Source organism: Panicum virgatum, chromosome 5N, assembly GCF_016808335.1.
Source record: "Panicum virgatum strain AP13 chromosome 5N, P.virgatum_v5, whole genome shotgun sequence".
Lineage (NCBI taxonomy): Eukaryota > Viridiplantae > Streptophyta > Magnoliopsida > Poales > Poaceae > Panicum > Panicum virgatum.
The window spans coordinates 47,059,372-47,186,863 of NC_053149.1; the positions used below are offsets into that span (position 1 = coordinate 47,059,372).

General features: G+C 46.5%; 7 protein-coding genes and 1 long non-coding RNA gene across 10 annotated transcripts; 6 read left to right on the forward strand and 2 right to left on the reverse strand.

Moving 5' to 3' along the window:
* Positions 1-25,906: 25,906 nt before the first annotated feature.
* LOC120676795 (heat stress transcription factor C-1a-like) lies at positions 25,907-27,768 on the forward strand. Its single transcript, XM_039958122.1, has 2 exons — positions 25,907-26,514; positions 26,708-27,768. Exons 1-2 carry the CDS (start codon positions 26,263-26,265, stop codon positions 27,407-27,409), a joined length of 954 nt encoding a protein of 317 aa, XP_039814056.1. The 5' UTR covers positions 25,907-26,262; the 3' UTR covers positions 27,410-27,768.
* A 14,719-nt stretch (positions 27,769-42,487) lies between these two features.
* Positions 42,488-44,202, reverse strand: LOC120676817 (transcription repressor OFP3-like). The gene has a single exon (XM_039958139.1). It carries the CDS (start codon positions 44,194-44,196, stop codon positions 42,736-42,738), a length of 1,461 nt encoding a protein of 486 aa, XP_039814073.1. The 5' UTR covers positions 44,197-44,202; the 3' UTR covers positions 42,488-42,735.
* Positions 44,203-59,430: 15,228 nt separating this feature from the next.
* LOC120676097 (beta-adaptin-like protein A) lies at positions 59,431-67,781 on the forward strand. The gene is made up of 11 exons (XM_039957322.1): positions 59,431-59,591; positions 59,686-60,202; positions 61,596-61,720; positions 61,804-62,002; positions 63,171-63,399; positions 63,499-63,665; positions 63,737-63,946; positions 64,479-64,589; positions 64,687-64,863; positions 66,091-66,549; positions 67,066-67,781. Exons 1-11 carry the CDS (start codon positions 59,536-59,538, stop codon positions 67,354-67,356), a joined length of 2,541 nt encoding a protein of 846 aa, XP_039813256.1. The 5' UTR covers positions 59,431-59,535; the 3' UTR covers positions 67,357-67,781.
* Positions 67,782-68,274: 493 nt separating this feature from the next.
* LOC120676098 (mitochondrial import receptor subunit TOM7-1-like) lies at positions 68,275-68,909 on the reverse strand. The gene has a single exon (XM_039957323.1). The coding sequence runs from the start codon at positions 68,798-68,800 to the stop codon at positions 68,552-68,554; it is 249 nt and encodes an 82-aa protein (XP_039813257.1). The 5' UTR covers positions 68,801-68,909; the 3' UTR covers positions 68,275-68,551.
* Positions 68,910-75,093: 6,184 nt separating this feature from the next.
* On the forward strand, positions 75,094-77,194 carry LOC120674866 (MADS-box protein AGL24-like; the record flags this gene model as incomplete). The annotated part of the gene is made up of 2 exons (XM_039955969.1): positions 75,094-75,383; positions 76,058-77,194. Coding segments are annotated over 2 exons (372 nt in total), but the record flags the coding sequence as incomplete, so codon positions are not given.
* Positions 77,195-83,727: 6,533 nt separating this feature from the next.
* Positions 83,728-86,948, forward strand: LOC120671881 (WRKY transcription factor 71-like). The gene is made up of 3 exons (XM_039952142.1): positions 83,728-84,433; positions 85,505-85,651; positions 86,172-86,948. The coding sequence occupies exons 1-3, from the start codon at positions 83,886-83,888 to the stop codon at positions 86,575-86,577; spliced, it is 1,101 nt and encodes a 366-aa protein (XP_039808076.1). The 5' UTR covers positions 83,728-83,885; the 3' UTR covers positions 86,578-86,948.
* A 10,182-nt stretch (positions 86,949-97,130) lies between these two features.
* On the forward strand, positions 97,131-99,234 carry LOC120676785. Of its 3 annotated transcripts, XR_005675988.1 has the most exons (4): positions 97,131-97,414; positions 98,089-98,171; positions 98,739-98,855; positions 98,954-99,234. It is a non-coding gene; the product is annotated as an uncharacterized LOC120676785 (long non-coding RNA). The 3 variants fall into 3 exon arrangements; XR_005675987.1 differs by having other exon boundaries at positions 98,089-98,855; positions 98,941-99,230; XR_005675986.1 differs by having other exon boundaries at positions 98,089-98,855; positions 98,954-99,230.
* A 6,571-nt stretch (positions 99,235-105,805) lies between these two features.
* LOC120671929 (WRKY transcription factor 71-like) lies at positions 105,806-109,024 on the forward strand. Its single transcript, XM_039952190.1, has 3 exons — positions 105,806-106,509; positions 107,581-107,727; positions 108,248-109,024. Exons 1-3 carry the CDS (start codon positions 105,962-105,964, stop codon positions 108,651-108,653), a joined length of 1,101 nt encoding a protein of 366 aa, XP_039808124.1. The 5' UTR covers positions 105,806-105,961; the 3' UTR covers positions 108,654-109,024.
* Positions 109,025-127,492: the final 18,468 nt, after the last annotated feature.

A 127,492-nucleotide genomic window follows, 5' to 3' on the forward strand; every position in this document is an offset into this window, starting at 1 on the left:
TTATGGGAATGGTCTGAAGGGCTTGGGCTGGCAAGTGGGTTTGTTTTGCGTGAAACTGGCAGCCTTTGCATGTGCGGACGATTTCCTCCACGTTGCGCAGTGCCGTTGGCCAGTAGAATCCTTGTCGAAAAGCTTTTCCGACCAGGGAGCATGGTGCAGCATGGTGTCCACAGATCCCGGCGTGTATCTCAAGAAGAAGTTCCTTGCCCTGGGCAATAGGGATGCACTTCATGAAAATGCCAATTTCAAAGGGGCTGCGTTTGTAGAGCTCGCCGTCAATCACGGTGAGTATTTTGGCTCGTCGGGCGATCCGGCGAGCTGCGTTGCGTTTCTTAGTTAGGTCTTCGTGGAGAAGAAAAGCCAGTAGGTCAGCTCTCCAATCTGTCTTGTCTGCCTGGCTTGGGTCGGATTGGCCCGTAGCCAAGCAAAGTGGGCCCTCGGGTGTCTGGTCGGGGGCTGGGTCGGAGGAAGCGTGCTCTGTTTTCTCTGTATGCTCTGTTTCCTCTGCCCATGTCTTGTCTGCGGTCGGCGGCTTTACTCGCGCTGATGGCACGTTCAAGTCGTTGACGAAAACACCACTGGGCGTCAGCTTGCGCCTGGTGGCCATTTTTGGGAGAGCATCTGCGTCAGGATTTTGCTTCCGCGGGATGTGGTGGAGCTCCAAACCTCGGAATTTCCCTTCTAGCTTGTGGACTTCCTGGCAGTATGCATCCATGATTGGGCTCTCGCAGTTGGAGTTCTTCATGACTTGGTCGACTACCAGCTTGGAGTCGCCGTAGACGTATAGGCGAGTTGCCCCAATGTCGATGGCTATGCGGAGGCCACTGATGAGCGCCTCATATTTGGCGACGTTGTTGGATGCAGGAAAATGGAGGCGGACTGCGTACTAAAATTTGCCTCCCTCAGGGGAGATCAAGACGACCCCGGCCCCCGCGCCGGGTCCCATGACCGACCCATCGAAGTAGAGGGTCCAGTACTCGTGAGAGATTTCTAGGGTCGTAGCTTGGACTTCCATCCACTCGGCGATGAAGTCGGCCAGGGCCTGAGACTTTATCACCGTGCGTGGTACGAACTTATTGTCGTAGCCCATTAGCTCGACCGCCCATTTGGAAATCCGTCCCACGGCGTCGCGGTTGCGGACCACCTCACCGAGTGGGAATGAGGTGACGACCAACACCTCATGCTTGGTGAAGTAATGTTGCAGCTTCTTGGCCGCCATGATGACGGCATAGAGAAGTTTCTGTGTCTGCGGGTACCACGACTTGGTGTCGGTCAGTACTTCACTGAAAAAGTATACGGGACATTGGACTTTGAGGGAGTGTCCCGTTTCCTCCCTTTCAACTACCAGAGCGGCGCTGACCACATGGTTGGTGGCTGCCAGGTAAAGAAGAAGGGGTTTGCAGGGATCTGGTGCGACGAGGACCGGGGCAGAGGACAAGAGGGTCTTGAGGCGGTCGAGGGCCACCTGCGCTTCCTCTCTCTAGACAAAGGTGTCGGACTTCTTGAGGAGTTTGTACAGCGGCAGGCCCCGCTCTCTCAGTCGGGCAATGAACCGACTGAGCGCTGCTAGACACCCAATTAACCTCTGGACGCCCTTAATGCCACGGATAGGGCCCATGTTGATGATGGCCATGATTTTATTGCGGTTGGCTTCGATGCCACGCTCGGACACCATATACCCGAGGAGTTTGCCCATAGGTACGCCAAACGTGCAATTCTTGGGGTTCAATTTGATGTTGAACCTCTTGAGGTTTGCAAATGTGGCGCTCAGGGTGGCGACTAGGTCGTCCGCGCGCGGCATCTTAACGACGATGTCGTCAACGTAGACCGCGACCGTCGCCCGAGGCGGATCCGCCCGGTCGGGGTCGGTTGGTGGATTAATCTGGTCGGAAAAGCAGGCCTGCATGCATCGCTGGTATGTTGCACCTGCGTTCTTGAGTCTGAACGGCATAGAAACATAGCAGTACGAACCGAACGGTGTGATGAAGGATGTCACGAGCTGGTCGGATTCCTTCATCGCTATCTGGTGATAGCCCGAGTAAGCGTCTAAAAAGATAATATCTCGTATTCGGAGGTGGAGTCGATTATCTGATCTCTTCTAGGCAGAGGAAAAGGGACTTTGGGGCACGCCTTGTTTAGGCTGGTGTAGTCAACACACATCCTCTATTGACCAGTTTTCTTCTTCACAAGGACTGTGTTAGAGGGCCGGTCGGAGTGGTAGACCTCTTTTATGAAGCCAGCAGCTAACAGTTTAGCTATTTCCTCCCCTATGGCCGTACGACTCTCGTCGTCGAAGCGGCGTAGGTGTTGCTGGACGGTCTTGGATCCAGGCAAAATGCGGAGCTCGTGCTCGGCGACTTCCCTTGGGATGCCCGACATGCCGGACGGCTTCCAGGCAAAAGTGTTTGTTGGCGCGGAGGAAGTCGACGAGCGTGAGTTCCTATTTGGCCGACAGCTGGGAGCCGACCCGCACCGTCTTGGTTGGGTCGGTGTCGTCGACCATGACCGATTTGGTCTCCTCGGTCGAGACGAAAGTCGGTGCCTGGCTGGGCTTGCCAGGGTCAGGGCGACACTCGGTGGTGGCGGCGCGAAGCTGGCCGAGCTCCACCGAGTTCGCAGCGGTGGTGGCGAGGTCGAAATGCTCGTGGCTGCTGGCATAGGCCTGCTCGAAGGAGCCACTCACAGTGATGACTCCGTTTGGGCCTGGCAGCTTGAGCTTGAGGTAGGTGTAGTTGGGCACCGCCATGAACTTGGCGTAGGCCGGGCGCCCGAGAATGGCGTGGTACGCCCCCCCTCCAATCTACCACGTCGAATGTAAGAGTCTCGGTGCGGTAGTTGGCTCTGCTGTAGAACGTGACCGGCAAGATGCCATAGAAGTGGAAGAGGGAGGCCCGCAAACAGGATTGCGGGGTCCCCATGGCTTCTAGGGTGTGGATGTATTGGATGTTGAGGCTGCTGCCCCCGTCCATTAGCACCTTGGACAGGAGCATGTTGCTGACGATGGGGTCGATGACGAGAGGGTAGCTCCCAGGTTGAGGGATGCTAGTCGGATGGTCGTCCTGATCGAAGATGATGGGCGTGGACGCCCATTTCAGCTTCCTGGGGATAGCACTCGCGGCGGCATATACCTCACGAAGCCGCACCTTTTGCTGTCGCCTGGAGCAATCGTCCTCCAGGCCGCCAATGAAGACCAGGCACCGATCCACCTCCGGGAACGACCCTCCCGTCGGCTTCTCCTTGTCCTGGTTGGCGTCGAGCTGCTTATCGCGACCGTTGTCACCAGACCTGGCTGTCTTGCGAAGGAGGCACTTCATCATGTCACAATCTTTGAACTTGTGGCTCACCGGGTAGCTGTGGTTGGTGCACGGCTTCTCCAGGAGCTGGTCGAAGTGGTTGTTCTTGGGAGGGCGCTTATCTTGGCGATTAGTCGCCGCGACCTCGCCGGCAGCAGGAGGGCGGCAGTTCTTCTTGTTCTTCCTGTCATCGCGGCTTGAAGAAGGCCTGTCGGGGGTGAGCCGTTTCGCCTTCGCCGCGGGCTGATCCCGTTCGAAGACAGCTCCGACCGCCTCCTTGCCGGAAGCGTGGTTGGTGGCGATGTCCAGGAGCTCATGCGTGGTGCGCGGCTTCTGGCACCCTAGTTTGTGGACCAGGGTTTTGCAGTTCGTCCCACTGAGGAATGCGCTGATGACGTCAGCGTCAACGACGCCGGGGAGCGAGTTGCTCTGCTTGGAGAAGCGCCGGATGTAGTCACGCAGGGACTCGCCGAGCTCCTGCTGGCAGTTCATGAGGTCCCAAGAATTGCCAGGGCCCTGAAAGTTTCCGATGAAAACCTTGCGGAGGTCCGCCCAGTTGCCGATGGAGTCAGCGGGCAAGAATTCTAGCCAGGCGCGGACGTTCTCTCCCAGGCAGATTGGGAGATACTGGATGATGAAGCGGTCGTCGTTCACTCCTCCGGCCCGGCAATCTTCCAGCCACACTCCGGGGTTCATGTCTGACAGAGGTAGATCTATGTACCTCCCTGCCGAGTGGGGTCCCCGAACTCGGGAGACTACCCTGCTCGGTGACTCGGCTACAACTACTCGGCGTGCGGGACATGGCCGTGCGCGGAAAGGATTCTCAGAGGATCAGGACGAGAGGCTCTAACTAGAGACCCGGATATCTAGGGATCTTAACCGACCTCCTTCCTTGTAAAACAACCTGAGTATATCATTCCTTGTACCCCTACGCCTCCTGGTCTATATAAAGGAGATGTAGGCCGACCCATAGACTCTCTCCACTTTTCACAGCATCCTGCAAACCCTAATACAACCCCGAACACAGGACGTAGGGTATTACGCTCATCGCGGCCCGAACTTGTCTAAATCCATGCATCTTCGTGTTACCATCGAGCTCTTGGTCCTGAGATCCCCATCCTGATACTCTACCGCCGGGTACACCCCTGGTGGACTAGCCAAAATAACAATCCGACAGTGTCCCCGGTATATTTCACGATGTTCGCCGGTGGCCGGAAGCGCTGGGGAAAAGGCGCCCCACGGATCGCCTTGGAGAAGGCGCTCAGTCCGAAGGGGTCCGGGCTCGGGCTCCGGTCGTGATTGATGTTAGGGTCGTAGGGGCGCCCCCCGTGCCGGAGTGGTGAACACTCCAGATTGGGTGCGTATGCCCGCGAGTCTTCTACTCGAGCGGCCGCGCGGTCGACGTCGGCGTGATGCCTCGCCTGCTGCCGGCCCTTGATTACGCTGCGCGCATCATAGTTGGGACCGACGTGCCCGTGGATCGGCGGCCTTGGCGGGAGAGGAGCGGACGCTGGCGCCGGGATTGGCGCGCCGCCCGTGCCGGCTTGCTGCGCCGGTGCGGGGCTGCACCTCGGACGGTTCCCGCCCAGGGCGACTCGCGGCACCAGTGGGGCAGGAGGCAGCGGCCTGTCGGCGGTGCAGTTAGCTTTTCGCCTGCTGGACGGCGGCGAGGTCCACTAGGTTTCTTATCAGGCGGTGAAGATCCCTTTGGGCCAGATGCTCCGGCTCTGGCAGATTTTGTAGGAGGATCGCCGCCGTGGCGATGTTTTGGCCCGCGCGAAACTCTTGTGGGAGTTGCATGCGGGCGTCATTGATGATGTCGCGGTTAACTCCGCATGCGCGTTGCCGTGCGGATCCAGCGAGATTTCCCCCTTCGACCCGGAGAAGGCCCGCGGAGGCTGATCCAAGGGTGGGGGTGTGTGCTGCAGCCGAAGACGAAGATCCTCGGCGTGGGCCTGCGCGTTGGCAAGTGCTTGCGCGCGGTGGTCCGAAGGGGTGCGCGTCTACTGAGACGGCACCACTTCCGGCAGTGGGTCGTTGGGAGCGTCGGCCATGGCGCACACGCGAGGTGGCATGGATGCCCATTCTAGGCCGTTGTCACCCGTGCTAGAGGAATTGCTCAGGGGATCTTCGTAGCACAAGAGGTCATGGACAGAGTTAGGGTGGCTTCCCGCCATGCCCACGAACCGGGACGTGGGCTGGCGCCCCTGAGTGGCCTTGTGCATCTCTTGAGCATAGATGCTTGCGGAGTTGCGCAGGCTGAATGGGAGCCGCTCGGAGAACGAGTGGGGTATTCGTAGTGGAGGCCCGCCCGCGAGCTGCCGGGAGACGTTGGCCAAAGAGAAGAAGACCAAGTTGACATCCCCGATGGCGGGGATGGTGGCCATCATGAGCGAAATGCGGCGGAGCACCGCACGGGTTGGCTGTGATGGCCTGCGCTTCCTGATGCGCTAGCGAATCGATCGCTGGCGCTTCAGTTTGTGAAGCTTGGAAGGAGGAGCGGGCTCCTCGATGGCCGCCGAGGCGGCTTCCTCCTCGCGGAGGCGCAGTGTACTGAGCTGGTCGGTGACGAACTCCAGGCTTCCGAACTGGAAGGTCTGGGAAGGCAAAAATGGTGGAGGTGCCCACGATCCGTTGTGGGGGATCACGGGAAACTCCAGGGAGCCGAAGCAGATCGTCTCGCTCCGGATCACCGCCCGGCGAATGGAGTGATCGAAACCATTCGATCGCCGAAGCAGTGAACGCACAAAGTGCTCCCCACGGACGGCGCCAAACTGTTGTTGCGAGAAATGGGCGACTACCAAACTACTCGATTGCTCGTTTGTTGTGCGCTTGATCGGATATGGTCTAGCATGCAAAGACTCATGGATTTAGACTGGTTCGGGCCGAAAGTGCCCTATGTCCAGTATGGGGAGTAGTGTTCTTGCTCTATTGCTCTGGAGCCCAGGTGCTCAAAGTAATGAGGGGAGCTTACAAACAGTATCCAGCAGTGTCGAACTTCTAGGAGTCCAACCTCTTCCTACGCGGGGGGGGGGGCTCTCCCTTTTATAGTTCAAGGTGGGCCCCCCATTTACATATATCTAGTGCTGTGTCTCGGCTCCGTCTGGGAGTCCTTCATCCTTGTCAGTCGTCGGGTCCCACTCGGTCAGTCGAGAGTGGGACAACTTGAGTCTGGTTGCTTTTCTTGGGCAACGGGTTGTTCAAGTGCTGTCCCATCCTGGGCCAGTCGGGATAGCCTGGTCGCTCGGGGATCATCTCCGGTCTTATCTGCCTGTGCCTACGCTACTTATCCGTAGGGATACCTCACGTCCTCCTCGCGTAGCCCCTGCCTGTAGGACAGCATGCCCGATGAGGGGTGCCTTACCAAGGCCAGGCAGGGCGTCCGGTCACGCTTGCTGGCGTAATGGAGTGGTGTGCAGGGATGACCATCATTACAGCACGGGAGACGACGCCCGTTAACGCCCTCTCCCGTTGCATCACGGAGCCCGCTAGGGAGGTGCTATCCCTCTGTCAGGGGGCCCTGTAGCCCACATTCACACCGCGCGATAAGGGGAGTGGGCGTCGTGGCGCCTGTACGGGGACCTGGCTTATCCGACACGTCCGTCCTGCAGAGCGGCAATCTTGGAGCGCACGGCCTGGGTCGCCTGGTATGGCTCTGAGCCGGGGCGCTAGGTCGAGGGGCCTCCACGTGTTTCGGGTGGTCGGGCTCCCGTCCGTGCTGGCTTATGAAGGAAGGCGGCTGCCCACGCCGGTTGGTGGGCCACACTGCGTCCAGCCCAGGAGATCTGTTGGGCTATACTTATGCAAGTCAGGCCCGTTAGGGGTCTCGGGTTTACTTCCCTGTCAGCTGTTCTTGAAGAAGAATGAGGCACGGCTCCAACTCCTAGAAAAAGAGCTAGCAGGTATTTCACAAGGCACACTAAGCATTAATCAATACTTTGCTAAGGTGAAGAATATCTGCCGAGATATATCCCAGCTTGATCCAGAAGAGAAGGTCAGCGAAGCTCGGATGAGAAGGCTCATCATTAATGGCCGAAGACCCGACTACAGTGGGTTTATGGCTGCAGTGAGCGGATGGCCAACACAACCATTTTGGGTGAAGTTGGACAATCTATTGGCTAATCAGGAGGCATTAGACAAGCGGATGGGCAGTATCACCTTGGAGGAGAAGGATGAGGAAGATGCGCTCTTCATCAAAAAGAAGGGTCCACTAAGAAGCCGAGGAGAGGCGAAGGAGGCGAAAGAGTGGACAAGAGGTGATAGGCATTTCCCAAAGAAGGGCAGCTATTCAGGGGGAGCTCAACAAGAGAGTGATGATGAAGATGACCAGGGGTTGGTCAAGAATGAGAGGAGAAGAAAAGGTGAGTGCTTCAACTGTGGCCAGAAGGGGCATCTTGCTAGGGACTGTCCAAGTCTAAGAAGGCACACAGAAGGAAATGTGGCCACTATGAATGAAGTCATCCATAGTGGGTGGCTTAGTGAAGAAGAGTGGGATGCAGAGGCATGCATCGCAGCTGAAGATGATGGAGCCTATTTCGTGGAAGATTTGATAGAAAGTGAAGCTCTATCAAGCAACATTGCTACCAAAGAAGAAGAAGAACGGGACGCAGAAGCTGGTTTTGCGATGGAGGTAGGAGATTCAGATACTTCTACTGGATTTATAGTATTTGAATGTGATGATGATGAAGATTGGGAGACTCTAAGTGACAAGGAGGAAGATACTAGAGATATAAAGATAGAGCCTAGTCTTCATGAAGATGAGCCACAAGAGTATGGGGCAGAGGGAGCATTGGTGATCCATGATGATTTGAAAACACGAGATGAGGTGAAGAAGCTTCAGGAAGGATATAGTTGCAAAGATCTCAGATATGCCAATACGTCACAAACTCAGGTTATTTTCCCTTCATACAAGAAAGCATTCAGAAGGCAAACAACTAGAAGAGTAAAGAAGAAAAAGAAGATGCATATTTGCACAAAGTCCATAGGGAAGCTCCAACTAAAGGTTGAGAAGTACGAGTCGAAGGAAGATTAGATCATGTTACCAAGACAAGAGGAGAAGAAGTTTCGGAATAGCAGAGCACAGAAGATCCAAGGAGACAAGTATGCATTGAGGGGGAGTGTTGAATTATGACAATGCATACTTGTGGAACATTCTAGAATATTTTGGAAAGTATAAAAGAAAAGATATTTGCCATGGAAGAATCTGGAAGTGTTTCTTAATGACAAAGTAAAGAAGAGTCTAGAACCTAGATATTTATGTATGGTAAGAAATATCTAGATATTAGGATAAGTATGAGAATGTTCTAGAGTTGGATAGTTTGGTTAGAATAGTGTGGAATGTTGCCACGTGCCAACATCCTAGAGGTCGTGTACTAGTATAAATAGGGGGTGCCACCCTTCCCCAAGTGCTATGACTTGGAGTGCCATTTGAGTCCTAGGTAGCATGGCAAGGTTGCCATAGTGTGAGCGTGTAGGTGTGTCATGGTGAGTCATAGGATTAGTTAGGCTTAAAAGATTTATTTTGTCATAATCATTTAAACTGTGTAATTAGTTATTTTTTTCAACTACATTTAATGCTCCATGCATATGTTCGAAGATTCGATATGATGGGTACTGTATCCACAGGGCTACCTCACGCCCTCCTCGCATGGCCCCTGCCTGTAGGACAGCACGCCCGATGAGGGGTGCCTTACCGAGGCCAGGTAGCGCCGTCCGGTCACGCTCACTGGCGTAATGGAGTGGTGTGCAGGGACGAATATCACCACGGGTCTATCATGCTGAAAAAACTTTCACCACAGGTCCCAGGTTGGTCCGCAATAATACCATCATTATCATTTTCAGTGTTGTCCTGCTTGATTTTTCTCAACCCAGCCTTCAAAGGACTCTTTGACCTTAGCAGCATAACACAAACCCAAATATACTAAAGTCTCCCTTAACAGCTCTAGTTTGGATGTTCTTGTGACCTCCTTCTTTATGCTTTTCACATCTGTAAGTATCTCCTCAATTTGGTCAGCTACCTAACAAAAATAATAGAAGATGTGAATGGCAATCAATAGAAAAGTAGCTGCCTTCAGAAGAATCAATGTATAGCATGTCTTTTTTGAAACAAACAGACGTATAGCATGTCTTCGGAAGAATCCATAGCGTGCATGCCTATATTGTACTCCCTCCATCCTAAAATATTTGCACATCTAGAGTTTAAAATTTATCCCACAAAAGAGTGCTACTTTGACCCAACTACTACAAAAGACAAGAGTTTCCGGAGACTTCTTACAAAAGAGACAAGACATTATCTAGATTCTTCTCATAAAAGACAAGGGGTATTTTGGTAATTTCACACCATGCATTGGTTTGCGTGTCTAGTCTTAGAATTGCATTTTCTTTGGGACGGAGGGAGTACAACAAATGCAAACCATAGCATGCATCCCTTCAGAAGAATCAATGTTCTTCAGAATGAGAATAATTTCATTAGGTAAAAACATTACATAACATAAAGATTTTAAAAAATGGACTGAGTTGAGAACTGAATGACGATAGTAGTTAAAAGACAATAGTCTGACACTTCGAATAAAGCACGGAAAGAGGACTTCCAAACTGATAATAGTTGTAACAAATTTATCAAGCCTCAATTATTTATTTAGTAGGCAACTGAAAGCATCCACATAAGCAACAGATAATTGGATCATATGTATAAAACTACCATCATCTAGAAAAAAACCATCAGCCGCCCAAATCCTTCCCATCTGTGAAACATTTCTTCGCAACTACAGCACACCAGTTGTGAATCTCTAGTCTAAGATGCTGCATTGGATTTCTTTAGTGCCTTATGTTTCAGATCAAGTGGGCCAGTTAAATTTTCAGTCTAACATTGCAATCCTCGACACTCGAAGTGCAAAGTTCCCTATGCACACAGTGGCACCTGGCAGGCCCTTCAATGCAAATGAAAGAGAAAGACCCAGCATTATCAAAATGCCAAAATGTGTGGCTTTGAAGATGCAGCGGGAATAGCGCTAGAGTTTGTACTGGACATAAAAAAATACCCATACAACAGTTCATAACCAACGAAATTGTTCAAGGCTAAGGCTAAGGCTACCAGGTACAAGACTGCATGAACATCAGAACATGCATCTTAGTTTTCAATCTCTAGAGGGGAAAAAACAATCCACAGAATCAATGTTACATTAAGTTGATTAGTCTAATACCAAAAGAACATGCTACAACATGAGGCTTGACAACCACAAAACACATAGTTCCCATTGTTTCGAACAAAAGATAATGTAATGCAAGCAAAGTTATGAATCACACTACATCATCACAGATCATGCATCACGAATTGATTGCACATATGAAATTGTGATAAGTTGTAGCATTGATATATCGAAGATATTTGGTATGAAAAGTGCAAAAATTCTCATAAGCACCGTCCACCAGGCAGGAGGGGCCACATGAGTTTAAAAACTACCAAGTTTAACACAAATAACTGAAATAAGCACTTTCCCACCAGGCAGGAGCCACACAATTTCAAAAACTGCAAGCCTTCTTAAACAGAACAGACCAAAATGACAAAATCCATGCCACGATTCGTGAGGTTTGTCTAAGCAATACCTACATTCTACATTAAATTCTTTCCTGGAAACGAACCGATCCCAGACCCAGTCGAGGTTACATTTAGCCCTCCCAAGCATCAGATAGTCGAACCATCTATATAAAACTACATCATCTAGAAAAATGCATATCGAAGCTTCCCATCTCTGTAACATTTCTTCGCAACTACACGACACCAGTTACGAATCTAGCCTAAGATGCTAAGTTCGATTTCTTTAGCGCTTTATCTTTCAGATATAAGTGCGGCTGTTAAGTTATCGATTTAACCATGTAAAGATCCATGCACGAATCAAGATTAAATTCTTTCACAACCAGGACCGCTCAAGAATCAAGATTGCCCATGCAAGACCCCACTCCCAACCCACCAAATCACAGCGAAAAACGGCAGGAATGAGGGAAGCTCCATAGGACCCTGGCGCGCTCCATGAAGCACGAGATGGCGCCCATGGAACCTTCCGTGGAGGTCCCGGAGGGGTGGTCCGGCGGCGGTGCGGCCTCAGGAAGCGGCAACCCGGAACGACGTGCACCCTGCAGAGATGGGGCAGGGGTGGATGCTTTCGTGAACCTCATCGCACGACTCAGAAGGCGCGACCAGGCTCCAATGGACCTCGCAAGGGCGGGGCCCTCGCCGCCCTCCAAGCGATGGTCCATCCTCGGTGGGGTACCTGGAGGCGGAGGGGATGGTCCGTAGGAAGATGCCTCCCCACAGGAGCCCGCCTCTGGGGAAGGACACATATATAGGAACTACGCCCGCGGCATGGGTGGGGTACCTGGAGGCGGAGGGGATGGTCCGTAGGAAGATGCCTCCCCACAGGAGCCCGCCTCTGGGGAAGGACACATATATAGGAACTACGCCCGCGGCCCCATGCCGCTCGCCGTGGTCGGGAAGAGCATATATAGGAGCGGAGCGGCGTAGAGAGGAAGAAGACTGAGATTCCGTTTCCCGGTTCAATCGTATCGTATACATGTTTTGGGTTTATATCGTACCCGTATACAAGGCCTTAGGCCCAGATTACACAACGCATGGGCTCCAAACTCTTACAACTAGATAATGGGCTTACAGCCCAACGCACACGCTAGCCACTCCTTTGGGTCATAACATTCACGCTAGCCACTCCTTTGGGTCACAACATAGAGCAGCAGGGAATCGGCATTGAAGATCTGTAGTACCTTCCCATGTAGTACATTCCCAAGTGATTAGTGAGTCCGGCAATCCATGCCACTTAACCAGAACTTGATCATGAGTAGAGGAGACGTACCGTACTGATCGATGATCCATGAAAGCCACCGGCATCAACACCAACTCAGGGTCTGAAGGAATAACTGACAGATCAGTACTGACCTGAACATGAGGTGGAATATTTTTTTTGAGTTGAGAGGTACGGACAACTGCATGTACTTTGCTGGAGTAGATCCAAACGATGGGTCACATTGCCCACTCGCTGCAACACCTTGGAGACCAAAAAAATGAAACGATAATTTCTGGCATACTCTTGTTGGCCACATGGCCCAAATTACTAAGGTACTCAGCAAAACTTAACCGACTGAAATAATAATATATAAATAAATAGGATCAAGGAGTGTGCAAGGTTGTGTTTGGTGGACTGGCTCATTTTCAAACATTTGGACTCTAAAATAGTGACTCCCAAACTAAGGTCTTACACAAAGACACTAATTCAAGAATAACTCTAATATACCGGCAAGCAACAACTTTTATACTAGTTGCATCGTAATTAGTTACGATTTTTAAGCGAGATCAAACGACATTCATATCCGAGAATTGCGGCGATTTGAATCGATTTACATCCTGCAGGAGATAACTAGGCACACGTCATGTACAACTTCCGTTAAACTGCACATGGCAACCTTTCACAAGATACTAAACCTAAACCCTGAACCAAGCTTACCCTGATCCGGGTTCGCACCCAGATAATCTTTTAGCTGCTTTTGGTGCTTTCAGTTTCAGGTGGTTGCAGGTGCCGATTTGCTTCTACGTTGATGATAATGATAATCCAACGCAAGAACAAACTGGCATCTGCACCAGCTGATAGTCCAACTTAGCAAAAAATTGTATTCCTAAGTTCATGTTTAGTGGCACTTAGACTGAAAATGGCTTATTTTGAATCAAGTCAGAGTTCAAACTGTGGTTGTGTTGATGGGTATAGTAATGGCTCCTGTCCCCTATTTTTGCATCTAAAAAAGGAAATTTTGCCAGTGATCTGAATGTTGAAAGGATCTCAGAAGCATTCTTCAAAAAAATGCAAAAACTTTCTTCACTGGGAATATCTGGTTTACTGACCAAATTACTCTTAATGCTGATGATCGGAGTTCGCTTGCTGCATCACTGGACCATACATAACTCTACTTGCTGCGAGGCGGGAGGGAACGGGAGGGAGGAGGAGCGAGGTGAGCCGGTGGGGGTGGGGCGAGTGGGTGTTCTTGGGCTGCGGCTGTGCGCTCACTGGGCCGTGTGGGCCGTCCAAATCGAGCAGTCCGATCCACATCCTCCTCGGTGTCCGAAAAGGAGATTGATTCCTACGCGTACGCGGATTCAATTCCGAGTTGCAGATCGTTACCTACATGTACATATACGCCCACCCCTATATAAATCCTGGATGCACCGATGTCCGGTACGACCCGTCCAAGAAGAGAGCACCTCCTGTCACGCCCGAACCAGCAAGCAGATTGCAGAGCCCCATTGACCACAACAAGAAACAACCGATCCAGCCGGTTCTTAGCAGCCGAGAGAGGCCGGCCAGCCATGCAGCCAGTGCCTGGCGCGGGCAGTTGCGCGGAGCGCGCGCACGGCGGCGGAGGGCTACGGGACGGAGGTTCGTCGCCACTGGCAGCAGCGCCGCCCGGAGCTACATCAACAAACAGGTGCGGCTCGCCACCGCTCGCTCCCTACGAGACCGAAGGTGTTCCGAGCGTGAAAGGAATCGGGTGCTCATAGTCTAAGAAGGAGAGGGGGTGAATTAGGCAAACTAAAAACTTTAACCTCAAACTCCAACTATTTGCACATAAAATAAACTAAGTCATACTATCTAGATGTGTAACTAGTGTTCTTCCAGTATGAAAACTCTCATCCCAAAAGAGTTATGCAACATATAGCCAATCCTATCAAGATACTACTCTATGAAAATAAAAGCACACAAGGATTGCAATGACTAACTACGGAAGATTAAAGGGGGGATGAGAGAAAGCAAACTCTTTGACACGGGGATTTATCACATGGATCGGTTAGCTACAAAGTCACACCTACATCCACGTTATTGAAGCACTCACAAAGAGTATTGCTTCTTGGCCACCAAGTCTCTTCCGCGAACACAATCACGGTCACCTTAGCCCTGGGTTCCACTAAGGAGCTTCACCAAGAAGGGTGGGGGGTCTCCACGTCCCCGTACAAAGATGTCGTAGCCGCTCCACACCAAGTCGGAGAGTCGAAGACGTTGCCGGCGAACCACCAAGACTCCAAGGGGACGGCACACCGAGTACGAGAGGTGGTTCTCTCCTAGAACCAAGGAATAAGGCACACAACCTTGATCACTCACTCACTCAAGAGCTAATCTAGCACTAACACTCACAAAGCATGTGCTAAATCTAAAGATGTGATCAATTTGCTCTTTGGTTGGCTTGGAGATGTTCTTGGATGTCCGTCGGATCATCCGGTCCTGTTGACAGAATTTGAATTCCAACAAACGGCTCTGATCATTGCTACTACTGATTAGTCCGACGGTCCAAGTGTAGAACGTCGGATCATCCGATCCAGAAGCAGAAAATCCAACTCGAGAAAATATCCTCTCTGGAGAATAATCTGACCATTAGTCCGACGGTTCACGTGCATGCATCAGATCATCCAACCCTAAAGGAAATTTGAACCCTGGGAAACCAAGCTCTCTGAAGAGTAATCCGAGGCATAGTCCGACCTTGCTTTCTGCGCGTCGGATGATCCGGCTGCATTGGTCGGATAGTCCGACCATCGGGGTGTCGGATTATCCGATCTCACTCTGTTTTTCCTGTTTTCTTATTGCACTTGTCCAACTTGTCACAGCGGTCATTATGGTGGTTTACTTGTCTGTTTTTTCACTGCGACTTGAATGTCTCCATGGTGGTTTGGACATCTCGTCGGTAAATTGGACGTCTCGACGCTGCATTGGACATCTTTACTATGAATTGGACGCCTTGACGGTGAATTGGACGTCTCGAATATGGTTTGGACGTCATCCAAGGGACTTAAGAAATCCTACAAATATGATCTCGCAAACTCGTTAGTCCCATTGATTGCGTTGTCACACGATCACCAAAATCACTCGAAATGGTCTAAATGGGGCTATGTTCGTTACAGAGCACCTGTATCAGCCGAGGGTGATGTCCGAGCTGCGAGCGGTGGGGGCGGAGGTGGGCAAGCTTAACTCGTTCGGAGCCGAGACGGGGAAATGGTTGTGTGCGATCATAGCTGGCGTCCTACTTACTCAAATCTTTGAGCGAAGCATTGGTAGTACTAAGAAGGAGGATTGTCATCCGTGCTCTTCTTCGTAATTAATAGCAGACTTGAGTGTCTCTACGGTGAATTGGATATCTCGTCAGTAAATTGGACGTCTCGACGGTGCATTGGACATCTTGACTATGAATTGGATGCCTTGACGGTGAATTGGACGTCTCGGATATGGTTTGGATGTCATCCAAGGGACCTAAGAAATCCTATAAATATTATCTCGCAAACTCGTTAGTCCCATTGATTGCGTTGTCACACGATCACTAAAATCATTTGAAATGGCCTAAATGGGGTCATGTTCATTATAGAGCGCCTGTATCAACAGAGGGTGATGTCCGAGCTGCGAGCGGTGGGGGCGGAGGTGGGCAAGCTTAACTCGTTAGGAGCCGAGACGGGAAACGGTTGTGTGCGATCATAGCTGGCGTTCTACTTGCTCAAATCTTTGAGCGAAGCGTTGGTAGTACTAAGAAGGAGGGTTGTCATCCGTGCTCTTCTTCGTAATTAATAGCAGACTTGAGTGTCTCTACGGTGGTTTGAACATCTCGTCGGTGAATTGGATATCTCGTCAGTAAATTTGATGTCTCGACGGTGCATTGGACATCTTGACTATGAATTGGACGCCTTGACGGTGAATTGGACGTCTCGGATATGGTTTGGACATCATCCAAGGGATCTAAGAAATCCTACAAATATTATCTCACAAATTTGTTAGTCCCATTGATTGCGTTGTCACACGATCACCAAAATCATTTGAAATAGCCTAAATGGGGCCATGTTTGTTACAGAGCGCCTGTATTAACAGAGGGTGATGTCCGAGCTGCGAGCGGTGGGGGCGGAGGTGGGCAAGCTTAACTCGTTCGGAGCCGAGACGGGGAAACGGTTGTGTGCGATCATAGCTGGCGTCCTACTTACTCAAATCTTTGAGCGAAGCGTTTGTAGTACTAAGAAGGAGGGTTGTCATCCGTGCTCTTCTTCGTAATTAATAGCAGCATTAAGATTCAAGATCATACAAGTAGGATTGTTCCAACAATTAATTTAAAAATTGCTTATCCAATTCAGAATATTTCTTCTTATGGACAACAAAATTTCAACTGTCGGGATTTTTTAGCGGAACTTTTTTTATGCTGAGCACAACGTTGTTCACAAACTGGAATGGCAACATGTAGCAGTACGTACGTATGCACTTGTTTTTCAGTAGCTGGCCATTCCGAAGCATGGACTGGGAGGTCCGAACCGCCCACGGCCCAGCGTGTTTCTCTACCGGCCCACGCGCGGTTCGTCCAAACTCTCGCTTCCCCGCCAGCCGCATCATGCCGCGGTTTTTTTATTTTATATTTTATATTTTTGTTTTTTACAAAAATATATTCCTGGCCGCTCGCCAGCGGAGCGACAGGGGCTGTTGTGCAAAAAATTTTGCTTAAATAATTACGCGGAGATCCCTGGGGCCGGTTGCCCGGCAGCAGGGCGGCCGCCCCCCGGCCCCCCAGGCCGCCCGGCACACGGGGCGGCCGGCCTTGGCCGCCCGGCTGCTGGGCGACCGGCTCTCCCACCCTTAAATAAGGATTGGCTGGTCCCCCACCCCTCATTTGCATCACAAAAATTCCAGAAACTAAGAAAAAAGAGGGAGAGAGGCGAAGCCCTGCTGAATTTTCGAGCCGGCGACTGTAGGTAACTAAAATTCTTCTACGCTATACAAATAGATTATGTTGTAATTATTTTTGTTGAAACAGTAGATTAGCAATCAATTTAATTATTGTTAGGAGTGATTAGTGTTACATTTAGGTGCAGTTAATTGTAATGATTAGCATAGATACAACACATTTAGTATTAGATTAAGTATTAGAAAGTACTAGAAAATTGTTAGAGAAGTATTAGAAAGTCTTAAAATTGTAGAAAGTATTAGAAAGTACTAGAAAATGTTAGAAAATTGTATAAAGTATTATGTTGATACAGTAGTTTAGCAATCAGTTTAATTATTATTAGGAGTGATTAGTGCTACATTTAGGTATAGTTACTGATAATGATTAGCGTTGATATAGTATATTAGCAATCTGATTGCTCACTTGTGATTGCCAGGGCTCAACACCATGGCATCCTCAGGATCCACCTACATTCCATGGAGTAAGGTGACGGAAACATTCCCCCAAGGAGTCCAGGTGCCTATGTGTTTTTGCGGATCCTTGTGCAAACTAATGAAATCAAGCGTTTTGGGTGACGACTTTGGCAAGAGGTTCTTCATGTGCGAGAATTACGAGTACGACCCGCCCAAGCATTACGGCAATGACCGAGCAAAGGTACTACAAAACACTATCAGAGTTTGTCACTTTCAGATCTAGTAATGACTTCTAACATGATTTGGGGAAAGACTCCACCGTCTCTATGTGATTTCGTGCAGTGGTTAGACACCGAGCAACCTCAGCAGGATAAGGACCACGTGGAGTGTCAAGCAAGGTGGGCTGCACAAAGGTGGCAACGAATGCTACATGAAGAACAGATGGGGGAGAAGCGCAAGAAAAACCAGGAAGAGATTCAGAAGAGGATTGCAGAAGTGGAACGTAGGCAGAGGAACGTGAAGCTGATAGGGAGAGGAAGCGAGAGAGGGCCCGCCGTGCTAAGGAAACAGGGTCTGAAGCTATTAGGAAGGGAAAATATCCCCGGTGCACTTAGTAAAGCACCACCATGTAATCCCGGCATTTTACATTTCCTAAGGCATGTTAGGTTTACTCACAACACGAGGTAATCGTGTTGCACATGCCATACTTTTTATTGTTCAAGTACCTAGTAGTACGAACGCCTTAGGCCTCTACTTTGTAATTGTAGCGTTGTTTACAAAACTGTATTATAAACCGAAAATTTATGATTTGTAACTACCCTTCTATTTTCAGTACACTACATTCAGTGAGCAATCTAATTGAACTAACCTACACATTTAGAACTGCAACCAAGAAATCTTACTACACAAATACATTTATAATATTACATGCTACAATCTGGTGCAAATACATATCCATACGTAACAAAATGTAATTATCACATACATGTCGGAATACATATCCATACATCTGGTTCAAATACATATGCACACATAACGAAATCTAGACGCGCCGGGCTCCAAAATCTGGAGGCAATCCATCGGTGGGATTTGTAGAAAGTCCAACCTCAACACCAGTATTATCTTATTGCATTTTAGGGCACTCCTTGTAAGTGTGACCATCTGCTCCACACAGGTTGCATCGTTTTTTCTTCTTTCCTGCCTCAGACTCATCCATTCCGTTACGGATACGAAGTGTCTGCCGTCGACCTACCCCCCTCCTAGCATCTAGATTGGGAATGTACATTGGAGAGATATTTGGTGTAGTGAATGATCCCAGACTGCCTATGCCATATATCTCATGGCCCCAAGTGTGCACAGCGGTTTCTTTTCTGTAATATAGTGAAACAAAAACCCCGTGATCCAACCCAGATTCGGAACATGCCGCAATGACATGGGAGCATGGTAAGTGAAGAAGCTGTGGCTTCTTGCATCTGCAAAATACTTTGTCTTCCGGCGTTATCAAGCAATCCTGAACGACTCTTTGTCTGCGGACACCCTGCCCTATCATGTCCTTGCATGAAACCTCAAACCTTTGATTCTTTGTGCCCATGGAGACCACTCTGTGATATTGAGCCTTTTCAATCTTTTCTTTCATGTAGTTAGTGACCCCATTACAAAAAATCACTCCTGAATCATTAAGTAAAACAGCAGCTGCCTGGTACCGCTCTCTGAAGTATCTTGTGTATCAGTACATGATGAACTCAACTATGCCAACAAGAGGAAATCCACGAACATGACGCATTACCATATTGTAACACTCTGCGTAGTTGGTTGTCTCGATCACATATCGACGACCACCAGTGCCATATAGAATTGACCACTTCTCCTTAGGTGCATCCTTAATCCACTGTGTGAAAGGTACGCCGCCGGAACGTCTCCGGCTGGAGGTTGAGGCCTGTTCCTTTAGCAGCTCGGCGCACATGTTATCTAGTACCTGCCACAATGCATCAAACTTCCGCTGCTGATTCTGAGTGCACAATCTCTTGAACAAATTCAAAAGTTTCTTATTCTTGAAGCGCTCATAAAAGTTTGCAACCATATGCCTTATGCACCACCTACTCACAACATCTGTCCATAGAGGAGGCTGTCCTCGACTTTCTTCATGTAGTTGCCTTATTGCTGCTAGAAGACCAGCATGTCTGTCACTGATGAGGCAAACATCAGGTTTTCCAGCAACAACGTGAATCTTCACACGTTCAAGGAACCAGTACCAGCTCTCTGTGTTCTCATTCTCAACAAAAGCAAAGGCGATGGGAACCACCTGCTTATTGCAATCAACTCCAATCGCTGTCAGTATTGTCCCCTTATATCTTCCTGTCAAGAATGTGCCGTCAATACATAGAACGGGAAGACAATATATAAATGCCCTCACACATGCACCAAGGCAGAAGAAAGCACGAAGCAGAAACCCAGGTCCCCCATCTAAACTCGGTACAATGTAGGTATCAGCCGCGCTTCTAGGATTTCTCTGCATAATTGCTGACAGCATGTGAGGCAGGTTATCATATGATGCCTCATATGTGCCGAATCTCATCTCAAACACCTTTTGTTTTGCCCGCCAAGCCTTTGCATAGCTGATTTTGTATTTAAAACGGTCGTCGATGTCCCTAATTATCAATTTTGGCTCATAATCAATTTTGTCTAGAATCACCCCATACATCTTCTTGGCCACGAAAGTTGATGTAATGTTACGGTGAGTTTGCGCAATAGCAGTTAATCTACATATATGTGGTATAACAATTGAACACTCCCATTGTGTCTTGTACTTGTCCTTGTAGGCATGTACTCGCCATGTACAATCGCCATTGACACACTTCACCTCATATTCTTTCTGCTAGACTTCACAACTCTGAATTCCTTCCTCAACGATATAGCCCAAAGCTTCACAGCATCTTTCACAGTTTCAATGCTAGGATACTTTGCCCCTTTCACAACCTCATTCTCTCTGTATTCGTACTCATTACTCCTAATATCCTGTATAACTGAATTTCCAAAACCCTTGCCTCGCCATTCACCAAGCAACGGGTAGTCCTCATCGTCTGATGAGTCCCCATATTCTTCCATCATTCGAGCCTCTTGGTCTTCATTCTGTACAGCTTCCACTATTCCAGGTATCCGCTCTCCCTCATCAGCTAAACCTTGCGGCTCAGGTTGAATGACATGCACGTTCTGATCTTCTTTTTCTCCTACCTGATTAGCTATACCTTGCGGCTCAGGTTCTGTGACATGCATGTTCTGATCTTCATTTTCTTATTCCACTATTTGGTTCATATGAGATGATGTACTTGTTGACCCTTCACCGAAATGGGCTGCCTTCTGGTGAACCTGAATTAGCATTGCAAGAGGCCACCCGCGGTCAAGAGCTACTTGCATGTAAGTCTGCCATTCTTCGGTGTTTGCTATAAGCATCAACTCCTAGAAATTCCCTTCAGTTCCCTAATTTGTCACAGTCTGAACGGTTAGGAAATGAGTCTTTGGATTCACATTGAATATCTCGTGAAGCCATTTGCGTATGGAACCAAAACTCCTCTCTAAGGGTTTATCTATTCCGCACTCTCTTCGTTCAAAAACTGATAGATCTACTCCATACGCATCATGAGAAATATATCCGTCACCATAATGAACTTAAAAACGAAGCTTGCTCGACATATCTGGACACACAATCATGATATTAAATTGATTGTTAATCTACTGTTTCAATAAAAATAATTACAACAAAAATAATTGCTCGACATATCTGGACACACAATCATGATATTTGTAAAACGTAGAAGAATTTTGTTTACCTGCAGTCGCCGGCTCGAAAATCCGGCAGGGTTTCGCCTCTCTCCCTCCCTCTCTCTCTCTTTTTCTTGATTTCTGGAATTTTAGTGATGCAAATAAAGGGTGGGGGGACTAGCCAACCCTTATATAAAGATGGGAGAGCCGGTCGCCCAGCAGCCGGGTGGCCAGGGCCGGCCGCCCAGCTGCTGGGCGGCCTGGGGGGCCGGCCACCCCGCTGCCGGGCGACCGGCCCCCAGGGACCTCAGCGCAATTATTTGAGCAAAAGTTTTTGCACAAAGCCCCTGCGGCAGCGGCCAGGTCCTGGCCGCCCGGCAGCGGGGCGGCCGGGGTATATTCCTGTAAATTTCCAAATCGAAAATATATTTTTGTAAAAAACGAAAATAAAAAATAAAAAAACTGCCGTCATGCATCACTGCCGTGCCGCCGCTGCCGGCTCCCGGAGACCCAGCCTGCTCTCCCTGCGACCATGCGCCCACCCGTTCCGGCTCGAGTGACAGGCGTAGGCCGCCTGCCCATCTAACACCTGGCACGGACGGCCGCGGATTCCTTGACGTCACGGTGCCTAGGGATGAAAACGGTCGGGAACAGTCGGGAAAACCCCTCAACCGTTCCCGCAACTGTATTTTTTGGCCGGGAACGGAAACTGGAACGGAAAAATCGGACGGGAAAACGAAATCGGTATTACGGGATATCGGGAACAGAATCAATCGGTCGGGAGCATGCGATCGGGAATCGATAACTCAAAACGGGAAAATACATACAACCACTTCAAACATTTAACTCGATAAAATAATTACAACTATGCATAAATAACATGGAAACAAGACTCGTATAACTAAGAAACACAGGTAAAGTGAATCACGAATTCACAATTCACGTTGGAACACATGCAAACAACAATTCACGTTTCCAACACAGGTAACACAGCCGGCTACGACAAATACGGGAATTCCCGCGGGAATTTTTCCGGCTGAAAACGGGAACCGTGAAAACGGTCGGGAAAACACCCCAACCGTTCCCGTTCCCGTTCCCGTCCGTTTTCCCGTTTTGTTTTCCCATTTTCCCATTTTTTTCGCGGAAACGGTTTACGGTCGGTTTAAACGGTAAACGGAGCCGGTCGGGACGGTATTTTCCCGTCCCATTTTCAACCCTAACGGTGCCGAACCACGACACCGACGACGGGCGGTCGACGCTGTCACGCACGGATCGCACGCGAGCTCTCTGGAGTCTGGATCGAAAAGTCAGAGCGAGCGAGCGAGCTTTCTCAGCCTCTCCAGGTTAGTAGTCGGTCGTTTCGAGCAACAACGAATGCCGGTGGGCGGGGCGCTGGAGGAGGGGGCGTGCCGTCCGGCTGGCCGGGGTCATGTGGCTGGCCAGCGATTCCTCGCCACGCCGAGCTAGAGAGGCGGCGGCGGACGACTCCAACGGCGCGCGAGGCGATGTCTCTGTCTCCGGAAAGTTGCCAAGCTACCGGGAGTGCGCGCGCGCCTGCCCCTCTTTTCCCTGGATGACGAGGCGCGTGCGTGATCCTTCTTGAACGTGATCAGTAATTGCGAAAGAGATGCAGGAACGCGAACGTCTGGTCTCGTTCTTGCCTTGCAGCTACAGTTTGGTACGCACTGCGTCGCCACAGTTCACTCTCGTCAGTACGACAGTTTCATCAAAGCATGCTGCCTCGATAGATATCAAGGTACACGATGCTGGCGGTAACATACGTCCCTACCAAAATTGGAAGGAGCCCATAAAGAGATGCTCGTACAGTCGTGCGGCCAATGCAGAAGGAGACGTACGGCCCGCCCCCCAAAGAACAGGTTACTCACGTCTGTCCGAAATTAGTGGCAGCTGCTGTTTCTTTCTGTGCAATGTGGCCACACAGCACCATATGCCCACGTAGGTGTGTCAAGGTTCTGTCAGGGAATAGTAAACGCACCTAACGTTGAAAAACCGATCTTAAACAACTGCAAGTTGAGGAAACGATAACAAATCGCACTGATGCTAGCTAGACAGTGGTCCAAATTTTGAAACTAAGCCCTTATATTTACACGTCCAACAACATGTAAAAGCTTCTCATCAAAATGTACCGGGAGCAATTAGCATGCAAATAGTTGCATTGACCTAGGTGGTGCGTGGCGGAGTACTATTATTTGCTAGTTCATCCTTTTAGCATAAGCGTACACCTATTGCAAAAACTATAGTAAATTAATAAATTCCCGTCAGACGCGTTGCAATCAACGAAACTATCCCAGTGGGGACAGTGGGATATTTGGGGCCTACAAATTGGAAGAAAACGTCAAATAGGATGATCGTGCAGGTAAAATATTGCTCGCTTCGCCTCACATATTTCTATCTACTGATCTATTGAAAGTTTTTCCTCCAGCGCACGAGACACTAGAAATTTAAGAGATTGGGCCTTTTTTCTTTTTAGCCATATATTGTAGATATTTTTTCTTTAATAATTATACTATATACTAAATTCTAATGCATTGTACTACAAATACTGAGCAGTTTGAGTCCTGTGCCTCTCCTTGTCTAGGCAAATTGTGTGTTCAATAATTATTGCGAAATGGAATCAACTGAGCTCCTGCAGCTTTGCCTTTGAACTTCTTAACCACAAAACGTCACATAATTTGATCTGGCTCCGATCCTTCCTAATGGAGAATAGTGTCGTAAAAAAAACACTAATTCAAAATATCCTGGCTAGTTCAATATCTTCAGTACGTTTTTACTAGACTGTGAACTTAACAATGGATAGCCCACGAGTTGTATGTCGGATACACTCATGTATGCCTTTTTTTAAAAAAAAAAAAAGTCTAAACTCTAACGCATGCCAATGCCATCGGGCTAGTGGTGAGTTTTAAGACGCTATCAAATTCACCACTTCCTTGGAAACGAAGTTTGAGTAGTTGGGGACTTTGACTCCTTTGTCGATTAATACTAATTTCTTGGCAAGTTGGGCTTCGTCGATCGTCTCTTAATTTGGAAAACCAGTGCCATACACTGGCCATGAGCACCAGTAGATTTTGCTAATCGGGGAAACCAAGTAGCTAGTAGGGCCGTAGGCAGTGGCGGAAGCAGATTTTCAACATAGGGGGGCTTGGTTCTTCCTCCTCCCTATCTCCACTCATTTCTTCACCTTTTTTTTCTTTTTTTCTCTCATATTTCTCCTTTGATTTCAATGGAAGTTTGGGCAGTAGGGGGGGCTAGAGCCCCCCTAGCCCCCCCTTAAATCCGCCCCTGGCCGTAGGAGGATCTGACAAGCTAGGGCAACAACGATTAGAAACCTAATAATTGTAACCAGGAGTTGATAGAAGACGGTTGGCAAAATACCGTGGCGGCATGCCCGATTGGGAAGCCTGCGTTCGACCGTGCAGCAACCAGCTGAGCTGATTGTTGGGGACCAAGGAGGGCGTGCCGCGTGCATGAGCATGATCTTATCGGGCTACCGGCTCTATCCCATTCCCATCCCATCCATGATCCATCTCGAAGGGGCTTGGCTCCTAGGGGACAAGATATTTTCGAAGCGAGCGCACCTACAACCCTAGCGTGCATTTCTTTACTCAACCGGCCGGGCATGCAGGCCCCAGGAAAAGCAAAGGGGGCCCTCAGCCCCCACACGGGCCCATCGCCCATTACCTTTCTTCGTTCGTGCGAGTGATTATTCAGTAGTCCACGTCTTTTTCTTACTAGGTGAAAAGAAAAAAAAAGAATAAAATAACCCAGGGCATACTCCATCTGGTGCTGGGCCCTGGCCTGACCCGGGCGATTTGATCCACCCGACCCGACCACCCACCCGGCCGGTTAGCTCATCCAATCCACCCGGGCGGCGCGCTGCACAGCACAGTGGCACGGCCGGCTGCTGCTGCGCTAGCTCCGGCAGACGGCGGCAGTACGCCGTCGGATCCGCGCCCATGTAAGCGCGCGTCTTGTCTCGACCGACCCCGGCGCCTTTCCGGTGGCGGCCCGCGCAGGCCGGCCATCCACCTCCCAACGGGCCCGACAGATCTGATCCCGCCGCCCCGCCGCCGATTCGACTCGATCGATCGATCCCATATTCGTAGGCACTCTGTAGCAGCCTAGCTAGCTCTACCAGATCACATGACTACTAGCACGTCGTACTAGGCACGCGGTGTGCCGTAGCGATCAAGCGGGACGTGCAGGTGTCCACTCCAGCCCGCGAGACTAGTCGCCGGTCGCCGCCGCCAGACGAGCTAGCCCCCGCGGCACACAACGCTGCACACTGACTACTAGTAGTAAGTAGTAGTATACGCTTCATGCCTGCTTTCCTGCCTGCGGCGATGATCCTGAATTCCTGATCGATGAGCCCTCGGCGCCTGCTAGATTAGGCAGTCGGATCTCTGCTAGCTGCATTTTAAATGCGAAGATCACCCGGTGGCCGTATCTTTCCGCTTTGGTCCGAACCAAAAGGCGCGCACGGTGGTTTTAATTTAATTTGTTTCGCGTCGCTTGAAACCCCCCGCGATGGCGCCGGCACACGATCGAGGCGCGCGCGAGGGGAAGGATCACGAGCTCTCGCCACTTGTCGCCCGCCGGACGCCGGCCAGGGGGCGCGCGCCTCCCCCGCCTGTATCTTCTCTTCAACCGGCGGCGGGCGAGGCCAGTAGGCCACCCACCGAGCCGAGCCCTCGCGCCTCGCCATAGGATATGCGATCGGTTGGGCTGGACCCCCTCGGCCCTCGCCGCTGCTTCTACTAGTTTATTCATGTCCTTCCTGTCACGCACGACGACGACGACGGCCATAATTAGTAACCCCCTCCGCCCTCCGGCCCCTCCGCCAGGCCAGCAGCAGCACCCGCCTGCCTTTTGGGGGATTTGACACCCATCCATCCAGCTCGGAGAGAGCCGGCGCCTGCTTCTTGCTCTTGCTCTTGCTGCTGCAGCAGCTGAGCGATCGGCGCTGCGAGCGTCTCCTTCGTTTCCGATCGATCGATCGGTCGTGTCGATCCGCGGCCGCGGGTGGTAATATATCATAGATGGACGGCCTCCACACGGAGCTCGCGCTGGGGCTGCTCGGGTGCGGCGGCGGCGGCCAGCTGCAGACGGCGCCGTTCGTGGCCAAGACGTACCAGATGGTGTGCGACCCGCGGACGGACGCGCTCGTGCGCTGGGGGAGGGACAACAACAGCTTCGTCGTCGCCGACCCCGCTGGCTTCTCGCGGCTGCTCCTCCCCTGCTTCTTCAAGCACAGCAACTTCTCCAGCTTCGTGCGCCAGCTCAACACATACGTAAGCTGCTTCCGCTTCGTTCGCTTCGATCCCTCCTGTCATCTATCCAAGCCGGAACTGGAAGAAGCCTCGCTCGATCGATCGTTTACTAGTTGACATGCTGTAGCTACTAGCTAGCAGTGCTGGACGTCTCTAGCTAGTAGTCTCCCTCATGTGTCCTGTGCGCTTACCTGGAGCCATGGATTCCCTGCAGGGGTTCCGGAAGGTGCACCCGGACCGGTGGGAGTTCGCGCACGAGTCCTTCCTGCGTGGGCAGACGCACCTGCTGCCGCGCATCGTGCGCCGCAAGAAGCGCGGCGAGGGCGCCGCGTCGTCCTGCTCCGCCGCCGCCGGCGACGCGGGCTGTGCCGCCATCGGCGGCGAGGATCGCCACCTGGAGCAGGAGGGCCAGCTGGACCAGGAGGAGCGGGAGGCGCTGCTCGAGGAGGTGCAGAGGCTTCGGCGGGAGCAGATGGCCATCGGGGAGGAGCTGGCCCAGATGAGCCGCCGCCTGCAGGCCACGGAGCGGCGGCCCGACCAGCTCATGTCCTTCCTCGCCAGGCTCGCCGAGGACCCCGACGGCGTCACGCGCCACCTCGTCGAGCAGGCCGCCGAGAAGAAGCGCCGCCGCCTTCAGCTCTCCTCCCACCCCATTTCCCCGATCCCGCTGGCGCCGCCGCCAGTCCACCCGCTGCTGGGGCTCGGCGGCACGGACTGCGACGGCTGGCAGTGGGCGGAGCAGAAGCCGCCGGCGATAATCCTCCCCTCCTTCGTCGAGCCCTCCCCGAGCTCCTGCGGGGTGCAGCAGGTGCCGGATTTCGGGGGCGGCAACGGCGGCGGCATCATCGGCATGGGCCTGACCACTGACGACACGGCAGTGGAGACGCCCTTCCCGTTCTGCCTCCTCGGCCGGTAAATCATGCGCATGCACGTTCTACTCCTACCTCGGCCTCTGCTCACTGATTTCTAGTTACTCCTGCTCCTTGTACTCTGCAAACCATTCATCTGCACATTGACACATCCCCATCCGATCATTATCGCAAACGAGCACAGCTCATTACAGGCTGCTGTATCTGTTGTATGTAATCGAAGAAGAACAGATCGGGATCGATGAGACGATGATCGTGGTCACTAGTTGTCATTCTAGTAGTAGTTAGGCCTTGCATTTGTTGGTTGGACATGGTAGTGTAGTGGAGCTCGATCTTCTTGTCCTCCAAGCTTGTAGGGTTTTCAGGGGATTAAACTAAGCTATGCCCGCATTACTTTTGCTGCAAACTTCTGTCGACCTGCAATTGCTCGATGAACACCCTGTGTTAGAAGCGACGGCGAGAAAATGACGAAGAACAGAAAAGATCAAACCATATAAGTCACGAGGATTTAACGTGAAAAATCCCTCCAATTTGAAGGGTAAAAACTACGGGCGCCAGCCAGCAAGAATTTCACTATATCGGGTGTGTGTATACAATGCCTAGCGGCGGCTAAAGGATGAATCAATGAAATGTGGAGCAAACTCTAATCAAGGGTATATGTACCGGCCCAAGCCTTCTGGCGACAGGCCTCCGCTCCGCTCCGTCGGAAGTTGACATTTTTTTTACAGAATTTGTATCACAATATAACACCATGATCACCTCACTTTGGTTCATTATTAATTTACGCTAAGCCGGGCGTACGTGTCACCCCGGGGCTAGTGCAGGTGCTTTAGTTTTCCGCCTTGGATGCTCTCCGCGGGGCCCACGGCTCAGCCAATAGGAAAGTGATGGGGTTCCTGGATTGCGATTGGTCCAGGTATCAGTCTCTGTTATTATTTAAGTTGGTAATATGCTTCCACCTTCCTGTAGTGGCGTGGTGATGTTAATTTTTTTCATTTTTATTTTGAGAGCGAGAGTGTGCAGTGAGGGTGTTAATTAAAGCGTGATTTGGACGTTGATGGGGGAAGGGAAAGCGAAATTGGAGGCCCTTGGACTCAATGAGAGGGTGCCATCGAATCCAAATGAGCGAATTTTCTCTCATGCTCGCTGCAGTCTGCAGATGGTGGGCGCGACAGCTGCTTGCTGATTATATATTGCCTTTCGTTTCTTATTCAAGATTCATAGTTTTAAGTGTACTTTGCATTGTGAGATTACCAACCCAGTGGTCCAAAGGCCAAGTGGCCAAGCCTTAGCAAAACAATAATATGGAAAATGTATACAAATAAGTGAGACGACCTTCCGGCTACCAAACATGTCATATCTATGAGTTGCACATTTTTTTTAAAAAAAATGGCACGAATCTGCTTAAGCGTGGTTACTAGATTGCACCTGTTGTGCAAAGGCGGATTCAGGAACTTAAACTAGGTGGATTTATTTTTCCACCTTCTTCGTCCTCCTTTCTCTCTTTTTCTTCTTCCTCCTCTCCTATTCCTCTGCCTCTTTTATGGAAACTAGTTTTCATAGCCAGGTACTATGTCCTACATATTATTAGGAATCTATCTAAGAGCATCTACAAGAGCTTTTCCAAAATCTACTCTCTAAATTATCATTTGGAGAGTCATTTGAGTGAAAATCATTTTCCATATCTTTGTCTTTTCCAACAACTCTTCTATATTTTATTTGTAGTCTGGAGAGCCATCCTTACCCTTCATCTTTGGCTAACATGAAATCCGGAATAGAGGATATCTATCTTTGGATATTCATTTGAAGAGCCTGTTGGAGACTAATTTTTCATTAAAATCTCTATTCCTATAAATTAGAGAAGATATAAAGAGTCTCTTGGAGATGCTCTAATTCACGGTTACCAGTGAGAAAGAAAAGCCGAGGCCGCTCAAATTATTGCACCGGACCTATATATCACTTAAACATGTACTACGGGCTACTGCTACCTAGCGTGAAAATCAGTGTACTGCCATGAGAGAGGAGATCGATCGTGGCTCAACGGTGGCTAAGCATATCAAGTGTTTGTTTACTTGGCTCGCAGCTCTTAACTCATATTTGGTGGTGCTCGTATATCTAAGGTGATTGCATTCTTATTAAAAAATGATTGCATGATTATTAATTGATACGGTGCTGCTAGCGTCCAGACGCGTCCGGACGTCCTACGAATGCTCTATCGCAACATTAAGAATGCACTCTTGCACACAATAAATCAATATTTGCAACATCAAAAACATGTATTGAAACGCATCAAACACATCCAGATGCGAAGAGTAAAATTCCCGTTGGAACATTATATCAAACACGTACAAGGATTAGATATTTTCTTGCATTTGACTGGTCGTCAGCACCCTCCCGATGGGTTGGAGGTGAGAATATTCCTAGTATTTCCGTTATTGATACCAGGGGCGAAACTACGTTATCTTTATCTGGTGCACGTGCACCATGGTAAAAAAAATTTCTACTAGCTAGCTCAATTCTACCATATAAATTACATTAACTTCCTTCTATCCAATAGAGAGTGCACCAGGGTTAATTCTAATCTAGCGTCGCCTCTTATTGATACTAGTATTCTAAACATATGCATGGTTGCTTTTCCAGGATTCCAGCTGGTACAAAAGACGGGGTGAAAAACATGGAGCGATCCACAAGATTTTGCTGTCCGGCCGGCCGATCGTCGATGTGTAGAGCTATATAGCTAGTGGTTGTAGATTATTACAGGCTATACGTAGAATAATGTGGCTGCTGCCAGAGGGAAAGGAATAGTGCTACTAGCTAGCTTGTACTAGCTGCTATTAATGGTCCCCCGGGCCGTCGTTTAATCGCGTCCATCCACGTGGCGCGGATCTCGTATGGCTCGCTCTCGATCGGGAGTCAAGTCGAAGTCCCCCTCGACGACAGAGCTTCGTGCATGATGGCCGATGATTGTGATCACGGGGGTCGCTGTTGCCAAGTGAAACGCCGCTGTTCAGTTATTAATGCGGTCAGATATTAAGGGAGTATTTGGTTGCCTCTATACTTTCTGGGACTGGCAAGTGTTGAGTTGAAACCATTTGTGTCTAGGGGTGGTAAAGGGCCCAACATTTTGAACTAAAAAATCTAAGGATCGGGCCCTAAAAAGGCCGGGCTCTAAACATATGTATTTTTGAACTAAAAATTTTAAGGGCTTTATTGGGCTGTGAAGAGGCCATTAGGGCCATAGCCCATTACCACCCCTATTTGTGTCACGGTTCTATTTCGACATTTTGTTTTTGACACAATTTGTTTCTCGGATGGGGAAAGGAAAGTTGAGGCTACTAGGATCTTTCGTTGCTCGAGGTCGCAAGTAAATGTATGATAGACGCATTAAATTAAACAAGACATCTAATACGAGCCTTCCTTTAGTAGTGCTTTTTGATAATCGTTCGTCGGCGCACTCGCTGCGGCCCCGGCGCCCTTTCTTTTCCTGGTATTTGTCTGAGCAGATCACTCACTATAGTGTCTGCAAGGTGAAAGAGTATTAGAATGACAATGCACGATTTCGTGTTGACATTCAATGGTCGTACATATACACCGCAAAGGAACGAGCAGAACGCGGTGTTGACGGACTCGCCGCCGTTGTCGGTCTGAAACGCCAGGATGGGGCGGCCAAACTGTGTCTGCACGAACGCATGGAAGGAAACCAGCGTTGGGAGAATGTCAGACTTGTGGCGGAGCGGAAACGTCCAAACATAGTGGGAGTAGTCATCAAGCACGACGAGGTAGTACTGACAGCCAGAATGGCTCGGTACTGACATCACAGTGTAGGAGGCAGAAAGGAGCAGGAGAAACATATGTAGAATTCTTGAAAGGTTGACGAACATGTTTGCCTAAACGACATGAAGTACAGGAATGTGGAGGGGAGGGAGTACACCTGAAATCAAAAGACTGTAAAATGCGAGAGAGGGCGGGCTGCCCCGGGTGGCCGAGATGAGCGTGCCAAGTGTCGACGGAGACATGCAGAGCGCGGTGGATCAGCAACGGCAAGGACAGGGGGTAGAGATCGCCGGAGCTCTCACTGCGAAGTAGAACCTCCTTGTTGCGAAGATCCTTGATGGAAAAACCAAGTGGGTCAAATTCAACCGAAACATGGTTATCACGGGTGAGTTTGCGGACAGACACATGGTTTTTAATCAAAGAAGGAGAAACGTGAACATCATGCAAATGGAGGGGGGAGGAGACGGTGGGAAGAATGGTGGAACTAGTGCACTGGACTGGCATGGATGCTCCATTGCCGACGATGATGCATGAGGAGGAGGGAGAGACAGAGGAGAGCATACCCGCGTCACTGGCCATGTGTGTGGACGCGCCGGTGTCGAGGACCCAGTTGCCAGCGCTCGGAGGGGAAGGCTGCAGGGTGAGCCCAGTGAGCGCCTGGTACAGGACATGAGGGATTGTGCCGGACGGAGCATGATGTGCCATCATGGACTGGGGAGGGGCGATGCCAGGGCGGGCACCGAGAACGCCAGCAGCAGGTGGTGCACCGGGGAGTTGTGGCAAGGGCTATGCCTGGACGATGCCGGTCCATGGGTTGACCCAGGATGCCAGTTGGCCACCACGAGGGCCAGCAGAGGTTGGAGCAGTCGGAGGCGTTCCTGGACGTCCGACCTGCTTCTTGCGCTTGCGGGGACGAGCAGAGCCGGCGTTGTTGTTGTTGTTGGAGACAGGAGCGGAGGAAGACGTCGCAGATCCAGAGGCGGGTGCATTGGTGGAGTTGCCGCCGGACTGGGACGCGGAGAGGAGGGCGGTGAAGACGGCTCTCTGGGTGCGGCCGGTGATCCAGACCTCTTCCTGTTGCAGGAAGGAGCGTGCCTCACTAAAGCATGCATGGGTGGGCTCGCCACCGTGATGGTTGGGGCGCAGTGTGCAAGCTTGTCGCTGAGGCCGCCCAGGAGGGTGATCACCATCTCCTGATCAGAGAGGGGGGAGCCGACATCGCGCAGGACGTCTGCCAGCCGCTTGATCTGGCCACAGAAGTCGGCGATGGACATGTCTCCCTGGTGGAGGGCGTGAAGGCGCTGGCGAGCCTGTGCAGTGCGCTGGACAATGTTGTCCAGGAACTGCGAGCCGATGGCGGTCCACGCGGCGTAGGTGTAGCGAAAATGACCTCTCATGCCATATTTCAATATAATGTTTTGGTGATTGATGACACACACAACACTTGGACTAATATGATTGTTAAGATGAACATTCCCAGGCTTTTAGGTTCAAGTAATGACAAAGAGAGGATAGGCGTAGTAAGGCCCGAAGGGCCGCCCCTACGGGGGTTCGCCCCTCGCGGGTCTCAGGGCAGCGCACTGAAACCTCTTCGGTCCAAGGGACAAGAATTGAAGAGACCGTGAAGAAATCCAAGTCAAATAAATCAAGACAGAGGAAATTCTATACACCGGTTAATCTGACGCTAAAGAAATTATATACGTCGGTGCATTGGCAGATGAAGACCGAGGAAAATACATACACCGGTTGAACCGATGATGCACCGGTCAATCTCATCGGTTCAGTTGTCCAGAGAGGTGATTTTTCATGGAACATGAAGAAGTTACACTCACCGGTTAAACCGACGATACATCGGTTAAACCGACGATACACTGGTTGATTGCCAACGGCTAGTTTTCAAGTGGGCAGTTTACATACACCGGTTGAACCGGTGATGGCTACTGGAGGAGCGTCGGTTTAACCGGCGTTACGAGTTTTTTCTGTCAGCTTTCCTCCAACGGCTAGTTTGAGGGGTTGGGCTATATATATGCCACCCCACGCCTCATTTGATTGTGCTGGAGACCATACAAGCATACAAGAGTAAAAGATCATCTCCAACCATCCTAGAGCTTCATTGTACATCATATAGGCTTAAGCACACTTGTGAGAGTGCTTAATGCTTGTAATAGGGATTAGTTCTTGCGAGAGCTCCCTTGAGAGAAGCCTTGCTGCGGCAAGCAACTTGTGATCCGTCGTGTGACCCTCTGTCTTGGTGTGGAGTGGCAACGACACTTTGTGCGGGGGAAGAGGAGGCCCCCTCCTTGGTGGAGAAGCTCCGTAGTGGATTACGGCCGGGTGACCGAGAGAGACGGTGGTGGTGCATGAGACTCGGTGTCTTAGGGGCACTTGCCTTTGCTTGCCGGCATCGCCTTGGTGGCGTAGTGCAAGACGGTGATCGGAAGAGCCTCGGTGTCCCGTGGACGTAGGCGTTTATGCCGAACCACGTTACATGACCGTGTCTACTCGGGAGTTTGCATCCCTCTTGCACTTACCTCTTTACTTACCGCATTACGTTTCCGCATTTACTCTACCTTGCATACCTTTACTTTCCGCATTTACTCTACCTTGCATACCTTTACTTTCCTAGTTAGTTTGATTAGGATTAGCTAGGTTGCAAGTCTTTTAGAGGTAAGTAGAGAGTAGCATAGATAAACCTTAGTCTTAACTAGCATGTGTAGGACGTGTTAGGTTTATCTTATGCAAGTAGTTTGAGCCCTAGGTTAAAAAGCAATTAGCGACTATTCACCCCCTCCCCCTCTAGGGTCGGACACCTCGGTGATCCTTATAGTAGGCGTCGTCATCGGGCTGCATCACGGCGGAGAGGAGGTCGTCGAAGAGGGTGGTGTAGAGCCACGACACGATGCAGGTGTCGATTTGGAGCCACTCGGCGTCGTCGAACATGAGGCTGGAGTCCATGGAGCCGTCGATGTAGTTCATGAGACCAAACTTGCGGAAGGTGATCTTGAAGAAGGTGCGCCAGGTGCCGAAGTTGGAGTCACCGATGTCGAGGGTCACGAGAACATGCGCCTTGATGTTGATGAGCTAAGCCGTCGTGGCGGAGATAGCCACCAGACCGGCATCGACGAAGGGGTTGGTCTCGCCGGAGGCCGAGCTGGAAGACATGGCGGCTGCGGCGGAGGGTTTGAGGGAGGAGGCGGAAGCGGTTGTTTAGGATTAGATAACTGATACCATGAAAGAGTATTAGAATGACAATCCACGATTTCGTGATGACATCCAATGGTCATACATATACACCGCCAGAGCGGTTGCACCAGACGTGAAGACCGGGAATGCCAAGAACGTGGCGTGGTGCGCGCCGTGGCGAGAAAGTAGCTAAGCGCCTAACTAACCCAAAACTACGCTAGCCACTTTGACACAATGCTAGCTAGCTCGTGGAGCATGGAATCCCGGCCGGAATGCCCGTTATGGAAAGAAAGAGGTTAAGCATATCGGTCTAGTTCCACTGTGCTCGACCACCAGTACTGCGCGTACTACCAAAAAGTGAAGAAACTTGGGTCTTGTTTAGTTGCGTCCGTAAAGTTTTTGAAATAGAATCTTTACACATTTGAAGTATTAAATATAGCCTAATTACAAAACTAATTAAAGAACTCGTCTGTAAACTATTAGACGAATCTAATGAGTCTAATTAATCCATCATTAGAGAGTGTACTGTAGCAATTACTGTAGCAATTTAGTGTCTGATTATATCCTTATTAGACTCATTAGATTCGTCTCGCAATTTACAAGCAAACTATGTAATTCATTTTTTATTTCATCTAGATTTAAAACTCCATGTATGTAAGATTCTCTTTTGATGTGATAGATTTGGAATTTTGAATTTTACATCTAAACAAGGGCTTGGGTTGGGTCTGTAGCCAAAACGCAAATAAGGTGCCCACGTCCGAAAGCAGGATGATGCATGGACCCGGCGTATCGAGCGGTTAGCGGATGTATTAATTGGTGGCCCGCCACCACGCATTTCCCGTCAGGGCACTGCAATAGCAGCCGATACTGTACTCTATCACAGTAGGCAGCTAGGGATCACGTACCTGGATACGGATGCGTGTACTCCTGATCAGGGTTTTTTATCCCGACCGGTTAACCCAAACCGCCGGCCACCGGTTCCGGTTTACCGGACCGATTGGACCGGTAACCGGTGAAAACCGGTTGAATTCAAATCCAAATTCAAATAAATTCAAAAACTCCCGTGCAACCGGTTCCGACCGGTTTACCGGCCGGTTTGACCGGTTTACCGGACGGTTTTACCGGTTTACCGGTCGGTTTGACCGGTTTGAATTCGAATCCAAATTCAAAAACTCCCGTGCAACCGGTTTACCGGCCGGTTTGACCGGTTTACCGACCGGTTTTACCGGTTTACCGGCCGGTTTGACCGGTTTGCCTGGTGGGCCTTAATGGGCCGGCCCATTTTTTTATTTTTCTTTTTTGATTTAACTTCAACTCCCCGCAAACTATACTAAATGAACGAATTTTTGAGAAAATTTGATACCATTAGATTCGTTGCACCTTGAAGTATTTTTAGGAATTTTTTAAGATTTTTCCATTTTTTGGAATTCAAATTTAAAATTTGAATTTGGGCCGGTTTGAAACCGGCCGGAACCGGAACCGGGCCGGTTAGACCGGTAACCGCGGTAACCGGACCGGTTCCGGCCGGTTTTTTTAACCCTGCTCCTGATACGCTTACTGTACTTGCAGTCACGGACACGCAGGCCCGCGGCCCTCGATGTGACGACGATCCCATTCCCCATCCATCCGTATCGAGAGGTGCTGTATGCATGCATGCATGGCGACCGCCCCCACTGTAGGATTGCCTCAGGTCTCATGCAGCCGCTGCCGGATCCAACTCGCACAGTTTGTGACTAGGGGTGGTAATGGGCCATGACCCTAATGGTCTCTTCACAGCCCAATAAAGCCCTTAAAATTTTTAGTTCAAAAATACATATGTTTAGAGCCCGGCCTTTTTAAGGCCCGATCCTTAGATTTTCTAGTTCAAAATGTTAGGCCCTTTACCACCCCTATGTGACTGCTCCGGCGGTCCGGCCGCGCGCATTCAATGACGTGCTGCCCGAGCCGGGGCCCACATGTCACGTTCCGCTCCGCTCGACCGCTCCCGGTCCCGGCCTCCCCCGCGCGGCGCTGCCTTTCGCTCTCTGCCTCCAGCCCTCCATCCGTAGGGGTAGCGATGCCGCTAGGCGCTAGCACGTACTCCTACTAGCTGCGCCCTCTCCCCAGTCCCCTGCATGGTACGTGCCCGTTTGTGGCCGTGCGGTGCCGGTACGTGCGTGCGAGCGCCGTCGACAAGCAGCAGTGGGGATATCATGGGCACCAGCTATACATACGGGCGCGCTTACAGGCCGCCGGCCGCCGCGGCGTGGCATGCTTACTTCGCGGGCGGCCCACCGAACTGAAGCGCCATGCCCTCACACGTGTGCGCGGGTGGTGCGTGTTCCCCCGCGATCTCGCAGGGCGCTCGATGCGCGGAATATTGGGCGCACGCGTGCATGGACCACCTGAGTCGATCCATCACCTATGCATATGCAATTCGGATCGATGATCCCCCACCACACCACGTGACCGGATCAATAGGAGACCTGGGTTGAATCGCTGTCATGCATATCACTGCACTGCTCTTGGTGTTCCTCGCTTGTTATCATACGATGAATGATACGGGGCTTATGGTTTCGGGAAAAGAAAAATGATACGGGGCTCGCCTTTTCAATCAAAGCAGTAGAGCCGGAAGAGCACGCACGCGAGCCACAAGATCCTTTCGAGTGGTGAGGGACTCAATAGGCTGCAATTTTTTTTTGAGAGAGAGGAATATGCTGCATTAATTAAGCTAGTTAGGTTGGCGCGCTATGCGCGCCTATTTAAAAGAAATTGACCTAAACTAATAATGGAAAAATATTATCCCCTATTATATTCAAGACAATATGGTATCGACATAGTGAATCAAATATAAAAATTATAGTAAATTAGCATGGTAGTTTAGAGTCTGAGAGGTTGCCAGTTCCAAACATTTTAGTGAAGAGGTACATATAGCTTTTTTTAGGAGTTCACTATTTTTTTTATGCTAATAGGTATAGTTGATGGATTGGTTTACATTGATTATTAGTTTTTGTAGAGGAAAACAAATAAGATTAGCGATGAATGAATAATTCAATTATATTTTTCGAGTTTATAAAGTGAAAGCAAAGTCCAAAAAGTAGTAAGGCTACCGCATGCGAACGTAGTATACATAGTCTAGCAATTATATTTGTATATAGAGAGTAATAAATATATTTTGTATTTTCAAATAATGGAAGAAATATATTTATTTTTTAAAAAAAGGACCCACGGTGGGTCCCACGAAATAATATGCGTGGGTCCCAGCTGAATAATACGTGGGTCCCACTTGAATGGTACGTGGGCCCCACCTGAACAGTGCGTGGGTCCCACCTAAATAGTATGTGGGTCCCACCTAAAAATAGAATGTGGGTTCCAAAGGGTCCGCATGATCAGTACGTGGGCCCCAAGTGGGTCCCACCTAAATAGTACGTGTGTCCCACGTGGGTCCCGCCTGAATAGTATGTGGATCCCGCATAAATAGTATGTGGGACCAACATGAACGGTACACGAGCCAACGTGGGGCCAGAACGCACGGCGTTGCTCCAAATCTTGGAGCCTTAGTATAGTATATTAATTAATTAGTGGCCCAAGCCAAAGTCGCTGAGCAGGAGACGATGGGCCTAGTTTTTCGTTTCCTCTTCCCTTTCAGGTACAACGGCCCATCTGACTTTTTCAAGATATTCCAATATAGAACGACCCATCCGAGAACGCGGCCCATCCGTCCGAGCATGTCATGTCATGGGCTCATAGCTTTCGTGGTTCTCTCGCTCCCCGCACGCGCGCTCAGCGGCTTACTCGTGCTCGGTGCTGCTGCGGCGTCCGGGCAAGTCATAGGAACTGGGAACGTCCGTTCCCTTGTCCGTTACTACCAACGGAGAGCAACCAAACCACGGTACTAGCTGATTACTGTAGTAATAAAGTAACCTCGATCACCACATGGCATGGCACATCGCCTCCGGAAGCTGAAAACAATCGCAAGAGGGCAGCCGCCGACGTCAGCGAGCCGCCGGCACTACGAGGCGGCGGAAACCAAACTCCCACGCGCCGGCCGGGGAGGGGGGGGGGGGGGGGGGGCTCCCACCCATCGCCTCGCCGGGGGGAGAATCTGAAAAGCGCGCCGGCGCCTTGCGCACGTCGCGGCGCGCGCGCGGGCGAGCAGCGGCTAGCTAGCGGATCTCGGGCGCAGCGGCGGATGCACAGGCGGGGCTTTGGGGCTCCAGCCCCCTAAAGCAACTAATCACGCTTAAAACACTGTATAGCAAAAACATTAAATCACCATTAAATCTTCATACAAATTAACAACTCCATTGATTCAGCCCCCTTGTCCCCCATCCTACCTCCGCCACTGCTCGGGCGCCCTCATCCGTGACGCTGGCGCCCGGGTCCCACCGTGCCATTTGTTGCCTCGTAGGCCCACCTGTCGGCGGCCGCTGACCGGACGAGGAATCATTCATCCGATCGGTTGGATTGCATGGATTCTTTTCTTTGGGATCTATTATATTATTAAAGGAGTGTTAAAAGGAGCCACCATGTTCGCCGAGAAGATCTAGAAATTCTCACATTAATCTAAAAAAGAGAAGAATTTGCACCATATGATTTTATGAAAATCTAACGGTCTAAACTAACTCGACAGTCCGTATCAGATACGATTGATAAATAGCTAATTTCAGAATTAAGAAGAAAAAATTAGGATATGACTAAAGAGTCCATGCCGAACACAATTTGTAAATAAATAGATAATTTCGGAATTAAAAAATAGTGAAAATTAGAATATGACCAAATAGTCGATAACGAATACGAAGCAATTGATTGGATAAGCACATGCACATGACACATGCCGGAGCAGCATGTTCACGGTGCGTTAATGCATGCAGCTTGATCAAATCCATCGCATTCACGAAAACCCGGCATGTGCCCTATTTGAATATCGAGGATCAGTCATGGTCACCAGCTTGCTGCACAGGTGGAAGGGGCGTGTGCTCTACGGATCATCCACATGGTTTGCACTTGCAGACGATGTGATGCTGCCTCCTCCAGATAGGTTTTAGTTTAGGCTTTCTCCAATCATTCCCCTATCCAACTCCCCCCAAACATACTATTTACTATATTTTACTACCTCACTTCAAAAGATTCCTCCCCCTATAACTCATTCTCTCCAACCATTCCCCCCATATCTATTCCCTCTATATACTATCACTCATTAACTAACTATTTATTTATCGTTTTTGAATTTAGAAAAAATCATACAGTATTTGTACTGTCATAATACACATTATCATCATGTTACGGGACTCAAACGAGATTAATATCATAAAAAAAATGATATGATTAGAGTATAGGGGGAGATGTGATCTCCCTCCATACATGGGGGGAGATTCATCTCTCCCCCTACGTAGGGGGAGCTGTGGGGGGAGCTGTTGGAGCGCTCACTCCCCCCAAAGCCCCCTACGTAGGGTGGGGGGCGTTTTAGGGTTCTCCGTTGGAGCTCGCCTTAGCTCCTCTTCTCCCGTCTGCCTGAAAGGACATGGCAGCATGGGTTCGTGTTTTTTCTTTCAGTTTTGTTGTTCAGGTATGCGAGCACACTGTACAGTGAAATTATCTTTGAGACATTATATTCAGACCTGCTCAATGGTGCATCATTAATTCTTCATGGAGTTAGCGCTGATGATGGTTTCTGAAAATGCTATACGCTGTGATCTGCATCTTCAAGAAATTTTTGTGTGCTTGCATATGCTGTCATACGTGAAAAGGTATAGAATTTGAATATTTGCAGCATAGGTGCCGATGATGCAACTACTTGAGCTTTAATTTTGGTGGAGCTGGTTTGCATTTTTATTTGCGGTTGACGTGCATTGTTATGATGAAAGTTTTGTGCATCACACATTTAATCTGTGAGCTTACAAAGTGACAGTGTTGTATACTCGTCTTTAAGCTTGCTGAACATGCATAAATGTGGCTGGAGAAACTATCTTACTGGAGACTCTTTTTGAAACATCCACATGAAGACATTTAAGATCCTAGGTGAACATAAAAAAATAGAGGGAATGACAAAACATAGTTATAAATGATTGATGTCTATCAATAAATCTGCTTAAGCTCCAAACCATAGAGTACTATATTAGTAAGGGTGTGTTAAAAGAAACTACCACATTCACCAAAACATTAAGAAACTCCCATGAGTATTACATTAGTAAGGGTGTGTTAAAGCGAACTACCACATTTACCAAAACATCTAGTAAAAAAGAGAAGGATTTACGACATTGGATTTTATAGGGATATAATGATCTAAACAAACTCAAGAGTCCATATTATTAAATATAATTAATAAGTAGTTTTAGAATTGATAAATTAAGAAAAAATTAAGACATGACCAAAGAATTCATGCCGAATATGATTAAGCAAATAGATAAATTAGAAATTAGAAAAAAATATGAAAATTAGGAATTAATCAAATAGTCCATGTCAATAACAATTAGTAAATAGCTAAATTATTCATTATAAAATAATGAAATTAGCACTAAAAAGTTACTATTAGTAAATAGTTAAATACGAAATTCAAAACATAAAGAAATTAGCAGTTGACCAAAGATTCCATATCTAATAAAAGTAATAAATTGATAAACTTAAACATTATAAAACATAAAAATAGTAACTGATCTGTATAGAACTAAGAAGCAAATTAGGAAGACAAATAGTAATAAATAGTATAGATCAAATATAAATGACAAATAGCCAAATTTAAGTTCAAACTTTTCATATCAAATATGGTTAATAAATTGGTAAATATATAATCAAAATTATGAAAAGTGATAGTTAATCGCATATGAATTTTGAATAAAAAGTAGCTAAGTAAATATATATGTCAGATATAATTAATAATGTAATATTTTGAGAAAATATTAAAAATATATATTTTTATTTCTATTGAGTTGGGAAACAAATTACATATGTGAATAGCCCATTTAAATTTGTTTAAGCTACATTTAAAAGTGTAGTTGAAGTCGCAATGCTAATAGAAAAATATACATCACATTGGTGTTTATTATAATATAATATTTTAGGTTAAGCTAAAGACTTCATTGAATATGATTAGTATATACTTTAATATGAAATTAAAACAATAAACTTTTTACTATTCTACATGAATTTGGAAGAAAATAAATATAAGTACATGTATATAACAAATAAATAAATAAATTATAAAACAATAATTTAGGAAGCGTGTTGACAACCTAAAAGAATATTGGAATAACCATGGAGAAGCACAATCTAATAGCATTAGCTTAAAGGGAACAACTATGCGTAAAGGGGAGAAAAAAGTCAAAATGCGTCAGATTCCAAGAGAGTGATGGCGGCAACAGATAATGGTGAGTATAGAGGAGAAGACTGTATCTTGCTAGCTATAATGGAAAATTGTAAATTCTGTATGTGATACGTGATGGGAAAATAAATGCAGTAGCTGTAAGATAATATGGGTTCATATATATTCAAGAAATTTAATAAAACTAGAGATGAGAGAATGAAGAAAAAAAACACCTTGCTAGTTTTCTGGACTCGAAAGATGTTCCGTACGTGCGTCCTGACGCCATCGCGTAATCCCAAACGTTTTCTTTCTGTCTGAAAAGTATAATCCGTCCAGTGCTCCTTTTTGCAGGAGTAGTAAGCTGTTGGCATGTTGCTCCTGTTGCTACCGTGCGACGTGCTGATGAAGCGGGTGCAGCGCACCAAATTTGGCGAGGAGAGGGGACTCTGTTTTCGTTGGAACCGGCCGGCGTATGCTTTTCTCTGTCGCGCAGAGATATGCGCGCGGTTCAACTTTGATGCCATGCTACCGGCTCTAGCTCGCCTGGAAGGCTTGCTGTTCTTGGCACTAGAACTCCAAGCAACGGTTTTCTTTCCAAGAAAACCTCGGAGAGTATAGTGGCGGTACACTTTTATTCCGGTACGTGGCTAATGATGTTACATTGTTCTTTCTTTAAACACTCAATTTCTATGCATCTTGCGTTTTGTATTTCTCGAGTATATGCCTTAAGATCTCATTATATAGGCCTTTGTCCTTGATTCACCCTCCTCGGCTGCAAGTTCGCCACAGCTTCACGTGGTTCGCGCACATCGGCATGAATAATGACTTATTAATATGTTCGAAATGAGGATCACCAAGGCATCAACAAATTCCGGGAAAATGGAAGTGAAAAAAAAACAAGCCGCTCGATTATCATCATTTAGCTAATTCGTTACATGAGCACCGCAGCATTCCGATGGCATGATCATGCCAATTTATGCATTGGCACGTAGTACATAGTACATACAACACCACGACCAAGCTGCGCATCAACACGTCGATCGATCATCTCCCAGCATCTGCACACCTCTGTTCTGCACTTCTGCTCAACCACGGAACAACGATCATCCCGGTGTAGATCGGCCATCCGAATGGTCACTCCTCGCCGAAGACGGCCTCCCAGACGTCCTCGAAGGCGGCGAGGATGGCCGGGTGGTGGCGCGGGGAGTTGAGCGAGAGGTACGACCCCAGGAGCTCCTCCATCCACCCCACGCTGCCGATGCGCCGCTCCACCACCATCTCCACCATCGAGCTACGGAAGTCCAGGTACGGGTTCCTCGAGCGCTTCACCACCGCCATGCCCGCGCCGGCTGTCTTCGTCTCCTCTGCCGCGGCGCCCATCGGCTTCTTGACGCTCATCACCCCATCTTCTCCCTTCTTCTTCCTCTCGTCGAGTCCTCTGTGCTTCCTCGTCTCCACCGACACCAGCGGCCGGAAGGCGTCGCCTGGGGCTACCTCGCCGGTACTTCTTGGCAGCGCGCGGCGAGCCGTCGTGCTCCTGCGGCCCTTCCTCGTGCTGCTGCGGTAGAACTCGGAGGAGTCGGACGAGAGGCTCAGGGAGGAGAAGAGCGTCCTCGTCTCGGCCTCCTCGCCGCCCGCCTCCCCGTCGCTGCTGCTGGACGGCGCGACCTCGTCGTCCGTCGCGGAGGAGGAGGAGGAGGAGGAGGAGGGAGACCAGCCGTACGGCGCGGGCGTGCTCCGGGGCCGCCGCGCGCGGCCCCACGAGGCGGAGGAGGACGACAGGTGCCGCCTCGACGCCGACGGGGACCGCGCCGCGGGCTTGCCCCTGCCGCCGCCCTTGCTCCGATTCCTCACGTCCCTCGCCGGCACCGACAGGTGCTGCAGCAGCGGCGCGTCGGAGTGGACCGAGCGCCGGCCCGAGGAGGCGCCCGCGGCCCCGCCGGTGCAGTCCACGGATATGTGGACGAGCGACGCGCTCCGGGTGCGGCGGCGATGGCAGCGGTGCGCGAGGCCTTCGGGAGTGGGCCGCTTGTAGGTGCAGGGGGTGCAGAAGTACGGGGAGGGCGGCGCTTCCGGCTGGCGCGGGGAGAAGGCGGCGCCGCCCCGGGCGAGGCTGACGAAGGCCGTGCCCGCGCTGGCGGCGCCGGCGGACGTGGTGTTGGTGGTGCAGGAGGAGCGCGTGAGGATCTGCGCGAGCCGCTGCTTCAGGCGGCCGCCGGCGCTGTCCCGGTGGCGGGGGCTCTTGTCCATGAATGGCGTGTGCATCGCGGTGTGTGTGTGTGCGCGCGCGCGCGCTACGGCCTCAGCGGTTGACGTGAACGGCGGAGACGTGTGTCCTGTCTCTGCCTCTCTGGTGTCCCTCGCTGGCCGCCGGCTCACACTCGCCTCGCAGCTTCTTGCTTTGCTTTGGCTTAATAAGGGAGGGCGAAGCGAGTAGTCGAGTAGAAGAAGAATCCGCCGAGATTTCTTAGCCACGTGTTGCCCGTAGGATTGTGTACTGCTAGGGTACGTAGGGGAGGCTTCAAAAATACCGGAAGGTAGAAAAAACCGTGACCCCGAAGCAAGTTGCAAATAGAACAGGCTGTGTGCATGCATCAGTACTGTGCAGCGACGCATATGCTTCCTGCCGTCCATGGCTGTCACAGCCCACGGGCTGATGCGCCGCGCGAGTTAACGTAGCAATGCTACTGTAGCGCCGCGGCACATAACTTTTAGTCCCAAACTGACTGGAAACGGTGAGGGAGTTGAACCAGCTTAAATAGCCGGTCTCTGGGAAGCTAGTAACTCCGGTTCGAACCATTTGCGCGAAACGAGGACGAAAGCGCAAGAGAGTTATTTAGCAGATGTGATTTACTCAACATCTAGAATAGATCTTAGCCGTTATCTCGGGTCGGGTCGTTACAGGGGTATCAGAGGTGAGGGAGTTGAACCAGCTTATAAATAGCCGGTCTCTGAGAGAGTTATTTAACAGGTGTGATTTACTCAAAATGTAAAATAGATCTTAGCTATTATCTCGGGTCGGGCCGTTATAACGGCGGACAGTACGATCATGGTAGGTGAGCAGTGAGCACGCACGGCCTCTGGCCGCCTCCCCGCAGGGGAACCGCGCGGCCGGGGGGTGTGCATGAACATAACACTGATCTGAGCAGCGATCAGTCAGGCACAGCGCCGCCACGTCGGTGGGTGCAGAGAACAAGCGCAAGCCAACGAGGAGGGGGCAGTACGGCGCTGCCGGCCGGGCTGCCCGATCGACGACGACGCCGTGCGTGCCTGCAGGACCCAGGCGGTGGCCTGCTGGTACGTTCGTCGAGCGGTCCTCCCGCCGGCCGCCGCGGCGTGCCGTGTCGGCCGGGGTGGCCCCGTTGACCGGCTGCGCGCGCGCGCCGCACGGGTCGTGATGGGTGAGGTGGATGCCACGCCGCGCCGTGGCCGCCGTCAGTTTTAGGCATCTTTCCTTGCTCCTTTCATTATTAGAGTCGTACTGTAAGTAGTTGTACTGGACTTGCGTCATCGTCAGAGGTGGACGGATTAGTCGATGCGTCCTCGCAATTCATGAGGTGGCACGCACAATCTCCCCGATTGATGCGCCGGCAGCAAGAGGCCGGACGCTCGCCTTCCTGACCTCAACGCGCCTTTGTTATCGGGGACAGTGCGGGAGCACCAAACGCAAGCAGACATTCCCCGATCTACTAGGACGGGCACGGAGTTCTAGAACAGTTCCAACCCTCCAACTCAATTGATTTCCATAACATTAAATATGGTACCACATAAATAAAAAATTGAGTTGTCAGATGAGTTAACGAGGAGAAAAAAAAATGAAGAAATCAAGTCTCATATAAGAAACCATGTCTACACGAAAATCAAGACAAAAGAAGAGGTGATTAGAGGGAGAAAAGAGAGAAGAAATATGACTGGATATCAATTTATTTTAAAGAAATCATCCATTAGAAATATAGTTTCTATGAGTAGTATCTATATGACATGACAAATATAGAAACTACTAGTAGTGTTTTGGGTTGGGATTGCCCTTAGCGAGGATACCTACTATCCGTTCCTCCATGCTCCATCCACCCGTCCCTCGCTCTGGTTTCAAACGATGCAAGGCGCGGGCACGGAGTTTCAGCGAGGGCGAAACAAACCCAACGGCCTAATCTCGCTCCTCTCCAGGCGAGATCCTTTAATTTTTTCCTCCACGGCACGGAGTTTGTAGCCACACGATTAGGAGGTAGCGGAATGTAAGACGGTGTGTGCTGCGGCTCCCGATGCCGCAGCTCGATCGGTTTGTTACGGAATCGTATGCGCCCGTGTCCTGCTCAATGGCTCCTCGCGGTAACGTGCCAAAAGGTTAGGCGGGCGGGCGTAGGCGCCCGTGTAATGTGAACCCATGCGGGTACAGCGCTAAGTCCGCGGAGGGGAAGCTTACACCAGGAAAGAAACAGGTTGGAGCCTGCGGCGCCCAGGAGACCCGGCGCCTGCGAGAGAGAAAAAAGGAAGTCATGGCGGAATTCAAAACCATGTGGGGATCGGATCGGACTTGAGGATGCGGCGTCAATGGCCAAGAACAAAGGCCGGGCATGCAACGACGACTATGCAAGCGTCATGCCTCGCAGTAAGCTGCTTTCCAGGAGAAAGTGAAAGCACGGCATGGGTGTGGTGACGAGAGGAAGACGAAGACGACCTCCTGGATTAGCAATGATTATATTATGGAGGAGAAATGGAGAAGGGGGGGAGAGAGATCTTTGTTGGTTTCTTGGTTGTCTCGGCGTGTCACAGGCCGAGCTTAGTTGCGGTGGCGCTAGCTGGTGGGAGAGAGATGCCCTGCTTGCTGGGATCGGAGCATCTATATTCGCACTGTGGCCAACCATATCCGTGACCTAATTTCAACACGTACGCCATCAGAGCTGTGTTCAACTCCCCCTGACACTGGCATGTGAACACCAAAGGCGGAAGGCCTGACACATCGTTAAGAAGAAAAAAAAGAGAGAGAAACCACCCGCTCCTGAAATGGCTCAATTTTAAGATATGGGGCAGCAGGTACAACTTCTGCTCTCGTTTATAGCAATCTTAGGGGGTGTTTAGAAACATGGACTTTAAAAAAGTCCTAGGGATTTTTTAGTATTTCGAAGTATTAAATAAATATTAATTATAAAACTAACTGCAAAACCCTGGGGCTAAACTGCGAGACGAATCTAATGAGGTATCTTAATCTATGATTAGCGAATGGTTACTGTAGCATCACTGTAGCAAATTATGAATTAATTAGGCTCATTAGATTCGTCTCGCGAAAAAGCACTCAGCTATCAAAAAACATTTATAAACAGATTTTATTTAATACTATAAAATAGTAAGATTCCTTTTGATGTGATAGGGACTTCTGAAAAAAGTCCTGGAGCCAAACAAGACCTTAGTTTGGACATGCAGTAAAAGCTGATACTAGATGGAATTTGGGCTAGACCCATGAACAATTTCAGAAATTTCAAATAAATCTCAAAGGCCCATGGTGCATGAAGGAAGTGAGCTAGGGTGCAAACCTTTAATCCCACAATGCTAGGGGAAGTTGAGGAGGTCCTATGAATCTCCTATATATCTAACCCATAGGCTACCATCAGAGTACAGATCAACTCAAGCTAAAGTTACAAAACTGAGCTAGGGTTACAAACTTAGAGTTTTGCCTCTTTCTCGCTGCTGCGCCGCCATCATAGTCTAATCCATCCTGAACGACGGCGTGCACCGGCGAACGGGAGAGCAGGTCTCCGGAACCGCTCGCTCTTGTGATCCTGCACCGGGAGAGGGCGAATAAGGTTTTTGGGAAGCGCTAAGCGCGACTGCTCATCTTCTTCGCCACGGCTCGTCCTCCGTCCAAGTCAGGAGCTGCTGCGTACCGTTGTTTGCAACGCCAGTTGCTGCGCTCCGTTTGAAGGACCGTCTTCGTCTCGTCTGCGCCTTTCATCTTCCCGGCGGCTCCCGCACTGTACGTATTTTGTGATCAGATCTGTTTCATACATGTTTTCTGAGATCATGTTTATGATATATGTATTGTCTAGTATGTTAGAGTCATGCATGCTAGATTTAATTCTCGTCATGATAAATCTAGTTCGGAATTTAAACTTACAATTGTCTATTTCTCCAACAATCCAAAAATCTTAATATAGATAATCTGTTGATTTAACAATGGCTGGTTTCGCTGAGTCACTGAGGCCAGAAAAGTTTACTGGCGTGAACTTTAAGATCTGGAAGTCCAAGGTTCGCCTCTGGTTTACTGCTATGCACATCTGGGACATGAGACTTGGCAAGCATGAGGGCGTACTTACTGCTGAAGAGCAGAAGAAGTACGATGAGGCCAATAATCTCTTTGTCGGATGTATCATTAGCAATCTGTCAGACGGATTAGTCCGTGTGTACATTGATGAGACAGAGGCGAAGACGTTGTGGGATGCTCTGGTTGCAAAGTATGATGCAACAGATGCGGACAATGAACTGTACCTCATGGAGAGTTTCCATGACTACAGGATGGTGAATAACCGTTCTGTGGTGGAACAGGCGCAAGAGGTGCAGTGCATTGTCAAGGATTTTGATCTCCTTAAGTGTCCTATTCCCGACAAGTTTGTGGCTGGATGCATTATTGCAAAGTTACCTTCCCAGTGGAGGAACTTCGCCACAACTCTGAAACACAAGAGACAGGAGATATCAGTTGAAAATCTGATAGCGACTCTTGATGTTGAGGAGAAGGCTCGGAAGAAGGACGTGCCTGAGAAAGGAGATCAAGGTCAGTCCAGCGCCAACCTGGTCCAAAAGTTCCCACATGGCAAGAATAAAGGGAACAACAAGCCTAACAAGACCACTACCTTCAAGAAGAAGAAGGCTTTGGAAAAGTGCTATGCATGTGGTAAGCTTGGACACTTCTCCAAGGAGTGCCCAGATCGGGCAAACCGCAGGGCCAAGAAAGCAAATGAGTCCAAGGATGTCAACATGGTGACCATGAGCAACACTGGAGATGGGTACGGTAATTTACCTACAGTTCTTTTAGTTTTTCAATCCACGAGTTGGTGGCTTGATACGGGTGCTAATGTTCATGTGTGTGCTGACATCTCTATGTTTTTTTCTTACCAGACCGTCCGGGACTTCTCCGTGCTGATGGGGAACGGCTCACATGCTTCTGTTCATGGTGTTGGCACGGTAGATCTGAAGTTTACTTCGGGGAAGATCGTGCAGCTGAGGAACGTGCATCATGTGCCTACTATCAACAAGAATCTGGTCAGCGGGTCAGTCCTATGCAAGGACGGGTTTAAGGTAGTGTCAGAGTCCAATAAGTTTGTCATGTCGAAACATGAACAATTCGTTGGTAAAGGCTATGATTGCGGAGGCTTGTTCCGCTTTTCTCTTGCTGATTTTTGTAATAAGTCGGTGAACCATATTTGTGGCAATGTTAGCGATGATGCGAGTGTTTGGCATTCACGTTTGTGTCATGTTAATTTTGGTTTGATGTCTCGGCTTTTCAGCATGTGTTTAATTCCGAAATTCTCCATTGCCAAAAGTTCTAAGTGCCATAGTTATGTGCAATCAAAGCAACCTCGAAAGCCTCACAAGGCTGCTGAGGAGAGACACTTGGCACCTCTAGAACTCATACATTCTGATCTATGTGAGATGAATGGTGTGTTGACAAAAGGTGGAAAAGATATTTCATGACGTTAATTGACGATGCGACTAGATTTTGTTATGTTTATTTGTTGCGAACTAAGGACGAAGCGTTAGACTACTTTAAAATCTATAAAGCTGAAGTTGAGAATCAACTAGAGAGAAAGATCAAGCGTCTAAGGTCAGATCATGGTGGCGAGTATTTTCCCAAAATATTTGATGAATTCTGTGAGGAGCATGAAATTATTCATGAGAGGACGCCTCCCTATTCTCCCGAATCAAACGGGATTGTCAAGAGGAAAAACCGCATGGTGACTGACTTGGTTAACTCCATATTAGACATAGCTGGTCTTTCTAAGGCATGGTGGGGGGAGGTTGTATTGACTTTGTGTCATGTCTTGAATAAAGTTTCAAACAAGAATCAAGATCAAACTCCATATGAGATGTGGAATGGGAGAAAATCATCACTTTCTTATCTGCGCACGTGGGGGTGCTTAGCGAAAGTTAATGTGACTATTCCAAAAGAAGCGCAAGTTGGGACCTAAGACAGTGGATTGTGTCTTTCTAGGATATGCTCAGAGGAGCATTGCTTATAGATTCTTAGTGGTTAAATCTGAGATACCAGATGTGCATGTTGATACTATTATGGAATCTCGTGATGCAATATTTTTTGATAATATTTTTCCTATAAAAGATATGCATAGCAATTCTAGATTTTCGACAGAAATAACTTCTCAACCTGCAGCACCTATCGAGTCTTCTGAACAATCCGATGAACATGAGCATGTCCTAGAGAAGGATGACAATGAAGCTCCTAGAAGGAGCAAGAGACAAAGGATTGACGATTTCACTGTGTACCTTGTGGACAATACTCCTACGTCCATTGCAGAGACATATGCATCTTCAGATGCAGATGATTGGAAAGAAGCAGTCGAAAGTGAGATGGACTCAATTCTTTCTAATGGGACATGGGAGCTCACTAAACGACCCTATGGTTGCAAGCCAGTAGGACGTAAGTGGATATTCAAGAAAAAGTTTAAGCCTGATGGTACTATTGACAAGTACAAGGCTCGGCTTGTTGCTAAAGGGTACACACAAAAGGAAGGCGAAGTCTTCTTTGACACTTATTCACCTGTTGCTAGATTGACCACTATTCAAGCATTAATTTCCTTGGCTGCCTCATATGGTCTTATCATTCATCAGATGGATGTTAAGACAGCTTTCCTAAATTGAGAGTTGGATGAAGAGATCTACATGGATCAGGCTGATGGAATTGTAGTGAAAGGTCAAGAAAACAAGGTGTGTAAGCTCTTGAAATCTTTGTATGGGTTGAAACAAGCACCTAAGCAATGGCATGAGAAGTTCGACAGAATTTAACTTCTGCAGGCTTTGTCATTAATGAGGCTGATAGATGTGTGTACTATCGCTATGGTGGGGGTGGAGGAGTGATATTATGCTTGTATGTGGATGACATACTGATCTTTGGCACAAACATTGATGTGATCAATGAGGTCAAGTCTTTTCTATCAAAGAGCTTTGATATGAAGGATCTGGGAGAAGCTGATGTTATCCTTAACATCAAGCTTATTAAGGTTGAGAATGAGATTACTCTTTCACAATCCCATTATGTGGAAAATATCTTGAGCCGTTTTGACTATATCGACAGCAAGCCTTCTCCAACACCTTATGACCCCAGTGTGATGTTGAGAAAAAACAGGAAAATTGCCAAAGATCAACTGAGATATTCGCAGATTATTAGTTCACTCATGTACTTAGCTAGCGCAACGAGACCTGACATATCTTTTGCTGTGAGCAAATTGAGCAGGTTCATGTCAAACCCGGGTACTGATCATTGGCATGCACTTGAAAGGGTTATGCGCTATCTAGCAGGTACTATGAGTAATGGGATTCACTATTCTGGGCACCGTGCTGTGTTTGAGGGATATAGTTATTCGAATTGAATATCTGATGCTAATGAGTTATATGCCACGAGTGGGTATGTGTTTACCCTTGGAGGTGGTGCGATATCATGGAGGTCTTGCAAACAGACCATTTTGATGCGATCAACCATGGAAGCAGAACTTACTGCTTTGTACACAGCCACTGTTGAGGCAGAGTGGCTGCGTGAGCTCTTGATGGACTTGCCTGTGGTTGAGAAACCAGTGCCGGCCATCCTTATGAACTGTGACAATCAAACAGTGATAGTCAAAGTGAACAGTGCTAAGGATAATGCAAAGTCATCAAGACATGTTAAAAGGCGGCTGAAGTCTGTCAGAAAGTTGAGAAACTCCAGAGTGATAAGTGTGACTTATATTCAAACAGACAAAGACCTAGCAGATCCCTTTACAAAAGGATTATCACAGAATGTGATAGATAGTGCATCAAGGGAGATGGGTATGAGACCCGTATAAGTTGCTACAGTGGTAACCCAAACTATGTGATCGGAGATTCCGTGAATTAGGACTTGGGGAGAACAGGCTGATGGTGAACTGAGGAGAGTAATGGTTAAACCTTCTCTAAGAAAAGATTCAATACTCTCAGTTGCTGTAAGGCAGGTTGGCTATTTGCCTTAATGTGTTTCTGTTGGCTCTAATGAGCAAAGGTGCTGTCCTATAGAGCATTCTTGAAAGAACACACCTATATGAGTTTGACTGTCTAACGTCGCAGTCTGTGAGATTTGGGTGATCTCTAGTAAACTCATGAAGAGACCAGGGAGTACGACGTATATGCTCCAATCGCGGAGCAGGCTACTGGCTGCCGTGTAACATCGCAGTCTGTGAGATTTGGGTGATCTCTAGTAAACTCATGAAGAGACCAGGGAGTACGACGTATATGCTCCAATCGCGGAGCAGGCTACTGGCTGCCGTGTACTGGTTCGGGCTTTGAGTGAATCTTGTTCGCACAAAACTTGCAATTCAAGGCTTAGTCCATTGTTCAAGTTGTGAATGAGTGTAGCTTGATGCTCTAAGCGAGAGTTCAACTTAATAGTCCTTGCTGAAAGACTGGTATATAAACAGTAGTGAGAGACAGGCAAAATCTCTGATGGGTATTTGAGATCTGGTGGGGGATTGATGGAATTTGGGCTAGGCCCATGAACAATTTAAGAAATTCCAAATAAATCTCAAAGGCCCATGGTTCATGAAGGAAGTGAGCTAGGGTGCAAACTTTTAATCCTACAAAGCTAGGGGAAGTTGAGGAGGTCCTATGGATCTCCTATATATCTAACCCATAGGCTATCATTAGAGTACACATCAACTCAAGCTAAAGTTACAAAACTGAGCTAGGATTACAAACCTAGAGTTTTGCCTCTTTCTCGCTGCTGCGCCGCCATCATAGTCTAATCCATTCCGAACGACGGCGTGCACCGGCGAAGGGGAGAGCAGGTCTCCGGAACCGCTCGCTCTTGTGATCCTGCACCGGGAGAGGGCGAATAAGGTTTTTGGGAAGTGCTAAGCGCGACTGCTCATCTTCTTTGCCACGGCTCGTCCTCCGTCCAAGTCAGGAGCTGCGGCGTACCGTCGTCTGCAACGCCGGTTGCTGCGCTCCGTTCGAAGGACCGTCTTCGTCTCGTCTGAGCCTTTCGTCTTCCCGGCGGCTCCCGCACAGTACGTATTTTGTGATCAGATCTGTTTCATAATCATATTTTCTGAGATCATGTTTATGATATACGTATTGTCTAGTATATTAGAGTCATGCATACTAGGTTTAATTCTCGTCATGATAAATCTAATTCGGAATTTAAACTTACAGTTGTCTATTTCTCCAACGCTACTTGCACTGGTTCCTGTTCTTCCAAATGCAGCCATGCAGGTGACACCCTAAACTGCCACTTTCATTATTCCCATGGCATCGAACACATATGCCACTTGACATCCATATCTTATCGCAAGTTTCATGTGACGCGATCCTCACCATCTTCCTCAGCTGGCCGGGTATGTAAACTGTGCACGTGGAAAACAATAGCACCGCGCTGGAAAACAACGGCCAGTGGTGAGTGTTGCTCATTAGTGGTCACACAGGGGACACACAGCGAACTAGTAGCGTGGTCCATACGGGTGTCACTGGCCCCTGCCGGTCCAGCCCGGCAGAGGCTAGCAACCTGCACACCAAACGAGTCCGATCCCCAAACCAAGCCGATCGATCAGAAAATGAAAAAATATGCCGGCGGCGGCGTGTACGCCTGCGCCGGAGAGGAAAGGCTTCGACAAACCATCGTCGGCCCCGTGGACGCGGTACCTGCTGCCTGCTGGGGCCTCCTTGGATGCCTTGTACACCCTCCTCTGTAGTGTATAGATGGCCAAACGGGCGGCCCGGCTCGTCCCGGCACGAGCCCGTTTAGGCACCGCCCGTTTAGGCACTGCCCGCTTAGGCACGAATTAATTAATGGGTCGTGCCGTGTCTGCCCATGGGCTGAACTGCCGGCCCAGGCACGGCCCGAAAAAAATTTAATCATGCCGGGCTGGCCCGTTTGGCCCGGCAGCCCAAAAGTGCGTTAATAGAGTTTGATAATGGGATGAGCTAATATTTTAACGGGCCTATCGTGCTACCCATCGGGGCGATGGGGCCGCCTATTTTCGGGTTGTGCCTAGGCCTCACTGCCGGCAGTGAGGCCTAGGCACGACCCGAGTATCGGGCCCGTGCCGCCCGGACCCAATAATAATCGGGCCGGGGCCGTGTTCGGGTCGGGCTAAATTGGGCTGGGCCTCGGGCCAAACGGCCAACTATACTGTAGTGTAGCCTGTACCAAACACCAGCTTGACCGCTCTCTGCCTCTCTTCATCATCCATCGCTGAAACGGATGCGTCGTTGCAGCCTTGCAGGTCTGTAAACATGCAGCGCAAATGCCATCACCATCACCGCCGTCACCCGGCGAGCGATTTATCTTTAACAGGTGCTGGTACGAGTACGATCAATGATACATTTGGATGCATTCGAGAGAGGGCATGCATGCACGAAAACTCTGTTTTGTGCCCGGCTACTCGGGAATCTGTTATCCAGGGCGCTCATTATGTATCGAGATGTGTGATCGTTTGTCCCATATGGAAGTATTCATGGACTACGAATTTCTTTGAATGTGTATTCCGGCCCGGGGTATACACATTTGGCAGGTTAAAGCTGGCAGCAGCTAGGGGTCTAAATCGCGGCATAGGTGTACTGTTTTCCCTTGGTTGCGGTCTCAGCTGTTGTTTATATTTTTTTTGCCGGAGGCCATTGTTGTGGTAACTTGTGGCCCTGGTGTCTCGATGAAATGTGTGGCTGCTGTTCGTTAGCTGTTTGGCCTGTACGAATTTTTTTTGATATTTCACGGAAGGTGGGCAGTCACGGGGTACATGAATGTACACGGATCGTGGCATAGGGGACAGGCGAGTACAGGCTTAGGGTTTTATAGTAATTTTATTACTTACACTGTCTTATCTACTTAAGTTAAAGTGAGATTGCATTTTTTTAGTATAGTTATTCTAGTGTTATAATTGCTACACATTTAGACTTACTGTATACACGCATTTGGGTTCTTCTACTTTTTTCTGAGCCGCTCATGTCTTAGCGGCACCCTCTACTGAGCTTTTCACAGCGATTCGCCGTTGGTCAGGAATGGTGGTCGAGCGAGATGAGAAGTGGGTATTTGAGTTCCCGTCCATCTCGAGGCGTCCCTCATCGTCCGCTCCTCCTGGGAGGTCTGTCGGTGGTGGATCCGTGACGCCGTCCTCCCCCAATTCAAGTGATGATGAATCTTCTTCCTCTGTGAGCATCACCAATCGGTGTTCGCCCAAGTCAGTTTTCTCTCTTGTCTCTAAGATGAGCGAGTTTAAGAAGGAAATCGTTAGGCAAACGGGTTTTGGCGGTATTCTGGACATCCCATGTATTAGCAAGCTGAATCTCAAGCTTTCAGTTTGGTTGCTGAGTAAATTGGATATTGATGAGAGCTGTCTCGTTTTTGATGAGTCAAGGCGCATCTACGTTCATGAGGACGATGTAGGTATTGTTCTTGGTATTTCTAGTGGGGACATTGATGTTTCGTCAACATCTGTTTCTGAAGATATAAGTGCTAAAGAAAATAGAAGCTTATGCTATGTACCTGCTAGCGGGCTTCGAGGTCGAACTCAAGTCGTTGATCCTACCGACATCGCTGCAAGCAAAACTGAAAAACAGTTGACTAGCTTAGCTACGGAATGTAATGTAAAAGACCAAATAAGTCGGGCAAAAAGGTGCTAGGACACTGGAACGACCCAACACCCGTATTCAGTTCACAGTTTTACATATAATCAATAATTTAGCTCAACCTATATTCAAAAATGGGCCCTGAGCTTTTCTAAAATCACTAACCAATAATATTTTCCCTGAATTCAGGTCAGGTTACACTGCTTTCCAGATTGCATAGCAACCGTCATAACTAGCAACAATATTTTACATGTCTACACTAGAGCGTACTAGCATTTGCAATTATATACAAAAGCTCCTTAACATATATGCACAACAAGTTTCCTACATTGCAGATTCAGAAGAAACTCCTATATTCGTGTCCATTGTACAACTATCTGATCTACGCTGCCCTCTGATACATTCTTCACGCCTATCAAGAGAATACATCAACATACTCTCAGACCACCTCTGAAATCTAGCAAACACTACAAATCAATAGAGCGAAATGTAAATTTGGAGTGCGACCTTACAGCAACACCGGAGTCTTACCTATCAACAGATATGTTCAAATCAAGGACCTCACACAGCTCGGAAATACAGCCATCTCCAGCATCTTTGTGGCCTGCAGATTCTTCTAACATCTCATCCACCCAAGAAAACATTGGATGCAACAAACAACTACGCTAACCAAGAAACGCATTTTATCAAACACACAGCGATCAGCGCTCTCTGCTAGCTGGGATGCACTAAGACGAACCGATAGCAGAGGAAGAATCAAAACAATTAAAATGTATGCACGAAAGAAACTCACTCTGCACCATTCGCGCTCATGCTTTCCGTCCGATCATTACGGCGAATTTTAGGGGCATTTCGCCCCGGCGACCAATCCCCACCAAGCATATTTGGGGAGTTGGACGCCTTCGTGCCTTGGGTGCTCTTGCTCCATCTGTCCCCCTTGAATAGACTCGGACCCTTGCACTCCATTCCCTGGTGTTTCTGCCAGCACCTTGGACCAGCGGATACCGACATCACTGTTTATTGTTTTGGGGGTGCGGGGGTGGGGGAGTTTTGGTTAGTGTTCTTCTGTTGATTTGCGGCACCCACTTTCGAATTTTGAATCATCTAACCGCGGATGTACCTATTGCATCAATGGCATTCAGACGTCCGTGGGTACAGGAACGGAGTACCGGTCAGGTCGTACATCCTCCTCGTTTACATACGTCCGTCCATACCATAGGCTTGTATAACTGACACACCCCTACCCCTGCACTAATCTCGAAGACCATATCAACAGTAGAGATAACTGCTACCCGGGTACTCTGCTCCTATAAATCTTCATTCATATGCGCATGCATGATGCATGCATGAATGCTTGAGGCTACGGGGTTTCTTTTGTCAGGTACGCACGTACTACGTACAGACGCATGTGATCTCGCGAGGCGATGCTTGCCGCAATCAATGAGCGCCAGCAAAAACCCTGGTCCTGAAAATCAACGCCGCGCCGCTAACACCACTCCCTGTTTGTAGGGTTCCAGCTGTAGAGATAGTCCCGCGCGGTCCTGCTGCGTGTCTTTTTTTTTTTTGATAACAATCCTGCTGCGTGTCTTGATCCAGACACCTGTTATCATTGCAGACACCCTTATAAGTCATATCAGCCAAACTTAAAGATCAGGGAAAAAGGAAGATTGGGATATATAGCCAAGCTAGCCAAAACCATGATGAAAATTCAGTCATGGAACAAAGGGTTAGGGTTCAGGTGTCAGAAGAGGCACTCGCAATGATGAGCCGTTCTTTATTCATTTGGCTGTGTTTAGTTCATTTGGCCAAAAATTTGTAATGGAAGATGGCTGTGTTTAGTTCATTTGGCCAAAAAATTTTGAAATGAAATCTTGCTATTTCGGACTACTAAATAAAGTATATTTATAAAACTTTTTTCACAGATGGGTTGTAAATTGCGAGACGAATCTAATGAGTCTACTTAATCCATGATTAATCCATAATTAGCGATTTGTTACTGTAGCATCACTATTGCAAATCATGGATTAAGTAAGTTCATTAGATTTGTCTCGCGATTTACAACCCATCAGTGTAAAAAAGTTTGTAAATAGACTTCATTTAGTACTTCATACATATGTCCAAACGCATGATGTGATGTTTTTTTTTGCCAAAATTTCAATTAATCTACAGAAAAATGCAAACTTGCATATCCTGAAAAATGCAGCACATGTTTGGTACGTCCGGTCCCATGCAAACCTCCAAATTTCAATTAATCTTCAGAATAGTCAGAAGGCATAAAGTGCAGTGATCCCTACGTAACCGTTATTAGCCATTGCATCAAGGAATGGATGAAAAGCCACTAATGTTCACACTATGTTTGGACACAGCATCCAGCATCTTTCATCTGTAAATAATGTTGGCGTGAATACAAGAGAGGTGGATGGACCTAATGATGGCTTACAAGTTATAACTGGACAGTGGACACACAAATGCCTTTTTTTTTTGCCTAAATTTTGCACAAGTGTCACTAGAAATGTAAAAACTCAAGATAAGAAGGCACACTGTCTCATAAAGCCAACAGTCAGAAGCAAATTAGCAAACACCAAAATCCACCAGTCATCTTCCTTCCATGTTTGAAACCATAAAGGAGAGCTGTACTGTAGAAAAAGGATGTAAGCATAGAGTGACAAGAGAGATGCTACTTCAGACTTACAGTGTCCATGATTGCAACACATGTTTCCCAGGAAGGGATGAGGGTGACCCGATTCAATGCCATCATGATAGAAGAAAACAAAAGGGGGCAATAATTGCACAACATAATGTCAAGCACAAATATTACCTAAAATCGATTCAGTAACTTATTTTGCACAACAATCTCTCTGTCATGTGCCTTGCCATCCGAGCAAATCTATCACCTAGGACATACCCTTTGGTGGACTGACAGTATAAACACTTATACACAAATTCAAATGCTCGTGGTCTGGCCGTGAACACCGTTGCCTGACCCTGATACGCGACAACTGTTTTCTAATTTTCTATTTTATTTCTTTCAATATATTAAGTATATGATTACTATAAAGACATTAATAGTTATGTTTATCTTTTTCTTGCTCTATTCTCTCTTTAATCTTTTATTTCATTTGGTTTCCCCCTTACTCTGTAACAGTACCATTTCCCAATTTTTTTATCATGTATACCAGATACCTAGATCTCATGCATAAATATTCCAAATAAACTTGTAAATAACAGAAAAGAACTTGGGATTTCAAGATCTTTTCTGTGGAAGGTTTTTTTTAGGGGGTTCTGTGGAAGTTTGTGTAGTGTGTTTATAGCAAATTTGGCCCATGTGGTCCTCACGGTCCATAGTTCACTAGGATGGCCCATGTGTGGCCCATCTGCAAACTTGAAGCAAATAAGCATGTGAATTCCTCACTTCGTTTAAACTCCGGACGTTTATGCTAAAACGAATAATTGCCTGAAACTTAGGATGTTCGTGTTCCTAGAACAAGAATTGTAATTACTTGAAGATTAAGGTGTTCTTGTTCCTAGAACAAAGAATTGCCAGAACTCATGATGCTTCAGCTTATGGAGATCATTGAGTTGGCGGAATAATATATGACATCTGTTCAGATTTAATAGAAAATAAGAGAAGCTTAAAAGGTGCCACAAAGCATGTACTCTAATCTGTACATAGGCATGAAGATTGAGGAGTACAGATTAGTGGTGCAGTTTGATGTCCTACAGGATGCAACTATTAGGAGGTTCGATCGGCAAATTAGGTAGTACATTTTCATCTGACATTCTTAAGGTTCTCTTGCCATATGCCCATATTTTCTGTTAACCAGAACCAGAAATAAATCAATCTACATGTAATGTTGTAAACGAACAGTGTACTGCTCAAGCAAGGACGGGGTTGCTGACAAGCACTGCTTCGAGCTGGATATGAAAAGGAAAGGAATAGTGTAGTGCTCCTTTTCTATTGACTGAAATACGTTTACCCCTCACGAAGGCGTATTATATTATGGCCCACCTGTCATTGTCTGGTACTCCGTCAGTCCCCACTCCCCAGCTCAGATCCAAACGAAACACCACGGCTCGTCGCAGTCGTCTTCTTCCCCAAGCGAGGCCAGATCCAACCTCCCGCCGCGGCCGAGCTCCGCCATGGCTCCCACAGTCCCTTCGGCGGCGAAGTCCGCATCTCCTTCCCAACCCTCCGGGTGCGCCGCTCTCTCCCGCTCTGGCTCCCGAAACTCACCCCCCCCCTCTCGAACCCTAAACTGACCTGCCAACTGGCGACTCTGTTGAGTGCAGGAAGAGCGAGGTGGCCGATCTGAAGCAGCAGCTGCGGCAGCTCGCGGGAAGCCGCGCGCCCGATGCGGACGACCAGCGCCGCGACGTCTTCAAGCGGGTGATCTCCTGCATGACGGCCGGCATCGACGTGTCGGCCGCGTTCGGGGAGATGGTGCTCTGCTCCGCCACCTCCGACGTCGTCACCAAGAAGATGTGCTACCTCTACGTCGGCGTCCACGCGCGCGCGCACCCGGACCTCGCGCTGCTCACAATCAACTTCCTCCAGCGGGACTGCCGCGATCAGGACCCCACCATCCGCGGCCTCGCGCTCCGCAGCCTCTGCTCTCTCCGCGTCCGCAACCTTGTCGAGTATCTCGTCACGCCACTCACGACCGGGCTCAAGGACCCCAGCGCCTACGTCCGGATGATCGCCGCTGTTGGTGCTGCCAAGCTGTATCACATATCTGCCACCGCCTGCATTGATGCTGATCTGCCTGCTTCGCTCAAGGCGCTAATGCTCTCCGACCCAGACGCACAGGTAAACTACCCTGCCACAAACTGCTTGACGGAAACAGGATGCAGTAACCATATTACTACTAATTAGTTACAGTGACCACTGCCACGAACTGACTGTGCAACTGATTAATTGTCTAATGAGCAATTTCCATTTTGTGGACTCTGGAACTAAGTTCACTGCACGAGATCTCAATCCCAACACTGATTGAATTTAGGCACGTGACGTGAGCTTCTACCTAGATTCCTAGAATCTGGTCAACATGCAGCTTGTACCTGCTTTGCAGCTTGTTTGATTGCATAGATGAATAATGCGGCTATAGAAAATGAGGGTAAGGGTATGGTCTATGGTATCAACCCCCACCTGAACAAATTTGAGAACCAGGGTTTGAACCCCGGTTGCCTAACTCCTCCCGCAGAGATTGGCCAGCTGCACTGAGGTAGCTCTAACATGAAAGTGGTTAATGGTGCTGCATATTCATAATTATTCCCTTAGTAATAAAGACTTGTTTGATGCCTGATTGTACTGGTTGTTAGCACATTCCAGCCACCACTTTTTTGTTAACTGGTTATAAATATCAGATTATGCTCACTCCTGTTTGGTTAGATTGTCTGATAAGATCAGTCATCAGTCACACATGAAGTCAACTGTTCTTATATTTAACTTGTGATGTTAGTTTTGCATGACAATCTTTCACCAATTGGTTGGTTTATAGCCCAAGTGATTTTGCATTGTATGCATTATGAGTAATGACCTGCATAGAAAATTACATGAGCTTTTAGTGGATCCACATTCTAGCAAATTTAAAGTCCCTGTCTTACTATCTTCTCAATCCTGGTATGCCTTATTATACTTGCATCAATATCTGTCCATCATGAATTCTTCTCTTTGAATAAGGTAGCACAAAGTATATTCAGCTCCACCTCCAGTCACTACTCACTACTACTTGACATTTTGAACCATGTCAGTCTTCGAAAATTTTGCTTTGAACACTATTTACAAAATCTAATAAATTTTTTGATATCATGAAAGAGCATTTTGAGAGAAGCATACTCATACAAGTTTCATGTTTCTAATCTATATCTTACGGATATATTGATATTCAAATCTTCAAAAGTTTGAATGGAAAGCTTGTCCAAAACGCCATATATTTATGATTGGAGAAGTACCATCTAAACTTACTTAAAACACATCGGATATTACAGTTGGTTGAAGCTGGCACTCGATTACTCGCACTGGATCAAATGAAAGCCTAGATTTCTACTCACCTGATAACTTATGAATAGCAATTGGCATGTTTCCACTTCCCGCTTGTTCTCTCTTGTTGGGGTTTGGTTCAACTGATTAATAAGTGGATGTTACATTGTGTGAGACTATTTTTTTCTGAGGTAAGCTGATTACATTGGTGCACTTGCAGGTAGTTGCCAATTGCCTGCATTCGCTGCAGGAAATCTGGACCCTAGAAGCTGCCAATTCAGAGGCAGCAGCAAGGGAGATTGAAACATTGTATAGCAAGCCAGTGGTATTTTACCTGCTAAACAAGTGAGTTTCGACCTTTCTTGGTGCTTTTCTGGCAATAATCCAAATGTGAATTTACTTGATTTTTTATATGTTTTTACACACAGGATCAAAGAGTTCAGTGAGTGGGCACAGTGCCTTGTCCTTGAGTTGGCATCAAAGTTTCTACCATCTGATAATAATGAAATTTTTGACATAATGAACCTGCTGGAGGATAGACTTCAGCATGCAAATGGAGCTGTTGTTTTGTCAACAATTAAAGTATTTCTCCATTTGACAATGTCTATGACTGACGTTCATCAACAGGTGCACATGTTGCTACTCCCATTATATTACCAGAGATGTAATTTTGCTCATGCAGCACTGTTATGCTGCTTAGGCTCCATTTAACATCGCCATGGCTTTTCAAAACAATTATTTCTTCCGAGATCATTATGTGTCGGACCACCTTTTTAGGATCCATAACAGCATAATCTGATTAGGACTAGTAAAAGTTCCTGGAATAGACTACAGCACAGTACAGCACAACCACCACAAACTGACCCGTTGATGGGTGGTAGCCTTTCATACATTTCTGTCATGTTATACAATCAAATACAATGAAGGTGAAAGTCCAACTTACTCCCTTCAAGTATAGCCAAAGTCTGATTAACGCCCTAAACTATAACCTGGTTCAATTTACCCCCTAAACTATGCCATTTAGTTCATTTCACCCCATAATACAATTTGTCTTTTTTGTTTCTCCACACACAAGTTGAATTTCAATTTCAAATTTGCAGGGTAGTAGTGGACATCACAATGCATATTAAAAAATATTATAATTTTTTCATCATCGTTTTTCATATAACTTTGTACTCCAATGATTAATTTATTATTAAATATCCTAACCTATCAAAATAATGATAAAAAATTATGATGTATTTTTTCTAACATGTGTTATGATGTGTACTATCATCTTGTAAATTTTCAACTTAAAACTCCACATATGCATAGAGAAATGAAAAGTATTAGAGTATATTTGGTAGTAATAGATATACGTATCGTAGACTGCCATATGTATCCCGGGGAGCATTGCCCCCCAAGTCTTGTACTCTAATATATACTGGCCGAGGCCTCAATGCAATACATCCACATCATTATACGCATCTTTATTCCTCCTACAAAAGGTCAAATTGTACTAGGGGTAATTTCAACCAAAGAGCATAGTTTGGGGGGTAAAATGAACCAAACGATAATTTAGGGGGTTATCCAGACTTTGGCTATAGTTGAGGGGAATAATTTAGACTTTTTCCTACATTGAACATACCATTCACATAACTGTTAGCTCGACATAATGCTGTTATGTGCAAGTTCATGTAGTATGGATGTATTTCAGTTCCAAGAACACTTATATTTGGATTTCATATGTGTATTATTTTTTTATCACATTAGGCTTTGATTGAAGGTCATCTAATCGCAGTTTGAATTCTCCTAGGTTTACGAGCGTATAAAAGCACCCTTGCTTACTTTGGTGGGTGCTGGTAGTCCTGAACAGTCATATGCTGTGCTATGTCATCTACATCTCCTGGTGATGCGTGCTCCAATGTTATTTTCCTCTGACTATAAAAGTTTCTACTGCCAATTTAGTGATCCGTCATATGTGAAGAAGCTGAAACTGGAGATGTTGACTGCCATAGCAAATGAAAGCAACACCTATGAAATCGGTATACCAGATATCCAACTTCCAACTCTTTTGTTATGTTTTTACTCATAGGTTACCATTATTGTTCTGAAATATCTATACTGGATGTTTTTCCCACCAGTAACCGAGCTGTGTGAATATGCTGGAAATGTCGATGTACCAATTGCAAGAGAGTCTATACGGGCAGTTGGAAAAATAGCACTCCAGCAATATGATGTTAATGCCATTGTAGATAGGCTTCTACAATTTCTTGAAATGGATAAGGATTTTGTGACTGCTGAAACTCTAGTAAGTTTTCGCAATGCAGGACAACATTCAACTTGCATCTCCAACGTTTCTGATTAAAAACTAAAATGCAGGTCTTGGTGAAAGATCTTCTTAGAAAATACCCTCAATGGAGCCATGATTGTATAGCTGTTGTTGGAAATATCAGTAGCAAAAATATTCAGGAGCCAAAAGGTAAAGCTGCTCTCATATGGATGTTGGGAGAATATTCTCAAGACATGCACGATGCTCCGTATGTCCTTGAAAGTCTTGTTGAAAACTGGGATGAAGAGCACTCTCCTGAGGTACCAACATGTTCTTCCTTATCTTGTTCTATTAATATTTTCCAGTAGTTACATTTTTGTTTTAAGGTGAGCTCAGTATGCATTTTTCTTAAATTCTGTACTAGATTAGCCAAATTACAAAAATTATCTTCCACTGCGAGAAAAAAGTGACTTCTATTTTTCTTATATATGCATGGAAATTTGTTTTTTTTTGACAGTAATGGTATATATACTTATGTAGCTCAGAGTTTTTGTCCCAAAGTTGGTATCAGAAACATACATATCTACTACAAGGACTGAAGCATTTAATAACAGCTGACATTTCTAATCCGTGAAATGAAATGTTTGGCTTCATGTGTGAAATTCATTCCCACTACAATTGAAAGTGGGATGGTTTCGTTACCCCTTTTCTCAACCATCATCTAGAATCTTGTAGGACTGTCCTGATATTAATGTAAAATTCATCCAATTCCATTTCTTTAGATCGTTTTTGATGTCATGGACCTAATCGTTCTTGATCTCCACTTAACTTTTCCATTGTTGTACTTTGCAGGTTCGCTTGCATCTCCTGACTGCAGTGATGAAATGTTTCTTCAAGAGGCCACCGGAGACGCAAAAGGCATTGGGAGCTACATTAGCAGCTGGTTTATCTGACACTCACCAGGTCAGTTGTTTGTGTTTCTGCAACAGTTGGATTATTCGCTACCATTCTATGAATGGTGAAAATATTGTAACTCCAGCTAAACCGCACTTTGTCGCAGGATGTTCATGACAGAGCGCTTTTCTACTACAGGCTTTTGCAATATGATCCTGCTGTGGCAGAACGTGTAGTAAACCCTCCCAAACAAGCTGTCTCTGTATTCGCAGATACGCAGAGCAGTGAAATGAAAGATAGGATATTTGATGAGTTCAACAGTCTATCAGTTGTATATCAGAAGGTATGCGATATTGAAAATTTTAAGTACGGACACTGTTTATTGGTTAGTTTAGCAGATTTTCAATATCATATAATTACTAATTAGGGCTTTGTTGGTATTCCTGCCATTATCAAATTTTGTGTCCACCCTTGTACTCCCTCTGTCCCAAAATAAGTGTAGTTTTAGGAGTTGGGCACGGGAATTAAGGAGGGGTAAAAAAGTAGAGTGCACATAAAACGAGGAGGGGTAGAGGAGGAGAGAGATAGAGATAGAGTTGTATTGGAAAGCAAGAACTACACTTATTTTGGGACAAATTTTGAATCCTAAAACTACACTTATTTTGGGACGGAGGGAGTATGTGACAACCTTATCTTTAGTATTCTTTCTCTTTAGTTGTCTCTTTTCAGTGATTAAGCTGCTTTAGCTGATGTTTTGGCATAGCAGAGCATGGATGACAATACTACATTACTGTGATAGATTATTTATTTAATTTTGACAGATTCCAACTGCTGTTAGGGGCTAGATTTTAATGTAGTGGTTTGCTGAATACTATTGATCGTAACCAATCTCAACTTGTCTTATGACAAAATGTTGAATTCTTTAGATAACTTTCATGAGAATCAACTTAATTTTCCTCAAAAAAAGATAACGACTCTGAATGAAAAAAACTGTGTGCATGTTCTTTTTAAAATTAGCTATGAGCCTGTGAGTATGTGGAAGTTGGGTAACATTGTACATTTATAACAACTTATCATACACCAGATTTTGAAAATTAAGGACCGTCTTCAACCGCAAACCTGTTTATAGGCTGCGATATTCGCTTCTAGTAAATTGAGTTAATGTCTTTGTTATGTATTGATTTGGTGTTGGACTTCGTTGAGAAATGAACTGTCTTCAACTGCAACATTGGTCATAGACCATTATGGATGTTTTTTAGACCCTTGCTTGAGGCAAATTGAGTTAGTGTGACTCAACTCATGTCTTTGTTAGGTTTTCTTATTGACAAGCATTGTTGAGAGATGAGTCTATTCACACTCTGTCATGCAAAATGCAACTGTTTTACTGTTATGGTGAAATAAAATCCACATTTCTGTGGCATGGACTTATTACAATTTACAAATACCGGAGCTCGCTGGAGCATGTGTTTGTAGAAAGGCATATACTCTTCCGATCTTTCCAATATTATCCTATTGTCTATATATTATTCACAATTTGTCTGACAGGTACTAACTTCTATGTACTTGGCAGCCATCGTACATGTTTACAGATAAGGAGCATCGTGGACCATTTGAGTATTCTGAGGATCTTACAAACTTGACTGTTGGGACAGAGGCTCAGGAAAATGTAATATCTGCCCAAAGATATCAAGAAAATGATAATGATCTTTTGCTTAGTACTTCAGATAAAGAGGACAATGGTACAAGAGCCAGCAATGGTTCAGCCACCTCTACATACAATGCTCCTTCGGACTTGATTGGCTCTTCATTGATAAGTTCTCAAACACCAGCTGAAACTTCACTAATAAATACTGGTGGGCCGACATATTCCTCGCAATCAAACTTCAGTCTTGATGACCTTCTTGGGCTTGGTGTTACTGAAACTCCCACGCCACCACCACCACCAGCTCTGACCCTTAACTCAAAACCTGTGTTAGATCCTGGTACGTTCCAGAGGAAATGGGGCCAGTTAGCATTGGCACTGACTCAGGTATGCTACTATCTAGTTTTTGCCCATGCATTTTCTGATTACCAGCGGTGCAACATATGCCACATAGGATTTTCATTTCCTGTTTTTTTTTCGTACGATAGATAAGGCATGAGATTCTTCTTTGGTGCCAATCTAGTATGTTTGTTTCTGGCCAAGAGTCCGAAACTGAAGTTTCTGTTCCAACTTCCGACCTCTAGACAGTGTTTTTGTTTGGTTCAAGAGTCCTATGATTTAGCGAGGTGGTCTAATTAATGTTGATGCCATGGCCGTTAAGATATGCGTCTTGCCATGAAATTCATCCCCCCAAAATGTCTTGCATCATGTTCCGAACTTTTTTTTTCCCATTCTGATCTTGAGTCTTGTGCCTGAACCGTGACCTTTGTGTCTTTTGGGTTTCATCTCTAGCCTACCCAACTCGCTTGGGACAAAAGGCTATGTTGTTGTTGTTGTTGTTGTTGTTGTCGTCGTCGTCTGATCTTGAGTCTTGTTCTCTTATCTTATGTCTTACTTTGATAGGAGTGCTCTTTGAGTCCACAAGGAGCAGCATCATTAATGAACCCCCAATCGCTCATCCGCCATATGCAAAGCAATTACATCCAATGTATTGCTTCAGGTGGTCAGCCTCCAAACTACAAGTTCTTTTTCTATGCACAGAAAGATGGGGCTACTGCCTTCTTCCTTGTAGAGTGTATCGTCAACACAGCATCAGCAAAGGCACAGCTCAAAATCAAGGCCGATGATGGGACTGCTGCTGAGGCATTCTCGACTTTGTTTCAGTCGGCCTTGTCCAAATTTGGGCTTTCTTGATCCTGAGCATTTTCTGCCTCAGTGATTCACTGGTCCACGGGTTTTCTGCCTTGCCCTCTGTCTCCGGCCCAGTTCGAGTAAACTTGTCCAGTATACATTTTATCACCAAAATTTTGGAGAATGAGATGAAAAATTGCCGTTTGAGGGCGTAGAAAAATTATTAGATCAGCAAGGAGAGAACACTGGAGTTTTGTAGGGGGTAATCTGATTTGTTCCCTCTGGGTGAAGAACTGGGCATTTGTATGTCATCCAGAGAAACAGCTGGTGAGATGCTCAGGTAAACGTTGGTTTGATGTTGCCTATGGTGGAGCTGAATATCCTTTTTCCCAAGGGATGTAAAAAGAATAGGGACACCTTTCATGTATGTTATTTACTTATTTTTACTTGCACAGATCAATAAAGATGTTTACCATTTGTCAGATTCATTTTCACTTGGCCGACAGCACTGCCACATGTTACCCACGGTATGAGTTTGTCACTCTGCCATATATTGAAATAGCATCACATCATGAGATACAAATACATGTTTTTACAAGTGATTGTTAACGCAAGTCAGCCGAATAAACGAGAAACAAATAAACAAAGCGTCCATCCACATTTCGTCCGATCATCTGCATTCTGCAGTCTCAGCAGCCTCATGTATAATTGTCTGAAACTTGATGAACCGGCTAGACCGCATCGGGAATCCTCAAATCGCCATCACAGGCTTTCAGCTCTGCAAATGATGGCAACCACAACGCCTAATCACGCATGAACACAAAAATTACCAACTAGTTAATCACATACAAACGCCGATATTTTCACATCGAAAACTCTGATCCCTCCAGTTGTATGATAAAACTAGCTAGATTCCACAACACCACAGCTAGCTCGCCTCTTGCTGTTCAATCAAAACATCAGGCACATGATGGACGCACATAAAAACAGATCACAGATGAACATGGATCTAGTTCATACCATCACATTAATAGCATAGCAGATTCATATAACCAACTTAACGGATTTGGTCCGTTCTATAGAAGACACATCCGCCAACAAGAAATTATTACGCTCAACCTGCTCCCAGAAGCATCACGGACTCGCCAACCCTCACCAACTCGATCCAGCACATGTGAAAACAACCAACCAGCTATGAACTACTACGAGAGCAGGCGAGACCGACCGCATCCGGGGGGCCCTGCCGGGGGAGGCCCGATCAGACGGGGGAGAGGAGCTGGGAGATGGAGGGCTTGGGCTCCGAGTTCATGCCGATGACGATGACGAGCGGGATGAAGCCGTAGTGCGCCGCCACCTTGGCCGTCTTCATCGTCCACGTGGTCCACTCCTTGACGAGCCGCACCGCGGTCGCCGCCCTGGTGGCCTCCCCGTCGGCCGCGGCCGCGGCGGAGTCCTTCCTCCCGCCCTTGCCCTTGGGCTTCGCCTTCAGCGACGGACGCGACGCCATGGCGCGGATCCCCCGACCCCGGGCTCGACCTGATCCGGCTCGCGGAGCGAAAACCCTAGGGGAGGCGGTGGCGTTTGGGGGGGATTCTTTGGATTGATGGGTGGTGATGCGGCGCCCTCCTGTTAGGTTAATATGGGTCGGTTGCTGGGCTATTGGGCCATCCGCGGGTCACCTGGCAGGCCTGACGGTCAGTCTGCGAGGGTTCGGTTCGACCCTCGATCCGCTCCTGATTTTAGCCCACGGGCCGAACCGGTGCAGCCCTAAACAAAAGAGGGGCGTTAGGGTATCGATGCCATCGACCCTAATCGACCCTCGGGTAGGGTTTGCGAAACCGTTGGGAACCGGTCCGGCCCGGTTTGTGAACCGGCCGGTATTAAACCGGCCATAATTCAAAATTTTAATTTGAATTCAAAAAAATAAAAAAATCCCAGAAAATTTCTAAAAATACTACACGGTGCGAAGAATATAATAATGTAAAACTTTCTCAAAAATTCATTCATTTAGCCTAGTTTGAGGAATTTTGAAGTAAATTCAAAAAAGAAAAAGAAAAAACACGAAGACCCATTAAGGCCCATGGTGGTCTGCATGCTTAGATAGGGTTCGGTGTCAGGGGGTAGCGCCCCACACTCGCTCCCTATCCGCCCGCAGCCGCTCTCTGTCCGCCACCCCGCCGTCCCCCAGGAGGCAACCGGCGCCCGTGGCCGGTTAGCCGTGCTCCGCGCCCGGTTTGGCCGGCTTACCGGCGCCCCCCCCGGATCCGGCGCATACCGGTGCGCGTGGCCGGCTTACCGTCCGGGCGGAGTGGTTTACCGGTCGGTGTCGCCGGTTACCGACCCGACCGGGAGAGAAGGTAAGAGCTCAAAATTTTTGAGTAGAATGCTTGGTTAGGGCATATTTAGGTGTATGATTTAGAATATTAGATGATTTGTTTTAGGATTTAGGTTACATTTAGGTGTATGGCTGAAAAGTTATAGGTTTTAGGTAAGATTTAGGTGTACTAATTTAGGATTTAGGTAAGATTTAGGTGTAGGATTTAGGATTCTATTTATTCGATTGAGATGTTTTTGTTGTCCATTTATGCAGGTAGAAAATGTCTAGGAGAGATAGAGATGTTGTATGGGAACATGGTGAAAATATTTATCCCGGATGGCGATGCAACTATTGTCGTACGCAGAAAAGAGGAGGTGGTGCAACAAGATTGAAGCAACATTTAGCTCACCGCGGGGCGGAGGTGGTCCATTGTAGGAATGTGCCACCTGATGTGCGGGACTTCTTTCAGCGTGAGTTGGATAGGGCAAAGAAGGCAACTACTGACCGGGCCCGAGAGAGGTTGAGACGGGAGAAGGCTGCAGCGGAGGGAAACTATCCCGGTGATGAAGAAGATGAGGAGGCTCAGGTGCAGCGTGCCATGGATCTATCGAGAGCGGAAGCAAAGTTCCGACGGGGGGTTGAACAGAGAGGAGGTGCATATGAGCGTGGAGGGGTAGTGGTTCGACGAGGGGGAATATTATGCAGAGGATGTTTCGAAGGCCCACTTCGCAGAGGGAGAGTCCTGTGGTGGAGGACTATAACTTGGCAGCTGGTGGGAGAAGAGGAATGACGTAACCAAGGATTGATACAGGCTCCTGGACGCAGAAGGGTAAGAACGCAAAGGAAGCTATTGATAAAGCTTGGTCAAAGTTTTTCCATATTGCAGGAGTACCTGGAAGACAGGCTAACAGTCCATACTTTATCAGCGCGGTCAGGGAGACACAGAAGTGGTGTAAGTTTTCTTTCATTGCAATGATACCTATGAGCTTACATTCTTGTATCTCATGATTTTCATATGGTTGCAGGTGAAGGTATCGCATCACCCACTGGACAGGATATTGATGGCAAGTACCTTAATCAGAATGAGCAAGACTTGAAGACGAGGTACGTAAAGTTTCAGAAAGACTGGCCCTTATTTGGCATCACGTTGATGTGTGATTCATGGACTGGTCCGACGAGGATGAGTGTCATCAACTTTTTGATATATTGCAATGAGGTCATCAACTGGAGTACTTTTGCCTTGCTGCATACAAAGGTTCGCAATCGGTTGTCGTACAAGAAACTTAATAAGCTTGTCTATGTCAACTACATCCTTCGTCTCCGACTTGAGGAGGTCTCCGGCCCACTGATGCGTGAAGAAGGTGATTTCATTGACCAGCTAGCCCATCTTTCTTTCTATGATGAGAATAATCCGGTGCGGGAATGGATGGAATATGGTAGATCTAACCGGGCTCCAGTTCTGGATGAGGATGATGATGACGGTGACATCCCTCTCCCGTCCCATATTGTCAGAGATCAAATAAACGTGTCAGATCTACGTGAGGCTACGGGGAATGATTCCATCAGCGATTGGGCACGTCAAAATATAGGTGACACTCACCTAGGGAAGAGAAAGTTGCAGAAGGGGCCTAAGAAGGGTGACCCGAAGCGTCGAAAAAGCAAAGAAACAGCAAAACCAGTGAGCAGCGATACCGAGACTGATGATGGCGAAGGTGAGCGTAGTCCTCCGTATCAGGAGTCTGAGGATAGCAGCTCGGCCGATGATGGTGACGGTGCTGATCCTGATGCTGGAGGTGGTGGTAGTGGTGCTCATGTTGCTGCTGCTGGTAGTAGTGGTGCTCGTTGTGTTCGTTTCACAGGTATACATTACACATATAAATAGACACATATTTCTGACTATGAGTATTGACTACTAATTATGAAATTTGGTTGATTGCAGGGGAGACTCAGTTCACACATGCTATTCAGGACACCGACCATGGAGTACCGCACTCGCAGAGGAGAACAGGTGGACCGACGGACTATGACAGTCCACAGCACTCTTCTTCCTCCTACAGCGATTCCAGACAATTTTTTCACTACCCCATTCCTGACATCAGCATGCAGCCACCGACGAGGTGGGTGTACGATTGGGAAGACCCACATTTTTATACTATGTTAGTTCAGGAATGGCAGACAACATCGGCGTGGACGGGCCAAACTTGGCAACATTACAAGGCTGAGCTGCTTAGAGTGCGAGGTATCGCTTTGATGTCCACCGCCGAATACCAAACCGCGTCCCAAATGGGGGTCTTCCCATTCCTACGTTGAACTTTCATTTCATGTGTATATGTGTATGACTCTTTGTATGCACGCTTATTACTATTGTATTTGTATGCATGATTATAAATTATTGCTTTGGTAAGGTCATTTACATTAAAACGTGCATAGCTAATGCCGAAATTTCCTTTTATTTCACACCGGGGATCCATTTTTAAGCGTCGGAAAACTGTTCGAAACCACCGGTATACCGGCCAAACCGGCCGGTAAACCGGAATAATCGGCTGGTATGCCGCTAGGAACCGGAAGTCACAGGTATACTGGTCAAACCGGCCGGTAAACCGGTCTAACCGGCCGGTATATCTGTTAGAACCGCTTCAATGGGGAAATTTGAATTCAAATTTCCGTTTGGCCGGTTCCGATCGGTAACCGGCCTAACCGGACCGGTTAGCCGGAACCGGACCCCGGCGGTTAGGCCGGACCGGTCGGAAAATTGTAACACCCAAGTGTTAAACTTGGGTTTAACTAGCTAACTAGTGACCAAATTCTCTCGGTTACAAGTCGAGTCACAAATCGACTCAAAACTCGATTTCAAATCCTGGAGCAAGCCGAACCCGGATACTCCGGGTACGAATCCGGAAATTCCGGATTTACCCGGATACTCCGGATATTCTTCCGGATACTCCGGACCTGGAACTTTATATCTCAAGTTTTGGTCTTTTTGCTGTTCCCAAATGTTATAAAACATTACTCACTCTCTCCCGTGCTCTCTCTCACTCTCTCCCGTGTCTCTCCCTCTCTCTCTCGTGCTCTCTTTCCCCCAAACCCTAGAGACCCAAAACCCTCCCTCTACCCTTGATCCAAGGCCCACGGGAGCTTCACTTGGGTGGTGGATCATCTATCCCGCGTGCTCCATCCCTGGACGGCTTGGGTTCAAACCCTTGGAGCAAGGAAGAGCTCACCCCAAGGTAAATAAGCTAGGGTTCGGCAAGTCCCGTGTTCTAGGGGGTTCGAATCGATTTCCTCCGGTTAGTCATCTTCTTATGAATCACTCTACTAGGGTCTAGGCGGGTTTCGATTTTTGTGGATTGGTTTTTCTAGAAATCACGATTTCAGTTTTTGGGGCGAAAAGTGCTGTCGGACCCGGAAACTCCGGGTATAAGCCCGGAAACTCCGGGTTTTGAAAACTCCGGGCGAAACTCCGGGTATAGGCCCGGAAACTCCGGATTTCTGAATCCGGATACTCCGGGTATGAATCCGGATATTCCGGGTTTTAATAGAACTGTTGGGTGTAGAATTGGGTATATTTGGGGTAAATTTGTAGTGTTTCTACTTGGGCATTTCAAGGATTGTTGTTGCATATCGTTTTTGCATGCATTCTCATATCATTGCATACGTGTAGATGCTGCCGCCGAGGGAGCCGTATACGCAGTGGTTGCGGAGCCACAGGAGCCGCAGGGGTCAGCCCCGCAGGAGGAGGTTCGCGGGGAGTCGGCCCAAGGCCCCACTCACCCCAGTGTTGAGCAGCAGACGCAAGGCAAGCCCCGGTGCACATCCTTCTATTTTAAATTATGACACCTATGTATATGTTCTATTACTTGTGCATTAGGTGTTGGAATTAATTGGAACCTTAGTTGCATGATTCCCTAGGATTCCCTGAGTTATACTAGTATGTATAGGACAATAGAAGTGCTATGCTTAATAGTCGCGATAGAAGTCGAGTGACTCTTGTCACTCGCGAGATATAGGAAAGCTTTAGAAGCCGAGTAATTGCCGGTTACTCGCGAGATACATTGTTATCTTTGTACTTCAGTATTTGACTTGGTTTGGAATGGATATGGAAATGTGAGACCGGGCGGGGATGATGATGTTAGGTGGCAGCAGGACAGGGTTCCTGGGTGTCTTAGCCCCGTCCGTGTCGATTAAGGACCGGTCGTTGTGGCAGTGCTGATCGGGGATTGAATTGTACTAACCGCATGCCGGGAGTAGGAGGTAGTCGAAACCGGTAAGCCTAGTACTGCCTCGCTTCGAAAGTACAGAACTGCATCACCACCCCGTAGGGCGAGTCGAGTAGTCGCGGAGAAACGGGATGCATATGTTTACTTTTGGTGGTCTCACGTTGAGCTCGGCCGACTATATGAAGGTGGGGTGGTTCTGTAGTTCGAGGCGGGGAGGGGAATTGTTGGCGTGTATAGTCCGACGGGGCAAATACGTGCCGTGTTGGTTAGGTCCACCTTGCAAGGTTAAATTGGATCGATTCGCCGTGTCTCACGGTTATGAGGGCCTTGATCTCTTTGTCACACCGTAGCAAATGAGATAGAATATTAGAAACATAAAAATGGATACTATTCTGAATCTTAATTTGTATGCCCCAACTTGGGTGTTTAGATAGGCAAACATTAGTAAGAGTCTATCTACCTAAAATATGGGGCTAAAACATGGAAAGTAAGGATACACCTTTAGTTGCTTTTTCTGCAAAACAAACCACCAGCCAAAGGCCGTGCATGTCTAGATATGTGGGCTAAGTTATACCCACTGGTCGGGTAAGCCTTGCTGAGTATTAGAATACTCAGGGTTTGTTGCCACCATTATTATTTCAGGACCCCAGGACGTCGACTTCTACCCCCTGTTGCGTCAAGTTCATCCGCCGGGATGCAGAGGGGTGGCAGGTCGTGGAGCGAGACCCTTAGGTTAGGGGTTTGTCGGGTTGCACACTCGAGGGCGGAGTGTTCAGCCCATCTGTTTTGTTGGGACCTGTCTGACCGGTCTGGTGGACCGGTCTGACCGGTATCCCTTGGGCAGGTGCATGCACGCCGGTCTGACCGGTTCTCCTAACCGGTCTGACCGGTGTTGTTAGGCTGAGAGTTGGCAGCAGTGTAGGGTAGTTTGTTTTAGTGTAATTTCTTTCAAGTTTCAACTTTAGTCCTCCAGTTGTAAATTTGTGAGGGTTCCAACTTATGTAAATTAACTTTGTAATTGAAACTCGGTTTGTAAACTTAAAGTCCTATCACACATCATTGTATAATTTCAAGTATTTGTGTCGTGCTTGTACCGTCTGTGCCCACCTTCGCGTGGGACTACCGGTGTTGTTTCGATCGGGCCGTGGGTTGAGAAGGGATCGCCAAATTAAGCCGTTAAGCTAATACGCCCGATGTTTTCAAATGACGGCCATTATGCTTAATTAGAATTTTAATTTGGCGGTTCCGTCACAAAAATGAAACCCTCCTGGGGTCGACCCGACCGCGCCGCCCCTTGTTCCCTCGCGGGAGCGTCGCCCCGCCGGCCGCCGGCCGCCGGCCGCCGCCCTCCTTTCTCGCAGCAGCGGCGCCCCACCGGCCGCCGGCCTCCTTCCTCGCGGCAGCGTCGTTCCTCCTTCCTCTCGGCAGGTGCGCTTCTCCAAGCGTCGCGCGGGGCTCTTCAAGAAGGCCTTCGAGCTCTCGCTGCTCTGCGACGCCGATGTCGCGCTCCTCGTCTTCTCCCCCGCCGGCAAGCTCTACGAGTACGCCTCCGCAAGGTCAGTTCGGCCTCCGCCCCCCTGAATTAGTTACTTGCTTGCTCGTCCAGTCCAATCCAATCCAACCAGTTTTAGTGAGCTAAGCACGACCCCCCGCCCAGTTCGGTCCAGGCGTCCGTGGGTCTTGATCCCGTCCGGCGGCGGCGTGCGCTAGCTAGACGGACACGACGGCGAGCCACCGTCCGTTACTTGCTTTGTGCTGATCATGCTTGTTTTACTGCAATTTCTTGATGATTGATTGACCTATTACTACGACCCACTGCATCTTGTCATGACTGAATATGAGATTCTATTCAATTCTGATCTTGTCAATACATAGCTAGAGTTTGTGGTATGTTCTCAGCTGGATACCTGCTAGCCTACCCTTGCAAACCTGCATTAAGTCATTAAGCTTTTGAGGGCTCTATTGGAAGAGGATTTGGTACTATACTACTGTTCTTGGTAATAAAATTTAAGCAACCTCATGAGTTCGTGTTATTCAACATAAGGAATATATCAGTACAGTTACCACATCATTTGATATGAGCTATTGCAAGTCTGCAACATCAGTTGTTGCAGTGTAGTATGTTCTTCAGTTCAACATATAATTTAATTCAGTTCAACATAAGGAATATACCTTTTTCTGCTCCAAGCATATCGGGACAGACTTGCTAACGAAGCATCCATATGTGCAGGCATAGATGGAGTGGGAAATATGAAGCTCATTTGTGGGACATTTCTTGCAGAGTAGAAGGACATAGAAGAAAAGGGAAATAAGGTTTCATATATGGCATGCTGTTTCCCGCATTTGTTTCAGTCTATTCTCATTTATCTATCAGTGTGCGATTATCATGAGTAGTGTGTTCTTTTGCAGTGGTAGAACATGACTAGGATTGTTTCCAGTTAATAGAAGAGCACAATTTTGTATAGCACTCTCCAGGCCACATTTCACTTAGCACAAACTACACTCAGTCATAGAATACTTAAAAATGTTATGTTTCTTTCATTGTCGGGTCAACACTGAAGTTGTTTTTTGGGTATCATATAACTCTATCATCTGTCCAAGATCCCCACCTGCACATTAAGATTGTTCTGTGCCTTATTCTGATCCTTTCACTTACTATTGTTGGCATTGCACACTTGGATGACCATTAATATACAGCAAAAGTAGCTCGGTAGTCGGTATACATTTAGTTGTGGTGATAGTTTGCTGTGCGCCTAGTTAAATCTCACATTTCACTGCCTTTCAAATATCTCTGGATCTCTGTTTTCTAAGTTCTAGCTACATAACTTCAAAAGTAGCTGCATCCTTTATCACAATGTGGTTCTGATACAGCTAGGAATATTTGTGGACAAATGATAATTTTGTTGTATTTGGTGATCGGAAGATTAACTGGATGAAGCATGAGCATTTTCAATTATAAATATATCTGGCAGAATTTCAATGGAGCAGGTTAGAAACACTCTGAATAATTGCAGTTCAGTGCATTTATACTCTGCATTTTTTTTACCTCAAGCATTTTTTTTACATGAAACAGATTCATTTTGTAGGATTCATCCAGGATACAAAATAATTGATGCTGACGGTAATAGTGACAGGCTGAGATCAATGATGTTTATCAAACAAATATTCAGATCCATGTGGTGCCTAACATCCATTTTGATCATTTACTGAAACAATATGTGTTGTGTTGAAAGCTTGAACTCGGTAATGTAATGATGTATTTGACTACTGAGACTTTGGGCTTCGTTTGTATTTTGTAATCCATGTCTGAATGCTATAGCTTTGGAGGTATTTTGATTTGCAAGAAGGATTTTTCTTGAGGCTTGCATATGCTTTGGAGGTATTTGTGGCTGGTCCGTGCATAGCCATTTCAGGGTACAAACTGCTTGTTTAATCATTGTGAAGCGAGATGCATGCATGCTGGAGTGGTTCGACCCTGTGCGCTGCATGCGGAGTGGCTCGACCCTGGTGCCCCGCGGGCCAGTGAGGTTTTTAAAATGTGAGGTGCGGGTTGACCCGTGGTCCACTTTCCACTCTGACGGGCCAGAGGGGCAGCAACAGGGTCGCTCCGATCCGCCCCCCTTGCAGGTTGACCTGACGGACTCTGAATGGCTAGAACTCCTCCTGAGCCAGGATTTCGATGTGGGTATGGATGGGCTTCAAACTGCGGTTGGGCTGAACGGACATTCACGCTGCGTTTGTAATTAGGGGTGGTAGAGCCTCTTAAATAGATAATCTTAACAGCCTAGCGCGGAGCATCTCCAGGAGACTGCCTATAATACTAACTAAAATTAGAGAGTTTGAGGCTAGATAAAAAATATAAAACTTCTAAAATAGAGGGCTAAACCAACATATACTCTCTAAATTAGACTCTCCATCCAGTTGGCCCTACATGTCACACTCCATCTTCTTCCTCCCCCACCTCTCCATCCCGGCGCCCCACCTTGGCCCACCGCTAGCTGCCCCCGCGCCAGCCTCCGACAGGCTCACCACGGCCTCCGCTTGCCGCACCACATCGCCCTCCGCCGCGCTGGCCTCCGCTCGTCGCCCTCGCGTCGAACTCCAACGGGCTCACCGCGGCCTTCGCTTGCCGCCTCGGCTACCCCACGCCGACCTTTGTGCCAGCCTTCGCAGAGGGAGGAGGCGCCGGCGGGGGAGGCTCGGCGGAGGAGGATGGGGGTGGCACGAGATCCCAGGGAGCACGGGAGGGTGGGATCGGGAGCTCAGGAGCGGGATGATGAGTAGGAGGGGTTCGGCTTCTTTGTCGAGCGAGTGGGATGGGATACCGAGTAGGATAGCTATCCGAGAAAAATACAGAGTTTGTTGGATCCAGTTTTTGGTGGAGTTTCACTTTTCTTAGCTAATTCATCAAGGATAGAGAGTTTCATGGAGATGCTCTTATCTTATATAATTTTAAACTAAAATATATAAGAGGCAAATTGGATTGTGAAGAGAGTACTGTGCTCATGGTCCATTACCACTCTAATTTTTAATGGACCAATCTAATGTGCGGGAGGTTCTAGCAACCGTGCGTCTTGATATGATGTATTTTATTGGAAAAACAAAAGAAATCACCAATATAAATCTACAGAGCACGACAACAATGTTGCAATCAATCGTTATCGTTGGACTAACACGGGTGCGAAGAGAAAGGTTAGGTCTACATTTCCACATACCCCCCTCTGCTACGGCCTACACGAGGATAGATGGAAGAGCTACGGGGGCCTGGGCGCCTGGCCATGTTTGTCTCACGAGTCATCACTACTTACCATCCATATCGGTCAAGCTAAAGTTGTTACAAAACTATAGGTCAACCTAAAAGTGCAGGTTCTATAGCGCTCGTACTACCCGGCCTGATATATTAGTATATGACTGGCATGTTATTTGGCCTGTCTGGGTCCCGATTTTTCAACTGGGAGGAAAAAAAATAAAGGCTGCTAAAAGGAAATCCAGCACAGAGGCACTCGTGCGTGCAACCGACGGGCCACCTGCATGGATTGAGATCCTCTGCAGTACTTTGAAAGTACTGCAGAGAGAGGTGAAAAGGGTGAGAGCCGTCCGATCTGGAATGGTGGACGGGATCGCATGCTACAGTGATAAACAGTAGATAAACAATAAACCATAAACCCTGTAGCACAAGACTCATTTTACTGTTCCGATTTGAGTACTGCAGAGGATCCGGTTCCTGCATGCATGCACCTGAACGAGGAGAGGGCACTGAACCACACCGGGATTTAGCTGCTCGGCTCAGTGGGCACATATTCACTCGCCGCGATCGCGATCACCCCCTCCCTTTCCCGGGACGAATTGAAATATTGAACCGGCGACGGCGACGTGACACGGCGATTCCGAAGGTTGCAAGCCGTCCGAGCCCACGCTGCCGTTGGCAGAGCCGACAGGGCGTCGACACACCGGGGACACGCATCGAATCGCAGAGAATTAGTCACGCGCCCGCACGGGGACGGGGACGGGACGGGACCGCGCGCCGCCGGGGGCTCCCGATCCGCACCTGCTGGCACGCCGAGCGCCACGCAGCAGCAGCAGCGCATCGGCGTCGCCCAGGCCCGCCTGCCGACGCCGCCCCGCGCGCATGCGCGAATAGCCAGCCGTCCGCGTCCCACATCGCCAAATCTCCGCCGCCCGCATCCACCCGTACGCCCCGCACCGATCCCACCACGCATTCCCTCTCCTATCACGGCGCCCGCCATTCACACCTCGCGCCGGCGGCCGGCGCGCACCGGATCCCGTGAGCCCAGCCGGCCGGCCGGCCGGCCGGCGTGGCGTTTGCGTGAGCTGATCGGCAATCGCGCGCGTGGGAGAGCTAGCCCGGCCAGAGCCGCGCCGCCGTAAAGCTTGACCGGCGGGCGCGCGGGGCCAGCGCGACGCTGTCGGCGCCCGGCCGTCCTTGCTCCTGCAGCGCGCGTACGCGACGGGGACAGCCCGTGCGGCCACGCCAGGCCCGCGCGCGGACCTCCTAATGGTTTGGGTTAAAACCGATTTGCGGTGGATTGGATTTTGTATTGGGTCTACTTTAATTTGGTGGGAAATGTTTTCTCTAGCAATCAATTTGGTTTGGTTTTGTTTCACAAGAGAAACGGTTTGCTTTGGTTTTAGTCATTAATACTACTGACTAACTGCTCACTTAACATAGGGTCCACTAGTAGGTCTAGCTACACTATTTTGCACAGGATAGCTACCAGTCATACTGAGTCGTGTAGTTTCGATAAAGTTTTATAGTGTGAACGCGAGGTTTTATTTCCGGGGTCCGTCTCTTAATGTGGGGTCCACGTGTAGTTTTAGCCACACTGTTTTGCAGAGAGTAGCGGCCAGTCATACTGAATCATCTCCAAAAATTCCAATCAATTTCGATAAAATTTTATAGTGTGAACGCGAGTTTTTATTTTCAGGGTCCGGCTCTTGATATGGGACCTATATGTATGTCTAAATTTCTAGCAGACTCAAATGGTGTGATTTGGTTTGGTTTTTACTTAGTATATGGGTTGGTTTGGAGTAGTTTATGTAAATATATTTAATAAAAATAGTTTGGTGCGGTTTTGGTTTGGATCCTAAACCATTAGCACCCTGACGCGCGCCCGTCCCCCTGTATTGTATTGTACTGTACCGTGCGCGTACCGGGCGGGCCGGCGCCACCGCCACCGCCACCGCCACCCACCTCTCTGACGGACGTGGACGGTCGCGGCGTGACGCGACACCAGCTAATCCGTCGCCTCACCTCCGCACGCCCCGGGCGCGCAAGGCGGGGAAATCTATTTGTCGCGCGAGTGGCTGGGAGGCGACGCGTCGCAGAGGCGCTGTTCATCTTCAACCTCGCGACACGGGGCGACAGGGGGAGGCGGAGCAGCGGCGGCGAGCTAGGGGAGGGAGAGGGGTGGCCGGGAGGGGTGGTGGGTGGGCGGAGCGGCCGGCAGCGAGGTCGCCGCCGGCCGGGGTGGCGGTGGAGGCGGCGGATCTTTAGGGTTCGGGGTTGCCGGGGTCCGGGGGAGCTCCATGATCACCGGACCTAGAGGAGGGGGCCAGGGGTGGTGGCGGAGGCGGTTCGGCCGGCGGAGGGCGCGGTGGCGCTCGCGCCGCCGGTCGGCCGGGGCCGGACCTCCGGTGGGCGGTGCCGGTGGCGGGGGCGAAGAGAAGACGACGCGGCGGTGGCTAGACGGCGTGGTGGCGAGCTCGATTAGCGTGGCGGCGGTGGAGGGCGGCGGGTGCGGCGGGGGCGGCGCTCGCTTCTGTGATTGGACGCCTTCCAATCACAGAAGACGATGAATAGACGCCCCCTCGCGGCCGGCCGGCCGGGTGGGTCATCGTGACCAGCTGTGACGACCCGTGGCCGTTCCTCCACTCCGTACGTGGCCCGCGCCGCGCCGCGCCGCTCCACTACTCCGCGCCGGCCGGGGTGGGCGTTGCCGCGGATCTTAAAAGCGGCCGGGTTGCTTCTTGTTGTTGCCGTCGGCGAGATCTTTTCCGTTTCATTTCGAACCAAAAGGGTGCTTGCACTTTGCATCGTCGACAGTTTCATTTAGGTGCGTTCTACATCACCAGAAAGAATATAAATCCATGTGAATTCGACGATTTGAATGTTACACCAACTATAGTAGTATATACGTGTGCACATCAGATCAGGGCACACACGTGTCTATGTATCCAGCTGGTCTGAAGCAAAAAGAAGAAGAAGAATTTCGCCTAGCTAGTTTGGCAGCCGTTCTCGTATATATGGCTCACGTGACGATAGTACTAATGCTGTGTGCCATCGCGGCACCTACGTGCTCCAACCAATGATCAAGTGTACACAGTTACGTGCGTATGTGAGCATCGGATTTATTGAGCGGTACTGGTATCGCACGTGTGTAGAGGAAAAGAAAGACATCTAGCTGTACTGTGCAAATCCATTCAAAACTGTTTACAAAAATTCTTTGCTGCTGGAGCCTAGACCTCAGAGGCATATGCATGTTCACAAAGTTGCGCGCGTAGGAGTGGTAATGGGTCATAGTTCTCATACTTTCTTCACAATCCAATTTGGCCCTTAGTTTTTTAGCTCAAAATTAAATAAAATTAGAACTCCGCTCTTAGATTATTTAGGTTAAAAATTACGGCCCTTTACCACTGGTAGGAAAACCAGCGGGAGATAGGTATGGGTAGGATCGGACGATCCCACGACCAAGAGTGGAGTGGATATAAGTGAATTTTCTACCGCTAGCGTTGAAACTGACCGGTGTCTGGTTAGGGGACATGATTTGCTTGGTCGCTCTATTCCACAGTTAGTATGAAATTTCAATCCCTGCAGATTCCTCAGTGATCTGATAGTTAGGGGCCGGGGGAACTACCTTGTCGCTGTGGTCAGGAGGTTGGACTGGACTGGTGGTCGACGATGAAGGGGCGTCGGTCCGGCCGCCAGGTTTTGGCGAGGCAACATCACTGGTTTGCGCATCCAATAGTCAAAGTCAACATTTTACATATGCCACGAGTCGAGTGGGAATCTGTAGCATCTGCTTCTTCCATACCGCCACACATGCATGTAGCTAGCTGCTAGTGTTAGAAGTTCTAGGATCTTAAGCTCAAAAGGAACCACATAGATAACGTACCTTGATCTTTAGAGCCACTCATCTTCTTGTTCTTGCCTCTGTGTGTGTGTGTGTGTTTAGTGTGTGTGTGCGTCGGTTTTGTTCCCCGGTGTTGGCGACGGGAGGTGATCAGTACCTTGAACGGGGTTCTCACCCTGTTATTTATACCCGTTGCACACCGGGGGGGGGGACCGCCATCGTAGAGTCGGTTGCCGTCCCTGATCAGGACGGCACGAGAACGTTCGTCCCGTTCATTGATTTTCTTTCATTAATTCATCTTATCACTTTACTGTAGATCATTCAATGAGCTTACTGTTTAAGCTCACAGATCATCACGTTATCCCAACAGCTAGGTGCCCTGATCGACCAACATGCGACGACGACGTTCATTTTCTACAAGAAGCGCAGAAATTCTAGCTTACTGCGGCGTGATAGGGAACCTACGAGGAATAATAATGAAAACTGTGCGCGCAGTCAAGCTTGTGGCTTCACTACAAATTAGTAAAGACTAGACAGCTTAGATGTTCACATGTTTGACTAATTTTCTTTTTCCTAGCTATAACAAGTGTATATCGTCTGTGGCAGGTAATGAAAGCTGTTTTCTTAATCACACACAATGGCATCTCGTACCATCTATATCCTCAAAGTGGGTGGCTTTAAGATCCGTGTTGCGTCGTTGGTGATGACTGGTGCGGCAGAGATACGAGCTGAGAGAGTATATTTCCTTCAGTTCAGTCCATACCAGAGGACACTGCAGGTAGCAGGACATCAGTTACCTAGTCAAAGAGTAATGACGTCAAAAGATTAAAACTTTGACCAAACATGCATTCCAGGACAATGCATATACAAAAATTGGACCAAAGGTACATAAGCATGTTGCGTAAGACGAAATTAACATCATGACTCAGCAGCATGTACATGCACACGCTACTCCTATTAATTCGTTTGAACGAAAATGACCCCCAATGCAATGGCCCTGCTGGTAACCAGTAACTGTCGTTCAACGCCTAACTCGATCCCAGGATGGATGAGCCTCAGCTCAAGATCGGATCATATAGACTAGAGTACTGCCAGCAGTTAGTTTACGCTGAGACCGGTCTTAACTATACCGATATCACAGATGAGATGGTCACATGCAAGAAAAAAATCTTAAGCACGCTTGATTTATATCTATTTATTCCTTAAGTTAAGCGATCGATATTACGTCATTCGCATTATGAATTGACGGGCTGCATTATATATTGGTGGTGATCACCAGACCCCCACACCCAGAAATTTTATAAAGTCCTCCGCTCCAAGAAAGTCGTATCCTTGCGGGCGCACGCTTTTTGCAACCGAGGAAAAAAACAAATCAAAAGGTAGCTGGGGGGAGAGCCTGCTGAAAAGCTCAAACCCTCCTCACTTCCACGCCTCTCCTCCCTTTCCACACTCCGGCAGCCACTCCCCATGTCTTCTAGAGGAGTAGGAGTAGGAGGAGGAGGAGGGGTAGGCGGCGGCGGAGGAGATCACCATGGCGTCTACCACCAGCACGGCCACGGCCATCTCGCCCGCGCAGATGGGGCCGAGTTCGTGTTCAGCAACAACGACATGGAGAGCTTCTTCTTCAGCCAGCCGGGGTCGGGCGTGGTCGGTGGCGGGGGTAGCAGCAGGACCGGCGCCGACGAGCTCATGCCGCCCAACTCCAGCATCACGGACTACCTGCAGGGGTTCCTGGACCCCTCCGGGCTAGCGCGGCACCTGGACACGCCGTGCCCGCCAGCGGAGGATGCCCCGGTCAAGCACGAGCTGTCCCTCGATGCGATGAGCCACGACAGCCAGGGCACCAGCGGCGGCGCGGCCGGAGAAGGGGCCGCGCTGCTCACGCCCAACTCCTCGGTGTCTCTGTCGTCCAGCGACCGGGAGGGGGACGGCCAGCCCCGTCGGTGCAAGAAAAAGGCCGACGATGAGGTGGCCGCGGAGGGGGATGAGAAAGATCAGGAAAACTCCACGAAAGCGTACGCGTTCTCTCATTAATTTGATGCTACTAATCTCTGTGTTCATCTCCAATTCTTGCTCGATTTGCACCATCTCTCAGTTTCTGATCCTTCTTCTTGGTGCATGTTAGATCTAGTCCTACTGTTGCTTAATGAACAAACAAACTTTTCCTACTATATGGTGCGAACATTAGGGTTTGTTTGCAATTGCTTCTTTAGGGTTCTTGGATCATCATCAAGGATTTTGAGATCCGGCGGCCAGCTCCAGATTTCGCAGTACTGGCTGGCTATGCTTTCCCTCTTCTTTATCTTTTCTTTCCGTTCCTTTTTGGTCCCGTTTCCAGTATGACTTTCTAGATCATTTGGTACTGTCCAATTCAATAGGCGGCGACGTACTCTCCAGAAGAGATCTTCCTTTGAATTAAACAATTGCTGCGTGCCGCAGCCCGCAGCTTCAATATTTGACCAACTAGCTTCATATCTGAAGATGAAACCCAAGATTTCTTTTCCCCCCTATTATAAAAGGTTTTATAGATTATAATATATATCCCGGAAGCACCGAAAGCATGCAGCCATAGATCTAGAGTATCTTCTGCAAAAAAAAACTAATAAATCTGGATATGGCATGCTTGATCGATCTCAATCGCCAACAGCTCGCTAGCTAATCTAATCTACTTAAGCTAACTCTCGCTTCTCGTGGTCACTATAGATCTACAGCACATGTTCGACTGATTGGCGCAAAAATATAGCCCTTGGCATGCAATATCTACTTCATCTATAGCTCTAGCTAGCTAGCTAGCACAAATTCATATCAAATCACTGGATTCGCGTCGCTTGATCGGAAAATGTGAAACCACATGTAAATGTGACCACAAGATCTATCTCAACCGTTGATTTCTCTTGGTCCAACCGTTGATTCACCTCACCTAATGTACTCCCATTCAGTCATGATCAGTCTCACCATTGATTCAAAATAATGAAGGGCCACGAAAACATGTGTGGTCACATTGTACATGTGAAAAATCCATGTTCATCGTCGATCGGTCTGATGCGTTGGTTAAAAACTTACCATGTAAATATATGTAACTACAGGACCAAACCCAACAAGAAGAAAGCCGAGAAGAGGCAGAGGCAGCCCCGCGTGGCCTTCCTGACCAAGAGCGAGGTGGATCACCTTGAGGATGGCTACAGGTGGCGCAAATACGGTCAGAAGGCGGTCAAGAACAGCCCTTACCCAAGGTTTGTATATATACTTTGGCAGTTTCATTTGTTCATACCAATCTATATATAGCCGCGCCATTATAATTGCATATGCTATCGATTGCGTACACACTTACGCTAGCAAGTACTCCCTCCATTTCAAATTATAAGTCATTCCAAGAATCTTAGAGAGTCAAATTTTTTCAAATTTGATCAAATTTATATAATAAGATAATAACATTTATGATAACAATCAAGTATCATTAAATTCTTTGTTAGCTATATTTTCATAGTATACCTATTTAATATCATAAATCTTTGTGTTTCTCTATATAATTTTGGTCAAACTTTGAGATGGTTTGACTCTCCAAGATTCTTGGAATGACTTATAATTTGAAACGGAGGGAGTAGCAACCAAGGTACCCAATAATGCCCTTATAAAAAAATGCCAAATAATATGCATTGCTTTACCCGCAAAAAAATGCATTGCACTTGTGTAGTACACCTTATATATAGCCTTCTGATCATGTGTAAAAATTCTCCGGCGAAACGCATGCAGGAGCTACTACCGGTGCACGACGCCCAAGTGCGGCGTGAAGAAGCGCGTGGAGCGGTCGTACCAGGACCCGTCGACGGTGATCACGACGTACGAGGGGCAGCACACGCACCACAGCCCCGCCAGCCTCCGCGTTGGCGGCGCGCACCTCTTCATGGCCGGGGCGCACGCGCTGCCGCCGCACCTCATGCCGCCCGGCGGCGGCTTCCGGCCGGACCTGATGGGCATGATGCGTCACCACCCCACCATCCCCTCGGGCGCAAGCCCTAGCATGTTCCTGCCGAGCATGCCGCCTCCGCAGATGCCAGCGCCGTCGCCTCCTCCCCCTCCTCTTCAGCAGCACCACTTCACTGACTACGCCCTCTTGCAGGACCTTTTCCCGTCGTCCACAATGCCCAACAACCCATAACTAACTGCATGCCACACAATTAGCTGCTAGCCTAGATCGACACATGAGATGCTTCTTCTGAAATACTCGAGTTTGCGTGCGCGCGCCAAATGTGATCGCCTGATGACCCTATATTATTGGGCTTGGTCTTTGCACGGTGAGGGTGTTGTTGTTATTGATTAATCTGATGCAAGCTTTCATCTTAAACTTTTGCTTGCATTTCTTCCTCTTCCATTTGTCAACTTCTCTCCTACCTCGCGCGGATCGGAGTACTAGATGGAAGTTACTTTATTTGTAACTATCGCTAGAACGGCAACATATATAATTTGTCATGTACTCCGATCCGCCACAGCCCGAGCGCCGCCGCCACAGCCGCCGGCGCGCCCCCGCCCGGCCCCCGGCGCGCCGCCCCCTTGCGCCCCCGCCCGAGTGCCCCCGCCCCGGCCCCCGGCGCGCCGCCCCCCTGCGCCCCCGCCCAAGCACGCCGTCACCATGCACCGCCCCCTTGCACCCCCGCCCCCCGCCCCGGCCTGCGGCGCCCGCCCCCGCCTGAGCGCCGCCGCCTCGGCCGACTGCCCCTCCCCCGGCCATACCTCATTATTTTGGCGTCCTCCGCCACTGAAGAGGGCTACTATTTCATTTCTTTCCCTAGCTGCTAGTTCCCATGTGAAACTCAAGAAGATGCCATCTCCACTTCTTGTTTTCCCTAGCATGGTGTCTGGATGGATGCCGTGTGCAGGCGTGCCGCTTCTCTGGTCCATATGTGTAGAGAACTGGAAATGTTGGTGCATTATGTAAACAAGAGTTTGTTTGCTTTGGTGTTGATTCATCTCACTGAAACGGTTTCTTTTGTGAGTAGCTAGCCATGCAGAAAATGCTTTCATACGGATCTTTATTTGTTTCGGTGGTAGCACTACCGAGAAAATAATTTGAGGCTGTGATATTCATCGATGCTAGCTGTGACCTTGCTATACATGAGGCTGTGATTTTAATTGATTTTGTTTGGTACACATGTAGACTATTGAAATCAAGAACGAGTACTGATGCATGTCCTGTCTCAACTTCACAACCGGTGTTGTGGCATCTCTGTGAAATTTCATTTTTTTCCGTGAACGTGATTGAGCACCTATTTCATTAAAATGATCGTGAATTTATTATATCGGGCTAGCTTCTAATTATCCTTTTTAACTGTATGAAATATCTTGTTTGTGTTTCCCCCAGTTTATATATTATACTAATTTATTATGCCCTAAATTGCATTGCGTGCATATTCAAGCACAGGAGGCAAGTTTGTAAAGCTTCGAAAGTACTGGTCAGTTGGTACATGCTACAATTTTCCTCTAGTCAAATTAGCATAGTTGATACATCTCTAGTGGAACAAAAGTAGATCTAAACATGCATATGCATGCATTTTTATTTTAAAAAGGTTTTATACAGATAAATTGAAATCTTTTTCAGCAATACTCTACATATATTTCGTAAATCGTATATTCTCTTTACCACTCTCTAGTAGACGTATAACAAAATTAATTTTACAGTCCTGAACATTTTACAAATGTTGACGGCTACAGCTTAAGGATCCTATACACGTGCGTGGGCGCACTTTCTAGCCGGATTTTGTTGAAGCGGGTTTGAATTTTAATAGATTATCCAACCCCGAGTACATTAGCATGCATGGAATGTTAATTTTTACAGGCACAGTTTTTTTCTTTAAATCGGTATTTACCTAGCCCCCCCCCCCAAATGTTAAAGTTGCACCTTGCTTTGTTTCAGTTTCCCTCTTTGGTATAGCTGAATTCCCTAGTTTTTGGTATGTAGTCAGGACTCAGTACTAGTGCCATGTCCTTGATTCCCTCTGCCGTCATTTTTGACCAAACCATTCCCACCTCTTATACTTTAAGACACACCTGAAAGCTAGGCCGCCATAAATTAGCTACTCCTTGCCTATGCATCCTATTGACAGGAGCTGAATGAGTGGAATTGCAGGTTAGGTACGTAGCCTTGGGAAATTGACAAAGGAAAAAAAAAGAAGTCAATCCAACTCTTCGACCTTATTTTAAAATATTGCAAGAGAGTTTAGGAAACAATAGGTACGGTCATCTTGATGATATACACACAACAAATAAATCATGGATACAGGTTCCCGAATGAAGAAATGGGAAGCAGTTAAGCGAGAAAGCTACTCATGCACTAGTCTTTACTCCTTACACGTAATTATCGTTGAACACCACAATTATTTGGCAAATTAATTACTATCTAGGAGCGGAATCATGTGTAAAGCGCGTGTACTAAATTATCAACTCCTACAGGTTTAATTTGTTTTGATTAAGCACACACGCATTTAACTTAGCTTCCTAATAAATTAAAGGTGACGATTATTTATACTCTCTTATTTTAACTGTTGTGGGCCCGTTGAGGCATGATACACTTGCTCGTCCGTATATATATAGTATTTGCCTCCATACGCTTAATATAAATAATGCCCATGCTGATTGCACGTACGGCCGGTCAGGTATTATATCGATCCCCACGCAAGAAGTAGTATCAACGACTCATCAATTATATTTGTACGGTCTAATACTGATGATGAACGACTGTATGTGTCCTTTATTTCAGTGTGCAAATTTATACTTATTAGTACATCCGTTCTAAAATATATATATAATGTTTAGAACATGATATTTAGCTAAAAAATGAACTAATTAGCTTGTTGGAAACATTATATACAGGGCCGTCTCCAGGAATTTGGGGCCAGTGCAAAATGCAAATTGAGGCCCTAATTTTTTTTAAAAATATTTAGCCTAATATTACTAGTTAAGATTGAGCGGGTGCTTGTATTGTTTATCTCTTCTTATACATTTTAGAACAACTTTCACTGCTGCAAAAACAATTTGTAGGAACGTCCTATTTTTCTAGGGGCAGTCAAAATGTAACCCGCTGTTATAAATGGAGCGGAGCTACTGTAGCACCTGACCCTCTCCTAGAAAAGTATTTTTAGGACGGGTGACCTCATTACCCGCTCCTGAAAATATGGCTCATTTTTCGGAGCGGGTGATGGTGTCACCCGCCCCTATAAATTGATTTCTAGGGACGGGCGACGCCTCCACCCGCCCCTAAAAGCTTTCAAATTAGTCTAACCACTAATTAAACCACTAGGGGGCCGTATAATTATCAGATTATAGGACAAATAAAATATTTAGGCCACTGTTGATTAATCTAACCACTTATTAAACCTACATTTGAGATGTTTTCATTTCTAATCTTTGAAAAGGAAAAGGAGAAACGAAGTGAATACTTACACCTTGCTTCGAGAATTTTATTATTTACTTATTATCAACCGATATTTACCAAAGCACCAATCAGTTGGACGGCTGATCAACAAAATACCTAAGTACCTGACGAACGGACATGCTACAGACCTATGCCTATACTGGGTTTGGGGGCCCACCTATTTGTGGGCCCTGTGCGAGCGCCCATCTCGCACACCCTCTTGGACGGGCCTGATTATATACTATTTAAGAACGGAGGGAATATAGTAGTTTTTTTAGCAAAATATTGACACCAACATGCAGGCACCCACTTGAGTTTTTATTAGTTCATTGGCCATCCATTCATCTATATATACAATGGATGGCTAGATGAGCAATTTTTTTGTATTTTTTAAATTAGATGCCGCCCCGTGTTTAACTTAAATGTCACCCAACAAAAAGCGATGCGTTTCATTGAGATCCTAGGGCACCACAATTTTACTCACCCAAGATAATGATAGATGTTTTATTGTAGAACATATAAATAAACTGTCCGTACTTTAAGCTAACCTAATAGGATGATTGGATAGTTTCTATAGCATTACTTAGAACGTTATGTAAGAAAATGATGATGTGGTAATCGAGTTAGAGAAGAGAAGAGAAAACCTTTTCATGCAAAAAACTAGCTCTACATGATCGAGAACAATGGAGAAGTAGGATATGAAGGGGAAGAGAGAGAACATTGGATGGTAATTTATTTTGAAGAAACTATTTGGAAAGCTAATTTCTACGTGTGGTTTCTATATAACATGTTAAGTATGGAAAATACTTGATAGTGTCTGGTGCGACTGTCCTAAACAACTAAAGGTAGACAGCTAGAATAATATTTTAGAGCATCTCCAAGAGTCTTTCTAAATTTCACTCTCTAAATTATCATTTGGAGAGCCTTCTCTATAAAAATCGCTTTTTATATGCTTTTACTCTCCAACAGCTTTTCTATATCCTGTGTACACTCTAGAAAGCTATGTTCGTTATCTATCTTTGGCTAGCAAGAAATGTGGAATGGAGAATGGCTATGTTTGAATAACCATTTAGAGAAGCAGTTGGAGGGTATTTTTCAATCAAAATCTCTATTTCTAACAATGGGGAAGATATAGAGAGTCTCTTGGAGTTGCTCTTACATATGACTATTGCAGATTTGCAGCCATGCATGTTCCTTTGGCTTTAGATGTGATAAAGAATTCCGAACAAAATCATTTCATATGTATATAACGATCGGAAGGACTTCAGTAGAATAAAACAAATGGATTATGATGCAAGTTAGGTTCCTTGGGAATTGGATGTGATGTGATCTGATGGATCATAGAGACCTAGACTCGGTAGTAGCCCACGCAAGTTGGATGATTTCCTCAAATTCAGCGGGGACTTTATATTATCCGTTGAAAAGTTTGGCTCGTTAATCATACTATATTTTAGGCTGTGCGTATGTGACCGGTCCCGCCTTAATTACTTGTCCACCAGTTCACCATTTTCTGACGCCTACAACCAACAAAAATTAACATCTTGCAGTCGTTCCGGTGCAGTTTGCCACCCACATGGCCACATTGTCACTGCCACACACTGCCTATATAACACAGAGAGAAGTATATGTACAATACAAATACTACAAGGTGGTATCTATAGTTTGGTGAGCCAAGGCTGCTGCAGAGATAACAGTTATGAAAACATCCACATCATCAATATGCCTTACCTTTTAGCAGCTGGAAAGGCTATGATGATCCTGATGCTTGATGGCTAATTTTGGTGCTAGAGCACAACGAGCCCGCACACGAAAATGAACTTTGTGTGTGACATCCAAGGATAATAATCCTGTAAAGAATGAAAGTGAGAGATCACGAACTACTACTACTCAAGCGAGCTAGCCGGCTACGGGTCAGAATTTGACCCCAGGCATATCAGAATCCGCTTGAGGACAAAGTGGTGGCTGGCGGGGCCGGCTCTATATTTTTAAGTTTAAAAACCCTTAGACAAGCAAGAAGATAAGAACCTGTTGAACTAATTTTTAGTATCAAAATTACAATATATAGTACGAATAATAAAAATTACTTTGCAATATATGTACAGCTCATAAAACATAACAAAAGTGTAAAAAAGTTAAAAACAATAACCATTATGATTATCTTAAATAAAAATATAATGCTGCAGTGCCTTGTAAAAAATTATATGCACTAACTACCTATATGTGATGGCTTTCAAAGGCTTATTATGATGGGCTTTCAAAGATTTATATGTAAAAAAAATGTATGTAACATATTATGCGTAAAAAAATAATCATTGTCATGGACTTTCAAAAACTTATTATGCCAAATAGAAAATAATATATACTGCTTGCCTATATGGTCTTGGGCCTCCATCTCCATGGGCTCCCGGCGGTAGCACTGCCTGCCCCCGAGCCGGCCCTGTTGGCTTAACGCAGTGCTCCCTTCGTTCCAAAAAATAAGTCACTTTAGGATTAAAATTTGTCCCAAAAATAAGTCATCTTACCCAATATAGAAGAGAATTTTTACAATGATTAAAAAATAAGAGCCATTCATCTTACAGAATCGTACGATGGTCAAGGTACGAAGTATCTGTAAGTACCTAGACTAAAGTACCTGACGTTATAAAAATATGGGACCGAATACTAATTTAATTTAATTTTTATAAATACCTTCCATTTATCAATGGCTAGAAAAAATATCAAAGCAAAAGTACCTGAAAGTACCTATTGGTACTTTACAATAATTGTAACAAAGCTCTATTTAGAAGGTGCATGGGTATGGAAAAAATCAATTAGTATCAAATATGAATAATAATAAGTGCAAGCATAGTCATTTTACTTTATTAATTTGTTCTAGAATTCCTAGAATGATTTGTTTTTTGGGACGGACGGAGGGAGTATACCCCCCAACGTTTAACGTGCCATTTGAATTGATCTCACAATCGGCACCCAGCTACTACCATAGAATTTTTTTGCCGACTTTTTTTTCGACGTAAGAAACGTGACAGGGAATCCTATATCGTGGAAAGGAAGCGATCAGCAGTAGGCGTCGATCCGTCGGTCATTCTGTCCATCGTTGGGTCACCGACAAGGACGGTTCCTCGAACCACATAACAAAGACGCGCGCCCTGTTTTTTTTTTCCCTGTCAAGACTTGCAGTCGTAGATAGGCTCGCAAGTTGCAGGTCAGACGGCGCGTGCGAACGCACTGCTCGGGGATTCCCGGCCGGCCGGGCGAAATCTTGGGACGGAAAGGGCGAAAGTAATGGTCTAGCGTAGTGGCCGGTGGTGCTTGGCACGAACATGAGATGGGTGCAGAGACGCAAGATGATAATTTTTAGGTTATTGGATCAACCTAAAAAATTAATAAAATGAACTAGAATGTTATTCTATGTAAATAATTTAGAAGAAGAAATAAACTAGAGTAACATAGTAATGTAATTAATTAACTGACCTACGAACACCATTGGATATCCACTTGCATCCTTAGGTGGATGCAATAGCGAGTGATTTGTTTTTTTTGGAAAATAAAGTTCTATTTTGATTCTCAAACTACTTTAATAGTCTAATTTTCAACTTTTAACTACAGAACAGAACAGGTAACGGGAATCCATTTATACTGAGCCGATGAAAGCATCAGTAATGTCTTTGTCGGAGGCACTGGACAAGAGTCAGAGTCATTTTATTATGCGGACATATTCTACCTAAACAAGTGATAGTATAATTCAAACTCCAACTCTTTTATAGGATACATAATGATGCCAAACACCAGTTCTAGGATGACTTCATTCAAAAAGTTCTAGGATGACCGTGGCAATGAAAGGGAAAATATGTTGTCAGCTACATGTTTATTACATATGAAAGAATGAAGGAAGGCCTGGGTATCGTTTCCTTCTTGGAGGAAATGTTTTTCAAGAGCCTCTTTTGCAGTTTAGGTGTTGCTATGGTGGTGCACCGAACTGAAGACTAAAGCGTGTAGCATGATATATGATGTCACGTCATTTTCTCCTTCATATGTATAGGCTGTGTGTAACATAGATATACAGAGGCTATGATTATTCTTAATATAGTTGTGCTATAATAACATAATTATCTAGGTTAATAAAGCCTAAATTATAAAAGACATATATAAGTAGTTCTTTTAGAACTTATTATGAGCACTCCACTAGTCATAAATAAGTACTCCCTCTATTCTAGTTTATGCGCTTTTGACTTTCCAAGATTCATTTTTACTATATGCATCTAAATATACCAAACACAACCAATAATTTAAAACGAAGGGAGTAAGTCTTGTACATCGGGATAGCCTCTAAAACACAACTTTAATTAGTAACCTTTATAAAAAATATTTATAAAATATGGTAAAAATATACTTTTGAAACTACACGTCTATACATATCGTAATATAACATTTTTAAATACCCAAATTCAACACATAAAAGGGGATATCCGATAGTTCAAGAGAGCCACCATAATTATGCGATTGGGTATAAATCAAACAATTAACGGACATAGTTTTGTTTGAAAGTCAATCTAGGATAAGAAAATAATGATTCAGGTTCGCAAGATGAACACTGGTTTCTTTGTGTTGTGGCTTTGCAAGTATAGAAGTGGAATCATTATGTCCGTTAATTGTTTTTAGGAAGACCGGTACTATATAAGCGAAGGAGGGGCACATCCAAGAAATCTCGCACAAAACTTTCCAGGATAATGTGGTCGGGCGCGATGTTTCCTGGAAGATGCTTCAACGTCCAAGCACATGTTGAAATTTGATAACCGTGGAGCAACTACCAATGATCAAACACCAATTTGCTGGGCTGTGCCGTTAGACAGCGACTCTTCGAGTGTTACTGCTTTGTACGTTTCCCCTTTTTGAGAGGAAAATGTTTGAACATTTCTAGCTTGGTGAAGCCTCTCTTTCAAGTTTCAGCTGTTGAATGATTCATTCAACAAGTCGGTTTGTATGCTTCTTGGATCATAGATGACCACACCTGCACACCATCAAAGAACAAAGTTTCCCTGATAGTAGGATATACCTGTACAGTTGCAGGCATATAGAGCCGCCAATATCTACAAATAGAAACTGATCGAGTTTATTTCCCCATGCTATATATGACGGACCGACGAAAATGCATACCACCTTAGCCTGAGAATGATCAATCAAGCACGTGAGACTCTTTTTTTTTGGAATTTAATATTTGTTAATATCCCTAGTTGGTGGAGAGGTAGGAAGTTATATTTCCGTTTGCAAAAAAAAAAAGAATCACTTGTATAAATAGAGCATACTGTCAACTAACAGTTTGTTGATCACAAATAGCTAAAAAATTGTCCTGTATACTACTGTAAAAATAAAAAAATGTAAGACTTGCTTTCTGGATGGACTGCAGAGACCAAAGTGCACCCCTACATCGTATACCTTTGAAATTTCAATACATTGCAGGACATTGATATTTAAATTTGACATATAGGAGTATAAAGCATTATATCAGCTTGCATTGCGTCGAAAGCTCCTTGTTTTTTTTTCTGTAAAACCAAATGAAGTGCTATTACATCTTTATTTGTATTATTGCAACTTTTTTTTTTGCTGAGATCCTTTACGTGCAATTTTTTGAGAGGATTTTCAAGTGAACTTGGTGTCGGTGTGAGAGCTGTTACAGTGAAGCAGAGACCTGTTTTGTTGGGCTTTTCCATATGTTTTCCACCCTGTTCAAAACCGAATTTCATATGGGCCAATATGTGGGCTAGCTAACCCAGAGAACTTTTGTCGCCAGACAAAAAAAAAAAACTAACTCACAGAGAGACGCTGGAGCATCCATCGTCAAGAAGAGATATTAGTTGCTGTTGGGCCGCTACTGAATGGGATGTTGGCCATATGCGTGGAGTCCGTACCACGGTCTGGTTCTATTGGGAAAAAAGGTAAAATAGCCAAAATTGTCTCTGAACTAGAATTTTTGTTGTTTCAAGTGGCACACACATAACGAGTCGAGTGCTATCCCAACTACAAAAAATTAAACAAGGAACATAACAAATGCTCTTAACAAAAATAGGTTAGGTGACAAAGATTAGTTAATTAATTAGGGCCGGGATGGACGACGGTGATATTCACACGATAAAAAATAAATTAGTTAGGTGAAACCCTTGTAGATTCACACACGACATGTATTGATTTGGAACCGTGGGCGTGGGCATATGTTTACTTTTGGTGGTCTCACGTTGAGCTCGGCCGACTATATGAAGGTGGGGTGGTTCTGTAGTTCGAGGCGGGGAGGGGAATGGTTGGCGTGTATAGTCCGACGGGGCAAATACGTGCCGTGTTGGTTAGGTCCACCTTGCAAGGTTAAATCGGATCGATTCGCCGTGTCTCGCGGTTATGAGGGCCTTGATCTCTTTGTCACACCGTAGCAAATGAGATAGAATATTAGAAACATAAAAATGGATAATATTCTGAATCTTAATTTGTATGCCCCAACTTGGGTGTTTAGATAGGCAAACATTAGTAAGAGTCTATCTACCTAAAATATGGGGCTAAAACATGGAAAGTAAGGATACACCTCTAGTTGCTTTTTCTGCAAAACAAACCACCAGCCAAAGGCCGTGCATATCTAGATATGTGGGCTAAGTTATACCCACTGGTCGGGTAAGCCTTGCTGAGTATTAGAATACTCAGGGTTTGTTGCCACCATTATTATTTCAGGACCCCAGGACGTCGACTTCTGCCCCCTGTTGCGTCAAGTTCATCCACCGGGATGTAGAGGAGTGGCAGGTCGTGGAGCGAGACCCTTAGGTTAGGGGTTTGTCGGGTTGTACACTCGAGGGCGGAGTATTCAGCCCATCTGTTTTGTTGGGACCGGTCTGACCGGTATCCCTTGGGCAGGTGCATGCACGCCGGTCTGACCGGTTCTCCTATCCGGTCTGACCGGTGTTGTTAGGCTGAGAGTTGGCAGCAGTGTAGGGTAGTTTGTTTTAGTGTAATTTCTTTCAAGTTTCAACTTTAGTCCTCCAGTTGTAAATTTGTGAGGGTTCCAACTTATGTAAATTAACTTTGTAATTGAAACTCGGTTTGTAAACTTAAAGTCCTATCGCACATCATTGTATAATTTCAAGTATTTGTGTCGTGCTTGTACCATCTGTGCCCACCTTCGCGTTGGACTACCGGTATTGTTTCGATCGGGCCGTGGGTTGAGAAGGGATCGCCAAATTAAGTTGTTAAGCTAATGCGCCCGATGTATTCAAATAATGGCCATTATGCTTAATTAGAGTTTTAATTTGGCGGTTCGGTCAAAAAATGAAACCCTCCTGGGTCGACCCGACCGCGCCGCCCCCCTCGCGGGAGCGTCGCCCCGCCGGCCGCCGGCCGCCGCCCTCCTTTCTCGCAGCAGCGGCGCCCCACCGGCCGCCGGCCTCCTTCCTCGCGGCAGCGTCGTTCCTCCTTCCTCTCGGCAGGTGCGCTTCTCCACGCGTCGCGCGGGGCTCTTCAAGAAGGCCTTCGAGCTCTCGCTGCTCTGCGACGCCGATGTCGCGCTCCTCGTCTTCTCCCCCGCCGGCAAGCTCTACGAGTACGCCTCCGCAAGGTCAGTTCGGCCTCCGCCCCCCTGAATTAGTTACTTGCTTGCTCGTCCAGTCCAATCCAATCCAACCAGTTTTAGTGAGCTAAGCACGACCCCCCGCCCAGTTCGGTCCCGGCGTCCGTGGGTCTTGATCCCGTCCGGCGGCGGCGTGCGCTAGCTAGACGGACACGACGGCGAGCCACCGTCCGTTACTTGCTTTGTGCTGATCATGCTTGTTTTACTGCAATTTCTTGATGATTGATTGACCTATTACTACGACCCACTGCATCTTGTCATGACTGAATATGAGATTCTATTCAATTCTGATCTTGTCAATACATAGCTAGAGTTTGTGGTATGTTCTCAGCTGGATACCTGCTAGCCTACCCTTGCAAACCTGCATTAAGTCATTAAGCTTTTGAGGGCTCTATTGGAAGAGGATTTGGTACTATACTACTGTTCTTTGTAATAAAATTTAAGCAACCTCATGAGTTCGTGTTATTCAACATAAGGAATATATCAGTACAGTTACCACATCATTTGATATGAGCTATTGCAAGTCTGCAACATCAGTTGTTGCAGTGTAGTATGTTCTTCAGTTCAACATATAATTTAATTCAGTTCAACATAAGGAATATACCTTTTTCTGCTCCAAGCATATCGGGACAGACTTGCTAACGAAGCATCCATATGTGCAGGCATAGATGGAGTGGGAAATATGAAGCTCATTTGTGGGACATTTCTTGCAGAGTAGAAGGACATAGAAGAAAAGGGAAATAAGGTTTCATATATGGCATGCTGTTTCCCGCATTTGTTTCAGTCTATTCTCATTTATCTATCAGTGTGCGATTATCATGAGTAGTGTGTTCTTTTGCAGTGGTAGAACATGACTAGGATTGTTTCCAGTTAATAGAAGAGCACAATTTTGTATAGCACTCTCCAGGCCACATTTCACTTAGCACAAACTACACTCAGTCATAGAATACTTAAAAATGTTATGTTTCTTTCATTGTCGGGTCAACACTGAAGTTGTTTTTTGGGTATCATATAACTCTATCATCTGTCCAAGATCCCCACCTGCACATTAAGATTGTTCTGTGCCTTATTCTGATCCTTTCACTTACTATTGTTGGCATTGCACACTTGGATGACCATTAATATACAGCAAAAGTAGCTCGGTAGTCGGTATACATTTAGTACATTTAGTTGTGGTGATAGTTTGCTGTGCGCCTAGTTAAATCTCACATTTCACTGCCTTTCAAATATCTCTGGATCTCTGTTTTCTAAGTTCTAGCTACATAACTTCAAAAGTAGCTGCATCCTTTATCACAATGTGGTTCTGATACAGCTAGGAATATTTGTGGACAAATGATAATTTTGTTGTATTTGGTGATCGGAAGATTAACTGGATGAAGCATGAGCATTTTCAATTATAAATATATCTGGCAGAATTTCAATGGAGCAGGTTAGAAACACTCTGAATAATTGCAGTTCAGTGCATTTATACTCTGCATTTTTTTTACCTCAAGCATTTTTTTTACATGAAACAGATTCATTTTGTAGGATTCATCCAAGATACAAAATAATTGATGCTGACGGTAATAGTGACAGGCTGAGATCAATGATGTTTATCAAACAAATATTCAGATCCATATGGTGCCTAACATCCATTTTGATCATTTACTGAAACAATATGTGTTGTGTTGAAAGCTTGAACTCGGTAATGTAATGATGTATTTGACTACTGAGACTTTGGGCTTCGTTTGTATTTTGTAATCCATGTCTGAATGCTATGGCTTTGGAGGTATTTTGATTTGCAGGAAGGATTTTTCTTGAGGCTTGCATATGCTTTGGAGGTATTTGTGGGCTTGTGGCTGGTCCGTGCATAGCCATTTCAGGGTACAAACTGCTTGTTTAATCATTGTGAAGCGAGATGCATGCATGCTGGAGTGGTTCGACCCTGTGCGCTGCATGCGGAGTGGCTCGACCCTGTGCGCTGCATGCGGAGTGGCTCGACCCTGGTGCCCCGCGGGCCAGTGAGGTTTTTAAAATGTGAGGTGCGGGTTGACCCGTGGTCCACTTTCCACTCTGACGGGCCAGAGGGGCAGCAACAGGGTTGCTCCGATCCGCCCCCCTTGCAGGTTGACCTGACGGACTCTGAATGGCTAGAACTCCTCCTGAGCCAGGATTTCGATGTGGGTATGGATGGGCTTCAAACTGCGGTTGGGCTGAACGGACATTCACGCTGCGTTTGTAATTAGGGGTGGTAGAGCCTCTTAAATAGATAATCTTAACAGCCTAGCGCGGAGCATCTCCAGGAGACTGCCTATAATACTAACTAAAATTAGAGAGTTTGAGGCTAGATAAAAAATATAAAACTTCTAAAATAGAGGGCTAAACCAACATATACTCTCTAAATTAGACTCTCCATCCAGTTGGCCCTACATGTCACACTCCATCTTCTTCCTCCCCCACCTCTCCATCCCGGCGCCCCACCTTGGCCCACCGCTAGCTGCCCCCGCGCCAGCCTCCGACAGGCTCACCACGGCCTCCGCTTGCCGCACCACATCGCCCTCCGCCGCGCTGGCCTCCGCTCGTCGCCCTCGCGTCGAACTCCAACGGGCTCACCGCGGCCTTCGCTTGCCGCCTCGGCTACCCCACGCCGACCTTTGTGCCAGCCTTCGCAGAGGGAGGAGGCGCCGGCGGGGGAGGCTCGGCGGAGGAGGATGGGGGTGGCACGAGATCCCAGGGAGCACGGGAGGGTGGGATCGGGAGCTCAGGAGCGGGATGATGAGTAGGAGGGGTTCGGCTTCTTTGTCGAGCGAGTGGGATGGGATACCGAGTAGGATAGCTATCCGAGAAAAATACAGAGTTTGTTGGATCCAGTTTTTGGTGGAGTTTCACTTTTCTTAGCTAATTCATCAAGGATAGAGAGTTTCATGGAGATGCTCTTATCTTATATAATTTTAAACTAAAATATATAAGAGGCAAATTGGATTGTGAAGAGAGTACTGTGCTCATGGTCCATTACCACTCTAATTTTTAATGGACCAATCTAATGTGCGGGAGGTTCTAGCAACCGTGCGTCTTGATATGATGTATTTTATTGGAAAAACAAAAGAAATCACCAATATAAATCTACAGAGCACGACAACAATGTTGCAATCAATCGTTATCGTTGGACTAACACGGGTGCGAAGAGAAAGGTTAGGTCTACATTTCCACATACCCCCCTCTGCTACGGCCTACACGAGGATAGATGGAAGAGCTACGGGGGCCTGGGCGCCTGGCCATGTTTGTCTCACGAGTCATCACTACTTACCATCCATATCGGTCAAGCTAAAGTTGTTACAAAACTATAGGTCAACCTAAAAGTGCAGGTTCTATAGCGCTCGTACTACCCGGCCTGATATATTAGTATATGACTGGCATGTTATTTGGCCTGTCTGGGTCCCGATTTTTCAACTGGGAGGAAAAAAAATAAAGGCTGCTAAAAGGAAATCCAGCACAGAGGCACTCGTGCGTGCAACCGACGGGCCACCTGCATGGATTGAGATCCTCTGCAGTACTTTGAAAGTACTGCAGAGAGAGGTGAAAAGGGTGAGAGCCGTCCGATCTGGAATGGTGGACGGGATCGCATGCTACAGTGATAAACAGTAGATAAACAATAAACCATAAACCCTGTAGCACAAGACTCATTTTACTGTTCCGATTTGAGTACTGCAGAGGATCCGGTTCCTGCATGCATGCACCTGAACGAGGAGAGGGCACTGAACCACACCGGGATTTAGCTGCTCGGCTCAGTGGGCACATATTCACTCGCCGCGATCGCGATCACCCCCTCCCTTTCCCGGGACGAATTGAAATATTGAACCGGCGACGGCGACGTGACACGGCGATTCCGAAGGTTGCAAGCCGTCCGAGCCCACGCTGCCGTTGGCAGAGCCGACAGGGCGTCGACACACCGGGGACACGCATCGAATCGCAGAGAATTAGTCACGCGCCCGCACGGGGACGGGGACGGGACGGGACCGCGCGCCGCCGGGGGCTCCCGATCCGCACCTGCTGGCACGCCGAGCGCCACGCAGCAGCAGCAGCGCATCGGCGTCGCCCAGGCCCGCCTGCCGACGCCGCCCCGCGCGCATGCGCGAATAGCCAGCCGTCCGCGTCCCACATCGCCAAATCTCCGCCGCCCGCATCCACCCGTACGCCCCGCACCGATCCCACCACGCATTCCCTCTCCTATCACGGCGCCCGCCATTCACACCTCGCGCCGGCGGCCGGCGCGCACCGGATCCCGTGAGCCCAGCCGGCCGGCCGGCCGGCCGGCGTGGCGTTTGCGTGAGCTGATCGGCAATCGCGCGCGTGGGAGAGCTAGCCCGGCCAGAGCCGCGCCGCCGTAAAGCTTGACCGGCGGGCGCGCGGGGCCAGCGCGACGCTGTCGGCGCCCGGCCGTCCTTGCTCCTGCAGCGCGCGTACGCGACGGGGACAGCCCGTGCGGCCACGCCAGGCCCGCGCGCGGACCTCCTAATGGTTTGGGTTAAAACCGATTTGCGGTGGATTGGATTTTGTATTGGGTCTACTTTAATTTGGTGGGAAATGTTTTCTCTAGCAATCAATTTGGTTTGGTTTTGTTTCACAAGAGAAACGGTTTGCTTTGGTTTTAGTCATTAATACTACTGACTAACTGCTCACTTAACATAGGGTCCACTAGTAGGTCTAGCTACACTATTTTGCACAGGATAGCTACCAGTCATACTGAGTCGTGTAGTTTCGATAAAGTTTTATAGTGTGAACGCGAGGTTTTATTTCCGGGGTCCGTCTCTTAATGTGGGGTCCACGTGTAGTTTTAGCCACACTGTTTTGCAGAGAGTAGCGGCCAGTCATACTGAATCATCTCCAAAAATTCCAATCAATTTCGATAAAATTTTATAGTGTGAACGCGAGTTTTTATTTTCAGGGTCCGGCTCTTGATATGGGACCTATATGTATGTCTAAATTTCTAGCAGACTCAAATGGTGTGATTTGGTTTGGTTTTTACTTAGTATATGGGTTGGTTTGGAGTAGTTTATGTAAATATATTTAATAAAAATAGTTTGGTGCGGTTTTGGTTTGGATCCTAAACCATTAGCACCCTGACGCGCGCCCGTCCCCCTGTATTGTATTGTACTGTACCGTGCGCGTACCGGGCGGGCCGGCGCCACCGCCACCGCCACCGCCACCCACCTCTCTGACGGACGTGGACGGTCGCGGCGTGACGCGACACCAGCTAATCCGTCGCCTCACCTCCGCACGCCCCGGGCGCGCAAGGCGGGGAAATCTATTTGTCGCGCGAGTGGCTGGGAGGCGACGCGTCGCAGAGGCGCTGTTCATCTTCAACCTCGCGACACGGGGCGACAGGGGGAGGCGGAGCAGCGGCGGCGAGCTAGGGGAGGGAGAGGGGTGGCCGGGAGGGGTGGTGGGTGGGCGGAGCGGCCGGCAGCGAGGTCGCCGCCGGCCGGGGTGGCGGTGGAGGCGGCGGATCTTTAGGGTTCGGGGTTGCCGGGGTCCGGGGGAGCTCCATGATCACCGGACCTAGAGGAGGGGGCCAGGGGTGGTGGCGGAGGCGGTTCGGCCGGCGGAGGGCGCGGTGGCGCTCGCGCCGCCGGTCGGCCGGGGCCGGACCTCCGGTGGGCGGTGCCGGTGGCGGGGGCGAAGAGAAGACGACGCGGCGGTGGCTAGACGGCGTGGTGGCGAGCTCGATTAGCGTGGCGGCGGTGGAGGGCGGCGGGTGCGGCGGGGGCGGCGCTCGCTTCTGTGATTGGACGCCTTCCAATCACAGAAGACGATGAATAGACGCCCCCTCGCGGCCGGCCGGCCGGGTGGGTCATCGTGACCAGCTGTGACGACCCGTGGCCGTTCCTCCACTCCGTACGTGGCCCGCGCCGCGCCGCGCCGCTCCACTACTCCGCGCCGGCCGGGGTGGGCGTTGCCGCGGATCTTAAAAGCGGCCGGGTTGCTTCTTGTTGTTGCCGTCGGCGAGATCTTTTCCGTTTCATTTCGAACCAAAAGGGTGCTTGCACTTTGCATCGTCGACAGTTTCATTTAGGTGCGTTCTACATCACCAGAAAGAATATAAATCCATGTGAATTCGACGATTTGAATGTTACACCAACTATAGTAGTATATACGTGTGCACATCAGATCAGGGCACACACGTGTCTATGTATCCAGCTGGTCTGAAGCAAAAAGAAGAAGAAGAATTTCGCCTAGCTAGTTTGGCAGCCGTTCTCGTATATATGGCTCACGTGACGATAGTACTAATGCTGTGTGCCATCGCGGCACCTACGTGCTCCAACCAATGATCAAGTGTACACAGTTACGTGCGTATGTGAGCATCGGATTTATTGAGCGGTACTGGTATCGCACGTGTGTAGAGGAAAAGAAAGACATCTAGCTGTACTGTGCAAATCCATTCAAAACTGTTTACAAAAATTCTTTGCTGCTGGAGCCTAGACCTCAGAGGCATATGCATGTTCACAAAGTTGCGCGCGTAGGAGTGGTAATGGGTCATAGTTCTCATACTTTCTTCACAATCCAATTTGGCCCTTAGTTTTTTAGCTCAAAATTAAATAAAATTAGAACTCCGCTCTTAGATTATTTAGGTTAAAAATTACGGCCCTTTACCACTGGTAGGAAAACCAGCGGGAGATAGGTATGGGTAGGATCGGACGATCCCACGACCAAGAGTGGAGTGGATATAAGTGAATTTTCTACCGCTAGCGTTGAAACTGACCGGTGTCTGGTTAGGGGACATGATTTGCTTGGTCGCTCTATTCCACAGTTAGTATGAAATTTCAATCCCTGCAGATTCCTCAGTGATCTGATAGTTAGGGGCCGGGGGAACTACCTTGTCGCTGTGGTCAGGAGGTTGGACTGGACTGGTGGTCGACGATGAAGGGGCGTCGGTCCGGCCGCCAGGTTTTGGCGAGGCAACATCACTGGTTTGCGCATCCAATAGTCAAAGTCAACATTTTACATATGCCACGAGTCGAGTGGGAATCTGTAGCATCTGCTTCTTCCATACCGCCACACATGCATGTAGCTAGCTGCTAGTGTTAGAAGTTCTAGGATCTTAAGCTCAAAAGGAACCACATAGATAACGTACCTTGATCTTTAGAGCCACTCATCTTCTTGTTCTTGCCTCTGTGTGTGTGTGTGTTTAGTGTGTGTGTGCGTCGGTTTTGTTCCCCGGTGTTGGCGACGGGAGGTGATCAGTACCTTGAACGGGGTTCTCACCCTGTTATTTATACCCGTTGCACACCGGGGGGGGGGGACCGCCATCGTAGAGTCGGTTGCCGTCCCTGATCAGGACGGCACGAGAACGTTCGTCCCGTTCATTGATTTTCTTTCATTAATTCATCTTATCACTTTACTGTAGATCATTCAATGAGCTTACTGTTTAAGCTCACAGATCATCACGTTATCCCAACAGCTAGGTGCCCTGATCGACCAACATGCGACGACGACGTTCATTTTCTACAAGAAGCGCAGAAATTCTAGCTTACTGCGGCGTGATAGGGAACCTACGAGGAATAATAATGAAAACTGTGCGCGCAGTCAAGCTTGTGGCTTCACTACAAATTAGTAAAGACTAGACAGCTTAGATGTTCACATGTTTGACTAATTTTCTTTTTCCTAGCTATAACAAGTGTATATCGTCTGTGGCAGGTAATGAAAGCTGTTTTCTTAATCACACACAATGGCATCTCGTACCATCTATATCCTCAAAGTGGGTGGCTTTAAGATCCGTGTTGCGTCGTTGGTGATGACTGGTGCGGCAGAGATACGAGCTGAGAGAGTATATTTCCTTCAGTTCAGTCCATACCAGAGGACACTGCAGGTAGCAGGACATCAGTTACCTAGTCAAAGAGTAATGACGTCAAAAGATTAAAACTTTGACCAAACATGCATTCCAGGACAATGCATATACAAAAATTGGACCAAAGGTACATAAGCATGTTGCGTAAGACGAAATTAACATCATGACTCAGCAGCATGTACATGCACACGCTACTCCTATTAATTCGTTTGAACGAAAATGACCCCCAATGCAATGGCCCTGCTGGTAACCAGTAACTGTCGTTCAACGCCTAACTCGATCCCAGGATGGATGAGCCTCAGCTCAAGATCGGATCATATAGACTAGAGTACTGCCAGCAGTTAGTTTACGCTGAGACCGGTCTTAACTATACCGATATCACAGATGAGATGGTCACATGCAAGAAAAAAATCTTAAGCACGCTTGATTTATATCTATTTATTCCTTAAGTTAAGCGATCGATATTACGTCATTCGCATTATGAATTGACGGGCTGCATTATATATTGGTGGTGATCACCAGACCCCCACACCCAGAAATTTTATAAAGTCCTCCGCTCCAAGAAAGTCGTATCCTTGCGGGCGCACGCTTTTTGCAACCGAGGAAAAAAACAAATCAAAAGGTAGCTGGGGGGAGAGCCTGCTGAAAAGCTCAAACCCTCCTCACTTCCACGCCTCTCCTCCCTTTCCACACTCCGGCAGCCACTCCCCATGTCTTCTAGAGGAGTAGGAGTAGGAGGAGGAGGAGGGGTAGGCGGCGGCGGAGGAGATCACCATGGCGTCTACCACCAGCACGGCCACGGCCATCTCGCCCGCGCAGATGGGGCCGAGTTCGTGTTCAGCAACAACGACATGGAGAGCTTCTTCTTCAGCCAGCCGGGGTCGGGCGTGGTCGGTGGCGGGGGTAGCAGCAGGACCGGCGCCGACGAGCTCATGCCGCCCAACTCCAGCATCACGGACTACCTGCAGGGGTTCCTGGACCCCTCCGGGCTAGCGCGGCACCTGGACACGCCGTGCCCGCCAGCGGAGGATGCCCCGGTCAAGCACGAGCTGTCCCTCGATGCGATGAGCCACGACAGCCAGGGCACCAGCGGCGGCGCGGCCGGAGAAGGGGCCGCGCTGCTCACGCCCAACTCCTCGGTGTCTCTGTCGTCCAGCGACCGGGAGGGGGACGGCCAGCCCCGTCGGTGCAAGAAAAAGGCCGACGATGAGGTGGCCGCGGAGGGGGATGAGAAAGATCAGGAAAACTCCACGAAAGCGTACGCGTTCTCTCATTAATTTGATGCTACTAATCTCTGTGTTCATCTCCAATTCTTGCTCGATTTGCACCATCTCTCAGTTTCTGATCCTTCTTCTTGGTGCATGTTAGATCTAGTCCTACTGTTGCTTAATGAACAAACAAACTTTTCCTACTATATGGTGCGAACATTAGGGTTTGTTTGCAATTGCTTCTTTAGGGTTCTTGGATCATCATCAAGGATTTTGAGATCCGGCGGCCAGCTCCAGATTTCGCAGTACTGGCTGGCTATGCTTTCCCTCTTCTTTATCTTTTCTTTCCGTTCCTTTTTGGTCCCGTTTCCAGTATGACTTTCTAGATCATTTGGTACTGTCCAATTCAATAGGCGGCGACGTACTCTCCAGAAGAGATCTTCCTTTGAATTAAACAATTGCTGCGTGCCGCAGCCCGCAGCTTCAATATTTGACCAACTAGCTTCATATCTGAAGATGAAACCCAAGATTTCTTTTCCCCCCTATTATAAAAGGTTTTATAGATTATAATATATATCCCGGAAGCACCGAAAGCATGCAGCCATAGATCTAGAGTATCTTCTGCAAAAAAAAACTAATAAATCTGGATATGGCATGCTTGATCGATCTCAATCGCCAACAGCTCGCTAGCTAATCTAATCTACTTAAGCTAACTCTCGCTTCTCGTGGTCACTATAGATCTACAGCACATGTTCGACTGATTGGCGCAAAAATATAGCCCTTGGCATGCAATATCTACTTCATCTATAGCTCTAGCTAGCTAGCTAGCACAAATTCATATCAAATCACTGGATTCGCGTCGCTTGATCGGAAAATGTGAAACCACATGTAAATGTGACCACAAGATCTATCTCAACCGTTGATTTCTCTTGGTCCAACCGTTGATTCACCTCACCTAATGTACTCCCATTCAGTCATGATCAGTCTCACCATTGATTCAAAATAATGAAGGGCCACGAAAACATGTGTGGTCACATTGTACATGTGAAAAATCCATGTTCATCGTCGATCGGTCTGATGCGTTGGTTAAAAACTTACCATGTAAATATATGTAACTACAGGACCAAACCCAACAAGAAGAAAGCCGAGAAGAGGCAGAGGCAGCCCCGCGTGGCCTTCCTGACCAAGAGCGAGGTGGATCACCTTGAGGATGGCTACAGGTGGCGCAAATACGGTCAGAAGGCGGTCAAGAACAGCCCTTACCCAAGGTTTGTATATATACTTTGGCAGTTTCATTTGTTCATACCAATCTATATATAGCCGCGCCATTATAATTGCATATGCTATCGATTGCGTACACACTTACGCTAGCAAGTACTCCCTCCATTTCAAATTATAAGTCATTCCAAGAATCTTAGAGAGTCAAATTTTTTCAAATTTGATCAAATTTATATAATAAGATAATAACATTTATGATAACAATCAAGTATCATTAAATTCTTTGTTAGCTATATTTTCATAGTATACCTATTTAATATCATAAATCTTTGTGTTTCTCTATATAATTTTGGTCAAACTTTGAGATGGTTTGACTCTCCAAGATTCTTGGAATGACTTATAATTTGAAACGGAGGGAGTAGCAACCAAGGTACCCAATAATGCCCTTATAAAAAAATGCCAAATAATATGCATTGCTTTACCCGCAAAAAAATGCATTGCACTTGTGTAGTACACCTTATATATAGCCTTCTGATCATGTGTAAAAATTCTCCGGCGAAACGCATGCAGGAGCTACTACCGGTGCACGACGCCCAAGTGCGGCGTGAAGAAGCGCGTGGAGCGGTCGTACCAGGACCCGTCGACGGTGATCACGACGTACGAGGGGCAGCACACGCACCACAGCCCCGCCAGCCTCCGCGTTGGCGGCGCGCACCTCTTCATGGCCGGGGCGCACGCGCTGCCGCCGCACCTCATGCCGCCCGGCGGCGGCTTCCGGCCGGACCTGATGGGCATGATGCGTCACCACCCCACCATCCCCTCGGGCGCAAGCCCTAGCATGTTCCTGCCGAGCATGCCGCCTCCGCAGATGCCAGCGCCGTCGCCTCCTCCCCCTCCTCTTCAGCAGCACCACTTCACTGACTACGCCCTCTTGCAGGACCTTTTCCCGTCGTCCACAATGCCCAACAACCCATAACTAACTGCATGCCACACAATTAGCTGCTAGCCTAGATCGACACATGAGATGCTTCTTCTGAAATACTCGAGTTTGCGTGCGCGCGCCAAATGTGATCGCCTGATGACCCTATATTATTGGGCTTGGTCTTTGCACGGTGAGGGTGTTGTTGTTATTGATTAATCTGATGCAAGCTTTCATCTTAAACTTTTGCTTGCATTTCTTCCTCTTCCATTTGTCAACTTCTCTCCTACCTCGCGCGGATCGGAGTACTAGATGGAAGTTACTTTATTTGTAACTATCGCTAGAACGGCAACATATATAATTTGTCATGTACTCCGATCCGCCACAGCCCGAGCGCCGCCGCCACAGCCGCCGGCGCGCCCCCGCCCGGCCCCCGGCGCGCCGCCCCCTTGCGCCCCCGCCCGAGTGCCCCCGCCCCGGCCCCCGGCGCGCCGCCCCCCTGCGCCCCCGCCCAAGCACGCCGTCACCACGCACCGCCCCCTTGCACCCCCGCCCCCCGCCCCGGCCTGCGGCGCCCGCCCCCGCCTGAGCGCCGCCGCCTCGGCCGACTGCCCCTCCCCCGGCCATACCTCATTATTTTGGCGTCCTCCGCCACTGAAGAGGGCTACTATTTCATTTCTTTCCCTAGCTGCTAGTTCCCATGTGAAACTCAAGAAGATGCCATCTCCACTTCTTGTTTTCCCTAGCATGGTGTCTGGATGGATGCCGTGTGCAGGCGTGCCGCTTCTCTGGTCCATATGTGTAGAGAACTGGAAATGTTGGTGCATTATGTAAACAAGAGTTTGTTTGCTTTGGTGTTGATTCATCTCACTGAAACGGTTTCTTTTGTGAGTAGCTAGCCATGCAGAAAATGCTTTCATACGGATCTTTATTTGTTTCGGTGGTAGCACTACCGAGAAAATAATTTGAGGCTGTGATATTCATCGATGCTAGCTGTGACCTTGCTATACATGAGGCTGTGATTTTAATTGATTTTGTTTGGTACACATGTAGACTATTGAAATCAAGAACGAGTACTGATGCATGTCCTGTCTCAACTTCACAACCGGTGTTGTGGCATCTCTGTGAAATTTCATTTTTTTCCGTGAACGTGATTGAGCACCTATTTCATTAAAATGATCGTGAATTTATTATATCGGGCTAGCTTCTAATTATCCTTTTTAACTGTATGAAATATCTTGTTTGTGTTTCCCCCAGTTTATATATTATACTAATTTATTATGCCCTAAATTGCATTGCGTGCATATTCAAGCACAGGAGGCAAGTTTGTAAAGCTTCGAAAGTACTGGTCAGTTGGTACATGCTACAATTTTCCTCTAGTCAAATTAGCATAGTTGATACATCTCTAGTGGAACAAAAGTAGATCTAAACATGCATATGCATGCATTTTTATTTTAAAAAGGTTTTATACAGATAAATTGAAATCTTTTTCAGCAATACTCTACATATATTTCGTAAATCGTATATTCTCTTTACCACTCTCTAGTAGACGTATAACAAAATTAATTTTACAGTCCTGAACATTTTACAAATGTTGACGGCTACAGCTTAAGGATCCTATACACGTGCGTGGGCGCACTTTCTAGCCGGATTTTGTTGAAGCGGGTTTGAATTTTAATAGATTATCCAACCCCGAGTACATTAGCATGCATGGAATGTTAATTTTTACAGGCACAGTTTTTTTCTTTAAATCGGTATTTACCTAGCCCCCCCCCCCCCCAAATGTTAAAGTTGCACCTTGCTTTGTTTCAGTTTCCCTCTTTGGTATAGCTGAATTCCCTAGTTTTTGGTATGTAGTCAGGACTCAGTACTAGTGCCATGTCCTTGATTCCCTCTGCCGTCATTTTTGACCAAACCATTCCCACCTCTTATACTTTAAGACACACCTGAAAGCTAGGCCGCCATAAATTAGCTACTCCTTGCCTATGCATCCTATTGACAGGAGCTGAATGAGTGGAATTGCAGGTTAGGTACGTAGCCTTGGGAAATTGACAAAGGAAAAAAAAAGAAGTCAATCCAACTCTTCGACCTTATTTTAAAATATTGCAAGAGAGTTTAGGAAACAATAGGTACGGTCATCTTGATGATATACACACAACAAATAAATCATGGATACAGGTTCCCGAATGAAGAAATGGGAAGCAGTTAAGCGAGAAAGCTACTCATGCACTAGTCTTTACTCCTTACACGTAATTATCGTTGAACACCACAATTATTTGGCAAATTAATTACTATCTAGGAGCGGAATCATGTGTAAAGCGCGTGTACTAAATTATCAACTCCTACAGGTTTAATTTGTTTTGATTAAGCACACACGCATTTAACTTAGCTTCCTAATAAATTAAAGGTGACGATTATTTATACTCTCTTATTTTAACTGTTGTGGGCCCGTTGAGGCATGATACACTTGCTCGTCCGTATATATATAGTATTTGCCTCCATACGCTTAATATAAATAATGCCCATGCTGATTGCACGTACGGCCGGTCAGGTATTATATCGATCCCCACGCAAGAAGTAGTATCAACGACTCATCAATTATATTTGTACGGTCTAATACTGATGATGAACGACTGTATGTGTCCTTTATTTCAGTGTGCAAATTTATACTTATTAGTACATCCGTTCTAAAATATATATATAATGTTTAGAACATGATATTTAGCTAAAAAATGAACTAATTAGCTTGTTGGAAACATTATATACAGGGCCGTCTCCAGGAATTTGGGGCCAGTGCAAAATGCAAATTGAGGCCCTAATTTTTTTTAAAAATATTTAGCCTAATATTACTAGTTAAGATTGAGCGGGTGCTTGTATTGTTTATCTCTTCTTATACATTTTAGAACAACTTTCACTGCTGCAAAAACAATTTGTAGGAACGTCCTATTTTTCTAGGGGCAGTCAAAATGTAACCCGCTGTTATAAATGGAGCGGAGCTACTGTAGCACCTGACCCTCTCCTAGAAAAGTATTTTTAGGACGGGTGACCTCATTACCCGCTCCTGAAAATATGGCTCATTTTTCGGAGCGGGTGATGGTGTCACCCGCCCCTATAAATTGATTTCTAGGGACGGGCGACGCCTCCACCCGCCCCTAAAAGCTTTCAAATTAGTCTAACCACTAATTAAACCACTAGGGGGCCGTATAATTATCAGATTATAGGACAAATAAAATATTTAGGCCACTGTTGATTAATCTAACCACTTATTAAACCTACATTTGAGATGTTTTCATTTCTAATCTTTGAAAAGGAAAAGGAGAAACGAAGTGAATACTTACACCTTGCTTCGAGAATTTTATTATTTACTTATTATCAACCGATATTTACCAAAGCACCAATCAGTTGGACGGCTGATCAACAAAATACCTAAGTACCTGACGAACGGACATGCTACAGACCTATGCCTATACTGGGTTTGGGGGCCCACCTATTTGTGGGCCCTGTGCGAGCGCCCATCTCGCACACCCTCTTGGACGGGCCTGATTATATACTATTTAAGAACGGAGGGAATATAGTAGTTTTTTTAGCAAAATATTGACACCAACATGCAGGCACCCACTTGAGTTTTTATTAGTTCATTGGCCATCCATTCATCTATATACAATGGATGGCTAGATGAGCAATTTTTTTGTATTTTTTAAATTAGATGCCGCCCCGTGTTTAACTTAAATGTCACCCAACAAAAAGCGATGCGTTTCATTGAGATCCTAGGGCACCACAATTTTACTCACCCAAGATAATGATAGATGTTTTATTGTAGAACATATAAATAAACTGTCCGTACTTTAAGCTAACCTAATAGGATGATTGGATAGTTTCTATAGCATTACTTAGAACGTTATGTAAGAAAATGATGATGTGGTAATCGAGTTAGAGAAGAGAAGAGAAAACCTTTTCATGCAAAAAACTAGCTCTACATGATCGAGAACAATGGAGAAGTAGGATATGAAGGGGAAGAGAGAGAACATTGGATGGTAATTTATTTTGAAGAAACTATTTGGAAAGCTAATTTCTACGTGTGGTTTCTATATAACATGTTAAGTATGGAAAATACTTGATAGTGTCTGGTGCGACTGTCCTAAACAACTAAAGGTAGACAGCTAGAATAATATTTTAGAGCATCTCCAAGAGTCTTTCTAAATTTCACTCTCTAAATTATCATTTGGAGAGCCTTCTCTATAAAAATCGCTTTTTATATGCTTTTACTCTCCAACAGCTTTTCTATATCCTGTGTACACTCTAGAAAGCTATGTTCGTTATCTATCTTTGGCTAGCAAGAAATGTGGAATGGAGAATGGCTATGTTTGAATAACCATTTAGAGAAGCAGTTGGAGGGTATTTTTCAATCAAAATCTCTATTTCTAACAATGGGGAAGATATAGAGAGTCTCTTGGAGTTGCTCTTACATATGACTATTGCAGATTTGCAGCCATGCATGTTCCTTTGGCTTTAGATGTGATAAAGAATTCCGAACAAAATCATTTCATATGTATATAACGATCGGAAGGACTTCAGTAGAATAAAACAAATGGATTATGATGCAAGTTAGGTTCCTTGGGAATTGGATGTGATGTGATCTGATGGATCATAGAGACCTAGACTCGGTAGTAGCCCACGCAAGTTGGATGATTTCCTCAAATTCAGCGGGGACTTTATATTATCCGTTGAAAAGTTTGGCTCGTTAATCATACTATATTTTAGGCTGTGCGTATGTGACCGGTCCCGCCTTAATTACTTGTCCACCAGTTCACCATTTTCTGACGCCTACAACCAACAAAAATTAACATCTTGCAGTCGTTCCGGTGCAGTTTGCCACCCACATGGCCACATTGTCACTGCCACACACTGCCTATATAACACAGAGAGAAGTATATGTACAATACAAATACTACAAGGTGGTATCTATAGTTTGGTGAGCCAAGGCTGCTGCAGAGATAACAGTTATGAAAACATCCACATCATCAATATGCCTTACCTTTTAGCAGCTGGAAAGGCTATGATGATCCTGATGCTTGATGGCTAATTTTGGTGCTAGAGCACAACGAGCCCGCACACGAAAATGAACTTTGTGTGTGACATCCAAGGATAATAATCCTGTAAAGAATGAAAGTGAGAGATCACGAACTACTACTACTCAAGCGAGCTAGCCGGCTACGGGTCAGAATTTGACCCCAGGCATATCAGAATCCGCTTGAGGACAAAGTGGTGGCTGGCGGGGCCGGCTCTATATTTTTAAGTTTAAAAACCCTTAGACAAGCAAGAAGATAAGAACCTGTTGAACTAATTTTTAGTATCAAAATTACAATATATAGTACGAATAATAAAAATTACTTTGCAATATATGTACAGCTCATAAAACATAACAAAAGTGTAAAAAAGTTAAAAACAATAACCATTATGATTATCTTAAATAAAAATATAATGCTGCAGTGCCTTGTAAAAAATTATATGCACTAACTACCTATATGTGATGGCTTTCAAAGGCTTATTATGATGGGCTTTCAAAGATTTATATGTAAAAAAAATGTATGTAACATATTATGCGTAAAAAAATAATCATTGTCATGGACTTTCAAAAACTTATTATGCCAAATAGAAAATAATATATACTGCTTGCCTATATGGTCTTGGGCCTCCATCTCCATGGGCTCCCGGCGGTAGCACTGCCTGCCCCCGAGCCGGCCCTGGTGGCTTAACGCAGTGCTCCCTTCGTTCCAAAAAATAAGTCACTTTAGGATTAAAATTTGTCCCAAAAATAAGTCATCTTACCCAATATAGAAGAGAATTTTTACAATGATTAAAAAATAAGAGCCATTCATCTTACAGAATCGTACGATGGTCAAGGTACGAAGTATCTGTAAGTACCTAGACTAAAGTACCTGACGTTATAAAAATATGGGACCGAATACTAATTTAATTTAATTTTTATAAATACCTTCCATTTATCAATGGCTAGAAAAAATATCAAAGCAAAAGTACCTGAAAGTACCTATTGGTACTTTACAATAATTGTAACAAAGCTCTATTTAGAAGGTGCATGGGTATGGAAAAAATCAATTAGTATCAAATATGAATAATAATAAGTGCAAGCATAGTCATTTTACTTTATTAATTTGTTCTAGAATTCCTAGAATGATTTGTTTTTTGGGACGGACGGAGGGAGTATACCCCCCAACGTTTAACGTGCCATTTGAATTGATCTCACAATCGGCACCCAGCTACTACCATAGAATTTTTTTGCCGACTTTTTTTTCGACGTAAGAGACGTGACAGGGAATCCTATATCGTGGAAAGGAAGCGATCAGCAGTAGGCGTCGATCCGTCGGTCATTCTGTCCATCGTTGGGTCACCGACAAGGACGGTTCCTCGAACCACATAACAAAGACGCGCGCCCTGTTTTTTTTTTCCCTGTCAAGACTTGCAGTCGTAGATAGGCTCGCAAGTTGCAGGTCAGACGGCGCGTGCGAACGCACTGCTCGGGGATTCCCGGCCGGCCGGGCGAAATCTTGGGACGGAAAGGGCGAAAGTAATGGTCTAGCGTAGTGGCCGGTGGTGCTTGGCACGAACATGAGATGGGTGCAGAGACGCAAGATGATAATTTTTAGGTTATTGGATCAACCTAAAAAATTAATAAAATGAACTAGAATGTTATTCTATGTAAATAATTTAGAAGAAGAAATAAACTAGAGTAACATAGTAATGTAATTAATTAACTGACCTACGAACACCATTGGATATCCACTTGCATCCTTAGGTGGATGCAATAGCGAGTGATTTGTTTTTTTTGGAAAATAAAGTTCTATTTTGATTCTCAAACTACTTTAATAGTCTAATTTTCAACTTTTAACTACAGAACAGAACAGGTAACGGGAATCCATTTATACTGAGCCGATGAAAGCATCAGTAATGTCTTTGTCGGAGGCACTGGACAAGAGTCAGAGTCATTTTATTATGCGGACATATTCTACCTAAACAAGTGATAGTATAATTCAAACTCCAACTCTTTTATAGGATACATAATGATGCCAAACACCAGTTCTAGGATGACTTCATTCAAAAAGTTCTAGGATGACCGTGGCAATGAAAGGGAAAATATGTTGTCAGCTACATGTTTATTACATATGAAAGAATGAAGGAAGGCCTGGGTATCGTTTCCTTCTTGGAGGAAATGTTTTTCAAGAGCCTCTTTTGCAGTTTAGGTGTTGCTATGGTGGTGCACCGAACTGAAGACTAAAGCGTGTAGCATGATATATGATGTCACGTCATTTTCTCCTTCATATGTATAGGCTGTGTGTAACATAGATATACAGAGGCTATGATTATTCTTAATATAGTTGTGCTATAATAACATAATTATCTAGGTTAATAAAGCCTAAATTATAAAAGACATATATAAGTAGTTCTTTTAGAACTTATTATGAGCACTCCACTAGTCATAAATAAGTACTCCCTCTATTCTAGTTTATGCGCTTTTGACTTTCCAAGATTCATTTTTACTATATGCATCTAAATATACCAAACACAACCAATAATTTAAAACGAAGGGAGTAAGTCTTGTACATCGGGATAGCCTCTAAAACACAACTTTAATTAGTAACCTTTATAAAAAATATTTATAAAATATGGTAAAAATATACTTTTGAAACTACACGTCTATACATATCGTAATATAACATTTTTAAATACCCAAATTCAACACATAAAAGGGGATATCCGATAGTTCAAGAGAGCCACCATAATTATGCGATTGGGTATAAATCAAACAATTAACGGACATAGTTTTGTTTGAAAGTCAATCTAGGATAAGAAAATAATGATTCAGGTTCGCAAGATGAACACTGGTTTCTTTGTGTTGTGGCTTTGCAAGTATAGAAGTGGAATCATTATGTCCGTTAATTGTTTTTAGGAAGACCGGTACTATATAAGCGAAGGAGGGGCACATCCAAGAAATCTCGCACAAAACTTTCCAGGATAATGTGGTCGGGCGCGATGTTTCCTGGAAGATGCTTCAACGTCCAAGCACATGTTGAAATTTGATAACCGTGGAGCAACTACCAATGATCAAACACCAATTTGCTGGGCTGTGCCGTTAGACAGCGACTCTTCGAGTGTTACTGCTTTGTACGTTTCCCCTTTTTGAGAGGAAAATGTTTGAACATTTCTAGCTTGGTGAAGCCTCTCTTTCAAGTTTCAGCTGTTGAATGATTCATTCAACAAGTCGGTTTGTATGCTTCTTGGATCATAGATGACCACACCTGCACACCATCAAAGAACAAAGTTTCCCTGATAGTAGGATATACCTGTACAGTTGCAGGCATATAGAGCCGCCAATATCTACAAATAGAAACTGATCGAGTTTATTTCCCCATGCTATATATGACGGACCGACGAAAATGCATACCACCTTAGCCTGAGAATAATCAATCAAGCACGTGAGACTCTTTTTTTTTGGAATTTAATATTTGTTAATATCCCTAGTTGGTGGAGAGGTAGGAAGTTATATTTCCGTTTGAAAAAAAAAGAATCACTTGTATAAATAGAGCATACTGTCAACTAACAGTTTGTTCACAAATAGCTAAAAAACTGTCCTGTATACTACTGTAAAAATAAAAAATGTAAGACTTGCTTTCTGGATGGACTGCAGAGACCAAAGTGCACCCCTACATCGTATACCTTTGAAATTTCAATACATTGCAGGACATTGATATTTAAATTTGACATATAGGAGTATAAAGCATTATATCAGCTTGCATTGCGTCGAAAGCTCCTTGTTTTTTTTTCTGTAAAATCAAATGAGGTGCTATTACATCTTTATTTGTATTATTGCAACTTTTTTTGCTGAGATCCTTTACGTGCAATTTTTTTGAGAGGATTTTCAAGTGAACTTGGTGTCGGTGTGAGAGCTGTTACAGTGAAGCAGAGACCTGTTTTGTTGGGCTTTTCCATATGTTTTCCACCCTGTTCAAAACCGAATTTCATATGGGCCAATATGTGGGCTAGCTAACCCAGAGAACTTTTGTCGCCAGACAAAAAAAAAACGATAGATTAGGTGACAAAGATTAGTTAATTAATTAGGGCCGGGGATGGACGACGGTGATATTCACACGATAAAAAATAAATTAGTTAGGTGAAACCCTTGTAGATTCACACACGACATGTATTGATTTGGAACCGTGGGCGTGGGCCAACTTCAGATAGTAGCTCTGCATATATTGCCCTGAAAAGTGCTTCAATTTCACTTGGAAATGACGAGTCCCAAACTAGATCAGAACAGGTACCATTTTTGTGCCGTGAGCAGAGGTACTTTCAAAGCGATTTTACTACATGGCTGACTTGAAAAACCATGACTAAAGACGAACCAAAATGTTGGGTTTTGTACTCTTGTCTGACAGACCTAAGGAAGAACAAATCTGACGGTCACTCTGATCTGTACAAAGCACATTCAGATTCTTATTTATGCAAGAGACAAATGATAAGTATGTATAATTTGAAGATTTGGAGAATCAACATGTACCTATGTCAACAGACATCCTAAAAGGTTGCACTTCAAATTCAATTTTGTGTAATGGAGAACCAACAAGGATGTATATGTTTAGTTTCATCTTAGAAGAAACAACAAGTATTCATGTGAATGCACCATCCTTTCAGGATGCTGTCTAGACTATACAATGTCGGAACTCGGAATGGTCACAAAGAAGAATCCATAGAAGTGTGTAGGAATCCATACATCTCTGTGATCTTTATTGTGGTTGTATCTATTATAGTAAATTCAATTCATATGATGACCAAAGAAATACAATGGCCAATGAGGCCAGCTAAGTGGACAGTAAATTGATCAAAACATAGGAATGTAGAAGGAGAGGAAAAAGCTAGGATATTCATCTCTTAGCTCTAAAAGACTAAATCCACTAATAGACGGTTATATCTCGCTATAGTCGCTAAATTAATGGTTATTTAGCCAACTAAATTATATAATTAGTTTTTATTTATTGTTAGTTTAGTATTGAACTTCGTTATTTACAAATTTTAGTATTTCGTCAATGATGTAACGAGGGAATGAAGCCCAAGACATACTTTAGTACATGAAATTTTCTTGATTTGATATTTATATGCAAAATTACTCATAGATTTATGCATGACGTTGAATTAGAAATGCATAATCATGAGAAGCTTCTAGAAAATTAGAGAGTATGTATGAACCATGGTTACCATGCTTCATAGTGAAATATGGAATACTCTATAAATTAGATATTTGTATGGTTAGATAAGTATGAGAAAAATTCTAGAGTTAAATATTTTGTAAAGAAGTGTATAGAAGATGGACACATGGCAAAACCATGAGCCATGAAGTTCTATAAATAGGGGTACTCCCCTCCTTTCTTGCCCCATACAATGGCATACGAGGTCTCAAGTAGGAGATGGTAAGGTTGCCATGTAGTGTAGCAGTGTCATGGTAGGATAGCCATATAAAGAGTGTAATAGTCTTGTGTTGTACTAAGTTATGGTGCATAAGATGTCTCAAGTAGGAGATGCAAAGCTTGATTGATTGTTCTAATTCTGCACCCCATAGAGGAGCGATAAAAACTTAATTATGAGGCAGTTGAAAGACCACAAACAAATTTAAATAAGCACAAGAAAAACAACTTTTGTCTTGAAAAGACCACGACAAGGAAATATGAATCCTGTTGATGCATTCATGAGGAAAATGAAAACACAGAGAACACATCAGAAGATATGTGTACCTAAATTTGATCAATATTTGCTCAATTTTTTTTTACACCTGCACGAGGTTGGGGGTGCGGTTAGTATTGTTGGTGCAGGGCTCGGACTTGATGTCCTTGCCGTTGTTGGAGCTGTCGACGCGGGTGATCTCGGCGGCTGCGTTCTTGGTGCTGTCGGTGTGCAGAGGGAGAGGGCGGCTGGCGAGGTCGGTGTGCAAATAAAGCATCCAATCATGTCTTGACTTGGCCGAACGAACAAAAATCTCATGCACCGGATGGAGCAATAGGAGGAGGCAACCAGGCGTGTCATCGTTCTTGACCCAGAGATAGAGAGAGACCCTCCTTCCCCGGTAGGCTCCACGAGTTCTAGAGTCTTCTATGTTCCATCACCTTGCCCAAGGACTAGAGGAGGAGACAACTCCTTGCTCTTGGCCATCAGCTTTTCCGGTGACTCCTTAGCAACTGAGCTACCGCAGTTTGGATGATAACTAGTAATTTAGGTCGTTTATTTGCATCTTACATTTCTTGTTTAATTAGTAGCAAAGAAAGAATGCTGATGGATGTACCAGCTGTAGATTGACTGTAGTATGCTGGTCAAAACAAGGAGCTAGGAATTGATTAAGGCATGTGTTCAAAAAGTGTTATAATCTGTGTAACATCCGAGTGTTGATCTATCAACTCCACATCTCACTTAATAACTTGCTGCTGTGGTAGGAAGTCGTCAACAACTGCAACTAGATTCTTCAAACTCGAGTGAATGAATGTGAATCTAGCTGAAGCGGCATTAGCGTAAAGCACCGTGCAAAACAAAGAATGCAGATGCATGGTAGCTAAGTGATAAAGGTCGGAGACGCCGTGGCTTCATTTTTTTTGCTTGGTTTTTGGCTAGTTATTATAGGGATGGTTGTTCCTGTAACTGAAAGTATGTATTTAGGGATTTGACGTCGTTGATTCATGCACTAGTTCGATCGTCAGCCCCAATGATCCTGTTCAATTCCTTTCCTGCTACAGAAATGCTGAATAAGTACATACATACATGTACTAGCAGTTATAAACCGACCGTACAATATGTGGTTCGTGTACTAGTACCTAGTGGTACTGTTCTACCTTGCATACATACATGTACTAGCAGTTATAAACCGATAGTACAATATGTGGTTCGTGTACTAGTGGCTGGTGGTACTGTTCTACCTCACCGTTGGAAATCCTTGTTGGAGGAACTGGAATTGAGAGGAGCTATACGGTATTTTATCCACAGGAACAAGTAGATTATTATCACCCTTCTCCTCGCATCAACAGTACGGGAACTCTCCTCACGGCACAATGCAAGGCCGCAGCTAGTCGGGCGGTTCAGGCAGACGGCTGGTCGTCGGACTCCGATCCAATGCAATGCGTGCTAACTAGTTTTCTGTTCTTCATCATGTTACAATGCCATCCTGGTACATGGATATTATACATCCATCAATTCGAAGGTTGCTCTCTCTCTCTCTCTGCATTTGTGCGTTTATACGTTCCAGTCCCAATGCTGTGCTCCAACCGTTCTGAAAACAGAAGTAGTTTTAATTTTTACTCATCAATTCATGGTGGATCTGCACAGCACAGGCTAGCACTAGCAGCACAAGTACGAAATGAAAGGTGCATCACTTTTTTTTATTTTGCCTTGCTGTCTGCCTAGCTTACGTCACGCGCGTTGGGAGCAAGTAACATGCCATGAAACCTAGCCGCTCTATAAGCTGAATTGGGTGCAGGCAGCCAGGCAGCAAACTTCAGGGTCATCTTGGCAACTTGTGAAGTTGTGACTGACCTGACCTCCATTCTTTCTTCCTTGAATCAAGACAATATACACCATAGAAGTATGGTGTATCTTATCTGGACCGTTCATTCCCCTTTGGGGATGTGTGCTGTATTTGTTGTTTAGTAGGTTATGTACTCTAGGCATATGAACTTTTTAGTAGATATTCGTATACGTATCACGAGGCCCGATGCAAGGACAACAGGCATGCATAGTTTTATGGGCGACGTCCAGGTGGTTCGAATTTTGAAAATCAGATCTAGTGGAGGCCGATACACTTTACAGCCGGAGGCTCCGGCCGGCCGGGTCTCCGAGTGCTTAGGAGGTTCGCCGGAGTTCTCATAGCAGAGCTACCAGGAGGGAGGGCGAAGTTGTACCATGAGGTAACGGAGGTCTACAGCCTGTACTGGATAGGTGCTTGGGCAGAGCTAGGTGTGAGTGTGTGTGTGTGTGTGTGGGGGGGGGGGAGCGCGTGGTCGGAGGGAAGCCGCCTACGGTGTCTCCGGTGGCCGGGCTTGGTGGTGGAGCTTGTGTCGGGCATTCGGCGAGTGGAGATGCGAGGAGAACGAGGTGCGGTTGTCCGGTCTGCTGGCAGAAAAGATTGTGAGGTTAATGTTCCTGCGGAGGCTGTGGAGCCATGTTTGCCGGAGTTGATTCCGAGGCCTAGAGATCTTGGCGTGGAACTTCTTCGCCAATTTGGCTCTGGGGAGCCCGAAGGATTGGACCGTGGAGGAAGTAGAAGCAAGTACCATGCTAGAAGCGGTGGTGATGTGGCTGATGAAGAATAGTATGTAATCTAATTCCTCGTTGTAATCATACATATTGACACCACTTGCCCTTGCCATCCCACCCCACCCCAACCCCCCTACACCATAGATACTTTGGGTATTTTTTTGCCTTTCTATATGAAATCATTGCTTTTTAGTAGTAACAGGGTAGCTAGGAGCTTGGGGTGTACAAATGTTTCCTTGGATTTGAACTACTCCATCAGGTTGGTTTATTCGCATTAATCAATAGGTACGACACATTTGTATTGACCTGTTTACCTTAAATCAACCTTCTAAGTACTGTTGTAGTTCCTTGCTACGGAAAAGGATGCGAGTTGCAAAGCCTGTATAATTCCGTGGATTGCTAGAAAATGTTGTACCTAAGGATGTACATCAAACAAGCATGCCGAGGTACGTGTTTGGTACATGTGCTTTGTTTTTTCCCTGTTTTGGACCTTTATGTTGTGTAAATGGTTGATGACAAAGTTAGATAGTTCGGATAATAGATTGTGCAGCAAAATTTCTAACAGTCATGATAGCTTGAGAGCAAGCATGTAAACAACTAGGGTTGTGTAGTACATAAAAAGGCTGTTTGTAGTGTTTGGATACGACATGGTTAAAATTCTCGTGATTTTGCAACTATGAATTTTGGGCAGGCCCAATTCAGGTTGTGGTGACTAGGAGGCGGTTTCTCCGTTTGTAGAGGTTGTTGTGGACAATGACACATCAAATGGTGATGCTGAAAGGTTAGTCGTTTGATTCGCTGAATATCATTGATATCCGATAATTAAGTGATTTGCTGAATTGCCTCTGAAACTGTGCATGCTTGTTCAGGCAAGCAGGTAATAAAATGGCACGGTGGAACCTAAACGATGAAGCATGTATAAGTTTGAGTAATAATCATGGGTCTAATCGTGAATTGATGCAAAGTGTCAAGCAATGTAAGCATAGCGCATGGGTGGAAGACAAGGTATGTGTATCATTTCTAGATAATCCATACTTAACAAATGCTCTGTGTGTGTACATTTATGTAGATAAGTATACAAATATTTGTGAATGTGCACTGTAATGTAATGGATATATGGATGCTTGATACTGTTATTTTGTTCAGGAACTGTGTGAGTAGCGGGCCGGACCATAGGGAGAAGGAACTAAGCAGAACTAGCGCGCTACAGCAGAACTAGGCCACTTTCAAATGATTTAGCGTAAAAACATAATATAAAAAATTTGTGTAAAGTTATATTTAAAAAGTACTTTTACAATCTTATAAAATTATATATTGGATTTCATAAAATGTCCTAACAAAAAATAGTCCACAAAGAGTTAAAAAAAGATATGAGAGAACTTTCTAACATCATTAGATAACTGCACAAATAATCCTATCAACATTCATGCATAAAGCTCTCAGAACTTTCTTGCACAATTGTTAGTTCACTACGACAGCTTATCATCCACCATGTGGGCGCGCTCCATTGTCACATTTTTTTTTAAAAAAAAGGAACAACCAAATGGTGCAAACCCTCACACACATGAGACATTTGCCTAGTAGATCTTGAGATTAAGTCACCACATGCAACATCTTGTTATCGGCAAGAATACTGGCTTCCACCACAAAAAAGATATTCGAAAATAGGGGTACACATGATGAGTCTAAGACCCATACCTAGATTGAAGGTTGTACTGGAAAGAGCCTAACAAACTCAGCTTATGAATTAATAATGAACATAAACAATTAAAAAAGCAAGAGCTACCTTTGGAACTCATATCTAACTAGCCCTAGCTGACCTAGGCCCTGATGCCTGGATAAACTACATATCCACAAAAAAGGTAGAATAGCTGATTTCTTCCTCAAAACTTTCAACCAAAGTTCAATTTCATCCATAAACTAACAATTTTGAACCAAAGTTCAATTTCATCCATAAACTAACTTAAAAATCCATACTTTGGTTGTTGAGCACTTGAGCTTACTGAACTAATTAACACACACAATAGACAATATGCAAATAGATATTCATCTCTCAATGCAAGCTGCCTCTCCTCTCCACTCTACTCCTCCTCCTGCCACCTTCTCCAAAACACTATCTTCTCCCAAGCTGCAACAGCGCCACGACCGATCGTAGTAGTGCTATTGCCAACGATCCCAAAAATCGCAGCAGCACTGCTGCGGATCGCAACAGCTCCATTGCTAGCCATCCTGGAGATCGCTGAAGCCCCCTTTTTGACGACCCTGATGGTTTTGCCTACCAAACTAACCTCATCAATGTAGGCATAAACCATATCCACCAAATTTTTAACAATTTGCTTTGTCTTCTCACTCTTGGATAGATCCACCATTTTGTCGTGAGCTTCTCCATGATGAAAGATACACCGTAGAGGACACCCATCATTACAATGAGGGCTAGCTCACAAAAATGAATGAAGGCGATGGCAAGGAGATGTGTTGTCTGCCCGTTTCTGCTGCGCTCCCAGTGCTCTAGCTGCTCAGCCCTGCATCATGGATGCATGATCAAGTTACAAGATAGATATGACATTTAGCTGCTCGATCTTCAGTGCATCATGGATGATCATGTTACAAAGACCAACATGGACAAAGCAAGACAAAATCAAGCTACTTGCACATCTCCCTCTAGTTAGCAAAAGGCAACCGTAACATTTTCAGTAGCTAGCTAGCTAGGTTTATTTGGACCACATGCAGAAACAAGGATTATTGAAAACCAAGACAATGCAAGAATTAATTTGAAGAAACGTACGTACTCCGTTAAAATTAAATTCCATGATTGAGAAAGAACCTGCTGCTTTTGATTTATTTTAATTTGAGCCTGGCTGGCAATAACCTTCTTGTTTTGCGTATCCCACTCCAATGGTTTGTACAGTACTAGTAGATAGATATCAAGGAGCGAAACATAAAACCGATGGTCACTTTTTCAATATTGTTCCATAGTTTGTTTTCATGCACTGCTCAGAGGTTTGTTAACAAGCTGTGCAGATAGCCCTACGTTCCCTGCCTGCCAGGGGCCATGAGGAGGCCAGGAAAGGCGGCGGCTTTTCACTGGTCGGTCGCCGGGGCGGCGGGTGGGGCGTATCTCTGGATTAGAGGCTAGCTGCTGCCTCTTGATTTTTGCCCCCCCTCCATCCCCCTCTCTCTTAGGTATGTGGTTTTCTATCCTATATTTTTTTTTCAATCCTAGTGCTGTGTTTGTTCATAGATCAGAGGGGTAAGGATCTCCACGACCTAAATGAGGTGTCATGTAGTAAGGCTAAAGAGCCCACGATTAGCATCTAACACGAACTAAACCCTATCATGCTCTTCGCTTTCCTCATCCAAGATAAATAATCTTCTATCTAGAAAAATTATTCCAAAATTAATCTACTTGTAGCATAGCCCTCTTTAAGTACTAGTCCATTGTATTCACGCACCGCTCATCCCATTAACTTACTCGAATAGACCCTACATCCATCTAATGATCCTCTTCAACTCCAATATACTAATTTGTCTCAATCTAGCTACAAGTTATGTTGGAGAGACTACTTATATTTATTGAATATTGATAGCTTCTAAGAGAAATAGTGTGGCCCTCAAACAACCCCGGAAGATATTGAAATGTAATTAACTCACACTCCAATACAAACATCCGAGAATTTAATGTAGCAGCTAGTGCATCACACCAACACTCTAACCCCAAAATATCATGTTCGCGTAACTTCTAGCCCCTCACAAGTAAGATATTGCTTACCACAAAACTCCTTGCATGGTATAGGACAACACAGTTAGGAGATGATGTAAGGCTGTTTAACTTAACAACCATAATGAGATAGTGTACGATATAAGTGAAAATTAAGTGCGTCAAAAGTAGGGATCAACTACATAATTATTAGTTGGCATCTGAACATATATACAATACTACAAAATAGGTCCTTGCAAACGCTCTATCACTGCCGGTTTATACCAAACCGGCGGTGCTACCCAGTGGTAATAGCGGACTATCACCACTGGTTCATATTGCAAACCGACAGGGATACTCCATCAGGTATCGCTGTCGGTTCGTAATACGACCCAATGGTGATAGCCCGCCGGGTCATATTACAAACCGGCGGTGTTAAGCTCTTCATGTTTAATTTTTGAACCAGATTCTCACTTCTCCATCGCCTTATCCTTATCCTCCTCACCTCTCTCTCTCTCTGACCTCCTATTCGATTCCGATCCCTCATCCCTCCTCGAGTCCCCATGCATCTCTCTCGCGATGATGGCACCAGGAGGTCTGACGTCGGAACAGGCGAGAAGCTGCCGATTCCTACTACTTAATTCTGACTTTATATGTAATTGCAAGGTGATTAAACCGGCCGTGCACTGATCATATATACCTGCAAATTAAAGTAACCACCTGCAGGTTTGTCTGCGAATGTGTGCGAGAGCTGAGAGGGAGAGCTAACCACACATCAGTTTCATCGATCTGGTGTGCTAGTGCTATAGCTAGAATGGTTATCTATTTCAAGGTTTTCACTTTTCACTGAGAGGTAAAAAGTTGAAGTGCAAAAGATTCCATGCCGTTCGCCATAGAAGCCAGCTGAAGACATGCATGCTTTTTAAGTTCAAGAAGAGAGAGAGAGAGGTTCAAGAAGAGAGAGAGAGAGACATGCGTGCTTTTTAAGATTTTAATAAGTCAGAAGCAGGTTGTACATTCACACTTCATTTACGGAAATTATACGATCAAATCATTGTGATGTAGATATTATTATCATTTTATGTATTTACTCATTAAATACATTATTACTCTATCCGTTCTAAATTATAGGCCGTTTTAGACTTGCCCTAAGACACCACACATGAAAATCGATTTCCATAGGATCATTTAGCTGGGTGTGAAGATCCACCATCCTAGCAACCGGCTTTTATGTACATTTGGTTGTAAAATTAAGCACATTTACCTTATATGTATAATGGTTGATTTTATCTAGTACTCCCTACGTTTTAAATTATATTGGGAGTTTCAAGAAAGAGAGGTTCAAGAAGAGAGAGAGAGAAAGAGAGAGAGAGACTACTTCTCATCCAAGAAACAAGAAAAAAGAAGAGTGAGTAGGGAAAGGAAAGGAAATGAAAGAAAAGAGATGTGGTTAGATGGAAAATAGCTCATAGTTTCTAGGTTGGGATTTCTCGAAGGCCACTCATAGTGGGAGTTTCATTATTTACTCCATCCCAAAATACAAGTCACTCTACAAATTCTAGGACATATTAACAAAAAGATAAATGATCATATTTACCCTTATGTATTCATATTTAGTTGATTCTTACATACACATGCACTTTCTAAATAGGTAAAATAACTTATTTTCTAGGACTAGTTTTGAATTCTAGAATGGTTTTTCGGACGTAGGAGTATTAAATGGCAACGTATGCTATGCAAACCACCTTCGTATGCAAACTATGAAAACTCCAATCTGGACCATCGGATCAACATACAAGGGGCATGGGGGATGGAATCATTTTACAATCTAGACCTGCCCTTAGATTGGGTAATCATACTTTTGCAAATCCCCCCTCCCACGCCCCTGCGCCCC

What these genes read in the sequence shown, in the direction of transcription:
- LOC120676795 (XM_039958122.1), top strand. Translation starts at nt 26,263, where the DNA reads ATGGACGGCCTCCACACGGAGCTCGCGCTGGGGCTGCTCGGGTGCGGC. An exon ending in TGCGCCAGCTCAACACATAC is followed by an intron (nt 26,515 to 26,707) that starts GTAAGCTGCTTC and finishes GATTCCCTGCAG; the next exon opens with GGGTTCCGGAAGGTGCACCC.
- LOC120676817 (XM_039958139.1), bottom strand. Translation starts at nt 44,196, where the DNA reads ATGCATGCACACAGCCTGTTCTATTTGCAACTTGCTTCGGGGTCACGG.
- LOC120676097 (XM_039957322.1), top strand. Translation starts at nt 59,536, where the DNA reads ATGGCTCCCACAGTCCCTTCGGCGGCGAAGTCCGCATCTCCTTCCCAA. An exon ending in TCTCCGACCCAGACGCACAG is followed by an intron (nt 60,203 to 61,595) that starts GTAAACTACCCT and finishes GTGCACTTGCAG; the next exon opens with GTAGTTGCCAATTGCCTGCA. An exon ending in TTGTGACTGCTGAAACTCTA is followed by an intron (nt 63,666 to 63,736) that starts GTAAGTTTTCGC and finishes ACTAAAATGCAG; the next exon opens with GTCTTGGTGAAAGATCTTCT.
- LOC120676098 (XM_039957323.1), bottom strand. Translation starts at nt 68,800, where the DNA reads ATGGCGTCGCGTCCGTCGCTGAAGGCGAAGCCCAAGGGCAAGGGCGGG.
- LOC120671881 (XM_039952142.1), top strand. Translation starts at nt 83,886, where the DNA reads ATGTCTTCTAGAGGAGTAGGAGTAGGAGGAGGAGGAGGGGTAGGCGGC. An exon ending in CAGGAAAACTCCACGAAAGC is followed by an intron (nt 84,434 to 85,504) that starts GTACGCGTTCTC and finishes ATGTAACTACAG; the next exon opens with GACCAAACCCAACAAGAAGA. An exon ending in AAGAACAGCCCTTACCCAAG is followed by an intron (nt 85,652 to 86,171) that starts GTTTGTATATAT and finishes AAACGCATGCAG; the next exon opens with GAGCTACTACCGGTGCACGA.
- LOC120671929 (XM_039952190.1), top strand. Translation starts at nt 105,962, where the DNA reads ATGTCTTCTAGAGGAGTAGGAGTAGGAGGAGGAGGAGGGGTAGGCGGC. An exon ending in CAGGAAAACTCCACGAAAGC is followed by an intron (nt 106,510 to 107,580) that starts GTACGCGTTCTC and finishes ATGTAACTACAG; the next exon opens with GACCAAACCCAACAAGAAGA. An exon ending in AAGAACAGCCCTTACCCAAG is followed by an intron (nt 107,728 to 108,247) that starts GTTTGTATATAT and finishes AAACGCATGCAG; the next exon opens with GAGCTACTACCGGTGCACGA.